Source organism: Balaenoptera ricei, chromosome 14, assembly GCF_028023285.1.
Source record: "Balaenoptera ricei isolate mBalRic1 chromosome 14, mBalRic1.hap2, whole genome shotgun sequence".
Classification (NCBI taxonomy): domain Eukaryota; kingdom Metazoa; phylum Chordata; class Mammalia; order Artiodactyla; family Balaenopteridae; genus Balaenoptera; species Balaenoptera ricei.
In genome coordinates, this window is record NC_082652.1 from 47,344,842 (window position 1) to 47,489,020 (window position 144,179).

The window sequence follows — 144,179 nt, forward strand, 5'->3', positions numbered from 1 at the left end:
TACTGTCTTGATTACTGTAGCTTTGTAGTATAGTCTGAAGTCAGGGAGCTTGATTCCCCCAGCTCCATTTTTCGTTCTCAAGATTGCTTTGGCTATTCGGGGTCTTTTGTGTTTCCATACAAATTGTGAAATTTTTTGTTCTAGTTCTGTGAAAAATGCCAGTGGTAGTTTGATAGGGATTGCATTGAATCTGTAGATTGCTTTGGGGAGTAGAGTCATTTTCACAATGTTGATTCTTCCAATCCAAGAACATGGTATATCTCTCCATCTATTTGTATCATCTTTAATTTCTTTCATCAGTGTCTTATAATTTTCTGCATACAGGTCTTTTGTCTCCTTAGGTAGGTTTATTCCTAGATATTTTATTCTTTTTGTTGCAATGGTAAATGGGAGTGTTTTCTTAATTTCACTTTCAGATTTTTCATCATTAGTGTATAGGAATGCAAGAGATTTCTGTGCATTAATTTTGTATCCTGCTACTTAACCAAATTCATTGATTAGCTCTAGGAGTTTTCTGGTAGCATCTTTAGGATTCTCTATGTATAGTATCATGTCATCTGCAAACAGTGACAGCTTTACTTCTTCCTTTCTGATTTGGATTCCTTTTATTTTTTTTTTTCTTCTCTGATTGCTGTGGCTAAAACTTCCAAAACAATGTTAAATAATAGTGGTGAGAGTGGGCAACCTTGTCTTGTTCCTGATCTTAGTGGAAATGGTTTCAGTTTTTCACCATTGAGGACGATGTTGGCTGTGGGTTTTTCATATATGGCCTTTATTATGTTGAGGAAAGTTCCCTCTATGCCTACTTTCTGCAGGGCTTTTATCATAAATGGGTGTTGAATTTTGTCGAAAGCTTTCTCTGCATCTATTGAGATGATCATATGGTTTTTCTCCTTCAGTTTGTTTCCCCTCCCTCTTGGACCTCCCTCCCACCCCCCATCCCACCCACCTAGGTCGTCACAGGGCACCGAGCTGAGCTCCCTGTGCTATACAGCAGGTTCCCACCAGCTATCTATTTTACACATGGCAGTGTATTTATGACACATGGTAGTGTATTTTTGCGTAATAACTTTTTTGAAGTGAAACCTCATAAGAGAAAAAATCTACAATGAGCGTTTTGAAATATTCCTGACAAATTTCCTGTCAGTTAATTTTAGACAGTTACTAGAATTTTCCCTGTCCTGAGCTAGTTGAGAAAAAAAAAAAAAAAAAAAATATATATATATATATAATCACATACACAAACTGCACTTGTGTGTGTGCGTGCGTGTGTGTGTGTGTGTGTGGTGTCACCTCAAAATGGCATTTATTCCCTCAATGCCTAACTTAACGTGGACTTTTACACCTTCTAGGAAAACCAGTGACTTTGGGGAGCTCCATGGGCTCACAACAGATGAAAAACTTGTAGAAGGAATATACAAAGTAGAATTAGACACCAAATCCTACTGGAAGTCACTTGGCTTTTCCCCTTTCCATGAATATGCAGAGGTGAGTGTATGGATGCTTGTGTTTTGTTTTACATTTTTTGTTTGTTTTCAATCCCAGAAAATGCACCGTTTGCACTTTGCACACCTTGGAAAAGTCGGAAGGAACGTACTGAACTAGCACAGCTTCCCTTTACCATTTCTACAATCAGAAATCCACAAAACTCTGAAATGCAAACTTGTTCTCTGTTTGATGATTACTCATTTAATAACATGACCTGAACTTACAAGATGCTCTTTAGAGACTTCATTCCTTCCACTGAATCCTATTGTTTGTCTGCTGAAGAAATATTTATATGTTGGATTATTAGGCAACCCTCCAGACCCCACTTAGGGTGTTATACAGCAAAAAATAAGTGCATCATTTTACGTCTCTAAAATCTGACAATTTTTTCATTCCAAAACACATCTGGCTTCCAGAGGTTTGGATAAGTGATTTCGGACAATGCATACAGAGACAGTAAATTCATAATAATAATAGCAACACAATAGATAACACTTTTCAAGCATATACTACCACTGTTTTCTATATTTAACCTATTTAATCTTTGTAAACAACCCATTGGAGCCATTCCTATTATTGCCCTTATTTTACAGGTGAAGAAAGTAAGGCACAGGGAAGTTAAATAACTTGTCAAGGTCACGGGGCCAGTAAGGGGAGGAGCAGTAATATTTACCACCAGGTCCCAGGCTGGGTTTAGCCTCAAGGTGTGCCTCAGCTTTCTTCCTGTGAGAAGTCACGCTAAAAAAATAATAATAATAATAAAAATAAAGCCACATTTGTAACCCTTGGTTCACACTCTATTCCTCTGCTTATGAGGTAGTGGGAACCTCAGAGTTATCCATAGGCCCAATCTCCTTGCGTCTTCCTTGTCTGTAATAATTCCTTAAGTCATGTAAAACAGATGGCTGCCGTGGAAATAGAATCCAGACATGTCGGTCAGCGTTAAAGATCAACTAATTGCATGAGCAATTAGGAGCTCTGTGATTTCCCTCGGTCAGGTTAGGGCCACCCTGATCTTTAGTATAAATTTGCCAAAAAAAGAGAGAGACCTGATTATACAGGTGGGAGTAAAGAATCTGGTTGAAAGGGCTGCGCAAGGCTCCAGCGGCTTAGCTGGCCAGCATATTTGGAGTTTTGTCTTTTGCTCACACTGTTCCAGAAAACAAAATAAGAAAGTAAAAATAATTTCTTTGGACTTGGAGTGGTCTCTCTGTCTGTGACTCACATTTGGAGGCTCTACTGAAAAGCAATCCTGTCTGTGTTCCCTCCTAGGTGGTGTTCACAGCCAACGAGTCTGGCCACCGCCACTATATCATCATGGCCCTGCTCAGCCCCTACACCTACTCCACCATGGCCCTAATCAGCAGCCCCAAGGAGTGAGGGGCACCTGCTTCGGTGGACTTGAAGGATGAGGGACAGGACTTCATGTAACCAACAGCATTCCATTTTTATTAAAGCAGTGCTTTCACTTTATAGGCTATGTTAGAAACTCGGGCAGAGACAATAAAACACTCCTATTGAAGCACTTCCCATTTCACCATTTGAACTTGCTTTTTTTTATTCCCCTGTTGTCCTCTCGAATAAAACAAAGAATCCAAATTTGACAGAAATGCAAAGGAACTCAAAGAACATCTCTGGCTGAACTCTGGGGGAAATCCAAATTTCCAATGTTTTCCAAGCTAAGCACATATTCGATCTCATCCGCAGCTATTAAAAACACACATTCTGAAAATGAGAGAGCTTTCTTTTCCTCTCACCTTTGGTGAATAGCAAAAGGCAAATTCTAAGGGTCCTCTTCTTTATTATGTGCATTTCCTTTAAGTGCTTCGCAGATTTCAAGAGTAGCCCAGCTCCACCGGGACAGACTTACAGTGACTCAAGCCCTCTAATCCGGTTCAGAATGACCACAGTCCACAGGCAGCTGACTAGGGGATGTGATCAGAGAACCCTCGCACCCCCAACTCACTTGGACTAACCCGAAATTCATGTACTGAGAGACTGCTGTACGCCAAGCATTCCTTTAGATACTTTGAACCTAAAGAATAAGATCCAGTGCTTGCATATAAAGAGCTCACATTCTTTTAAGAAGATAACTATGTCAACGTGATTTGACAAGGGCTATGGCCCAAGGCACCATACCTTGGTGGGAGGGTGGGAAAGAGGGAGTAGCAAACAGCCTGGAGAAGTCAGAGAGGGAGTCAGAATAAATTGCACTTGTTTGAAATTTGACTCTTAGTCATTTATCAGGTAGAAAAGGAGGAGGTATTCTAAGTAAAGAGAGCAGAGATTGCAAGAGCAGGCCAAGGGAAAGAGCTTGATAAATTGAGAGAACAGATGGGGGATTAGAATATTGGATCGTAGAGGGTATTGAGGTGCACTAGGTTGTGCTGCTGTAACAAACAACCCCAAATCTCTGTGCCTGAACACAAAGTTTTATTTCTCATGAGTGCTAAGTCCAATGCAGAAGTTCATGTTCTGGTGACCCTCAAGGTGGCTTTCCTCCACATGGTGACTCAGGGCCCCAGTTTGATTTATTTTGTGGCTTCAAGGGACACCTAGTCAGCAGACTGGAGGAAGAAATTATGCCTCTGCACTGAAGTGTCACACATGATTCTCCCTGACATTTCATGGGCCAGAACTAGTTACACGGTCCCATTCAGATGCACTGAGCAATATGGTCCCCAGGTGAGAGTCATTTCCCAGAACAACTCTACAGTCTGGAAAAAAGCACTAATCTGTGTTGGTCAACAACCATCTCTGTCACAGTAGGGTTGGGAGTGGCGGGAAATGAGGCTGGAGTGGAGGCTGATGGCCCTGATGTCACCTTGATTTGGGGCTTCTACCCTCCAGAACTGAGAGAGAGAACCATGTGTCTCTGCCTTCATATGGCTGCCTTCTTACTGGATTATAATCTCATCTTTTATTTTTTAAATATACATTTTATTGTGGTAAAAAAACGCATAAAATTTATCATCTTAACTATTTTTAAGTGTTCAGTTTGTAGTGCTAAGTATTTTCACATTATTGTGAAACAGATCTCCAGAACTTTTTCATCTTGCAAATCTGAAACTCTATACCCATTAAACAACAACTCCCCTTTGCCCCCTCCACATGGCCCCTGGGGACTACCATTCTGTCTTCTGTGTCTATGAATTTGACTACTTTAGATCCTCATATAAGTAGAATCAAACAGTATTTGTCTTTTTGTGACAGGTGTGACCTCATCTTAACCAATTACATCTCCCATGACCCCACTTCAAAATAAAATCACATTCTGAGGTACTGGAGGTTAGGACTTAAACATACATTTTGAGGGGGACACAATTTAACTCATAACACTTGTCTTCCATGACATTGACACTTTTGAACAGTACTGATATCCGTTATTTTGGAGGACCACCCTCAGTCTGGACTCATCTGGCATTTTTTCAGGATTGGACTGAAATTATTGTTTTTGGTAAGAATACCACAGAAGTGATATCAGTGTCCATCTGAGTGCGTTATAGTTAGGAGTTGATGTTGTCAATACGTCATATTCTATGCCCTGTTTTTGATCAACAGAAAGTCTCACACATTGTGCTGGTGTGGGTGGGAAGGAAATCTCATGGCAGCGAGAAAGAGGAGACAGAGAGGAAGAACCCTGGAACCTGGAAACACAGCCATGATGTCGTTGTTGTAGCTTTATAGGCTGGTGATGAAAACAAGATTCAACAAATGGAGAGAGGACAGTGTGTCAGTACTCTCCGGCCCAAATCCACCAGGAACTGTGTGTAGCTGAACCAGCTGGACTTACTACTCATCCCGGCAAGATACACACAACACTCTCACTAAGACAGTATTAGACAGACCCTATCACAGGGTTTGGGCTTTGCTTGTGTGACTTGGGGGAGAGTCTAAGAAAGTGGGACTCTACTCTCTAGATTGGACGCCATCAGAAATTGGGGACAATTCTATGACTGAGTATCTCAACAGTTCATCTGTAGGGAAGGCAGACCAAAGCAGACACAAAGCTGTGACTGGCAAAGCAGAAATAGTGACTCCTTTTAGTGAAAAGGGAGGTTTGGGATTTTGTGGGTTTCAGCCATTTCTTTTCTTTTCTTGCTTTGTCGTGGTCTTAGACCGACCTTGTTTGATGTTCTGTGAGACTGTCGTATCCAACAGAGAAACAGTGGCCCAAACTAGCTTGTAATAAACATGAGGCCAGTTCCCGAATGCCAGGAGCTGCTTTCCCACCCTCTTCCTCAATGTCTATAGAGCTGTTGAGAACAAAAAAATCAGAAAATAGTGGTGACAGCTTTGCTGTGAAAGGGGAGAGAACTAGAGGAGTCCATGAAGTGTTAGGCAGCAATCGGCCCTGGCCAGCAGATTGAACGGACCACCCAGTCACTGAGCTCGGGAATGTGGGCAGAGGGCAGATTTGTAGTCAGTGATGGGTGAGTTCAATTTCAGCCACGGTGAGCTTGAAGTCCTCAAGCCAGTTTTCAGTCTCATACCTTGGAAGTCAGCATTGTGTGTACACATACAGGCAGAAAAGAAAACTCACTAATATTAAAATACCTCCTGAAACATTTGGATAGCACCTGCCAAACAAGGAAATTTAGGGTGTTGATGCCTTAACCTGTATTTTGTTCACAAAGGTGACACTTCTAAGAACTTTTATTTCTCACCCAAACCCTCAGTCTTATGACCATTCCTTCCTTTTACTTCTCAGTTCAGAGAACACAACACTCCCGCCCCTGCTTCAGCCCCATGACTTCTTCTTCCTGCCTTTCAAAATGGAAATAAGCTCAGAATCAATTCCATTTTTCTAGCTTCCCATTCTCTGTGGGTTAGAACTGCCCCAGTTAATTTAAAGCCAAGGCAGATGGTAATTCATCTTTGGCAATCAGTGCAAATGCTGAAGGTCTGTTCCGGAATCACTGTCAGTCAGCAAGGAGAGAGGGCTTACCTGCAGCTGCTTAAACAAACACTGAGATGTGGAGCTTCCCCAGGGGCTCAGCAGTCACCCACCCACTGCCGCTGCCACTAATGTCACTCCCCGGGAGGCTGAAGGTTGGGAAACTGCGTATAAGGCAGGAATGCAACGGTGGGCTTGGGAGAGAACACTGGGGCTCGCACGTTAAGACCTGCAGCTGCCCAAATGAGGACTCACGCTGAGCTGAGTGGACACGACTCGACAGCCTTCCTCAGGAGAGTGATTTGGAAAATACCCTGGAATATATTTCCAAGTATGTGGAGGACAGTCCCTAGCACATAGTCAGTGCTCAGTAAATATTTGCCAAAGGAATGAATGGAAAGGGTGGATCCAGGTAGGCAAATAGCTCTCATCTGAACCCTCAAAGTCCCTTGGGTTTTACCAGGGTGTTTTTCCCTCTCATACAGACGTGTGAGAAATGGCACCATGGAATGGACCAGTTTGTTGGGAAACACTAAAAGACTACCAGCTCCTGGGAGTAACCTCGTTCAAATATTCAGTGTCAGGATCTGCATCCTTGGACGGATTTCAAGAACTTAGTCACCGAGAATGTCTACCATAAAATCAGTCAATTTAAAATGTCCCATTGGGTGCCTGGCTAGCTCAGTTGGTATAACGTGAGACTCTTAAAGTTGCCACTGCCTAGGCCCAGGGCCAAAAGAAAAAAGGGTTCCTTTACTCAACACTACAACTAAAGCCTACTGAGTGGATTTTGCCTCATTGTCCTGAAAGGCAGAGAAGTTCTGCTATTCCAGGCCTCCCCACAGAGAAGCAGCATGGGATGGGGGTCCTGCCTGGGGCCAGCACTGCAGGGGGGTCGGAGCCCTGCATGGAAGTTGGGGCCTTGCCAGGAGTCAAGACCCTTCCTGTCTGGACTTTGTCTGTGCAGATGCAAATACTCAGCAAAATCCACGAATGCTCTACAATGAATATTCCAGCCACACTGCCAGCAACCATTCCATCCATCCCTCTTCCATTGGGTAGCAATGGAAAAGCTCTCACCCTTAGTCCCTGGAGAAGGGGAGTGGGAGCTTCTCCACCTAAATCAATCAGTGAAACCTCATCATTTTTGTCCTGGTGTTTAGCCAGGGCCACTCGGGACCCAATCAGAGGGAAACCTGGGACTTCTCTTTTATGGTGAGATCAAATGAGGTGCCTCCCTGGAAGAATGCAGCCCTGGGAGGTGCTGGCAGCCATCTATGACCACGAGGGGAGCGATCCTCAGGAGAGAGCCAGTTCCAGAAACGTGGCAGGTCAGTCTTGGTGACAAGCTGGAGCAGCTGAAGCATTTAATATTTCTCAAATTTTCACGGCATTAACCAGTAGTTTCCTTAGTTTTCAACAGAGTTTGATTCATTTTCTATAAATCAATTTTTATTTAGAACAATGACTTTTTTAAATGATATATACTTTGTTAAAACAAACTTTTTTAAAACTGTTTTTTTAAAACAAACTTTAATTTTAGGACAGTTTTAGATTGACTAATTTAGCTATTTTGTTACTCGTGACCAAGAATGTCTCGGTTGATACAGCTGTAGAAATATTCACCTTCCCTTGATAAAAGAGTACAAAAAAGTCAGGAATGGTTCTAAAATAGGCTTTCTCATATATATCATTAAATTGAAAGAATTCACCCTATGGTTTGTTAAGAATAAAATTGGCAGTTTTTCCAAAGATATTGTAATAATGTCCAAGAAAGTAAAATTATAGTAACCCCTAGTTGTACAATAGAATGTTATTAATAGAATATGATAAACATATTTAAAGTTGCAACCATAATGTGAAATTATTTTCATGCTCTAATTATTTTCCCATGAACATTTTCTCATATTTCTATGTGATCTTTGTAATTTTTATTTTTTGAAAAATTTATCACCTTATAATATACTACAGTTTAATCACACCACGCCCATAATGTGATTATACTTAGTCTCAATTTTTGCACTTGTAGCTAGTGCTGTAATGAACATCTTTATGAAGCACGCAGATTTTTGCTTCTGTTGAATTAAGTGAATGACCTAACATTTCTAGGCATTTATAACTCTTAGGCTGAGTGGGGTCTTGGGCATCAAACCTCCTGGGAAAGAGTCCTGGCTCCACCATTACAAGCTGTTTGATCTTGGACAGATTACATAAACTTTCTTTGCCTTGGTTTTTTTTTTTTTTTTTGTAAAATGGGAATAATCATAGCACCGCCTCCAGAGAGTTATTTTAGAGACTAATTGTCATAAGACATGTAAAGGGGCTTAAAACAATGCACAGTACATATTAAGTTCTCAAGAACTGTAACTGCAGATATTATTATTTGGAATAATAGAATATGAACACATTAATGTCATAAATTCTATCTCACCGAAGCCTTACTAGTTCTGCTTATTAAAAATGTTTTGCCACTTTAATATATATATTATTATATCTCATGATTACTTTACTTTTTATTTCTTTGATTACTAAGGGTGAACATTTCCCCTGTACTTATTTATGTGTATTGTCTATTCCCTTTAATAGATAAGTTTTTAAAAATTTTATTTTATTCAAGTATAGTTGATTTACAATGCGTGTAATTTCTGCTGTACAGCAAAGTGATTCAGTTATACATATATATACATTCTTTTTCATATTCATTTCCATTATGGTTTATCACAGGATATTGAATATAGTTCCCTGTGCTATACAGTAGGACTTTGTTGTTTATCCATTCTATATATAATAGTTTGCCTCTGCTAATCCCAAACTCCCAGTCCTTCCCTCCCTCCTCACCTTGGCAACCACAAGTCTGTTCTCTATGTCTGTGAGTCTGTTTCTGTTTTGTAGATAGGTTCATTTGTGTTACGCTTTAGATTCCACATACAAGTGATATCATATGGTATTTGTCTTTCTCCTTCTGACTTACTTCACTTAGTATGAAAATCTCTAGGTCCAACCATGTTGCTGCAAATGGCATTTCATTCTTTTTTATGGCTGAGTAATATTCCATCGTATATGTGTTCCACATCTTCTTTATCCATTCATCTGTCGATGGACATTTAGGTTGCATCCATGAATAGACAAGTTTTTAAAGTATGTCTAATAGTCTAAAATGTCTGTGACTTATTAATTCATATAGGCACGTGTATTACTTTCCCCTTGCCACTGCAATAAATACCACAAATTCAGTGGCTTAAAACAACGCAGATTTATTCTCTTACACTTCCGGAGGCCACAAGTCCAAAATCAAGGTGTTGGCAGAGGTGTGTTGCTCTGGGTACTTGACCTCAAGAAGTGGTTCTCGTTCCTTGTTTAAACTTCTGGAGGCCACTTGCCTCCTTGGCTCCTCACCCCTTCTTATAAGGAAGCTTTTGATTACATTGGGTCTCTCACATAATCCAGGAAAATGTATCCATCTCAAGAGCCTTACTTTAATCACACCTGCAAAGTTCCTTGCACAGGTTCCAGGAATTAGCATGTGGACATCTTTGGGTGGCCATTATTCAATCTGTGACACCATACAGGTATTGATGTACCCAACACACATTGATTGAGACCTGGTGCTGGAGCTACAAGGATGCATTAAGACACAGGGTTTGCCTGCAAGGAACTCACATTGTTAGCAATGGAGACAGGCATGAAAGAGACAGAGAAGGAAGGAGGGAAGGAAGGAGGGAGGGAAGGAGGAAGGGAGGGAGGGAGGGAGGAAGGGTGGGAAGGGAGGAAGCAAGGGAGGGAGGAAGGAAGGGAAGGGAGGGAGGGAGGAAGGGTGGGAAGGGAGGAAGCAAGGGAGGGAGGAAGGAAGGGAAGGGAGGGAGGGAGGGAAGGGTGGGAGAGAAGGAGGGAGGGAGGGAAGGAAAGGAGGGAGGGGAGGGAGGGAAGGAGGGAGGGAGAGAGGGAGGGAGGAAAGGAAGGAGGGAGAGAGGGAGGGAGGGAGGGAAGGAAAGGAGGGAGGGAAGGGAGGAAGGGAGGGAGAGAGGGAGGGAGGAAAGGAAGGAGGGAGAGAGGGAAGGAAGGGGAGGGAGGAAAGGAAGGAGGGAGGGAGGGAGGTAAGGAGGAGGGAGGGAGGGAGGAAGGAAAGGAAGGAGGGAAGTGAGGGAGGGAGGGGAGGAGGGAAGGGAGGGAGGGAGGAGGGAAGGAAGGAGGGAGGGAAGGAGGGAAGGAAGGGAGGAAGGGAGGGAGGAAGGGAGGGAGGAAGGATGGAGGGAAGAAAGTCAGTATTGCCATAAAAATATTAAAATGCTATGGTAGCATAATAGAAAAAAAAACTTGTTCTGATTCCTGGGGGCCTGGAGGCCTCACAGAGGAGAGGACAGATGAGCTACTCCTTAGAAGCTAAGTAGGAGGCACCAGGCAAATAAGGAGGAAAAAGCCATTTCTGGAGAGAAGACTGAATCGCAGAGGGACAAAGATTTGAGAGTGCATTAAATATGCAGAGAAAGGCAAGCAATTTGGTTTAGTTAGAGGCTAGGAGGTTTCATATCAAAGTAGCAAAAGACTGAAGGGCTACGCTAAAAAGTTAAAGACCGGTAGGCAATGGGGAAGCTAGTGAAGGTAAATGATCTGCTCTGACCCAGCTTTTTCAGAGTCCAGTCTTGTGTCTGGGGTGGACTGAATGCGGGGAGCCTGAAGGCTGTCACAGTTATCCAGTGAGGGGTGGTAAATTCCATTTATATTTCTTTTTTTTAAATTGATAGCTAGTAAAAGAAATGGAAAGAAAAGAACTAGATGATTTTTGTTTATTTATTTTTGCCTGTGTTGGGTCTTCGTTGCTGCACGCAGGCTTTCTCTAGTTGTGGCGAGCGGGAGCTACTCTTTGTTGCGGTGCGTGGGCTTCTCATTGCGGTGGCTTCTCTTGTTGCGGAGCATGGGCTCTAGGCGCACGGGATTCAGTAGTTGTGGCACGTGGGCTCAGTAGTTGTGGCGCATGGGCTTAGGTGCTCCACAGCATGTGGGATCTTCCTGGACCAGGGCTCAAACCCGTGTCCCCTGCATTGGCAGGCGGATTCTTTTTTTTTTCCTTTTTAAAAATTTTGATTTTTTAATATTAGTTTTTATTGGAGTACAGTTGATTTACAATGTTGTGTTAGTTTCTACTCTACAGCAAAGTGACTCATATACACATCTCCACTCTTTTTTACATTCTTTTCCCATTACAGTCCTTTTAAGTAATAGGCAGGTGACATTACACAAACAGCTGTCCATCCTTCTCAGCCATGGCCCAAGTCAGTCCTTATCCAGCTCAAGTCTTCCAAGGCTTGGGACGCTAAATCATTGAAGGATTCTCTTCTCAAAGCAGATGGAAAGTGAGTCTACTGTTGCCCCTTAATGCAACTTGTTCCTTGATTCAATCCTAGTGCCTCCCTGGAAACACCAGGTGGGCCAGGAGATGAGTCTGATTATGGTTTTACCGGATCATGTGACACAAAAGAATGTAATTAGATGGACTAACTCCCAATTAACAAGGGCAGGTACTTGGGCTAGACCGTGTGGCCTCTTTGAAGGTCTACCACAGAACTCTGATTTCAGGGGTGCACACCCTGAAGAGGAGTGCTGACTTAACAAGAAGCCAAGTAAAAAAATTTATGGGACAAGGGACTCTTCTGAGGAAGGCCGATAACAGATTGAAGGGAAGGCCATTTGAAAAGCAGTGAAAAAGTAAAAAGAAAAAAGACATTACCTACTGTGTCCACACCCTCTGGGGATGGGGTATAAATGCTCCCCAGAGGCCGGAGACTCGCTAGCTCCTTGAAGAACTTGGACTCTGTCTTCAGCCGGGCACCTCACTCCCTCCAACACCATGCCTTACAACTTCTGCGGCAGGCGGATTCTTAACCACTGCGCCACCAGGGAAGCCCAGAACTAGATGATTTTAAAGTTCCCTTCCTGATCTAAAGTTCTGTGGTATCATGATTCTTATTCAACTTGTTCTCCCAGTGGGATTGGGAATTATAATACTTTAGCTACTAGGCTTAGAATAAAAATATCTATTTGCTGTACTCCCAGTAAATGACTCATAAAAGAAGTTTTTAGATAAATAGCTACTAACATTTTTTTATTAAACAATTACTCAATTATTTCCTCTGATGTATACTAACAAGCCTTTGAATAGTTTTTTCCCTTACGAAAGCACACTATAAAAGCAATGCCGTATTTTTTGTAACTTCGAAGCAGCAAAACCCCTCAAACTGAAGACTTGGAAGAACAAGCAATGTTTGCTGTTTAGTTTTTTGTTTTTTGTTTTTTTAACTTTAATAAGTTGTTGGACTTTAGGGTTTGCTTTTTAAATTGTCTTTTTTTTATTTTATTTTATTTATGGCTGTGTTGGGTCTTCGTTTCTCTGCGAGGGCTTTCTCTAGTTGTGGCAAGCGGGGGCCACTCTTCATCGCGGTGCGCGGGCCTCTCACTATCGCGGCCTCTCTTGTTGCGGAGCACAGGCTCCAGACGCGCAGGCTCAGTAATTGTGGCTCACGGGCCCAGTTGCTCCGCGGCATATGGGATCCTCCCAGACCAGGGCTCGAACCCACGTCCCCTGCATTGGCAGGCAGATTCTCAACCACTGCGCCACCAGGGAAGCCCTAAATTGTCTTTTTTGATTATATAAAAACATTGACATGGTTCCAGTTCCTAACTATGTAAAAATCATAAAGAATCAGTCTCACTGCCAGCCCTGTTCCCTCCACCCCTTGCCAGCCTCTCCCCCCCAGGCCATTTTATTAGTTTCTGGTTTTTCCTGCTAGTCACTGCTTTGTTTAAAAAAAAAAAAAAAAAAAAAAATATATATATATATATATATATATATATATATATATATTTTTTTTTTTTTTTTTTTTTTTTACTTCCCTTTCTTTCATTCACAAAAGGTAGCATTTTAGATATGTGTGAACCTTATTATTTTTTGCCACAGGATACTATTAGTCTGGAAATCAGTACATATCAGAACACAGCATTTGTGCCTCCTCTTTTATATATCTGTGGAGGGCTCCAGGGCATGGTGACCAGGGCCAATTCAACCAGCTGTCCCTCTGCAGGCATTCAGGTGCTCCCAAACTTTTGCTACTCTCATGCCTCAATGAATAAACTTGTACATATGTTGGTTTCATAGCTGTAGAGATGTGTCTTTAGTGTAGATGCCTAAAAAAGGATTTCTGGGACAAAGGGTCATTTCGCTAGATATTGCTAAATTCCCCTCCGCAGAGGTTGTGACCTTTTGCATCCTATGTATGAAAGTGCCTGATTCTCCACTGTCTCACCAATAGTGTTGGTGAAACCTCTGGATTTTTGCCAATCTGATAGGTCAGAACTGGTACTTTGATGTAATTTGAATCTGCATCTCTCTTATTGTGAGTGGGGTTGATTATCTTTCATATAGGACCTTTGACCTTTTTAAATTAATTTTTAAATTTTGAAGTCATTGTAGACGCTCATGCAGTTGTAAGAAATAACAGAGAGAGATCCCTGGACCCTTTACCCAGCCCTCCTCCCTGTGGTCACACGGTACAGTTATAGTGCAATGTCACAACCACTAAATTGACATCCACACAGTCAAGTACAGAACAGTTCCTTATCTTTTTTATGTGACATTTTTATGTGAGTTGGATGTGACCAGGTAAACGCATTCCATTAACTTCTCCCACTAATTACCAAACAACAACAACAACAAACGAAGCCTACCAGAAGATTCCGAAAGGTGGGGTAAAGAAAACCAACTGCCCAGGGACACAGAGACTCGAGGAACAACCCAGCCATGAATCCCGGGAGTTCTTTTCTTGCCTCTTTGATATCCCAGCCTGGGTGCTAGAGAGGTCAGCAACCAGAAATGCCCATAACTGACCCAAAGAGAAAAAGCCCCTCAAGAAATGCCTGCTCTCCACATCCTGAGAACCTAGAAGGGTGCGCAGACCAGCAGGCACCGTTCAACCATACTGTCTATTCTCCAGAAGGGCGCCCTAAGAAGAGCCAGGGCCTTTCCCACCCCCACTGAGGAGCAGTGGTGGCCAAACCCTATCGCCCCACCCACTCCCCGCCCCCACCTCCTCTGTGGTGACGAGACTGTGGGTGGAATTCTGGGAGCTCCCCTCTTCTATGTGCTGAGACGTCTGCCGCTTTTTCTATTGGGTTTCCAAGTAGGTTATAAGACAGAGGAAAAGAGGTTGGCTCCCATGAGAAGCCCTTGGCGAGCATCTCCCTTACTTGGCTGTAGCCTCCTTGGGGGAAGGAACCATGTCTTAGTCACTCTCATGCCACCAGAACAGCCCAGTGCCTGAGACACAGCAGGTGCTTAATAAATGCCCTAGGGGCTTCCCTGGTGGTGCAGTGGTTGAGAATCCGCCTGCCGATGCAGGGGACACGGGTTCGAGCCCTGGTCTGGGAAGATCGCACATGCCGCGGAGCATCTAGGCCCGTGAGCCACAACTACTGAGCCTGCGCGTCTGGAGCCCGTGCTCCGCAACAAGAGAGGCCGCGATAGTGAAAGGCCCGCGCACCGCGGTGAAGAGTGGCCCCCGCTTGCCACAACTAGAGAAAGCCCCCCGCACAGAAACGAAGACCCAACACAGCCAAAAATAAAAATAAATAAATAAATAAATAAATGCCCTAAAATATTGGGGTTGGAGAGACTAGAGACCAGCCTGCCAGAAGCTGCTAGACAGGCTGAAAGACTGCATAATTATCCTATACAAAATGACATTTATACAAGGTCAAGGGATAATGGAATAATGTGGGGCAAATCTGGTTACCCACAGTGACCCTGTTCTGCCTGAACAAAAGCACTCATAGGATTTCATTAAGACTCCAGGGAAACTAACAGCCACCACGATGGTTCCTGATTCTCACAATGGTGGTGGTAGAAGAAGAAAGGAGAAGGAAGAGCAGGCGAAGGAATGGAAGAAGGGGAGGAAGGACTGTGTAAAAGAAGTTGAATCCTTGGAAATTAAATATGCTTTAAAAACGACCTCAGATGGAAATGATGTCCCAGAGGTAAATTAACACCTTCTCCTTGATAAATCAAGCAGGTGTTTTCAGGATCTGCTCTCAAACTCTTTCATCACAGTATCTGTGCCTTGTGACAACATTTATTTTGTGGTATCATTCTTAACATATGACCCAAGATAATTTGCATGAAAGAAAAACTTGTCATTCTAAAGCTGAAAACTGACTTGATATAAGCCAAGCTTCTGCTCAGAATCCAGCACTGTGCTAAGTGCTCTATTAGAATTAGTTGCTTTAATCATTTGAACAATCCTCAGGTAGCTCCTATCGTCCTCCATTGAGAGACCAAGAAATTGAGGACCACAGAGGTTTAAAATTTTGCTATAATTCCACAGCCAATAATAGGGAATCTGTGAATTCAAACTCAGATCAGTCTGACTCCAGAGTCTTTGCTTATAACTACCACCTTCCACACAGTTCTACTAAGAATTAACTGCAAATACTCAAGGTCTGTTGCAGAAAAGCACTGATCTCAACTATCCTTCTGAAGTGTAGTGTTTCCAGCTGAGAAATATTCTGCACGTGGAGAAAAGCTGCTCCTTCAAGATGCTCTGTTGGCTCTTTAATATTGCATGAGTGAAATATAAAACTGAGTTTGCAGAGGGCACAAAGGAGCACCTCATTTGATAGGATGTGGGTTTTCAGGTGCTTCCACTCTCAGTTTTACACACAGAGGACAGTAAACTCCTTGAGGGTAGGTAATGTCTGATGCTCCTTGGAGATTCTCCAGAGCACAGACTTCAACTAATGGAGTTGGGAAGATTAAATTAGCAATGGAATTCAGGCCCACCAAAATACGTTGTAGGAATGTGCTGAGAAAAATACAAGTTTTATTTTCAACCCATATATTTTTCTTTTAACTGTAGTATAATTTTGAGTGATATAGCACTATCTTTTCTGAAGTCACTTAAATCAATAGCAATAGAGTACTCCTTAAGAAACGCCTTTTCTAAATAAAACAATTTTGGTCCAGGATATCTCCACAGCTTTAAATCCATACAAGGAAATACTTTTTTTTTCTTTTCTTTTGCATCTTTATGAAATGATGGGTTTTTAATCATATCATTATGCTGTACACCTTAAACTCAGTGCTGTATGTCAATTGTATCTCAATCAAACTGGAAGAAAAAAATAAAGACAACAAAAAAATTATAAAACCATTAAATTAAGTTGGCATGGCATGATTCATCAGAGGATACATTAATACCATAGGTAGGAACCTGGGGCAGACTAAGCGAACTCCATTTTATGGCTTTGCATGATTTGAATGACTACATGATTATGACTTAATGATTGGCTTTATTTGTGATATATAGTGGACAATATTTTGGTAGCTCGTACTATGCATACAAATTAATAATACTGAGAATTCATTACGCAAATAATTAAAGTTGATAAAAGTCATGATCTCACCATCTAGTCCCAAATGCAAATCTAGTCTTGAGGTATTTTTGAGATTTGACTATTTGCCTTAAAGATCTTCAGACTCCTAATACCTGAAAAACAAGAAGGGAATTGCCCACAACACACCAGCTTAGTTTACTGAAGTTGTGTAGGGAGAAGAAAGTTATGCTAAAAATGACTTCTTAAATATTCATTTTGATACAGTAGATTACTAATTGCATTGATGAAAAATATTTAAATGTCACGGTGTCTCTTCTGCGGCCCAAGCTATGAGGTGATCTCTAAATGTATTTAACAGACACTGTTGCAAAGGCATATGTGATCACCTTATACTCATGGTGTAATCCTAGTGCAACCAAGGTATTCACCAGCAATTCACCTGGAATTCAGGAACACAAACACAACAAAACCCCAGATAACCCAAAAAAAGTTTCCGAGAGAAAATAATTACATCATCACACCAGGTCTTTAGAACATTATATTTCATAAAAGACAATGATAAAAAAGTACAAACATTTCCATGAGAAGCAAAAAAAAAAAAAAAAAAAAAAAAAATGAGAGTACAAGAAATTACTAGCATTTATTTCAGTGCATTTATATAGAAGCCTTTCAGATCTTAATAAATAAAATAATCTTAAGTACACTTCCTTTTTCTGATAAACACTATGACCATTTTAGTTCTCTCATTGGCATATTTGCAAATAAAAGATAATACATCTAGAGTACCAGTATTTGTCTGAAAAGTACACAACAAAATACAACAGAGATAAGCAAAGGCCAAATAAAATGACACAAAGCCTGCTTTCACGTGTACAGAGCCTCCAAAAGAAGGAGAATATTGTATTGGATATTTTCCCATTTTGTTTTAAAATGCATATCAACATCTTGGCTGGGAAAGGAGAATAAGCAAGTTTTAATACATACTTTTGTATTTACATAATATTGCAAATAAGGTTTTCTTACTGAACACCTTTTCACAAAATACAGGCAGAAATTTATAATTAGACTTAAAAAAATATTCATTAAACCCCAGTTTTGGCAAAGACTTAAATGACCATCTCCACTGTGAATGAGACATAATGTTACAGCAAATGTGTACACTTTTTCCTTTTCTTTTCTACAAACAGGCCCATTAATCATTATTACTTTCTCTAGTTGAAAGGCACTATATAAGTTTCCCAGTAGGGCCATAAGGAGCTCATAACTATGTCCACATATATACGTTTCTTGACTTTGAGACTAAGAAATACAACACATAAGTTATCAGAGGATGTTTTCATAATTTTAGAAAGGTTTCAACTTGCTTGACTTGATTTGTTTAGAAATGAAATAATATTTTTTCTGTAGACATACCTAGCATTGCACCTGATAGAGTAGGTAATCAATACATGTTCACTAATAAATCAACCAAACTATAAAGATAGTTTGCATTTGCAATGTGTTTGTTAATTTTTATGGAATACAGTTACTTTTGTACAATGAAGATAATTGGGCAAAGCTATGTCACTTATACGCAAACATATAAAAGTTACTATTTATAGGCAACAATCAATTTGAGGTCTGCACTTAAAAAGAAAACAAAAACAAACAAAAGACATAAAGCAAACTACTGAGATGGCTTTCACAGGATGACACACCGTATTCAAAACTGAAAAAAGCAGAATATTCATGGCCCCACTCCTAAAACAAAAATTACTACTAGACTTAATCCAAGAAAATAAGACAAATACTAGTACAATGGAGTTCTGTTGAAACTGTAAAAATGTGTATCAAAATGAGAAGATTCCAAAATGTGGGCAGCTCCATATTAAAGAGAAAAATATGTTTTCCTAATAAGACTCAGAAACAGCCCTAATTTCCCCCATGACTAAAATATTTAAGTATTATTGGGTTAACTATGCTCCTATGCCCCTACTATCTTGTTAGTGATCAAATGTTAACTTTCCCAGCCTACTTTCTTTCATTTCATCAAATTAAAAAACTGCATTGGCTATGAGAAACAGAAAGTGAATAGATACACAATTTAAGAACAAATACCTTGCTTTTCAGAAGGTTTGATTTTTCATTATTCTGAGTACCAGCAAAAAAATGAAAAACAAATATTTTGGAAATATTTCTAAGAAATAAATGTAGAAAAATTCTGTTTGGTATCATAACAGAGAGCTATCAGTTTTCTCAAAGTGTAAGAATTTCAGTTATTTTATGATTTGGTTTGCGGTCATTTGTGTTACCAATATTTGCCATAGAAAATGACAACTTCAAAATTAAATTTACAACCTAAGAGATAAATAACCATATTTCTGTGTTAGGTGAATAATCCATTTCTATTGTTCCTCATGTTGTTGAAGATTCACTTTATAGATATATAATTTTTTGTTTTAAATTTGTGAAAATATCTTAAGATATTTTAAAGAATCTTTGGTTAACCATAATTGATAATTTTCAAAGTAAGGATACTGTTTGGTTTTGCTATGAAAATGCCATCCAAATTTAAGATTAAGTAATATACTTGATGTCAGGTAGAGAAACCTGTTTTTAGAGAAGTGTCTTAATAACACCAATGCATTTAAATAACTGATAATGTATTTTAATATAATTCTATTAATTTATGCTTTTGTGAGGAAATTAACACCAGAGATGTGATATCTTAAAAGTGAAAAAAATACATGTAGTTTGAATGAAATTGGCCGACATTAAAAAGGATCCCTTCCAAACTTGAAATCCTATGAGTCTAATAATCAAACTTAAAATTTGTTTTTATCTACTAAGCATTTATCTTCATAAAAATAGAACATTTAATTTCTTACCTAATAGTATAATTCATTTGTATATTTTAAGTACTACTGGGTTTTCCATAACTCAGTCTTTTAAAAAATTGTTTTGCTTTTTTTAAATGAAGATTTTTTTTTGGCTCTTCTGAACTGGAAATAATAAAAGCGCTGCTCACTATGAATTAAAAAAATATAGTGTACAACCACACGCAACCTTGGGAACATTTTTTGAGGCACAAAATCCCTGACACTTACACCAGAGGTACATGAGAGACGTTTAACATAAAGAGGTCCTTTATATCATGTCACATCATAACTTTTAAGATTTTCTTGGTAATACTCATGCAATATACATAAACTATATGGTTGTGATTTAGCAAAATCTGATGAGACTGCAAGCAAGGAAAAAAAAAATAGGTAATCCTCCGTAGGAAGAAAAGCTAAGTCCTTTCTTCTTACCCTTTAAAACCCTAAGGAAGCTGTGACTTCTTCCACACAAAAAGCTGAAGGTATAAAGCTCAAAACTAGTATAACAGTGTACTGTATTAGTTGGCTGTCAATTGACAGTTCCTTCATTTCACACAAGGTTAACCTTTGTTTAGTGACATAAATTTACATTGTTTTATTCCATGCAAATAAAAAAATGTTTATAAAAGTCCCATAAAGGCATAACCCATTACATGCAAAAATGCAACACATCTTGTTTTTCAACAATTTGAACACATTAATTTATGTCACATATGTACAAAATATGTTTAAATGGAAATAAAGCATTCTCTTGAATTAAATTATAGATTTTAGTATAAAAATTTTCTCTTTGTAGGGAGCTCTCTTGACTGCCAGACTTAAGCGACAGCATCTGGTCTCTGCAGTGCTCGCCATGGGGTGTGTCTCAGGATAGAGGATGGGTGGGTGGAAGAAGGCTGACTGTATACAATCCCACAAGTAAACACTGAGAACACAGGCTCTTCTTCTTACCACCCAGGGCACTGTGACACATCCATTCACTGACCTCCATTAACAGTGCACTCCAAGTTCCCGATCCAGCATTGTGGTCTATCTTGTCATGAGAGCTACTTCTTTTAATAGTCTTCAATTGGAGCTAACTCTGGCATGAGGTTTACAGATATATTTGTATACAACCTATCAACCAGTATTTTTGGCGTATATACTAAATTGTTCAACCCATCGATGTACTGGCGCTCTTTTGAGTATCTTAGTAATTTATACCTATAGCATTAGAGAAAAAAATTAAAAGTAACAGAAACATGTTTGAAAAGAAAAATTGATGAGGAATATGCGCAAGGTCATTCTTATCATTAAAGCACTTTAAGCTCTTTACGATTTTTGGTTCTTACGCATAATTAAAAATCTTTCTAGATCATTATTCTAAATTAACATTTTTACTAGTCTTAAAATGCTACCTGAGAAAAATTATTTTGCACTCTTACACATTAGATATGCTTAAGAAATAAAATGCATTATGCTTTATGTTAAGGAAACATTTTTACATAAATAATTAACTGGGCTCTTCAATATAACATGAATACATATATGTGTGTGTGTATGTAGGTATATGCATATGTATATCTCTTCAAAACAAGCACAAAATGCTTTCCTTTTATAAACAAAAATGATATCGACAGAAAATTCCCTTCAGAAGTTTTTTGTGGGGAGTGCAATGCATTTTAAAAAATTCTTTCATAATTAAATAATTTTGAAACCTTGATATCTAAAGATGATATTAAACTTACCGTCCTAAGAACTGGACTTCACCTCGATGGTGATGAGGAATAGACTTGTATTTTCCCAGGTCCCCCTCTGGTCTTGTTACATTATATCCAGCATAGTGAACCCTACAATACAACATACAGAAGTGAAAATACATTAAGAAATAAAATCTAACATAAAAATAGATTATGTGAGTTCAATTTAAAATGCAAAAGAATGCTCTAATGTATGCGCTGCCAGTAATTTCAAAAGGGTACTACTCTCAATAAAAAAGGGAGAAACACAACATAGGATTTAGGAACCTCAAAAATTTTCCACCCCGAAGAAACCTTTCCTGGAATAGAAAAGTATAGTTTACTTAATAGAAAGGAAATTTATAGAAATTCCATTATTAAGCAATTTGTACCTCAACATACCTATTCCAAAGGTCATCGTCTTCTCCTCCCCATCCCCAGAAGGCATTAGGAAAACCATTGATCTTTCTGAACTGTTCCACTGTCAGTCCACTTACACCGCCAAAAAACTCTTTATAAGGGAGACTAAAAAAGAAAGCAGAATATAGCATTCTAAAAATGAAATCAAAACTGTTTGCCATATGAAATCGAGTTTTCAGTCTTCTACATGCTTTGCAAAATATACCCCTACTTCCATATAAACAATTATGTTGATTAAATCATATTCTGGGAAATGTAAAGTACACCAAGAAACAAAACATCTTTACATTCTAGTGAAACAAGTACATCTAACTGTGTTATGCAAAACACTTGTGGTAATTGAAATTTAATATTTAGTATTGTTACTTTATAAGACTCAAGACCTAGTGTTCAAAAATGGTCTACTTTCACACCAAAAGTAGACTTGATCAATAGCTGCTAAGGCAATGTTAGATGTTACTAAGCTGATTTCCTAAATTAATTGATCTTAATTTATTAAATACATTATTTATCATATAGACTAGGATAAATATAAATTAGTAAAAACAAGTCTAGCATTTAATTTTGAAAAAACTAGCTGCCTATTCCTGTAATGATCTTCTCTGTTTGGACTACACTCCCAAAATATTCATGGATATTTACAAATATATTTATTTTTAATGCACTAATATTTAGAAGAATGACAATATTTTGAGATGTAATTGACCCTGTATTAGTTTCAGGTGTACAACATAATGATTTGATATATGTATATATTGCAAAACGATTACCACAATATGTCTGGTTAACATCCATCACCATGCATAGCTACTTTTTTCTCGTGATGAGAGCTTTTAAGAACTACTCTCTTAGCAACTCTCAAGTATACAGTACGGTATTTGTTAACTAGAGTCACCTCGTTACACATTACATCCCCAGGACTTGCCTTACAACCAGAATTTTGTACCTGTCGATCCCCTTCACCCATTTCACCCACCCCCAGCCCCTGCCTCTGGCAACCAAAATCAACCAAAATCTGTTCTCTTTATCTACAAGTTCTGGGTTTTTTTTTTTTTTTTGATTCTGCATATAAGTGAGATCATACAGTACTTGCCTTTCTCTGAGAAATGACTATATTTTTAAACCTGGGTTTTACTTTCCTTACTTTTCTCTAACTCATCCTCCATGGAATTTGTCGAAGTCGTTTGTTTAGAAACAGACTGGTTTTCTGATGTTGAGGCAGCATCCCTAGACTTGCAGTCCTGCATAAATTCCTGTGGCCCCACATGTGCTACTGCAGAGCCACGTGCCAGAGCCCCTGAATAGACGAGGCCAATGTGGAGGAACAGCAGAGAAAACACGACCACACGCAGCCTCTGAAAATCACACTGAGGGAAGTCTGGCCAGGACTAAAGCAAAGCTGCCTCAGAGGAAGAGAAGGGGCAGATTTCACTTTTTTGTTGGAAGGACTCTGGAGTCACTCTCTGCGGGGAGGAAGTGCTGTGTGCCAGCTGGGACCTTGTGTGGCCACGGAAGATGAGAGAGGCAGCTCCCACAGAGAACTCTAGGCTGCGGGACAAAGCAATCCTGGTCCCACACTGGGCCAAAGGCACCCCAAGACAGTAACAGCAATACTGACCCCAAAGTCTACCACGGTGTCCCAGGGTACCTCACGAGGCTTGCACTGGGGAAGTTAGATTCTAGTTGTGATACCAGTTGGGGTCCAATAGGGCCAATAAGCGCTCATGGCACCATTGTGTTTCCCACACCAGTTGCATTATGCTTGCCCAGGCTAGTGGTTTGGGAGAAACCTGAAATCAGTAGATAGGTAAAAATGGATAAGTGTGTGTGTGTGTTCACTGACATGTATAAGTTGCCAAGCACGTTAATTCCATTTAGTGTTCTGCTTAAATGCAGAAACAATCAACTGCACTATACCCAGCACAGAAAAAGATTAGATAAAATGAAGGTGTAATAGATAAAGAACAGAAAACGGAAGCTTGACAATCACACGTCTAGTAGTGTTGACCTGACACTGTCCAAAGGGAGAGAGACACTGCTCTGGGGACCTGAGCTTTCTGGTCAGCAGCCTTCGCGGCGTGGGCACCACTGTGGGCAGGGACACTTCATCACACTTCAGCCCATGCACTGTCCAGCCCGTTCCCTGCTCTGCTGCCATCCTCTCTAATTTCTATTCCAACTTCCAAGATACCCTATGCACCCTGGGATTAGTCTAGGTAGATATGAATATTTTACTAATTAGAAATTAATATTTTCAAATAAAAAATTAATTTAGAATTCCTAGTTTATATGACATTTATGATCATCTGTTAGTAAAAAATCAATTACGCTAAATTCAATCTGACTCTAGTGGGCTGACTAAAACTGAGTTTCCAGAAGTGCTAAGAATCAGATCCTGAACCTGGATGACCTTCCCAAGGTAACGCCAGACTTGGATTTCAGATACCATGGCAATAAGGAAAAGGTTTTCCAATGATGACAACAACCAGTGTAAAAAAAAAAAACAAAAAAAAGGCACTCTCCCTGTTTCAGCGTTAATTCACCTGGTCTCATCACTGAGACTTTTTGCTTCTCTAACTTGACAGGTCAGGCAGCAGGCAGAACAGTGATGAAGGCAACACCTCCCCTGCTCCAGGCTATTTTCTCTCCTCTCCATTTCCATGAGTCAATGGAAACTGTGATCTCTTTCCCAAATCATACCTTTAATGTCAATTTAAGTCACTGTCACAGCTCCGATGACAGTATCATTTCAAGGCATCTCCAGTCAGAGAACGAAAAACTGTTTCTTATTATTAAAGGCAGGTCAAGAATCCATAGCTTAGGAAGAAGAAAATATACTGCAGAAGAGCGGGCCTTCACTGCACGGGAACAACCCCGGGGGGAAGGGAAGAGAGGGGAGCCAGCCTGTGCTGTGTTCCTACCTGGGGCAGCCCAGCGCCTGGGATCTCGCAGAACCCGTGGATGGGCTCTAGTGCTCCCTGAACAAGGAAACCAATGTTCAGAGAGCCAAGTCCTAAGATGCAAATCCAAGCCCTCTAACTGCTAAGTGTGAAAATCAGAAGTTAGGTCCACATCTCCTGGACCGTAGAAACCAGGCTCTCTTTCCCACCACCCCACGCTGAAACCCGTATGTGAGGAAGCAACTGGATGGACCACAAGCGACTCTACATCCCGGCTCCCTGCGAGGACGGGCTGGAGTTAAAGATACTCTCTAGGCTCTTGAGCCCTCTCAGATCCAGGCACATAACGCTGCTACCATTTCAATGACATGATTTTGCAGGTGTGCTGCAAAAGAAGAGTGTACATTACTTACATATACATGTATTTATCCAGCTTGGCTGCAAAGTGACGTGGCATTTCTCCACATCCGTAATAGTTTCGGTCATTTTCAGGTAGATGATCCACATCGTGGAAGATTACACAGTCCCAGACACTGTCTTTCATGGCCTCTTTGAAGCCCACATTGAAGAGCATTGCACGGTTAAAAGGCTGTGTGCCAGTCTTCTCAAAGAGAAAAACAGAAAGGTACTCAGGCTTTGCCATGACTTTTTTCTATACCTTTATAACTTGTTGAATCATGGTCAAATACTAATAATAAATACATACAAACCAAATTGATAAAATAATAAACATGTTTCAGGATTTTCAAATATACTATTTAAATTATTACATAATTTTATACTTTGGTAACACACAAGAAAACACTGTTATTATCAGGGCCACTGGTAGATCATCAAATTTATATAATGATATAATTCATGTTTCTGTTTTACTTCAAATGTATCAGGATATAGATTATTTATGACCAGGAAAAAGAATAAAGCCATTGAAAATAATATAGGTTGTATTTTTTAGCAAAGCTTTCCATATGGTGCCCAGACTAAAAGAAGCAGGAAACAAAGTGACTCAAGAAGCAGTAACCCTTCTCTTATATAACAAGGCCAGGGAGGGCTAACTTTGTATTACTAATGCTTATAATAGAGACAAAGGCATTTTCAGAGACAAAAACAATTGGAACTTATTACACAAAACCCAATTTCCTTTATTATAACCATTTTCCTTTATTACTAGGGAAAACAAAGTGTCCAGACAACAGTTTCTATTTTTATTATTTTTGTTTATGATAAAGACCAAGAGCATTTGAAGGGACAAAAAAAGTGGGAACTTATTACACAGAACCCAACTTCCTATATAATGACCACTTCCCTTTACTTATAAGGAAAATTATATTAAGGTGCATGGGCAATAAAAGGTTTCATGCTACAGCTAAAGAAAATTAAAGAGCAATTTACCTATGCCTTGGCAATATTTCTCAAAATCATCTCCAAAACATAAAACAACAAAGGATTATGAAAGAAGTGGATGAGATGCACAGTGCAGCCATCACCAGAGTGCTCCCTCAAAAGTGAAAAATCACTAATTTTTAGTCCTGGGTCCTGCACTAACTTGAGGTAATAGAAATCACTTTACTTTTTACAGCTTTTCCTCACCAATGAAATGGGGAGAATAAAAAGGAAAGGCAGCTAAATTATAATATTATTACTGGTACATCATCAGCTTGAACAAATGACTTTCCTTTAAGATTTAAAAAACTGTTTTCATTAAATGTGGACATAATACTTAACGGCTTATAATAAAAATACGAAGTTTTATGTCTAACTCACCTTCATCTTCCAAAAGCAGTACATTTACACACCTCTAGTAGTTTATTCTGGTACGTATCTCCTCATTTCAAGGTAATGAGAGTTTTGATATCCCCTTGCTTCATTAACTTTTTAGACACTATTGATTTCTTACCATGGTCACTGAGGATTTATACCCCCCCATTCACTGCCCCTCCATCCATTCTCCCAACAGAGTTATGTCATAATTTTTTGTTAAGTCCACGGTATTTGCATTATTGTGACTGTATACATATGATTGTTGAGTAAATTATGATTCTGTTTTCTTTCTCAAACTGAGATTCATAACTGTCTTCTCTTTTCTATATAACTATTATTACTTTGTACAAAAGCCCCAGCAGGCATGCCCTGTATTTTTTAATAACTGATGCAATCATTGAAACACATCAAACCATTTATCGATTCCTCCTCCAGCCGCCCCCCAAGCCCAACTCCAGCTGCCACTGCCACTGCCCTCACGTCTTGCTCCAGTCTTGACTGGTCTGACCATGTGCAACTATCATCCTGGGCCTCCTCTTTCATTCCCTACATCATCTGTGTCCTTTACTTGGCTCTCTCAATTTGCTGAGGAACATCCTTCAGAAGTTTCCTATCTCAGGATCCATGGGAGAAAAAAAAAAAAAAAAAAATATATATATATATATATATCTCTCTATATATATACACACACACACATAGATATTATACATATATATATATATATTTTAGCCAATGAATGACTGAAAATGCCATCAATCTACCCTCACACTTGACTGACATTCTGACTGGGTAAAAAATTCTACGTAAGAATTCCTTTCCCCTAGAATTTTAAAGGCATGTGGCTCCACAATCTTCTAGGTATCAGCACTGCTGAGAAGGTTCATATGATTCTGATACATAATCACTGGTAATTTTTCCTACAGAACCTTTTTGATCCCTTCCCTTTTTAATTTGCATTCTAAAGTTTCAAAATAATATGCTTTAAAGCTCTGTATTTTATTCATGTGTACATGTGGACCCTTTTAATCTGAAGACTCATGTCTTTGCTTCTGGGAAATATTCTTATATTATTTCTTTGGTCATTTTACTCCACCCCAACCCCGTTTTTTTCCTGCTATATTTTTTCAGAACTCTGATTAGTAAGTGTATTTGTTGTCTACTGATGTGTAACAAATCACAGCAAAACTCGTGGCTAATAAAACCATAGTCATTTATTATGCTCAAAGGACCTGTGATAGGAAATTCTGACAGCACGGCAAAGATCCCTGATCACTGCTCCATGATGTCTGGGCATCAGCTGGCAGATCCACTTCCAAGAGGACTCAGTCACACAGCCAGCAAGATGACGCTGGCAAGTCACTTCTTCTCCACAGGGCTGCTTGAGCGTCCTCATGACATGGCAGCTGGTTTCCCCAAGAGCAAGTGATCCAACAGACCAAAGCAGAAGCGGCAGTGTCTTTGATGACCTAGCTTCAAACATCACACACTGTCACTCTGCAGTGTGGTTGTCCACACAAGTCAGCCCTTATTCATTGTGGCAGGAGACCATACAAGGAGGCAAGGATCCTTGGGGACCATCTTGGAGGTGGTTACCCCTGTGAGGCATTGATACTTCTTAATTTCTCCTGCTTTGGTTCTAGTTTAAGAGTTATCTTCTTAAGTTTATCTTCCAGCCATTCTATTGAAAGTTTTGTTTTACTTATCACATTTTCTTTTAGGATAACTTTCTTATTCTGATTGTTCTTTATGATGTTTTCATTTCACAGATGCATTATCTTTCCTTCACTCTCTGTGGATAGCGATTATGAGTTTTTATTACTGTTAATTTCTTTTCTTTTTTAAAAAAATGTTCTCTGTTCCCTCCACTGTCTATATTTTCTATAATCCCTTTTGTTGGATTGGTTCTGTCTCCTTTTGTGGGAACCCTTTGCCGCCCATTCACGGTTGAGAGTAAGGCACTAAAAAGCTGAGGGGAACCTCCATGTACGTATGTGAGGTTGTGGCACAGCACTCATGGCTCCACACACACCACACACGCACACGCATGGGCACGAGCAAATCCCTAAGCCAAACTGAAACAGAAACAGAAGCCCCCATCCTCCTCGCCGGCGCTCTGTGTGCCATAGCTCAGAAAATGGCGACACTCTCCTTCAAGACAAAAACCCTGCGTCCTGGTTGACCGTTCTCCGTTGCTCACAACGTACGTCCACTTCAAGAGCAAATAATTTGACTTCTAAACCCAATGTGGCCCAAACCCAGCCACTGCTCACCTCCTCCCTCCAACACCACCGCAGCCCGAGTCAGCACCTTCTTCTACCCAGTGGCAGAAGCTCCCACTCAGTCTACTCTCCGCACAGTCATCTTCTCCAAAGTCCATTAGATCACGCCATTCCTCCACTCAAAAGCCTCCAGCACCTTCTCACCTTACACGGGACAACCCGAGTCCTCCCCCAGGTTCTTCATTACCTGCGTCTCTCCCGCCTATGATTTCCTCCCTCACGTGTTTCTTCGCTCGTCGCTCCAGCAACACTGACCACTTTGCAGACACACCATGCGCTCTCCTGCCCTGCCTGGAACACGCATCCCCGAACGTCAGCACGGGCTGCTCCTTTGTTCAGGGCCGCTCCCGCCTCACCTCCTCTGAGAGCCTTCCGTAAACACTCTGAAGGAAGGAGCACATCTCCCTGCCCCTACTGCTCTCTCTGCCCCAACTCTTAGCTCCAGGCACCACCTGACATGCCACACGATTATTTACTGCCCTCCTTCCCTCACGAGAACGAGAGGCCTCAGCTGGCTTGTCCCCTGCTGTCTCCCCTTTGTTGAATGAATGAAAGCGGGCTTCATGGAGGTGATAAAGTGAGGAACTGGCCTCCTGCTCTGGAGACTTCCCAACATTAGACCAGGCATCGTCTCCCTGGGGCTAAGCTACTTCTCTAGTGAAGAGGCCGCTCACGCCCTGCCTCAGGTGAAGGGGTTGGGGGGATTCACACCGAACGACTGGCTTCAAACAGCCAGACAAGGAGAAGGACAGAGGGCGCTTGGGGTCGGCAGGCAACCCGACTCAAGCCTCTGCTCTGAGGTGCCAGAGTTCGGCTGCATCAGCACCGGCAGGACGCGCGCTGGTTTCTCCGAGGAGAAACTTTTCGTTTTCTACAAGATACAACAGAGTAATCACCTGGCAGCACGAGCCAAGTTAAGAAACTAGGGATCTGACTGTTCTGCAATCAAACTTTTAAACAATCCCTTAGTTTAGCCCAGTGCTTCAGTTCGTCTTTCAAGGGCTGAGATGTGCAGGGGGGCCTTTGTCCAGCAGACTGACTCAGTCCTTGTCACCATCCCCCTCGACAGCACGTAGGTCTGAGCCCCCTGTGCTGGGCTAAGGGAGGGCGTGCCAGGCCTCCACCTGCCTCTTTTTAATTTATTTATTTATTTATTTTTGGCTGCATTGGGTCTTCGTTTCTGTGCGAGGGCTTTCTCTAGTTGCGGCGAGCGGGGGCCACTCTTCATCGCGGTGCGCGGGCCTCTCACTATCGCGGCCTCTCTTGTTGCGGAGCACAGGCTCCAGACGCACAGGCTCAGTAGCTGTGGCGCACAGGCTTAGTTGCCCCGCGGCATGTGGTATCTTCCCAGACCAGGGCTCGAACCCGTGTCCCCTGCATTGGCAGGCAGATTCTCAACCACTGCGCCACCAGGGAAGCCCTCCACCTGCCTCTTGACTCCCAGAGATGGGCTGAAATCGCTCAACTACTTCCATCTCTTTGTCTTTATAGTTTAATAACTCATTACAAGTTTTTTTCTTTCATTCATTTTAGGAGTCTGGCAAGGAAAAGAGGGAAACATGTTGTACCCCCTTCCATATTTAACTGGGAGTTCTGAGCTGCTCGTCAAAGGCTTAGCCCTTCTGGTACCAGTCCAGCAGGAAAATGACTCTTCTATTTCATATGTGGTAAAGATGTTACTAGCTCAAAACCACAACACACTATCAAACATACAGGCCTGAATTAATACTGATCAAGGCTAAGATTCAGACTTAAGACGTTTATAAAATATGGACCTTAGCTGCTCTGCAGACTTCTTCTTCACATACACAAAACAATTCAATGGTGTCGGACTCTCAGGAGAAAATGCCTTCAAAAACACAGAGGCAGATATCTCATCCCCCAACACATTATGAAGACTGAAGTTTCAAAAAAGGAAACTAGCAGTTGGTAAAACGGATCTAGAAGTTTATAACTATGGCTATCATGACAGTAGCTAAAATTTTTTATTTACTATCAGGTTAAAAAAAGTTAATTTTCATAATATAGGTGATTGCATTAAAAAGCACATATGCCTTATATACATCATTATATGAACAGGAAACAGACCTTAAAAGGGTGATTTACACACAGAGAACTATAAGTTACATTAAATACCCAGTACTTCCAGGGGGAAAAATAGAGGCAAAAAAGCTAAGAGTGAGAAAATAAAATTAAAAAAAAAAAAAAAAAGGTAAAATCAGCCACAAAGGACTTGGGAAAACACACTAACTGTAACAATCTTAGGAAGAGAATTTGAATATTTTCTAATATTTCAAAAAAAAAAAAATAAATCCCAGAGGCATCTAATATAAGCTAGGTCACTTTCTGTCTACTGATAAATAAAGAAATACATTTTTAGTCAGATTTAGTAAAAAGAAGGACCGATCAGGATAAAATGAGGTCACCAATGTCAAAACCAAAAGTATCCAAATTTCAGTGTATTCTAAACATGAACAAAATGCACTTTAGAAATACTATATAGCAATCAGTGACAAAATTCAGCAAGGACCCTAGTGTTTGGGAAATGGGGTTGGGGAGAGACCAAGGAAGAAATCCAAGATGACACCTTAAGTACAAAAGCAGGTGATGACAGAAGTAGAAAAACATAGAAGTACAGAAAATATCTCCAAAGGGTTTAAATAAGTCTGAAAGAAACTGTACATACGGAATACTGATATTAAAGTATTTACAGAGAAAAAATTAGCTGATAATATGAATAATTATATATATATTTCACTTTAATAGGTAAGACATTAGATGATTTAAAATGATAGGAACACATCAACTGATAAAAGGATTAACAAAATGTGGTACACACAATTAACAGGCTCAGTCCAAAATGGAATTTTACCCAAATATAAAACCAAGGATTAACCTTAAACTACACACTTTTAATCACACAGTATCTAAGAGTTTACTACGTTCTAGTATACCTAGTTACCATTTTGAAAAATATTCTCACCTGTTCAATGACATAAAAGGCAAATTCCAGCCGCTGTTTTTGGAGCATTGGAATCAGATGCAAGAAAAAAATTGGAAGATGTTCATGGCGATTACGGAAAGGAATGAGAACTGCCACCTTTAAAACAAAAGAGTCACATACGTAAATAAATACAGCAGCAAGCCCTAGAGGTAAAAGATAAAAACTGACCCTTGAGATTCTCTTACTCATGAATTTTCTCACCAGAGATCCAACAGTGAGCGAAAACAGACAAGGCCCTTGCCTTTGTGCCATTTATGCTCTTGTGAACCTGGAGAGGTATAAATGGGCTCTGAAGGTCATTCTAGGGATTGTGGTCCTTATTCTATGAAAACCATGAAAGTCGTGGAAAGATTTTAAAAGAGTGATAAAATCAGCTTTGGTGATGGCAAACACTACTATGAAGAGCAGGGTAAAGCAGGTTGGAGAAAACCAAAAGTGGGCTCAGGGAGCTGGTTAGAAATTAATGCAAAGTCAAGACAAGAGGTAATGGTAGCTTGAACAGAGGCGGGGTGGAGGACAAGAAGAGAAGTACATGAATTTTTGAAACATTGAAGAGGTAAATGAACAGGATTTGTTCCTGGAATGGATATAAGGAGTGAGGGAGAGGGATGCGTCGAGACTGATTTCTAGGTTTTAAAGTAGATCATAAATAATAAGTTTATGGGTTTTAAATTGAATTTAAAAGAGATTCCACCTGAATATCCAGTATCTAACATGGCTCACCTGGTCTAGAGATATTTTTGAAAAATATAACAGATATATCATGGAATATAAATGAAGTTTGATAATTATATTAATATAATATTTTTCATCTAATCAAAATGCACAATTAAATTTTTGATACACTGCATGTTTATTTCAGTGGTAGGATAATATTCAGTTTAAAATTGATAATACAATTATGTTAAAATGTTAAGCTCAACAAAAAAGATAAGGTAAACAAGCACAAGCATCAGAGAAATTCATCCCTTAAATAAACCAAAGAAATGTGTTTCTTATGTAATCAAAAAAAAAAAAAACAAACCACGTTTATGGGAATTAAAATGGTTTCTCAGTAGATCAATCCTTCTTCTAATAAGAAAAAAAATGATCGAGACTCTCAAGATCAAGACTAAAAATAACTGTTTACAAAGTGTGTCCTATGATATGGGAATAAATGAATAATGATCAATCATCACTTACTCAAGTCCTCTTTCCTGGATCCAAACTTCATCATACAAGTCAAGTGACCCTACAATTCAGATTTTGCCCTTGAAAAAGCTAAAATGTTTTCTAACCATTGCTTTTCTTAGCAATTTCTGAGCTAAGCTAGCCTTATTATAATTGTGAATTTTCTAAAAACTGAAATTAAAACAAATAAGTTTTCTACAGATTATAAATTCCAAAATCAGAAGACCTAAATAGGCATTTCTCTAAAGAAGACATACAGATGGCCAACAGGCACATAAAAACATGCTCAACATCGCTAATTATTAGAGAAATGCAAATCAAAACTACAATGAGGTATCACCTCACACCAGTCAGAATAGCCATGATCAAAAAGTTTACAAATAACAAATGCTTGAGAGGGTGTGGAGAAAAGGGACCCCTCCTACACTGTTGGTGGGAATGGAAATTGGTGCAGCCACTATGGAAAACAGTATGGAGGTTCCTTAAAACACTAAAAATAGAGCTACCACATGATCCTGCAATCCCATTCCTGGGCATATATATCTGGAAAAGATGAAAACTCTAATTCAAAAAGATACATGCACCCCAATGTTCATAGAAGCACTATTTACAATAACCAAGACATGGAAGCAACCTAAGTGTCCATCAACAGATGAATGGATAAAGAAGATGTGGCATATATATACAATTGAATATTAGCCATAGAAAAGAATGAAATATTTGCCATTTGCAGCAACATGGATGGACCTAGAGATTATCATACTAAGTGAAGTAAATCAGACAGACAAAAACAGATATTATATGATATTACTTACATGTGGAATCTAAAAAATGATACAAATGAATCTATATACAAAATAGAAACAGGCTCACAGATGTAGAAAAGAAACTTATGGTTACCAAAGGGGAAAGGGGAGGAGAGGGATAAATTAGGAGTATGGGATTAACAGATTCACACTACTATATATAAAATAGACAAGCAACAAGGATTTACTGTATAGCGCAGGGAACTATATTCAGTATCTTTTAATAACCTATAATGGAAAAGAATCTGAAAAGGAATATATATATCTATTCACTTTGCTGTACACCTGAATGAATCACTTTGCTGTATACCTGAAACTAACATAATGTTTTAAATCAAATATAGTTCAATTAAAAAATGCCAAAAAAATAATAAATTCCAAAATCATTAGATTTTCAAAGAACATAAGAATCAAAATATGTCTAATAACAATGTCTATGTGTCATTCTATATTTTGGATTTTTAAATACAGCCTAATAAACTGGTTAAACAGAAAATTATGTAACAACATTAAACATAGGACTTATTAAAATTTCAACTATACCAAATAAATTTTACTAATGAATGAATAAATGCAAATAATTGACAATGCATAGGTTTAGGATCTGATCCTACTTGTAAAATCAGGACATGACATTAGATGTAGTCAATAGAAAATAGTAACATTTACCTGTGTATTTTACATTACCAGGATCGTACATGAGAGAAAATTTTAAATTATTAAAATAGTTTTATTTTAAAAGAGAACAATACATAGTTTCATAAAACTGAAGACATCTAAACTAAAAGCTCCACCACTAATTTTCCCTTAATGATGATGAGATAGTGGAAAAGAGAAAGAGACAATGGTTGTTGTTATGAGGCTGATATTTTCATGTCTACATTGATTCACATTTGGTAAGTGGTGGGAACCAAAGAGGCTCTGGTGCCTCTGCCAGCCCCACTCTGGGCCCCATTCTTCTTTGGTTTGCTCCATAAGGTGCCTCTTGGCTTATGAGCCTGAGGACCACGAGGCTACAGAACAACACGGAACCCACATCTAAGATTCCCTCCTGTACCCCACACAACGGCCACGGTTGGTGCTGAGCACTCCCTTCTGACTGAGGAGACTTGCTGACAGGCCTCAGTATCCACTGTTGGCATCTCCACAGAATTCCCACATCTATACAACTCCCAAAGCAGCTCAGGAACCCCTAAGTTTACTCTTGGGATAGGAAACTGCTATGAAAGTGAAAGGAGTTACATGGCAAGTACAAATCCCTACCACTGACCTTATCTGAAGTGTATCAGTGTGATAACTTCTAGCAAAATTAGGATCGAGCTTGCCCTTCTTGGTTTTGAATTTGGCCACAAGTTGGCTGCCTATGATGTAAATGGGTTAGAAAAGCAGTTAAGACGAATTATAGATATATAAGGAAAGAAGCTATTAAAAAGCTGCAGAGTCCATATTAAAGACAGCCCATATTAATTGAATACAATGAGGCTGAGTAATCAGTTGAACATATAAGAATAAACGAAGGTAGTCATGGCCCCTAATGCAGTAATTTCTTCAATAAAACATTTAAAATATTGAGTTGATTTTTCCTTAATATTGTATGGAAACTGAGAGTATTATAAGAGAAAGAAATGACCAGTGTCATGGCAAGTTCAAAGAAGCTAAACTGTCGTTTTTATAACAAATGCATGTCCACATATTAATGAGACAGTTATCAAAGGTTTTGAATATGCCTAAAGTAAAGTTTTTATTAAAACAAAGCTAAATAGCATCTAAAAATTCATTTGGCACGTCCCTTCCTTTGGCTGTGGAAAGTCACTGTCAACAGTTTACAATTTATTGCCTAGGAAGAGAAGATCTCAGTATTCTGTGGTAATTTATCTCAAGGTTTAATAGCCTTTGTTTCAGGACATTCTTTCTTACATGTGCCCTAATTTGCTGTTGGAGCCACTCTCCTGTTGAAGCATCTCCACTGGAGATAGAACTAAACATCTGGTCATTACCTTCGGAAAAACAAGAGTCATCTTCATGAATCTCTCCTCGCCACCTCTTGTTCAAGCAAAATTATCCACACGCACTTTGCTCCCACTTCAAAACCACTAATCTTACTGAATTTATGCACCTATTTTTCATTCTTGCTCATTTTCTCCTATACTCACCATGAAGAGATAAGCAAGAAAAATGTTGACTACATAAATTTTCCCCACCAAGATTTTGTCCTAGTTTCAAACTTGAAGCACACCACCGCTACGATGTCCCTAAATGACATGGCTTCAGACTTGCCTACCTTTAAGGATGCACGAGCTGTCTGCCACTGACTAAGACAGAACAGAGTAGAAGCTGCCAAGCCTTCATTCTCCTGCAGTGTTTCAGGTCCCTCCTCCCCTCCCCCTCACTTCCAGTGCGTACAGGAGCTTCTCAAACAGGAGGCACGCGATAAAAACTGCAGGTTCGATAAGTGGTGATGGGAAAATTGGACAGGTACATGTAAAAGTATGAAATTAGAACACTCCCTGACACCATACACAAACATAAACTCAAAATGGATTAAAGACCTAAGTGTAAGGCCAGACACTATCAAACTCTTAGAGGAAAACATAGGCAGAACACTCTATGACATAAATCACAGCAAGATCCTTTTTGACCCAGCCCCTAGAGAAATGGAAATAAAAACACAAATAAACAAATGGGACCTAATGAAACTTAAAAGCTTTTGCACAGCAAAGGAAACCAGAAACAAGACCAAAAGACAACCCTCAGAATGGGAGAAAATATTTGCAAATGAAGCAACTGACAAAGGATTAATCTCCAAGATTTACAAGCAGCTTATGCAGCTCAATAACAAAAAAACAAACAACCCAATCCAAAAATGGGCAGAAGACCTAAATAGACATTTCTCCAAAGAAGACATACAGATTGCCAACAGACACATGAAAGAATGCTCAACATCATTAATCATTAGAGAAATGCAAATCAAAACTACAATGAGGTATCATCTCACACCGGTCAGAATGGCCATTATCAAAAAATCTAGAAACAATAAATGCTGGAGAGGGTGTGGAGAAAAGGGAACACTCTTGCACTGCTGGTGGGAATGTAAATTGATACAGCCACTATGGAGAACAGTATGGAGGTTCCTTAAAAAACTACAAATAGAACTACCATACGACCCAGCAATCCCACTCCTGGGCATATACCCTGAGAAAACCATAATTCAAAAAGAGTCATGTACCAAAATGTTCATTGCAGCTCTATTTACAATAGCCAGGACATGGAAGCAACCTAAGTGTCCATCATTGGATGAATGGATAAAGAAGATGTGGCACATATATACAATGGAATATTACTCAGCCATAAAAAGAAACGAAATGGAGGTATTTGTAATGAGGTGGATGGAGTTAGAGTCTGTCATACAGAGTGAAGTAAGTCAGAAAGAGAAAAACAAATACAGTACGCTAGCACATATATATGGAATCTAAGGGAAAAAAAAAAAAAGGTCATGAAGAACCTAGTGGCAAAACGGGAATAAAGACACAGACCTACTAGAGAATGGACTTGAGGATATGGGGAGGGGGAGGGGTGAGATGTGACAGGGTGAGAGAGTGGCATGGACATATATACACTACCAAATGTAAAATAGATAGCTAGTGGGAAGCAGCTGCATAGCACAGGGAGATCAGCTCGGTGATTTGTGACCACCTAGAGGGGTGGGATAGGGAGGGTGGAAAGGAGGGAGATGCAAGAGGGAAGAGATATGGGAACATATGTATAACTGATTCACTTTGTTATAAAGCAGAAACTAACACACCATTGTAAAGCAATTATACTTCAATAAAGATGTTTTAAAAAAAAAAAAATTGCAGGCTCGCGTCTCTTTCCACCAACAGCATCAGAATGTCTGAGGACTGAGTTCAAGAATCTTCTTTTTTACCAAACACCCCAGGTACCTCTGAAACAGGTGACTAAGACCCATCTTTGAGGAACCTTGGACTAGAAACAGGACTCCAGGGCTCCGAGCAGATAACCCCAACAAGTAGTTGCCTGACTCTTCAAAGCCTTAGGTTTTAGACCAAAGTGGTTCAGGCCTGCATCTGAACTCTGAATGGAACACAGGCAACATCACAGGTAAACACTTCATTTTAATGACCTGAAAAGCATCCCTTTCCTCCTATCCCAACCTCCCTTTTAGAAATAATCTTGCCTCTACAAGGCATCCGACCTGTGCTCAATCTTCCACTGCGACCCGTGATGTTCAAAATACCTAGGAATTGGTGAAATCACTTATTTTAGAAGATTAATTCCACTTAATTGGTCTCCGATGAATTTAGTTGGTATTTTTTTAAAAAGAAAAAGATCCTCAAATATTAAGAATCAAGTTGATAGCAGATGTTTCACATAAATCTCGTTACTTCTTGTTTCCTTCTCAGCTCAGTTCCAAGATGAGAATGCAGCATTATTAGAATGTAAACAGGTGGCAGGGGTGAGGTGGGGGGGAAGATTATTTGATTAAGTATAGCAGGTATAGGTCACCTCTGAATGATCTCCAAATTCCCTCTCATACCTTGAGCTGTGTAGCTCAGAACTAGAGACTATATTCTGAGAAGGCTTTGGGCATAACTGAAATAAGAGCAACAGTACCATATATAGTTCCTAAATAAAATAAGCCAATTTTTAGATCCCTGAATTAGCTGGCTCCTGAAACTTCCCTTTCAATACTGTTACCTACTGATTCACTGGAGTTTACAGTCTACTAAAATCTGTAAGTAGAAACTACTTATGTGTGATATACCTCTCCCCTAAAAAATGAGACGAAAACAAACGCTAAAATTTAAAATCCAACATCTGATATAGACCACTGGAGAAAGGACAAGAAGACTTAATTTTCCTGATCCCAACTTATCCTACTGCTATACTACACAGTGCACACGTGAGAGGTATACACCACGTGTATTAATATACATCTGAGAACCAACCTCCATTCTACCCCACAGCCTTTGTGATTAATTGAGTATGCTTTTTCTTCCGTTAGCGTTCAACATATATACTCATCACCCAAGTAAGAAAAAGAATTTATTTTGCCCAGGACATTTTTTAAAGTAACATTATGTAAATTGGGCCATATTTTATATACAAATGTGAGGAAACTCAATCATGAAATAGGAAAAGATTCATTTATTATCCGAATTTGATCTGGGAAATAGTATAAAACAACTGCAATATAGAATGTGTTGCCAAAATCTGTACTGGAATCCATTTCAGCAGCTTTACAACTTGTTTGAGGGAAAAAAACCCAAACATGTATTTAATAATTTGTAACAAGACATGTATCTGTCTCATAAACTCAACTCAACAAAACTGGGTTTAGCGCTTCCCTTTTATACAAGAGAGGCTAAGCTCTACGTTAGGGATGCAGACGTAAATAATACACATCCCCAACATCCCCAAACACAAAGAGTTCAAGGCCATTTAAGTCAGAGGGCTTTTATCATAAGCTTAACAGCATACAATTCTCCTTCCCAGGAGTGACTTTTTTTGGTACCAAAAGACAAATATTTTAGCAAAAAACTGATATTTAAAAGAGGAACTGAAAACTGCTTCCAGATTAAGGGTACAGCACAATCCTTCAGGATGTAATATCTGATTTAATCATATGTAGTTTTCACTTGAATTACATAAATGCTGTTTCCTATTCAAATGTAACATTACATGAACACGCGCTTATTAACCAATTTCACAGTACTGAGAACAACTCTGATTTAAACCATGGTTTTCAATTTTTTTTAAGCAGCAGGGGCAGGCCCACTTCCTTATAGTTTTTCAAACAAAACATTAAAAGTAGGATTCTGATATATCAGAAAGATTAAAAGCCTGTGCCCTGCCTTCTGAAACAGAGGCAAAGAAGAGCCCGAAGTTCTTCTTTTTGTGTCCTGCGGTGGCCGCCGAGCAGCGTCTTTAGAACGCTGGGACTCAGGAACCCCAGTGCTGGGCCCAACTGGAAACCACTGTTTCCAGGCCTTGGTGGGGCTACGCCTGCAGGTGTCAGTAACCACTAGGGACAGCAGCGGGAAGCAAAGAAATCACAGCCTCTCTTCCAAACAGAACAGGAAAAATCATCTGTTTTCCAAGCCAATCTCAAGCGTGGTACTTATCACCAGGATCTCCAAGAGACTGAACACAGGAGCAGGTATCTGTATATGCACAGGTGCCGTTCATCTTCACAGGTAACACGATTAACTCACATTTGGACTGGGAATACTTACACATTAAACACAAACATTTTGATGTCTTAAATTTACCAAGACAAAGGGATTTGACTCTATATTCTGAATCAAACACACTTTTCCTCAAATGCATAGTAACAGTCACACTACTTATGAAAAAATGGACCTCACCTTCCACCTGGGTTTACAGTCTTTAGGCCTCCAGTGACCTCCTGGCTCAATATCTAAATCCTTGGAGAAGAGGTGATGAATTTCATCAAAACTGACTTCACTTACATTGACATTGAGGAATCCCCCTAGAAGGTCAAAAATGTGAAGAATTGTTTTAATACGAAGTCAGACAAACAACAATCAGTAGGGTGATGGCATAATGTAGTTGCTGGGACAGTACCATTTATTCCTGTTATCACCATATAATTGTTAATATCACCTTTCAGTTTTAGTTTGGATGATAAATTATATGGTCATCCTACTATCTTTGGTAAATCAGCCAAAGAAAATCAAAGCACTTAAACTTTTTGCTTTTGAGTAATATGGTGAATATTATAATATTCTTTGGGAAATGTTTGCATGTCATTACAATGTAGCTTATTCCAATTTATTCAAGTATTTAAAAACTATTTTTTAATTTCAACATAATCAACACAGGAGACAATGAACACACAGTACGTAAGAGTTAATTAAGCAGTTAGGTTTGACGGGGAGCTGAATCTTAGCTTCTATGTATTGGGGAAATTATCTAACTTCTCTGTGCCTCAGTTTCCTTATCTGTAAAAAGAGATGGTAATACCGGCCTCCCGCTGTGGTTGTATCCATTAGATGAAACAATGCCAGGCACAAAGGTACACATTCAGTAAATTTAGCTACTATTACTGTCATCTTCTTTACTGACATTTCTTCAGAGAGAGAATTCACAAACACAATTCAACAAATTTATTTTGAGTACCTACCATGCATCCCCTTGACAGGCAAAACTGAAAAACTATAAACTTCTAAGATGTTCCTGGTCTACTAAGCACTCACTCTCCAAATTAACAAATATTTGATATTCCTAGAAATGTTTTTACTAACAGTTTTTCTAACGTATACCATGGAAACAGGAATGACTCTTGGATGGAAAACCATTTCCATTACCTCAATCAAAACCAACTAAGAATTAAAAGAGAACTAAGGACTAACAGAACTAAGTTCTTTCACCTCCTTTTCTCATGAAATACAAACCAACAACTATTGAGGTTTCCCATTTCAAGTCTTCTGAGCTCAGTAGCCATGATTCCACACATACAGTCAGCCCTCCACATCCACAAGGTTGGTTGAAATCTGTGGATGCAGAGCCCACATATGGAGGGCTGACTGAAAGGGACTTGAGCATCCTCAGATTTTGGTACCCTGGGGGCCCCTGAACCAATCCCCCTTGGATACTGAGGGATGACTGTAAAACACTCAGTTCCTCTTCGAGGGAGCCTCTTTCCTTTCCTCTCTTCCTGCTATTCTATATTCTATAAGGTTTCACAGCCACTCGTCTTCCCATCCCCACTCTTCATCCTAAGTAGGCAGGAACATCCATCAGTGGCTTCCACTAAGCACTTAGGCATACTAGAGAGAAGTATTTCAAAATGTAAATGCCTAGGTTTCACAGAGTAAGCTAGGAAAAAATCTGCGATCTTCTAATGTCTGCCTGTTCTCCTGACAATGTTTGCTGCCTTTTATAACCAAATACCCATCCTTTAGTGTGACAAGATATGCAAAGTAGCTAATCTTAGAAAGGTCAGATTTACCTAAAGAGTAACCTAGGAACTTACAGAGAAAGGATAGATCAAATGTAAGATCCATCGGTCAATGTGAGTACGGACTACCATGACTCAGCTGACAAAACAGAATCTAGCACTGTAATAAGATAAAATTCACACAAATAAATCTGATGCATTTAATGGTATGCATAATTCCTAAAATGATAGTAATTAGGCTAAATAATAAGCCATTCATATAAGGAACTGAAGTTGGTATTCCTTATGCACTTTTAAACCAATTTCTTTGCCTTTTTCCAGCTTTATAGCTTCAACAGCTGTAACCAACATTATTGTCAGCAGTTTTCTCCAGTATCATTTGCAGTTTAATTTTCATCTTGAACACACATGTGCCAGCAAATTAAGAGGCAGGCCTTATATCTTTCTCCTCAATAAACAGGGCCTCTGGTGTCCATCACTTACAATCCCTGATGCCCAAGGCACCCGAAGCTCACCTCCCTCTCCATCGGCCCCCCCAGTCACATTCCTCAGAGACCCTTAGCAGCTTTTCTATGTGCTTATTGCTCTTTGATCTGAAATCTTAATATCTTACTGGCTGAAGGCCGAAGACGACCCAGTGGCATGAGGCTGTCATGCCAGGAGTAATAGCAACATCACTACCGGGGGTGGGTATGAAGGGATGGGGGACAAGCTCCAGGACAGGCAGCGTAACCACTGGAAACAGCAAGTGTGTGATCAGAAAGAGAGAGAAAGAAAAATAAACACTAAGTAGTGGAGGTGGAGGTGGCGGCGGGGTGGTGTGATGAGAAAAACAACTTTTGTTTCTCTGAAAAAACAACCACTTATTTCCGAGTTGCTGCCTGTGCATTTCACAGTGTGATAACCCTGCTCACACCCAGGGTCTGGATATTTAGATAAGAACCTGAGTTTAGGGACTTCCCCGGTGGTGCAGTGGTTAAGAATCCACCTGCCAGTGCGGGGGACGCGGGTTCAAGCCCTGGTCCGGGAAGATCCCACATACCGCGGAGCAACTAAGCCCGTGCGCCACAACTACTGAGCCTGCACTCTGGAGCCCGTGAGCCACAGCTACTGAAGCCCGTGCGCCTAGAGCCCGTGCTCCGCAGCGGGAGAGGCTGCCGCAGTGAGAGGCTCACGCACCTCAGTGGGGAGCAGCTCCAGGCTCGCCACAACTAGAGAAAGCCCGCGCGCAGCAACAAAGACCCAACGCAGCCAAAAATAAATAAATAAATTTATTTTTTAAAAAAAAATAAATAAAGAACTTGAGTTTAGGATTCCCACCATTTAAGTACCTGCTCTGCTTCTCCCGGGGAACCTTTTAAAATAAACAGAGTTAAGCCCTCAGAAAGTCAGTGACCTGCCCACCCCGGCAACCTTGTAAGTCCTAGGTGCTTGCTGTCCTGCTCTCCATCTCCTGCTGGCTGGTGACCTGGGATGGAGGACGGCACTCCCCCTGCTCACTGTGCCCTGGCCCCCTCTGGGATCCGTGAGTAAATCCTGAGACTCTACTTCCTTTGCGTGTGTACTGAAACTGCACCTTGCATCAGAATGACCCGCTGGGCTCCACTTCCCCAAAGTGGGAGCTCAGATGCCCAGGGAGCTACCTGCCAAGCAGTAAGGGTGGCTGGTGCCCCCTCACACGGCAGGTCATAATCCGCATGTTCTTAACTCAGCACACCAGCTCCAGCCGCTCAATACAGCTGAAGAGGAGGATGGGATCGTGGGCGCAGTCCGTACGCCCATCCGACGCCTTGGAGCTGCGGGTGGCTCTCCTCCCCCTCCAGACCGCTCAGTCTCCCTGGGAGGGTCCACGGCTGGCTGGCAGTCAGGGCCGCTGCGCTGCTGTTGTGTGTCGTGCCGCCCGGCTCTGCTGAGAGTCCCCACCCTAAACTGCTGGTGCTGTAAAAGGTCAGACTCCGCTGCAGAGACGAGCCAGCAGGCCCCAGTCGGAAGCAGCCCTGTCTCCCATTATTCTCCAAAGGAGACCCCACTCGGTGTCAGGTGGGGAGGTGATGGGCTACCATCGCATATGCAAGTCCGGGCACTGGGCCAAGGCGAGCTAACCTGGATGGTCAGGCTCTGCCTCTTTCCCCCACGCAGGGACGGGGCTGGGGGGCAGGCTATGACGTACTGGGAGCCAAGGAGAGCTCCCCAGGGCCCCTGAGCCGGAGGGGCAGGCCGGCTGCTGGGCCCACTGCGTCGGGTCAGGACCGGGTGCTGAACCTGGGGAGCCGGCCTAACCCCTGAGGAGGCAGCACTAACAGGGCCCTCGTGGCAGCCGGGAGGCAAAGCGCTGCAAGGCAAGTGCATCACATGCTGCTAAAAACGTGGGGCCCCACGCGCTTGGGACCGGCTCCTCCCACGTCCCCAGAGGAGGTTAGAAAACTACCAGAAGCCTGTGAGACCCCCACGGCCTGGGCGTTACGGAGCACAGTGGCATATCTACATGGCAAGTCGTGAAGGCTGCGTTCTCGGGGCCTGGAGCTTGCCCAAATACATCTGCTAATGTTGCACCGGTGCAGGCGGAGGTGGACCCTGACCCTCAGCAGTTGACTGGGACCCCCTAGAATGGGAGGTGGCAGCACAGGAGTTAGGGAAGAGGCGACCTCTGTCCCAGGCCTTCCCTGTTACAAGCCATCATACCAAAACATCCAACGATGGCCAGTGTGAAATGAGGAACAGAGACACCTAACTATACCATGATAGAAATGCAAGGTTTTTTAGAAAAATTCATTCAAAAGAAGAGGGAGAAGGGCACTGATTGGCTCTTAGAGGTCTTTGGAACTGGTTCCGAGCTTTGTTTACAGAGAAAGAGACCCCTCCAAGCCTCCGAGCCCACAGAGACAGAAGGAAGAAACTCGGCCTCCCTCACAAGATGAGCAACAAGCTCTCCACACTGGCAGCTCCAGACATCAGGGTCCCTGATGACTTAATCTCGGGACAGCTGAACGCAAGTTAGAAGCCTTTGTTCAGGTGCTGCAGGCTCTTCAGGAGACGGTGGTCCCATCCCAAAGGATGGTGCTGTCGCCTCTCAGGACGTTCCCGCCCCAGCAGCAGAACCCAGCATCCCACGCCCTGATTGGTGAGAGTGATGGCCACCAAGGCCCCTGTCCTAGGGACCCTGCAGTTCCCTGAGCTTGTCCCTCCGCTTGGGGACAATCACCTGCTCACTTCTCTAATTATCCACTGGGATGCTCTCATTGACACTGGAGCCCAAATTACGTTGCTTCCCCGAACCCCTCCAAACATAAATGAAGGGCACCCTGTAAATTACAAGGCATAGCGAGTAGGATAGCAGAAGTCACTACTGGAACAACCTTTCTTAGAAATCTTTTAGTGGTGGCCCCTTCACCTTACCTTTTCCTGACATGGGTATGGGTGCCCTGACCACATACATGGAGGAACGGGACCCACACCTGGTCCCAAGGAGTATAATCCCCACCATCTTGGGCCTTGCAGCTCTGCCACCCGGGGGGGAACCCTGACTCCTCTGGCTTCCCTGATCCCGCAGCCTGTGCCCACTGTGGGTCCCAGGCCCTGGTGTCGTCACACACGTGGTTCTCCACGCGTTTCTCCTTCCCTCCACCTCCCCGCACCCCGGAGTCCTGTCTGCTCACACCAGGGCACTTCAGTCTCCCTGAGAACACCCACAACACTGAACAGACCCTCCCAATTCAGCTCTCTGCCCCCTCATGTCAAAGCCTGCCATATTCACCCCCATTATACTGGGAGTAGGTCTGCTACTACCCTCAACAGGACTGAGGCGCCTCGAGGTGACCCTGCACTGAGCATAAAACAACATTACAGCAAACCCCAACCTGTGAGCCACCCCAGCCGAGCACTCTGGGCTGTTAGACCAAAGCCCAGCCTCAGCGCAGCAGCAGTGTGATTCTTCAGCACAGACAGCGTGGGTAACCGTTTAGCTCTAGATTACTCACTGGCCCAGGAAGGAGGTGTACGTGCTGTAAGGGGCACCACCTGCTGTGTGTACATTAATAGTTCTGGACAAACTCAGACAAATGTACAAAAGATGGCCCGAGATGTGGTACTAGTATTCCACAATCTCACCTAAGTTTTAAATCAAATACCTATCTTAACCTTATCCAAGGGCTTTGATTTATCTTCTTGGCTAGACCCCAGCTAATGGGGGGAGAGTGGTTACAGATGGGATTTCAAATTGTCATTTGTCTAGTGATATTGCTGATGGCATTTCTGCTTTGCTCAAATGTTTCGTGTGCTGGGTGATCAAAACCCTGCCAGGGGCTTTTACTATCTCCACCGTCCAGACGGTGCCTATGATTTTCCCTAAAGATTAATGCTGAGGCATCACGGGATCAACTGTGATGAGAAAAACAACTTTTGTTTTTCTGAGTTGCTGCCTAGGCATTTCACGGTGCGATATCCCTGCTCACATCCAGTGTCTGGACATTTAGATAAGGGCTTGAGTTTAGGATTCCTGCCGTAAGTTCCCACCTTGCTTTTCCAGAGGCACCTTTTAAAACAACCACTTAGAATTAAGGCCAAGAAAACTTTGTGACCTCTGCCCCAACCACCTTATAAGAAACAGATGCTTGGTACCCTGCTCTCATCTCCGGGGACGGAAGACTGCCCTTCCCACCAGCTCTCTGCACCCTCCTCCCCAGCTCCCAGGATCCGTAAGTAAGAAAGCTTACGACTCTACTTCCTTGGCGTGGGTGTATTGAAACTGCACCTTCCATCAAAACAACCCTGTGGGTTCCACTTCCCCAAAGCGGGAGCTCAGATGCTGAGGGAACTAGCTACCTGCCAACCACGTGTGGGGGGCTCATGCCCCTTTATTCAAACAGGTCATAATCTGCATATTCTTAATTTAATACACCAGCTCCAGCTAGTCAACACATGCTATTAGAAAGAATACTTATTTCCTGTGCATAGGAAGTGAAGGGAAAGGGGCACATTATAGAGAGTGGCCAGGAAGAGGCATGGAGAAGATGAACTAGTGGTGACACGGTTTCCAAACTACCCTCAGTGGAAAGAACCTCTCGAGGTGAGCCTGTGGTCAGGACCTCAAGTCCTTCCTCCCTACTGCACCCACTAAGGCTACTCTCATCTCCTTTACCTACCAGGTGTCCCCTCCAGGTTTCACTCAAGAAAGTGTTTCACCTTCCTACACTGTTGGTGGGAATGTAAACCACCATTATGGAGGACAGTATGGAGGTTCCTTAAAAAACTAAACATAGAGCTATCATATGATCCAGCAATCCCACTCCCGGGCATGTATCCAGAGAAAAACATAATTTGAAAAGATACTTATGCACCCCAATGTTTACTGCAGTACTATTTACAACAGCCAAGACATGGAAACGATCTTATTGCCCATCGACAGAGGAATGGATAAAGAAGATGTGGTATATATACACAATGGAATACTACTCAGCCATAAAAAAGAATGAAATAATGCCATTTGCAGCAACATGAATGGACCCAGAGATTATCATACTAAGTAAAGTAAGTCAGACAGAGAAAGACAACTATCATATGACATCACTTATATGTGAAATCTAAAAAAAAAAAAAAAAAAAAAAAAAGATACAAATGAACTTATTTACAAAACAGAAACAGATTCACAGACTTAGAAAACAAACTTATGGTTACCAAAGGGGAAAGGTGGGGGGAAGGATAAATGAGAAGTTTGGGATTAACATTTACACACTACTATATATAAAATAGAAAATCAACAGGGACCCACTGTATAGCACAGGGAACTCTGCTCAATATTCTGTATTAACATACATGGGAAAAGAATCTGAAAAACAATGGATATATGTATATTTATAATTGAATCACTTTGCTGTACACCTGAAACTAACACAACATTGTAAATCAACTATACTCCAATATAAAATAAAAATTTTAAAAAGAAAAAAAAAAAAAAGGAAGCATTCCAGCGCTCTAAAGCCAGGAGAGGAGGCATCCTGCTTTACTTGCAAAGAAGTAAGCAATCAGCCAGGCCAGCCCCCTTTACTTCACCTGCTGAGATTTCAAGGGCAACTGAAGAGGAAGGACCCAGTGAGCTCCAGGGACAGATCCCCACCTCCACTCTGTGCTGCACCTGAGGTTTTCCAGTGGGGACACATGCTCTCTCTCCTCAGTTAGAAATTAAAAGGTCAGAAAACATTATCTATTGGCTGAAACCTATTTACCCAGCAGTGCAATCATTCAGCACACAAATATAAACAATGTAAATAGTGATTTTCACTCTTTGGAAGGTGGGACCAGGGTTAGAAAGGAAAGAGCAGGAAAACTGGACGCCTAAGAGACCAGAGGCTGCCACTTAGCTAGAAGGAAAGTGGAAGAAGACAGTCAGCGGTGAGCTACGTCTCAGGCTGCGCACCAAAGCCTGGGTGCCAACCCCTTCTGTGTTGTGTGGGAGGGAATAACTTGGTTGTACCACTGGTTACACGGCACATTCACTCTAATGCCAATTCAGCGTGAATTGGCAAGACGTGCAACAATGCCTCCTGCTTTGGGAAGCGGGACCTGAGTGGCCTGGGATCCGTTTGGAACAGCACAGGCCCAAATCAAAAGTTTACGGTTGTGTAGGTTACAACACGTCACATGACATGGTTTAGGATATTATTTTTTTCTATTAAAGTATAATTCTTAAAATAGCAAATATTCAATACATATGAATTACCTGCATTTAAATTTTACTTGAAATGTAAGAAAAAAATGTAAGGCATATCCTCTCTAGCCAAAGAGCTGTCTTCTCCATAAATCAACAAGTTTCAATGACTACTTCACTCAGTTTGGGGCCTACCTGTATTTTTTGGTCTCTAAAGCCTAATTCTGGATACTCTGGCTCTTGTCAGTGCTTTACCCTCAGGGTTCCCAGCGTGCACAGCCCAAAGACCTGATGACGTTGTCAGAGAAACCCCTGAATTTCCTCTAGAAATATCCCTTCAGGTGAATTCTTTTCCAAAGTCAGAAAACGACTTTTACGATAAGGTGGCACCTCCCTTCCCCCACCCTCTGGGCGGCTGACCGAGGGCAGCTCAGAGGCTGAAAGGTTCCATGAGTCATCTTGCCCCCGGTCACACACAGCCGCCTTTGAAGCCGCCACCAGAAACTGCCCACGTCCAGTGCTTTCCTTTGGCTTCTCAACGTCTGGAATTGTATAACGTCTACCTACACAAACAACTTCTCACTCAATTATTCTTGAAGTGACCCAAATCCTAGTATTCTAAACAGAGTGGTTTTTTAGTCACACATCTCCAATGCCAAGGGCAATGCCTGGACACAGGATGGGTGAATGAATAAATGGATGGAAGGATGAACGAATGGATGCATGAATAGATGAGTAGGAATGGCAGAGCTGGCCATGTCGAATCCCGTCTCACCTCTCTCTCTGCTTCCTTCCTCCCTGCATTTCCGATCCTTGGCTCCATCAGGTGCTAAAATATGCCTTTAAGACATTCGTACAAAAGATGTCCCACGTGTAGATGACCCAGCCTCCTGAACAGTCCAAGTTCTCATCGCCTAATCTTGGCCACAACACACAGTTCTAACACCTAGTTTCCTCCCTGGCTCACTGTTTTCTCCTGCTTTACTCCGAATGACTATCTGTAACCTCTAGTTAACAGTCTTTGCTATCTGCTCCCAGCTTTGCCTTGTAATCCCTCCAATGAGCCTCTGGTCCACACCTGTAGGCCTCATACCCTTTATTATACTTTTCCAAATTGTTCTCTAGTCCCTGACTATTGAAAAAATGACAATCTCCTTTAATGTCATAACCCACCACCACTCTTACTATATTTCCTCAGTTCTGAGACACGTGTCATTCATGTTTTAGCATTCTGACCTAGGGACATACCCTACAGTGTGTGCATTTAACGTACTGCTTCTTTCTTGTTTCCAAGAAGCCATTATGAAATTAATGATGTGGTTTGTCAAGAAAATATGGTATATCACATACCCCTCTGGCCTTTTCAAATGTGTTCTCTCGAACCATTCAGTTGCCAAGAAGTTTCCATATACTGTATCTCAGTGTCTTTTCTAGAATACCACCTCCACTCCTCATCTTAAGTGAAACACTATTCGTCCTTTCAAACTGTGCTCAGTGCTTACTTTCTGAGGTCCACAATCTTGAGGGTGAAGCATATAAGAAGGTACTCTGCAGACTTATACCTACACCTCACAAAAAATAATTACTCCCTTCTTTCATAAATTTACCTCCTTTGAAGTTTACGACTTTCAGCCGAACCACATTCACCAAGAGGTGCCCTCCTCTCCCTGGACATCCTGCATGTAACACCCAGCTCCATATTCACACCCTGAGCACCACCGTCACCTAGAATGAGTGGCAGTGTCAGAGCTGAAGGCCAGTCAGTTCTGGCTTCAGCTTCTCTCTGCTGTCTCCACATTTTTCCTGTCTCTATGGTCTCCGAATAAAGCAGCTGATTAATTTTGGTGGAGTGGCTAAGAATCACCGGGCCTGCCTGTTGAGAATGGAAGTCCCGGGCCCATTCTCAGAGCCCCTGTGTCAGTACACATGCATGGGTCATGTTTGTGGGCACCCAGCTTTACATGAACACATTTCAGGGGCTTGAACTGCCCGCCACTGAGTCCTGCCTCCCAGAGGAAGAAGCTACTTCTTCACTTTCCCAACCTCTCCAGCAAAGAGAAACAGTCAAGTGACAAGATGCACCCGAAGGTGACTCTGAAACAGAAGTGAACATGAGGACGTGGGCACTCTGCAAAACTGCCTTTCAGTAAAAGTGCTGGCAGAAGCTTCTGGCATTAAGGAGTGGCACCTCTGGGCATGGCTGGTCGGAGTTGTGATCTCTGCCAAGTGGCAACAGGAGATGCTGTCCAGAGTGGTCTGGGCCTTGCTCTGGTGGCTCAGCCTCTGAACCGACCTCTGTGACCACCCAGGTTTTTTTAACCAGCATCCCCGTGGCTTCTGGTGTAGATCATCTCTGGACCACACTTAGAGAAACCCAGCTCCACGAGTTTCACCCAATCACAGCAACTGACTGAATGTTTGTTCCCCCCACCCCCTAAATTCATATTTTGAAATCTTAACCCCAAATGTGATGGTTTTAGGAGGTGGGGCCTTTGGGGAGTGATTACATCATGAGGATGAAGCCCTCATGAATGGGATTAGTGCCCTTGAGACCCCAGAGAGATCCCTCACCCTTTCCACCATGCGAGGATACAGCAAGAAGACAGCCATCTATGAAGCAGGAATCAGGCCCTCACCAAATACCAAATCTGCTGGCACAATCTGAGATGTCCATCCACCAGAACTGTAAGAAATAAATATTTGCTGCTTAAGCCATCCAGTCTATGGTATTTTTGCTATAGCAGCCCGAACAGACTAAGACACACCAATATACTCACACACACTGTTATTTTCCCTCCCTTCCTGACCTGCCACACCTGATCAACAATTCTCCATGCTCAAATTCTTCACCCAAGAAATACCACTGAAGAAAATCACGTAAGCACATAATCCCACCACTGAGGTGACAGTACCTAATTTATTGCCTTAAACATAGTAATCTTTCAGCAGAAACAAGCGTTATATTCTTTGTACATTTTGACCCCCACGGGGTAGGGAGAGGGCTCTCTTGGCTAACTGGTTAGCGAGCACCTTTTCATGTATGATTGCTTGACTCCACTTTGCATGCCCTACAACGTTCAAAATATCTACTCCTCCTTTACAAGCTGCTCCATCCTTCTTGGCCGCCCCCTCACACGTCTGTGGCCTCTCCTACTATATTAGGAACATAGAAGCAACAGGCCTGAACCCCCTTAACCTCCCCCCACCTCATCTCCAAATGAACGTCACTCCTGCCTCAGGGCAGGATGTGTCCCTACTACTTTCCAAGGCCAGTTCTTCGACCTGAGCACATTCTGTGTCCTGTCACTTTCTCCAGGATCCAGGCTCCCTGGATGCTTCCCTTCTCCTGCCTTCACTCCCCATCCGTCCAGAGTCTTCCCCTCCATGCCCGCAGCGCTTAAAGTTCACTGAAGTCCATCTCTTCCTAAAACGTTCTCGCCTTAACCCCACCTCCTCCACAGATTCCTTCCCCCCAGTCTCCTTCCCTTTCCCGCCAAACTTCTTTGTTTTATTCATTTATTATTATTATTTGGCCACGCCACGCAGCTTGCAGGGATCTTAGTTCCCCGACCAGGGATGGAACCTGGGCCCCCTGCAGCGGAAGGCGGAGTCCTAACCACTGGACAACCAGGGAAGTCCCAAACGTCCTTGTTTTAAACCAACTAGTTTTTACAGACTTCTGAGTCACTTCTCAGGACAGTATACCTTGCTTCTCACGCTGCCGCCCCACTGGAATTGTGCCGACTGTGGTTCCGTGAGTGTTCTTCGTGCCCAATTCAATGGCCTTTCACAGTCCCTCATTCTACCTGCTCTGAGGTATGTGACAAGGTGGAGCCCTCTCCTTGCTGTCCTCTGGAACACCGTCCTCTGACTCCCCTATGTCCCTGGCTGCCTTCCCTTCTTTGTTGACCACCCCTCGCCCCTCAGACACGGATGTTCTCCAGGGGTCCACTCGTAGGACCTCACCTCCTCTCATCTCCAGCCCAGAACCCTCTGAAGAAATTCAGATGCCAAAAGAACTCTCCTGAGCTTTAAACAGAACAGGCCCAACATTGAACTCATTCACTTCCCCGTTCTCCAAATGTGAGGTTTACCCCGCATTACATGTTTCAGTTAATGGCCACCGAGCCAGAAACCTGGAAAGCAACCCTGATCCCTCAGCTGGTCACCACGTCTCTTCTCTTCGGCGCCACAGCCCCGGCGCGTGCCCCTTGTTCCTCTGGGGCCCATGCAGGAAGCTCCTCACGGCCCCTCCAGATCCCGGCACTTCCCCATGCTCATCCATTCTCAACTTCTCATCAGGATCTTCTTTCTAAACTACCGTCCTCGTCACACCATGTATCTACCTAAAGCAGATGAAGGTTACATTCCCTAAAGCAGTGTTTTCTGGGGCTTCCCTGGTGGCGCAGCGGTAAAGAATCCGCCTACCAATGCAGGGGACACGGGTTCGAGCCCTGGTCCGGGAAGATCCCACATGCCACGGAGCAACTAAGTCCGTGCGCCACAACTACTGAGCCTGCGCTCTAGAGCCCGCGAGCCACAACTACTGAGCCCATGTGCCACAACTACTGAAGCTTGCGTGCCTCGAGCCCGTGCTCCACAACAAGAGAAGCCCCCACAATGAGAAGCACGAGCACTGCAACGAAGAGTAGCCCCCGCTCGCCGCAACTAGAGAAAGCCCATACGCAGCAACGAAGACCCAACGCGGCCCAAAATAAATTATTTTTTTTAAAAAAGCAGTGTTTTCTGTTCTTGTTTTTACCCTTTTTTGTCCCTAGACCCTTGGAAAACCATGTGCCCTTATCTTAGAGAGATACACACTGGGCTGTAAATCAACCCTCTGCACACACTCTCAGGGGCTCCGTCCCCTCTGATGCCCACCTCACAGCTGCCAACAGATTCATGGAACCCAGGCAGCCCTCGGGCTGGTGAGTCCTTTACACAGGGCCCTTCACCTCCCTATGCAGCACACATCCCACTACACACCCACCCCGGTCACAGCGGACCACTCCCCATTCTCAGAACACAGGGCCTCCTGTGCTAGGACACTGCCCCCTCAGCTACCTGCTGAACTGTCCTGCAAGACCCACTTCCAATGTCCCCTCTCTCTGAAGTCTCTCTTTCCTTCCAGAAGGAACTGCTGTCTCCCTTTCGTCACATAACAACCCTTCCTCCGAATGTGTCACCCGCTCCAGCCGGCAGGCACGTACTCAGCTGTGTTTCTCCCCACCTGCCCCTGCGAACAACACAGGGGCAGCAGAAGGCGGGTCACGACTGCTCCGTTACTCTACAATGGCCCCCATCACTCTTTTCTACAATAAATGTGGGCATGATGGTTTGTTACATTAAGCATTACCTGAGCTTCTCTGAAGTTTATAAATTCATCTCAAAAAGTCCTTGTAGCTTTTGTTATGCTCCTAAGGCTAGCAACTATAGAAACTATCAGGGTTAAACCGCAAAGGCAACTACTCCAAAAATGCTAAGGACAAAATATATAAAAGTCATTACAAGTGCACTCTATTTGAATAGGAATTAAAAGATAGGAAATCTACGGGTAAGTCCATCTTCATTTTAATGCAAAGTGCACAACTGACATTTTCCATCTCTAACCTCATCCAGAAAATCAAAACATCCATGCTAAGCACTTACTATTTTTCAGCTCTAGATAAAGTGAACTGTTAGCACGGAGAGTGTCACATAAATATAATAACACTGAAAGTGGATTTGCCCTCCAGAGAATCTATAAATACTAACAGTAACAAAGAAGTATTCACTCATATTGTACAAATAACATTTAAAGTAGATTTTATACTGTAATTGATTGAATGTGAAATAATGCTGAAATCCATGAAATCAACTTTATGTGAATTCCAACTGGAGAAGTTCAAACTTCATCTTTATGGTAATCCAGTGCCAGCAAAAATCAAAAAGAAGTTACAGCTAGATAATCAAACAACAATTTTAAGCCTTAACTTCACTTCTGGTGATTATAGGAATTCAGTATCATACATACTTGAATGGTTTTCATCTAAGTAGATCATCTTCTTACACAGACTCTCCTTGACTATTATTTGGGGAGGTATGGTATTCAATTATTTTGTGTGACAGGACAATAAGATTTTTATACTTAGGTATTTTACTATGCTGTTCTCTTTCATCAATGGGAAACAATTCTGTTAATTAAAAACAAATTAAGGATGCGTAGCTAAGTAAAAAATGCCTTAACTCCACACATTTCTCCTGGGTTTCTCACTCCCTTGATCATTGTAAAATCTGGCTCCATCATTCAAAGAAGTGAGGAAAAGGAAAGGGAACAGCAAATTAACGTCTACCAAGCTTCCAGCGCTGTGCTTCTCTTTATCCTCGCAACACTGTGACGCTGGCATGTAATCCCAGATTTTACAGATAGGCAAACTGAGGCTCTACTCTGCAGTGGTCACAGGACTAGTGGGGGGGCTCTCCAGGATGGCTCGTGCCAGGCCCCTTCCTAAGGAGTTATCTGTATGTGGGCATATTTTCCACTAAACAATCTCATCAGGTTGGCCACAGCTAATTGGACAAGGGATTGGTGCTGGACCCAAAGCCGGCAGAGCCGTGACGAGGCCTTCTGTGAAAAGGTAGCTGGCCAAACGGGTGTGATCCTCTCTTGCAGAAGAATGCAAGACTGATGGAAGCAGAGAGAAGAAGCAGGAGAACCAAGACATTCAGCGAAAGGCAGTGCGGAGCAGCCGTGACACAATCTCTCAAGCATGTGACGGGAGCATTTACGAGTTACGGGGCTGGGGGAGAGGAGGGCAAGCGGGAAGGCCCGGCAGGCAAGATGCTCTGAAACAGACTTTAATTAGTACCCACAAAGCACTGATTAAGAAAATGGCAACTAAACCAAGAACAGAAAGATTTCCTAAAACTATAAATCCTTGAATATGCAAATTATGAAAATGAAACTACTGCAATCAGTATTTCAACGGAACATTACACCCAATGGTTTCAGTACTACACAGACAAAAACATTCATTTTTAGAAAGCCAAGGCTGCAATGACAAAATAACGACAAATACATAGCCACAAAAACCATAGCTTCATTCTCTATTATGGGACAGCAAGGAGATAACAATATTAGAATCAGCTGAGGATTTTTTTTTTTTTTTAAATACTCAGGCCCTGCATCCAATTAATAAAATCAGAAACTTAGCGGTTGGGTCCAAGAATGATGAAAGCTATGGTGCAGCCAGGATCAATTCTAGATCAGTGGGTCTGTGGCCCAGGGATCACCAACATCGGCATGACCTGGGAACTTATCAGAGATGAAAATTCTCAGACCCCACTCCACATCTACTGACTCTGAAACTCTGAAGGTAGGTCCAGCAATGTGTGCTTTATAAGGCTGTCCAGTGATTCCGATGTACCCTAAAGCGTGAGAACCATGGCCTTAGGTGATAATAAAAGGTGAATCGTACTTTTTATTACAGATATATCTATCAACAACATACTGAAAAAATCCTACAAACATGACAGGCAAAGATGAACTTCCTCAATAAAGAAAAGTTACATAAAGACATAAAAAACACACCTTAGGCACTGAGGACATTAAGACACGTGGATAAATAAGCAATTCAAAATAACGTATATTTGAATTTTAATTACATAAAAATCAAGATACTAACTTATATGTACAAAGTATGCTTAAAATCAGAGGAGGGAGACACAAAAAATAAAAAACTGCAAAATAGGGCTTCCCTGGTGGCGCAGCGGTTGAGAATCTGCCCGCCAATGCAGGGGACACGGGTTCGAGCCCTGGTCTGGGAGGATCACACATGCCGCGGAGCAACTGAGCCCGTGAGCCACAACTACTGAGCCTGCGCGTCTGGAGCCTGTGCTCCGCAACACGAGAGGCCGCGACAGTGAGAGGCCTGTGCACCGCGATGAAGAGTGGCCCCCGCTTGCCACAACTAGAGAAAGCCCTCGCACAGAAACAAAGACCCAACACAGCCATAAATAAATAAATAAATAAATTTAAAAAAAACAAAAAAAACCTGCAAAATAACAGCCGTGTGGCTTCTGAGTGATTATAGAGGTTTTTTTAAACGATAATGTATTATCTTCATAATTTTGAAAAAAATATGTTTAAAATACAGTATCTTGATCCCTTCCTCATATTATACACAAAAATTCAAAACAAAATTGTAAAATTATTGGAAGGAAATAAAAGAGTATTCGTATGGCTTTTGGGTAATAAGGAAAGCTTTCTTAAGACCAAAACAAGCAAAAACCTTAAATAATGTGATTGATACACTTAGAAACATAATTTTAAACGTCTATAAAATAAAAGACTCCATAAACAAAATGAAAAGACTAGCCAATTGCAACACATATTGCAGACAATAGGTCACTGCTGGAATATATATAAAGAACTCCCACTGATCAATACAAAAATCTAATTAACCAGTAAGGAACCGATAAAACGGTAACTGAGTCACAGGAGAGAAAACTCAAAACTACTCACAAACACAGGAAAAGTCATTCAAACCCACCAGTAATGAAGAAAGTAAGTACTGAAACAAGATACTTTTTTTGATTTGTCATAAGAGCAAAAAGTGTTTTATCTATAAGAATAGCAAACTTTTTAAAGTCCATCAATATCAAAGTGGTGCATTCATGCTTTGCCCCTGGGGATATAAACTGGTACCGCTGCTGTGGACTGCAATCACGCCAGCCTACCTAGCAATTCCACTTTTAGGCATGAACCCTCAAGCACACGTGCACAGGGAAATCTGTATGATGTTGTTCCTTACAGCACTGCTTTGTGGTAACCAAAGAGTGGAAACAACCTAAATTTCCATCAGCAGAGAAAAAGGTAAATGAAATGTGGTACATTTATTCAATTATTCAAAGATACACTACAGAACAGTTAAGGGAAATAAACTGATCTCTATGTACCAGCATGGACAGTTCTCAGAAAATAATTAAGAAAGCAAGTTACAGAATGAAATGTAATTTTAAAATCATTTATATAATTTCTTAAAACCTTTGAAACGTTCTAATTTCCTATCTATGTAAAAGATAATGTTAAAATCATTTTAAGGATAATTTTAAGAATACACATCAAACTCACAATAGAGGTGAGGTTACTTCCTGGTAAGGCATAAGCTTTCTCTTTAGCTTTTCAATCCTCCTCCCCCTCCCAAAAAACTGCTTTGCACCCCGCTCAAAAACAAGTCAAATAACATGCTACGTGATATGAATATGAGCACCCCCAATAATGGCCTGAGGGTGATGTGCTCAAACTATGCGATTTTATTTTATTACAATACAAGCAAATAGTTAAGTCAAAAGTAGATGAAACTTACGCATGTAAGGCAGCTTTTCTGGGCAGGGGAGGTATGGCGAATATGTGAAGTTTCCTGGAAGATACGTTGTTGCTTGAACAAGATAATCACTTGAATTATTGCCTTCAGGATAATCTTAGAGAGAGAGAGAAAAGTTACAACCAAAAAATTGCCTTTTGCTTTGCTCCTGGTATGAAATGTGTCACCGTCAGTGCGTAAAGACTACAATCTGCAATCTGCAGCAGTACTTAAAGGCAATTATCTATAAAGAACTAGAGAAAAGCAAAATACAGCTGCCGTGACTACTCTCCCATTCACCCTTCACCGCTGCCAGATGGGACCTCTCAGCATGATTTCCCCAGGGGGAACCTGGGACAAGTTTGGGGAGCGGCAAGGCCTGATCCGTGCGTACACACAGAGCAGGCCCATTTGCGACTGTAAGAGAACAGGTGCTCCCACCCTTCCCCCAGCTGAGCCACTTCGAAAGAGGTAGTGAAAGTACACCAGGGGATCCTCGCCAGTATCAAGCAGCCCAAGGTGTTCTGGACAGCCACAGAGCCACAGCACACTGCTTCCACATCCACAGAGCAGAGGGTGGGAGTAATGTTTTCTCACCACCTCACACTTGAGAAACTGCGATTTACCCACTCAACTGACTTTTGTAATACAGCCCATTTAAAATCCTGAAATTAGTCATTCCCAACCCGTGGGCTGCTGTTTCTGGAGAGCCCTGGAGCTGTTATTACATTAGGTCCATTATCTTTAGAGTCAGCAAATTATGGAACACCGAGGGTACGGTTTAGAGCGCCAAAGTCAAGTGCTGAGTTCAAATCCTGCCCCAACACGCACTAGCTTTGTGGTACAAAGCAAGAGAACAAAGTTTCTCATCTGCGCCTACCTCACGCTGTCGTTTTCAGATTTCAGAAAGAGAAGTGTACAAAGTGCTCAGAACAATCCCTAGCCCATATGCATATTCAGGAACTTCAGCTATGAGTGACTGCTTTAGAAATAAGCCCCTGACTCAACCTGGAACAGTCAGAGCCTTGGGAATTTTAAACTTGGAACCAAGGAGCTCACATTTCAGTCCCTTTCTGGAACAAAGTTCTGAGATGCAAATCTGGGAACCATGACCTGCCAGCTTCCTGCTATGTAAGAGGAAGCTGGTCTGAGAGAATGAGACCAACATGTGGTGAGTAAGAGATGAGAAATGGAAACCGCTGATTAAACTACCGTCTGTCTTCTGGATCACAAACCCTGTACCCACAGGAAATGAAGTTCTAGTAGACACTTTAGGAAAATGTGAAGACTTTCAGTCTTCAGTAATCTGCTCTGATAAGAGAGGTATTCCTATCAGAACTGGCCTGCATGCAAAGTTAGAAAAGGGGAGAACGGGCATATGACTTAAAAGAGAGGCCTGTCAGCCAGAGACCAGCAAGCAAAAGGCTGAAGGTCAAAATCACAGCCTTACTGAACTGTAAGAGCTAAACCCTCTCACCGCAGAATCCTGGAAATCGAATATGAAGCATGTGAGAAGAGTCAAAGAAAACTAAACATCTCCCGTCCATGGCTTGGCCTAACATAAATATTCACTCATCATCAAAATACAATAGATGACAGGAATTCCCTAGCAGTCCAGTGGCTAGGTCTCCGCACTTCCACTGCGAAGGGCCTGGGTTCAGTCCCTGGTCGGGGAACTAAGATCCTGCAAGCCACGTGGTGTGACAAACAAATAAATAAATAATAAAGTAAACTGAAGAAATTCTTTAAAAAAAAAAAAATACAGCAGATGGGGATGCAGCCTGGGAGCCAGGATGGCACTTTGGAGCAAAGAGACAACACCCTACCTTCAGGCCCACCTTCTGGAAGGGGCCTTGCAGAGCGGAACCCCTTATGAATAAGTGGAAACACCTTATGAATTTGGAAAGGCATCAGTAAGGCTTTAAGGTAAGTGTGTTACCAGAAAACCCCAACATGATAAATAGGAACCAATGATGGTACAATGGCTAAGGCCTATTCCACCACCAAGTGAGAACGCCCCAGTAACAGAATCCTCCCCAATGCCTTTCGACAGAGGAGCCCTGCAAAGCCTTTGATAAGGAAAATCCTCTAAGACAAAGGAGGGGGAGGGATTCAGTGGACATTAGCTGTTTTGTATGCCAAGACACACAGGGACGGACTAAGACCACGGAAACCCCTCTAGGAGCCCATACTCTGTATCTCACCCATAGTTATCTGAAAGATTTAAAGATACTAAACATAAAATAAGTGTAAGGAAGTCCAATAAAGTTCTGGTTCTTTTTTCAAAATCCCTTTAAAAATATATATCTAGATATATATCAAATTTCAAGTTATAGTAAAAAAAAAAAAAAAAGTTCTGCTTTTATGGGGATTCCCACTATGTTAGCCAAGCATCTACTCTACACAATGCATTTGCAGGAGCTGAAAATAGAAGATAGATAAGCTTGTCCCTGGGAGTGCACTGCCTTTATGTGTTCCAAAGGCAGTGTGTGTGCTCATTTTCATATAATCCTGAAGAAGATAAACATTAACACTCACGCATTCCTAATTTCTTAATGTCACGTAGTTAAATTTAAATAAGCGTATTTTCTTACTGTACATAATTTATTAATTCTTGTCATTAAAGCTTGGGCCCCTTCTCTTAGCCACACACTACGACTCTATAAATCCACACCTAACTCACAGAGATTTTAAGCTCTCCAGACATCTCTGCAACACAAACTGTTAACAGCAGCTCCCTTTGGGGAGTCTCATGGCAACAGGAGGGCTGGAGGACTGTTTCACTTTTTATTCTCATGCTAAAATGATTGAATTTTTTTTTACAAAAGAACCCATGGATCACTTTCATCAGTTTTCAAAGAACTAATGTTAAAAAAACAAAACAAAACAAAACTTAAAGACATGCAGTATCAGTATATTCATGCCCTTTAAATACAAAGTTTTGGAGCTAAACATGTTATTCCTGGCTACATCATTACAAATGATCATAGGATCTCAACTTATTGCCAGACTAATAAAAACATCTGTATCCCTTGAGTACTGTGTCCCGTGGTAGTTACGTCATCCCAAAGTATTATGTATATAAGGCTATCCACCCCCTTGCCATTAGTCTGTAAACCTCTTTTAATTGAAATCAAATTGCCTTTGATTTCTAGCATCTAATAAAGGACCTACAACATAGTAGAAACTTACTGCAAATAAACACTTCACAACTGATAATATAGCCAACAATGATTTAAACTTTTGGAGACTCTGATGTAATAAACCCACAAAATCATTATTCCTACATAAGTGGTGAGGCCCATGGAGTATAACCCACTGCTTTCAAAATCAGGAGTTTTAAAAGGTGATGCATGACAGATTCACTGAAGGCTGATCCACCACAACTGCTGTAAAATGTAGACATTATTTCATCTAGAGAATGGATGAAAACACAGTGAGACCTGGCCCCTGCCTTCTTCCTTCCAGAGCCACACCAAACGAAAAGGAAACACAGAATGAAAACTGCTGGACAAGTCCCCTCTTCAGCTCTCACTGGACCTTAGGAGAAGAGGACCAAAGGAGACCTCTCCAGGGCTTTGGTTTCCCTGCAAAAGGCGGCTTAAAGCAGGTAATAGAAACTCAATGAGCGTTCCAGTCTATTTACTGCTAGCCTGTCGTGTCAGTCTGGCGATGTCTGACGGCCTCCGACCACGCATCCACCAAATGAGGAAGTGTGCTGGGTTATTTCTAACAAACCTACCAGCTCTAACACTGCGTGACCCTTGTCATCTGTTTTGGTAACTGCTCACTGAATACATTTTGTTTTCTTAATTTGACTGACTCCATGGGCTACAAGGCAAGGCACCATTTGATTATAAAAGAACACGGTTTCTTTACAAAAATTTTACATACATCTCTTTACACTTGGTGCTTCAGAACGTTCAGGCACAGGGTTAAAAACTCCTTTTGGGAATCAAATGTACTTAGAAATATCACAATTTGCCACTAAGTGTTAAATATTATGTTTTTGCAAACTATTTTCATTGGCATGTAACACTGTATTAGTTTAAGGTGTACAACATAATGATTTGATACATGTATATATTGTGAAATGATTACCACAAGGCTAATTAACATCCATCACTTCACATGGTTAGTTTTTTTTCTTGTGATGAGAATTTTTAAGATCTAATCTAAGTGATAGTTTTCTTTTTTTTTTTGGCCGTGCCAAGTGGCATCTGGGATCCTAGTTCCCCGACAAGGGATCGAACTCACGCCCCCTGCACTGGAAGTACAGAGTCTCAACCACTGGACTGCCAGGGAAGTCCAAGTGATAAATTTTAAATGAGTCAATACATGTTCATCAACTCTCCCCTGGAGCTCAATTAGCTCTTTGTAAACCTTAGTGTCCATTATCTCCTTTTTGGCAGATTTCATCTGTACAAGTCTGTGCAGAAATAAATCACTGCATTATAAGTAGCTATTTACATTTCCATCTCTCTCAGAAACCTAGAGATCTCCATGTAAAGGGAGGATTTTTTTTTTCTTTTGGTAGGAATCCTTTATTTTTGAATAGTACTATTTGCCTTCTACAATGAATGCTAAATGCCAGATCTTCATTTTATTCTAATAATTCTAGGAAACAGGGTAGATGAAAAAGCGGGTCATAAAGAGCTTGCTGAATCTTTTAAATATACAATAGCTAGCTGGTGTAAGAACAAGTACTAGACCCAGAGTCTTCTGACCCCTAAACCAGAGATCATCAGAAGTCTGAAAGACAAGCTCTAGTCCTGGCTGACTAGTTCCTAGCTGTGCAGCCGTGGGTCAATCACTTCGTCTGGGCCCTCAGTTTTCCCAGCTGTATAATAACGGGGTTGAAGTAGGTGATCTCTAATGGTCCTTCTAGTTCTAAAGTTCCAAGATTATTTTCCCTAAAAAAAGGTAATGTGACAACGTGGAAGAAAGACTATGCTGTTTAAAGGCACAGTTTCAGGAGGATGTTTTTCTTCATCTTGTATCTCTAATATCTAGCTAAGTATACCTACACTAACTACTCAAGATAAATGAACACGGCAGAACCTCACAGTTGCCTATTCAAACTCCATTTTCCCTCTCTTCCTCGGTAACAGAACCACAATTTCATTCAGGGCAGCAGGGAGCCCAGCTCAAAGACTATCATTCCCAGGTGCCCTTACAACTAAGTTCTGGCTAATGAGACGTAAGTGGAACTACTACGTGGGACTTCCGGGAAGGGTCCTTACAAAGGGGGCACTCTTATTTCTTCTTCTTCCCTCCCTTCCATCGCTCCTTCTAATGACCCAAGGGCAAACATAGAGACTGGAGACCCACAGCTATCTTAGCCTGTGAAGCTACATGACAGAGCAGAAGTGGGAAAGCATGTGAAGACTTTCTCCACAACAGAAACAGTCCTCCATCCAGACTTCTTTTGTACAAGAAGCCTCATGGGTTTAAACCACTGCAGGCAGGTTTCTCTTACAACCAAACCTAATTCCTAACTGATACAATAACCGACGGTCTCCTGAGAAGAGTTGCACCATCAGTAAAGGAACCATGTGAAAAACTTCCAAAGGTTCATAAAAAGCAAACTTTCATCAAAGGATGCACTGGTTGTTCGATCTTCACTGAAACTATGACTTGGTGAGGGGAAGAGAGGATTTCCTTTTTTTCAGCTGTGGGATGCTGCAGTGGGGTTGAGGGCAGGGCTGTCTTGCCCAAGTAACCAGTTCTCCTAATCAAAAACGCAACATTCACACATATAACTTATTCATACTCCAGGAAAAGAACCTGATTAGGCACAGATTTTATTAGCACTCACTTATACAAATACAGTAACTTAAAGATGCTTAATACTTCAGCTGAATGAACTTTTAATGAATACCTTCACATCAACTTATTCAACCAGGACAAGTCCTAGCAAAGCTTTTAAAATGTTTAAACTTCTCCCAAAATTGACCTACTGTTCAGAAGACCAATTAATGCAGAAGACCAGTTCATGAGACTTTTACCGTACTATTAAAATATCAGCTCAGATGAGACAGTCTTTCTAAAGGAAATTTCTTTAAAGTTAAAAGGAAGAAGAAAATTAAGAGTGTTTGATTGGCGGCATCATAACACAAATTAGGCAAATGCCTAGGACAGATTTTGCAGAAGCATGTGTGACATTAGATTAAGAATCAATATGTCACAGTCTTGAATTTTTAGAAGGGTCTAAAAGTATTACCCATCTTAACACCCATTTTAAGAAAATATACCTATGGTTGGGAGATAGGGACTTCCTATTAGGGTGTGGGGATATGTATGTGTGATTTACAGTGGCACAGTGAAGGAAGAACTGTTGACATAAGTCTTTCATTTTAACTGTTTAAAATGAGAATACAGTGGATGCAACAACTGATAATCAGCCACTGAACCCTTTAAAATAACACCCAATTCTACTTCAGGAAGACAATGTGGAAAACACTGCCAGAGAGGAGCACTAAGCCTCCTCCCACAGAAGTTGAATCTATTTACATCATTAAATCATTAGTTTGGCCTATTACATAGGTTTTAACCTCATGTGATTCTGATGGGGATTCTTCTTCCAGATTATATTTTAAAAAGACAAGAGCAGCTATTGATTTCCAATTTTATATGATTTCTCACCATTAGCCCCTAAAAAGGCCATACAATTATTAAGACTCTTCTATAACTAAAAACAAGTATTTTCTAGACATAGCTGGAAAACCATCTTAGGAATTAGAATGGGCATAAAGAAGATGGCAGTATGGCTAAGATGAATAAATTACTCTCTTTGCGGTTAATTTCTTTTCAACACAGTAGGGAAATTGCAAAAGTACAAGCTGTGTTTCATATTTTGTTTAAGTTATGTTTGCAAGAATTAACTTAAGTATCTTTATACAAAACCCTCATCACCTTGGTGATCATACCTTTATATATCCTAGAATACATGACAGTCCCAACTCAAGCAGTGAAAGACCCTCCCAGTGCACTTAGTAGGAGACCTTCATCTTTAACAGGAAGTTACTTGGAGGCAGAACCAGAGCTGAAGAGATTTGGTTTACTGATTTATGACTCTAAGGGTTAAGAAGTGGAAGCAAAGCAAAATTAAAAAGGACGCAGTCTTACCTGTACCATTGAGTGTAGTGTTTTTATTTGTGTACAGCCTGATCATATGTCCTATTGTTTTTACATTCTCTCTCAACATTATTCCTCGAGCTTGTACCATAAAGAGATATGTGTTGGCTATAAAAGAAAAAAAAAAGAGAGAATGTCATGACTCAATAAGCTTTTTTAAAATTTTTTAAAATAATATTCAGAATTGAGGAACTGCCCAATAGACCCAAACTGACTCAATTAGTACGTCCAAAGGGAAAACAGAAATATAAAATGACTATTTCCCATTATCAAAAACTTACAAAAACAAACTCTTTTAAAAACACAATAAAATGAAAAAATTATAGTAACATCCATCCATCAAACAGAATGAGACTAAATGAACAAACTGAAATATCCTAATTCCTTTATCCATAAATGATTTTCTACTATAAAATATACTTAGAAATTTCGAAGAGGCATTTTTTTTATAAGTATTCAACCACATACTCCTAAAATTCACTTTCTCTAATTCTATATTAATTCCCTCAAACCAAAGACTCCACAAAGGTGAGGATTCCTTCTTGAATCATAAATATATCATAAATCACCATATCTAGGATGGGTATGGATCTTGCAAATTCTCAAGGCGTTGGTGGGGCATAGTGTAAAATGATCTAGAATCAATATCACTTTTGGTAATTTCTCTTAAATACCTGAACTTTTACACTCCCTTTCAATCACAAATCTACCTACCAGGACTGTAAAAGCAGATAAAATCAAAATCAATGCGGCATTTTCAAGCTGTTAATTTAATTCTCCAGAGTAAGTGCTTCAAAAATAATTTCTAATCTCCTCCTTTGGGAGAAACTGGTAATTTGACAAAGATTACAAAAATCCCTGACTTTTGAGATGGCAAGCCTCCTCAGGCACAGAAGTCAAGTCAAAAGACCTTTTCTTTTTTGGTCCTGATTCTGCTACCATGGGCAGCTCACTGGATCTCAGTTTCCTCACCTAAAACTGGCAGTACTGCACTAGGTTTCTCTAAAGGCCCTTCTACTCTAACTTCTCCAAGCATGAAGCTAAAAATCATAAACTCCATTCAGACAAGAGGAGGAAGCTCATTTTCATAGCAAAACCAAGAAACTGCAAGGCTCAGTTAATGGCTCTTTCAATTTTAAGATAAGCTTGTCTCCCAACACAGTAATGACACTCTCGAAAAATGACTGCCGAATGAAAAAATCAAAAATGCCGACTCATTTTCTGGGCGCAGTTCTGCTTCTTCGACATGGTACAGAGAGATGAGCAAAACGTTTGCTACCTCCTTTCCCATTTTTTTGAAATTTGAACTTGCTCTAAGTACAAATGAACAGAAAATAGATAACGAGAGCAGAGAAGCAGAGTGAATTAACACTCTCTCACCTTTAAGCCATAAAACAGAGAGAAACAGAAATCCAGGTTTCACATAAGCTTTACCTCAATCATATTTAGGAGACTGTCCACATCCTCTCTAGAAAGCAGTCCTATAATTAGATTTAACTCGTTTAGGCTTGAATTTATTATACCAGGGTTACAAGCCCCACAAGTTTTTATTACATTTTTGCTTTCTAATGGACTTTAAAAGACAAACAAGACAAGTGAAGAATGAAAACAAAGAGAACAGCCAACCAAAAATGTGGGAAAATGTTCAAGAAAAGCCAAAGTAACATTAGCAACTCTACCTAAACCAAGATCTCAAGTTCAAGTGAAATGATGCAGGGGAAAAAAAATGAAGTAGATTATGAATGCCAACTGATTTACAATCTCTCGGATCATTTAATCCTAAAGTTATACAGGAAATCTGTTATCAGTGGTGTAAATATCCTAAACATTTGTTATGCACCAAACTGAAAAAAAAAAAAAAAAAAAGACCTGTCATGGAGAAGCAGGACTGAGCCAAGGGTTATTAAGCCAAGACCAGTACTGATTCCCAGACTTGGAAGAAACAGTACTGGCCTAAGCAAGGATATACTAGGTGAGAACACATGTGCCTCACTGTCTGTCCTGGAAACAGAACTTTTAAAAACTATATAGCTTTTACTTTTAATTAACACATCTACTCTTATAAAGAAAATGGTTTGAATCTTGAAACCAAGTCAAATTTAAGAAACAAGGAAAATATCCAGTATAGAAAAGGATAATCAAAGTCAAATTTTCCTAAAAACTTTCAAAATATCAGGTAACAAAACTGTTAAGAAAATGTATTACTGATGGCACCTGTGACAAAGGTGAATCATTTACCAAAAGACTGCATTTACTATTCATTAGATGGATGGAGAAAAAATAAAGGAAAGTGAGACACCAAGCTCTCCAAATGGAAATCTATTAGTTTATTTTAAATCATTCACAGCTAATTGAGTTACATTCCTTAGGTTAATAGTCCTCACGGGTTTAGTCCCTAAAGATCAAAACCCATTAAGGAATGAAGCTGTGTTTAAACAGAGGCATTGTTAACAGGAGGAAGGCCATGTGTCAGTGTTTCAAGGCACAAGAAACCAGCACTGAATGGTCCAGACTGTCTGATTACCAAACATCATAAAAGTACAGTAACCCACAGTCAAATAACTATACTTGCCTGCTAATTATCATGACTATAAAATATAATATCTTATTGGCAAGCCAGGAAATCCTTGTCTAAAATTTCTATTCCAACTTACAAGAGACTACATTTCAGAAAACAAATATGGAAATCTTTCCCATCCTTGCCCTTTGGTCTCAAGACAACTCAGAAACACACTAAAAACTACCACTGGTTAATTAAAAATGATGCCATGTTCTCTAATTTAGTTCATTTGCTATTTGCCTCTGCATTGTGAGACATAAATTTAACTTCTTTACCTAGTCTGTTTTCCACGGGGGAAAAGCTACAACTTAAGGAAAAAAAACTTCAAAAATCAACAGTTTACAACAGCTTCCAGGTATCCTACCCTGGGTTTGTGAGGAAAGATTTATGAACGTGCCTCATTCTCAACTTAATAAAACTAAGGAGTACATTTGCCATAAAGCTGTGTCTCTCTACCTCTTTCCACACGCAGCTTCGCTCATTGAAAGCACGCTATGTATTCAAGCCAAGGAGACGGTGCAGTCTGCAGTGATCTGGAAAGGCTTCCTGAGTACTGAAGGACTCAAATACAACTTCCCTCTGATCCCGACATCCATGCTTCTAATCGCCACAATCTCCAGGTCCTTTAACAAAAGGAAGTCAACTACAGAGCTGATTGTGAGGGAGACTGTGTTGGTTAGTCATTCTCACACGCAGCTATAAACGCGGCGCTGGAGCTAAGAAAGACAAGGTACAAATACAACTTGGGGAGACACTCACACAAAAGTAAAAGTAGGAACCATGGTGGTGAATTACCACAGGAAAAGTTATCTAGAAAGGAGATAAGAAGGTGAAGCTCAGACCACAAATAGGAGACACAAAGATAAAAGACCCCCGAGATGAATTAATCTGAGCTTGAACATGGTGAAGAAGTCACTGGACAAAAGAAAAGGGAACGGTCAACCATGTCAAATGTCACCACAGAGGCTAACAAGAAAGACTAAAACACAATAGCTTAAAAAATAAAAAAAACTAATACCTAGTGCATACTCTACTGGGCATCCTTAGAAGTTCTCTACATAAACTAATCTATTCAACCCTTACAAGCAACCCTATAAGGTAGGTACTAATATTCCCATCTTACAGATAAGGAAATTGAAGCATGGAGTTAAGGGACTTGCTCAAGGTCACACAGTTATTGGCAAGTAGTGGAGCTAGAATTCACCCCCTGCAGTCAGCTCCAGCAACCCAGCTCTTTACCGCCATCCCAGTTAGCCTTTAAAAATGCTATTAGATCATGGTCAACCTTCAAGAGAGCAGTTTCACCCAAATAATGGAAACAAAAGGAAACTAGTAAGGAGTTGAGTGGATAAAGTGGAAGCAGTCCAGTTTTAGAACAGGTAAGTGAGAGCAAGGTCAAGGGAAGTTTTCTTGTAACAGGAGGGACCTCAGCATGACTGTGGCCTGAGTGGAAGGAGGAAAGATGAAATTTAAAGCGAAGGCACTGAGAGAAGGTGGAGGAAGGAGGGAGAAGAACATTTCCATCGATGGGACAGTATAAGCAGAGGCTCTGAGGTGCACAGCTGCAAAGGATATACAGGGATAAGCGATCCAACTTGAACAGTGTTGGCAGCAATGGAAAATAAGTTGTAAAGGTCCAAATGGACAAATGGGGTGAAAAAACAGAAAGGAGATGAGGGGACTAGAGCTCATTGTGAAGATGAGAAGTAACATTAATGAAGGTGAGAAAGTGCCAGATGTGGAAGGTTAGAAAGACTGGGGTCGGGAGAGAGAGCACAGCACAGACATGAGGACACCCAGGCATGGCCAAGCAAGGAAAGATGAAAGACGAGGAGCAGACTTCCTGATGGTCACCACAGGACGTCAGTGGCGGCAAAGTGGAGCAGGAGCGCTCTGAATTGAGCATAACTGCTGAAAGCATGCCGGGGGACAGAATGTTGGAGAGCATAGATTTCTAAAGGGAAGGGAAATGAATTAACATTGACTGAGTAACTACATTCCTCAGGCACTGAGCTAAATGCCATATATACATATACTTAAACACACACATAATTACATTTAATTCTTATGTAGCAGGTTGAATGGAGGCCCCCAAAAGATGCGTGCACATCCTAATTCCCAGAACCTGTCAATGTTATCTTATTTGGAAAAGGAGTCTTTGCAGAGGTAATTAAGTTAAGGATCTCGAGATGAGGAGATCACCCTGGATTATCTGGGTTGGCCCTAAATCCAACGGCAAGTGCACATACAAGAGAAAGGCAGAGGGAGATTTTTACACACACACACACACACACACACACACACACACACGAGAAAGCAATGTGAGGATGGAGGCAGAGATTGGAGTGATCTGGCCACCAGCCTAGGAAGCCAAGGAATGCCAACAGACACCCAAAGCTGGAGACAAGGAAGGATTCTCCCCTAGAGCCTCCAGAGGGCGCACAGCCCTGCCAACTCCTTGATTTCAAATTTCCGGCCAACTGAACTGTGAGGTGATAAATTTCTGCTTTAAGCCACTCAGAGTGTGGTAATGTGTACGGCAGCCCTAGGAAACGAATACACCACCCCAGGATACAGGTACAACTTTCCCCATTACGAGATCAGAAAACAAACTCAGAAGTTACACAGCTGGAATTTTTAAAAATCAAGATTCAAGCACTGGTCTGAATGAATCTGAGGGGCAGCTATTTGGAAGAAGCAATGGCTCAAAGTCCTAGAGGAGAGAGAGGGGCTAAGAAAAAGAAAAATCTTCAATGTAAAAAGTTATGAGGGAAGTGACAATAGGAGGGATAAACAGATTTCAACTAACGCGAGGAGGAAGTCAGAGGGGTACTTCAAAGTCACAGGAGAGAAAACAGTTTCCCATATAATCTACAGAACATGTAAGGAAATAAACAATATGGAAAAAGGCAAAACACTGCATATAGACATCCCTTGACAGTAACCACAGATACCTGAATCAGGTATTCTCTGAATTTCTAAGAACTAACAATAATCTATTTCACATGCTTGTGTTTTTCTTTCCACATCTAGCCCCTTGTGCAACAAGTTTCCAGACATTACTCATGCAAGTTTGTAAAAGCTAAATATATTATCTCTAATAATAATGCTGTAAACCCCCGGATGAGGCCACACGACATGTGAAATATAGTTCACACTTTGCCTAGGACCAAAGTATTGCTTGAGTTAAAAACAAAAAAAACAGACTTCTAGGCTGTGCCAGGCTGTAAAACAAATGACTCCCTTTATGTCAAAGCACTATTTAAACAGAGTATCTTACCATGGTGATAATAATTCAAAGTCAGGTATGGGCTCAAGAAAATCTGCAGAGCAAATAATTACTAGCCTATAATATCCTCCTCCCTATCTTTCCAGTAAGTCACAGGCTGACTAATAAATAGAATGAAAGAATTCTGTGGTCAGAATCCACTTTATCAAGCAATAATGAATACAATGATCACATACAGTACAGATCTATTTCAGATCTTAGCCAACAGCTCAAGCTTTGCTGATGTAGACACCAAAAATTAACAAAAAATTCTTTCCAACAGGTACTTTTACCACTTCCACTCTGCAGTTCAACAGTTTTAAGTTCCTTGAGGGTATTACTTGTGTTTGAATACTGATCAAAGTTAAATATTTTTGAATAAAATTTGACTTTTCCAACAGTCTTATTAAAGACGTTCAGGGTAGAGATGTGTTTATTCAATAAATATTTGTTGAATAACTAACAACTGCCAAGCAGTACCAGAAACTAAGAAGCCATGAGGGTTCCTCTGTAAAAACCAAAATCCTGAAAAAGAATAAACTGCCTAAAACATCGGAATTACAACAACCAAATCATCAGTTCAGCCTAGTTTAAACACAGCTGAAAAGTCAAAAACTAGACTCTGAACACATGATCTAACACACGATAGCTCTCAGCACCGTCATTTGTTAATTCACTGTTATTCACTTAAACACAGAGCCTCTTTAAAGCGTGACAGGAGCCTGAAGAGTTGAGCTATAAACCACATTAGAGAAAAGTAGAATCAGGAGGAAATGAGGGAATCAGGGAAGGAAAAATGCAGACAATTACATTTTTAATCTAATCAGTAAGGAAACTTACCTAATGAAATTACAGACTAAAAGATGAAACCATAAATAAACACATCCTGGAAACATTATAAATCTGCTGAAAATGAATGATTTCAGAATACATTTAAAGTGAATGCGAAATGAACCTCTACCCACTTAAGAATGCTATCTTGAGAAAAAATAAAAGGGAGACCTATTTGAACTATGTTTTACAACCATCCCCAATTTCCCTGTGTTTTCACAATTAAAATACCTTTCATAATTTCAATTTACTTAATCATGAAAGTAAGTATAACAGGCAGGAGAAAGGGGACACAGCATGGGAAATGAATTTCAAAGATTTCCAAAGCTAGAGCATATGTTCAAATCAAAAAACAAGGCATCTTCTCATTCTCTACCATTGGTCTCTTTCTAAAGATTTATTTTTATTTATTTATTTTATTTTATTTTTTGGCTGCGCCGGGTCTTAGCTGCAGCACGCAGGATCTTTTAGTCACTGCATGCAGACTTCTTAGTTGTGGCATTCAGGATCTAGCTCCCCGACCAGGGATCGAACCCAGGCCCCCTGCGTTGGGAGTGCAGAGTCTTACCCACTGGACTGCCAGGGAAGTCCCTACCATTGGTCTCTTGATTCAAATGAAAATGAAGTCCAAGTTCTCTTCCTCCAAGTCAAACTGGAAATTGCACTATTATTAGAAGTCATAATATCTAAGCCGTTAACTTAATTACCAAGAAGGCAACATATATAACATGATTTCAGTAAAGAATTATTAACACTAGCAAGCTCCAAATATTTAAAAATAAAGAGATAATATTTCAATTAAGATATCATGGTATAGTAACAAACCTCACAGAGCTGCTTAGCTATGAAAATATTATAAAGACTTTTATAAGTCTTTTGTTTTGAAATTACTTCCATTGGCTAACATGTAAGGCCACGTGCTTTAATAATTTTTACTGCCCTTGTTAAGTGAATTACAGTGTATCTTTCTAATAATTAAAAATACTAAATAACAAATTTAGGATCAACCTATAACTCAATCACATAGTCAGTGCAGACTCATAAAGAAACACATGATCCTGGTTGTCTTAAACAACCTGTCTGTCCATTCTGCCCATTTCCATTCTGGAGGAAAAAAATTCTTCCCCGCGATAGCCATTTCTGTCTCCAGTAAAACATGATGCTATAAACAAATTAATCTATTTTTTAACAGGTAAGATTAGTTCTATGAAAGATCAAATGATATGAGATAACCGGTCTAAAAAGTAAAACTATTTAGCACTAAATTATTTCCCAACCATTTGGGGTGTTTGTCAGAAATAAGTTCCCAGGGGCTTCCCTGGTGGCACAGTGTTTAAGAATCCACCTGCCAATGCAGGGGACACGGGTTCGAGCCCTGGTCCAGGAAGATCCCACATGCCGCAGAGCAACTAAGTCGGTGCACCACAACTACTGAGCCTGTGCTCTAGAGCCTGTGAGCCACAACTACTGACCCCACGTGCCACAACTACTGAAGCCCATGCGCCTAGAACCCATGCTCCACAACAAGAGAAGCCACTGCAACGAGAAGCCCGTGCACCGCAAGGAAGAGTAGCGCCCGTTCACTGCAACTAGAGAAAGCCCGCGTGCAGCAATGAAGACCCAATGCAGCCAAAAACAAAATAAATAAGATAAATAAATTTAAAAAGAAAAGAAAGAAAAGAAATAAGTTCCCAGGGTCCAGAACTACCTGAAGTATTAATTAAAAATCAACCAGGATCACAATCAGAATCTCTGGTGATAAGACCTGGGTTGCCTTAGGTAAGGCTTAAGCACCTTCATGTTTGAAAATTGAAAAACCATTCTCTAAACATCATTAACATTTGTTAACAAGCAAAAAAGTAGAAGCTTCCTTTCATAATTAGTTTAACTTATACCAAATACATCCTCTTTTATATAGCTTTCTAATTTATGAACAATTCATTCAGACAACAAAGAATCTATGTTTCTCATCCCTAACGAACATACAACACAAAGACCTCGTAGAGCCAAAGACTTTTACTAACTCGAGAAAGTTAATCATGAAAACAAATAATTACAAATTTGAGATTTAAAATCACTAAGTTATGTTTTCCTAAACGTTTTGCTGTGCCACATAGCCAAAAATAAAACTGACAAACATCCTTTAAGCTATCTTTCCTATTTTAACTGAGGAGGGTTTTTGCTGTAGTTTAAACTGAACTCTGTCAAGTTCTGCTATGACGGAAAACAAGTATGCCCATGAAACAGAACAAATTAACTCGGCCCAGTATAGGATATACATGCTAGAGAGAAATAAAATTGGGGTGCTACCTGAAACTCTCCAGTGGGCCCAAGACATGAGTAAAAATACCTAGTAATAACTAGAGTAAACAATTTTCCATGGCATTGTAGGTATCCTCAGAAAACCTTTTAACCTTCAATGGACCCAATCTTCAACTCGAATCACAATATTACTCATATATTATTCTCTTTGTTATTATCCTGACAAAAGGCAGAAGTGGAAAGAAAAGACTTTATAAATATTCAATCACTGGAGCCTCTGGGAATCAAAAAAAGAAAAAGAAAGAGATTCAGACGGAAAAGGAGAAAAAAAGAGAAGACAATGGGGAAAGAGCTGGGGGCAGGCTGCTCTGATTAAACTGGTAAAAAAAAAAAAGTGCAGTCCAAGCAGTGGCGACAAGAGCCAGCATGGTCTAAGGCGGCCAGGAAAATGGACCGGAAGGAGAAAACTGTAAACACACAAAGCCGGAGGGGCTCTCCATTCGCCAGAACTCCCAAATAGGACCTAGGAAATCCAAGTTCTAGAAAAATCTCTCCACAACGCACCTCCTTCTCACCACCTCCACATTTTCACTCAGGTTAAGACAAACATGAGGGGCAGGCTTGAAAGGGAAAAGGAGTCACAAAGGCAGGTGGGTAGAAGTGGGAACAGCGAGAGGGCTGCAGAGATGAACACAGCACCGAGAAAACAAGTGCAAGGGGCTGTGAGAAGCCTGTCCAGTCCCCCAAGCAAAGCACCTTCTCCAGCCTTAACAAGTGGTCATCTACTCTCGGCTGGAGAACAGGTAATGAAAGGAACGCTTATCAGGCCGTTTATTACGTTGTTTACAGCTCAGTTAGAATGGTCTGGTTTGGCTTCTTTACAAAGAGCGGAAAACCTGCCCCGTAATTACGCTCACTGCTCTCACACTATCCAGAAGAGTTTCCTCTCTTCTCTATGGGGTATTCCTTAAAGCTGAAGAAGACAGAGGTCATATGTCCCCCAAATCTTCAATGTTCCAGGGCAACTCAGGCACAGAAATCCCAAGGGGCACAGTTCAGCTTTTCCAAAAATCATCCACTTCAGTTCTTCTAACAACAATGCGTGAGACTCTGGGCAAGTGGTGACCTTTAGGAGCCTTTCCTTCTCTTTCTTTACAACAAGGCCTTTCTCCTAGCATGGGGCAGGGGGTGTGGAGCTCCAAGAGCAGACCTCTGGGATCTTGCTCCTGGGGCTCCTCTGCACACAGCTCTGGCTCCAGAGCCAAGGCCTCTGTGTCCAAAGTTCCCATGGCCCGGGGCCCTCAGACAGAGGGTCTCCGTTGGGGAGAGGCTTAGCCACAGCTGCAACCACCAGAGCCTAACGCCATGTGCACAAGCGTATGTGTCCCGAGAAGCTTCACAGTACATCCTGTGATAAACAGGCTGGTCACAAGATGGGTAAGGAAATTACTCACCCTCTATACATGTAACACTGCCCCGAGAGGAAAATGCATTCTGTTCCCAACCAAATTCCAAATAGTATTTAAAACCCAGACAAACCTAGATTAGGCATTTCTCTTTTTAAGGTATCCACAGACACGGCTATTTTTACCCTTAATAAACATTAAAAAGCAGTAATGATAAACAATGCTGCAGAATAAATGCGTCACTACCTCATTCTGCCACGTTGTTTAACAGACGTCAAATTTACTTATAAAATAGTAACATGGAGAATGGTATTTAGCATTGTCAGATTTCAATGAATCAATATCCCCTTCAAAAATACCTAATTTCCCACAAGGTCATAGGATTTAGATTCACTCATGCTGAAACAATATAGCTAAGTTAACATATACGCTTAAGAATGGCAACCAGAGAATAAAATAATAAAAATAAAAGAATGGCAACCTGACGGCAGTAAGCAGTCTCTGAGAAGTCTCCCCTGCCCCTTGAGTGTGCACTGGACCTAGAGACTCTTTTCTGACAAAGAAAATATGGCGAAAGCGATGGGGTTGGGAGCTGCCCAATGGAGAGGCGCCAGGGCAAGGAACTGAGTGAGGCCTCCAGCCAATAACCTGCGAAGAACCAAAGTCCTCAGTCCAACAACCCTCAGGGAACAGAATCCTGCCCAGATGCATGTGGGTGAACTTGGAAGCGGATCCTCCCCCAGTGGAGCCTCCAACCACAGCCCTGACCTGCACTCTGTAGCCGAGTAAGAGACCTTGAACCAGAGGCATCCAGCCAAACCGTGTCCAGATTCCTGGCCACAGAAACTATGTGATAATACATGTTTGTTGGTTTAAGCCCCTAAGTTTGGAAGTAATTTGTTACAAAGTAATAGATAACTAATACACTGACCGATCCTGGCATTTTCTCCACTCTTCCTCATCCCCTGCCAGCCCCTCCACATTCTTCAAGGGGTCTAACATCCAACACTAGAATGGTACTGATGAGTGGGCAGGGAAGAGAACGAACTGGAGCTGCCATACCAAGAGAAGTGATTTAATCGGAAACAGTCACTCAACAACTCTTCACTAAGCCTCTAGTATGCGCCAAGGTAGAAACCAAATCTCTTAACCTAGTCTAGGAAACAGTTTACACTAACATTTGTTCACGTAAAACAGAGCCGCTCACTCTAAGAGCTCAGTCACCCACCTTATTAGATATGCATGTCCTCAACCTCCCTCTCCACATGCATCTAATTTTTGCTATCATGAACGTCTTTATCTCCTCTCCCATCTCCAAAATTAATCTACCCATACACTTGATCCCACTCCCTCTACCTGGTCTCCCTGATTCCAGAATTGCTGACTTTAATCCATCCACACCAGTACAGCCTAAGTACTTCTAAAATGCAAACCGGATCATGTCACTCTCCTACTTAAAATTTAAGCTCAGTGGTCTGACATTGTCCGCAGGCTGAAGTCCAAGTTCTCATACCCAGCTTACAAGGTTCTCTATGACCGGACCTGTATTTCTCTCTCTGGCTTCGGCCCACACTCCTCTCTAATTTCTATGCTTTAGCCCCCTACCCTTTTTCTTTTTTGTTAAACTTTCCATTTCTCTCTCATCTCTTAGCCTTCAAATATCCCATTCCTACCTGAAGTACTTTTCCCCAGACCCACCCTTTAATCACCTAACTTAAGCTTCTGGCCTCAGCTTAACCTCCCTCTTCTCCCTGACGCCTAGTCTAGTGCCCCCATCCACTCATCCAGTGCCCCCATCCACCCATCTGGTGCCCCATAGCAAACTGCACTCCACACTATTTTCCAGAATAGTTGCTCTGCAACTATGCGAATTTCCCACCGGCTATGAGCTCTACGAGGGCAGGGACCATGCGGCTCCTGCTCAGTGCAGAACCACAGACAGACAAACATGTATGAATAAGTAAATGAATTAAGTCTTCCTAGATCATACGTTGTCATTTGTTCCCTTCCTCAAATCTTCAAACCGTGCCCTCACTCCCTAAGCATCCACATAAGCTCAGGTCTTCCCATCTTATAAGGCTCCTTCGATCCACTTTCATCTGACCTCTGATTAACAATCCAACCCAAGGCAGTCCAATCCAAGGCTGGGCAATCTGGCTGGTGCCCTATGACACCACAGAAACAGCTCTTGTAGTGGCTGTCACAGAGCTCCTACTTACCAAATCCATGATTCTCCTTCCAGACTTTACCCCACTGAACTATATATCCCACGGCAATGCTTGTTTTGCTGATCATCAGTTTTATTTATTTACTTATTTTTGCGAAGGTCTCTCTTCACTTTCATGATCTCTCTCTCTCCCTTCATTTTCCTATTCCTATTTCTCCACTTGCCCTAGGCTGATGGATTTCATCTGTGGCTACCTTGTCTTCAGCCTCCACCAGCTCTCCTTGGGTAGCCGTCTAAACTTTCCACAGTGTCAATCACACTGCTTCCCATTTAGGGCTGGGGAGTGAAAAAGGGAACAGAGCCTCATGGGAAACCCTTCAAACTGCACTTGGGCTTCCTTCATATTCCAATTTAACCCCTACCATTCCACATTTAAGAGTAACTAACTTAGTGAGTCACTTCTGCTTGCACAAGTTAGTTTTATTAACTCAGGTGTGTCAGGGGAAAAATAGACATGTATCATTCACCTATATGCCAAAGACACCCAAATCTCTCTCCAGTTAGACATTTCTCCTGGGCTCTAAGCCCTTATGTCCATCTGCCTACCTACTGACAAGTTCTTCCTGGGTATCCTATAAGCATCCCAACTCTGTATCTCTAAAACCAAAATCGCCCCCTCAAGGCACTTGCCTTTCTATAGTCCCTACGACCCACAGCCTGGTTGTCTAAGCCAGAATACAAGCATTGTCTTCAAGCTTCTCCCTTTCCTTCAATCCCACTATTCACATCCTCTCCACTCTGCCCTGATCCAACTACAACCTTGATCAGGTTCGAATCTTCTATCACCTGAGCTACTGAAAAAACTTCCCACCTGGTCTCCCAGCCACTGGCTCTGCCCTCTGTAACCCACACTCCATGCAGAAGAATTGCTCTGAAACAAAGGATTCCAGCATCCCCCTTTTCAAAACTTCTGATGTTTCCTGCTACTCACAAGACAAAAATATTAGCATGGGAAGCCTGACCAGTAAGAGAGGCCCAGAAAAAAGAAATACCCGACACGGTGGCCCAAACCAAAAGAACCCCCCAAAAGAGCCATGGTGACCAGAGAACTTGGCGAGGAAAGAAACCAGAAGGACCTTTGAAACACAAAGCAAACTGTAACAGCTCAGAAGAGCACAGCCAGACTCACCCAGCCAGGAGGCTAAAGGGCTGCAATAAGAAAGATGCAGGCAACTAACAAGCTACGCTCTGAGCAAACTGAGAGAAACCCAGCCAGAACGTCGGGGGGACTTTGAGCAAGGACCTACCAAGCCACTCGCTCCCACAACTCACCCCCACGCCCTGCCCGCCCATCCCCAGCTCCACCTGACCCAGCAGGGCACCAACCTCCTTGAGGCCCAAAAAAGCAAAGCACATGGCCAGATGATTCCTCAACGGGCCCACAGGAATTCACGCCAAAGTGGCCCAACCAGACTCCACCTCTACGCAAAGAATAAAACAGCCTGAGAGCAAGTCTAGCAAAGGTCAGGACCGTGGGTCAGTCAAATGGACAGTGAAATCTCCCACTGCCAGGGGAGCTGTGCAATCTCCCCCACAGTACTGCCCCGCTGATTAAAGGCTCATCAACTTCTCTCTTAACCACAGACAGCTTTAATAAAGCTGTGTGAACCAAGGCCAGTTTCTCTCGGCCAGGAAGTTCAGGGACCCCAAGTGCCAGAACACGAGGCTGGGCAGGGGAGACCCGAGACTCTTCCCAATCTGGCCCATCTACCAACCCATGCCCTCGATGGTAGCCAGATGGAAATAGTCCTATTTTCTGGAACCCACCTTTGCTCATGCTGTTCCCTCTGACTAGAGCCCCTTTGCTCAGTCCAGATAAATCCTATCCATCACCTCCTCTGGAAACCCTTAACCAGCCCTCACTCCCCACGGCATGCCTTCTGAGGACCTGATGCAGCCCCTTCACGGCGCTCATCCCATCGTATGAGGGAAGGAACTCTGTCTTGGTCATCTATTTTCCTCAAACAATGTCCAGCCTATCTGAGGTGCTCTATTCCTGTCTGCCGAATGAATCTGTAAGTCAGTTCACCTACTCCTTTGATACAACAGCAGGTAAATGACTATGTTGTGTTACATTGAAAACAGTTTCACACTAAATGGAACTCCATTTTCAATTCAGCCAAGGCAAGACCTTAGGGGAAGACTGCACTCACCTTTTTGCAATCATGCACAAAAGTAGAAAGAGAATGAGAAAAAATTCAGTGCACCAGCCTCTACTGGGTGGGCTAGAGCAATGTGTCCATGGATTTCCAGGGTGGAGGGTGGTCTGCAGACCAATTTCCCTTAGTACTAAAGTTCCTAATATAAAGAAAGTTCCTGTGTTTCTTGCATGAATTAGAAATTTCAAGGAAAGTGTTTCAAATTATTCTTAAAATAATGAGCTTTGAGTTTGCTGGAATTCATTGCAGATTAAAATCCAAAGAGTCAAAAAGTTGTTGAGCCACATGAGAAAACATTGGACACTAAACATAGTCTGCTGTCTACAACTGTGTGGTACTATCTTCTCAGAAGGAAGAGAGGGAGAGGAGAACACTGAGGAAGGAGACTAACGAGTAACTAAAATGATAGGACTGATTGCCTGGGGGAAGACACACGACAAAAATAGGTCTCTGGGCAAAAAACGCAGGAAAATACAATCGATGTCTACTAAACAGGTTGATGTGGATAGGATCAATATGGATTTTTTAACAGAAGAGATTTAAAACATTTATTTAAGATCAGCTAAAAAATGCTCTCTTACACAACATGTATTTTAGTCATAAGAAAATTCTGCCCCAAGATGTAATTCAGGCTGAAATATGAATTATTTCACAAAGATTCTATATATATCTCATGTAAACTAGTTAAAAGAACCTAATTAGTTTGGGGTATGTCTCATTCATAAGAAATCTGTGATGCAGAGGTAGAAAACAAAACTTATGGTTACCAAGCGGGAAGCAGGGGGAGGGATAAACTGGGAGACTGGGATGGACACATACACACTAATATATATAAAACAGATAATAAAAGCCTACTGTACAGCACAGGGAACTCTACTCAGTACTCTGTAATGACCTATATGGGAAAAGAATCTAAAAAAGAGTGGATAAATGTATATGTATAACTAAGAAGTAAAACAACATTGTAAATCAACTATACTCCAATAAAAATTAATTTAAAAAAGAAAAAAAAGAAATCTGTGATGAAATGAGAAGTATGCATAAGGCATTTCTGCAGCATACCAAAGTACTGTGGTTGTCTTGAAAATCAAATTGTGCAACAGATCATTGCATTGTGAGCTGAACTAGCCACATTTTTTTCACAGAACATCATTTTTACTTAAAGGTACAACTGAAAAACTATGGTCATTTAGACTTCTGTATTTGACCTACATTTCCCCAAAAAAGAGCAAAATGAGCCTGACGCTTCAAGAAAAACTAACAGTATGTGTTACCAATGACAAAATTCAAGCTTTCAAGCAAAGATTTGAGTTTTGGAAAACTGCTTCTCAATAATTAAAAGGTAAGTAAGGAGGTTTTTTTGCTGCTAAATAATGCTAGTTTGAGAAACAGATTCAGTTTAACAAATTGTTAACACTTCACAAGTTTTGGTTTTCATTCTTCTTACTGGCTTCAATCAATTTTTTTAAGTTATAAATTAGAAGACCCAAAAGAACAGAGTAGTTTAAATCATGTCAACCTAATTGCCTAGAAGACAACTGCCAAAATTTTTATGCCATGTCAGTGATTGTTCTATGGCAAACATTAAGTATAGAAATAAGAAAGATATATTACTATCTCACATCAATTGAACTTTAAGAATCTATAGATAATATATTAATGCAATAACAAAAAATGGCTATCAAGTGAAAGCTGGAATTCTGATTTCCTTTGGTTAGCTTTTAGAGTAACGTAATTTTAATGTTACTCAAAATACCAAGAAAGTAAGAAAATTGTTATCTAAGTGCAAAAAAAACTTCTCCAGAATCTCTCAAAGTTAAAATATCTGATAAAATAACATCCCCCAAAGATGTCCAACCTTTAAAGAGTTACATGAGAAAGTAAAAATTGCTATAGAATGAGAAGTTAATTGATAAGACTTCCAAAATGGCAGAGAATTTTAAGAAAAAGCTTGCTGAATATTTTGGCTAACTACTCTCAAATCCACTGAGCTATCACTGTCATTTCTACTACAGGCTTCAAGAGGTATCCAATTTAGCCCAAAGAAAAAAACTGCATTAAAAGAAAATAATATGTTAAAATATTCATATTTTTTTCAAACTTTAACCCCAAACTTCTATTTTGGGATATCAAGGTTTCGACAATTTATGCCTTCTCAAGCATCATTCTGAGCTTATACGTCTTACTTGAACCTGAAAATTTAATCAAGAAAAGTCACATAATTTTTAGGAAACACAACAGTCTTGATGAGGTTTGGTGAGGTCTGTTTCTTCCCTCCCCCCTGCAATCCACTGCAATAATCTACTACCATGTGAGACAATGCCCTGATAATAATTCCATCTTAAAATTCTGCAGGTGTTTTCACTCTGTAAGAGGCCATACATACATTTTTAGCTCACTCAGGGCAGAAATGGTACTGGTTCAAAAAACTACTAATGTCTAAGAAGAAATGATAGGAGATACACAATGTTACTAACTAATTTAACATTAAATACATAATAACCCGGAAGAACTCAGAAAAGTTCTGGAAATACAATGTTTTAATATCCATATGAAGTTCAGATTTTTCGGTCATGAGAATGCCATACTGGCACCTTTTCAACCAGAGGGGCTGAGAAACCAGGATGTTTACTAAAGAGGCTAATTCAAGCCGATTATACAAAAGTGTATTCTGGACTAGAAACCAAAAGAAAAAATGGTAAATAGGTTCAAATTGTAAACTATCTTGCATAATTGTTAATTCAATCATTTTATCTCAGAATTCATCCTAGCAGGTAGCAGAGGCTACCTACCCTTGAAAAGCAGACCCAAGCACACTAAATAATGGAGCATTGTTTTTACTAGACAACTCATCGCCTAAAAATTCCTGAAGTGTGGCACAAATGTTCATTGACCCCATTCTAAAAAAGCGACCTAGAACACTAGAACAGTACAGTCTTGAACTCAATCACATTCCCTACTGTGGATTTCTCCATCGTATTTTTACAACCAGTTAATATAGCTCAGAGTGTTTGAATAAAATTACGATTACTAAATTTAAGCTTAAAAACTTAATAATAAATGGATAAAGCTGTCATGAATACTCAAGAAAGCGACCAGGGTATCTCGGGCCATCACACCTTATTTTGCTCTGTCCATGTAACGCAGTCTTTAAGTTGTTTAAACGTGCATTGACAAAACTCACATGCCAAAGCCATGCCCCGAAGCAGTTTATGTGACAGGTCTGAAATCGCATTTCAAATAAAATGCTTTCTGCCGGGCCCCTGTTTATTAAACAGCTTCCAAATCCCGTAAGTAACATGCTGCGTTTCCTTCACTGTGACCGTGGGAAGTGAGGGTGTGTCTCGGTGCTTACCGATGCCCGGAGCCACATAGATGAAGTAGAGGCAAGACGAGGAGAGGGAGAAGAAGAAGATGAAGGCGAGGAGGGAGCGATTGGAGACCCGCATCATCCGCCTGAGCACAGACATTTTCCTCTTCCCGGCCGGCAGCTCGGGCTGCGCTCTCAAGGCGGACTTGGGGGCACCGTCCAGGCCCTAAACTTCCATGAATGTGCTAAAAACCCCGAGACTGCAGCGGGGTCCGCGCGGGGAGGATCAGGGATAGAGGGGCCAGAGCGGGAAGGAAGAGAGAGGAGGGAGCAGACGGAATGAATGAGAGGCGGGGGAGCCGGGGGAGGGGAAGAGTGGGAGGACGCGCGGGAAAGGGGGAGGGGACGCAGGGCGGGGGGGCCCCGGGGACCAAATGACCCGAGGAGGCCGTGAAAGGGCGAGGACCCGCGTTCGATACGCCAGGTAGCGGCGGGAGGAGGGGCTTTAAGTGGGGAGAGGTGCGGGCTGCGCGCCCCGGCCCCCCTGCGGAGAGGGCCGGCCGACTGCAGCACGCCGGGCTCCCCCGCGGCTCCGGCTGCCCGCGCCCGCCGGGGTCCAGGTCGCGAAGCCCCTGCGCTCAGGGTCCGGGCAGCCCGCGCTTGGCAGGCCTGCGCCGCCTCCTCCTCGGGGCCGCGGCGTCTCGTGCCTGCGCGGGGCTAGCGTGGGCGCCGGGGCCGCCGCCGGCGCGCGCAACGCGCCGGGGCCCGCGGGGGCCCTAGGGGCAGAGGAGCTGGGCGCTCGCCAGCGCGCAGCCTCCTCCTCATGCCGCGCCGGGCCCCGGCGTCCCGCGGCGGCCGCGGGAGCCGAGCGCAGGCGAGGGCGGTGTCCCGGGCAGCGGCGAGGGCGCTCCGGTTCCGGTTCCTGCCTCCGCCAGCTGTCCGCCCGGCCGCAAGGGCGGCAACCGCAGCAGCATTACCGCCGCCGGCCCGGGGTGAGGCGCCCCCGCCGGCGCCGCCCCCGCACGGCCCGCGGACACCAGGCGAAGAGCCGCGGGGCGACTCGCGCGGCGGGCAGAGCCGAGGAGTCCGAAGACGGGGAGGCCCGACGCCGTCGGAGCCGCGTCTGAGTCGCAGAAGAGGCGGACCTGCGAGGGCGGGGGAGCCGCGAAGAAACACTGGGCACGCGGGCGGGACCGGAGACCCCCGGCGGCCCCACGCGCTAGCTCGGAACTGCAGGCGGCGCTGCGCCGGCCCCAAGGAAACCTGGAGGCTCCAGCCCACCCTTCCCCTCCCCTCGTCCGAAACACCGCACCTCCTGATTGGCCCGCGCCGCACCGCGCCGAACAACCTGCCCCCTCCTCCCCGCGCCGGGACCGGTGCCTCGGGCGCCTCCTGCGTCACCGCAGTCCCCGCCCGGGCGGGGACCCCGGCGCTCCCAGTGCTGCCGGGGGCTGAGGGACGCATTTTGAGCCTCGGTTACGTTCCACTCTGGGGATCGATAATGAAAGATGCTGTGTCTGTATCTCGAGGAGGAAGCTTCTGTGGTGTGGTGTGCGTTCCTCCCAAAATACACGCTCCGGGAACGAGGTGTTTTCCAGTACTGGATTAATGGAACCTCCCATCCCGCACTTCCTATAGAAACATACTGTCAGGATGTGATACGGATCTATGTATATCTCCTATAATAGGACTTGCCTTCCCGTCTGAAGGTGAGCACTGGGTAGCCCTACTTTAGCTGTATCCGTTCAGACGGGGCGGAAAAGACTTCTGTGCAGCCAATAGGCCCTTGAGCGCTGCAGCACCAGCCAGCTTCAATGGGCAAATTGCTTTAATGCACCTCCTAGATCGTGGTCTACCCTTTGTTCAAAAGCTACTTTTTTCTACTAGCTGGTCCTTAGCTATATCGCATTTTTCCAACGTGTGTTTGCAGTTGTTTCTTTTGCAGCTAATCGTGTAGAAAGTGGCTGGATGTCCCCTACTGCCATTATTTGCTCAGTATTTCCAGATGCAGCGGTACTGAACACCACCTGATTGCCAGCAAATACGGTACCTTCTTAGCAAGAGACCCATGCCTTCTATCGTCTCTGAGATAGTATTATGCTTTGTGGAGCCTGTAACACCTGAGTTTATAATTCCACCAAGGCCTTTTATTAACTGTGAAACTCATGCCAAGCCACTACCCTCTGCAAGCCTCTCTTCTCAGCCTTCAAATGGTGGGTGTGATACCAGCTTTCAAGTCTATGGGATTAAACCGGGTAACTGTGTAAAATGCTAAACATGATGTCTGGCACCTAAGAGGTTTCCTTACCTCCCTTTAGACAGTTGACTGGATGGAATCACCAGTTCAACTTCATTTCTTAATATTTTGCTTTTTGGAGTACTTACAAGTTACTGAACTTCTCTGGCTAATTTGATATTTAATGTGAAAGGAAATGACACTGTTTTGTAACATTTTCAGATGCTTGAGGAAAAGCTGAAATACAAAATGGAGCAACATATTAAATAAGAGATAAAACTCACTTGTAAAAAAAAATACGTATGCAAGAGAAAGAAATCCATGAGTGATGAGGAAGCAAAGTTGTAGTACTTCCCCCTCTGACCCTGCTGACTTTTATGTCTATTTGCACCAGTTCAACTGTTGTTTATAATGCTAATACCACCGTGCTGGCTTGGCAATGGATAATTCTTCTAAGGAAAAATTGGCTTTTTGAAAAGAAAGTTTACTATGAAACTAAGTGGGAAGTATTAACATCTTAGAAATTGATGATTAATCTGATTTTAAGAAATCTGAAGTCTGTGTACAGATGTGCTTGGCTGGCGTAGATGACTGCCATTGGTATCTCTTAACATGGTACTTGTTAAAAATGATTAGTTCTCCCCTGGAGTTAAGCAAGTACCAGAAAACCAGTTTAGACGGTGCACCCTTTAGCATTGTTGCTCACCAGCCACAGAGAGAGGGGGCCACGCCTCTAGAGCCAGGCAGCCTGCGGTTGGATACCAGTTACTCAGGTCAAGTGACCTCAAAAGTTACTTAAAGCTCCCTGTGCCTCCACTTTCTCATCAGCTAAAGAAGATAACCATAGTGCCTATTAGGGTTGTTGTGAGAATTAAACTGAATGAGTTAATGCTTCTGAAAAGCTTGGGAGAGCCTGGTACCTAGTAAGCACTATTTGAATATTTGTTAATTTTTTTTTTTTTTTTTAATCTCTCCTTTAGATCACTCTCTGCCAACTAACAAGTTATGCTGGTCTCTTCCTATTTAAAAACCAAATTTCCTACTGATTCAGCCATGAAGTGTCAGTCTCTAATGGTCTGAAGGATGCCTCGGGGTCTCAGTTCATTTGTAAAGCAAAGGTCAATGAAATACTCAGAGCCAAACCTTTTCAAGCCCAGATTATCACCTGATACTTCCTCAGGAGCCAGGTAAGGCCCACAGCAGAGGAGTGACCTTACAGAAATCTACTAAGTTTCATTTTATATCAAAGAGACCTTAAACATAAAATCATAAGACGTAACTTACAGTAGCAAAACACAGTAAATTTCATTTACCTGCTCTGTTCTACATTTAGTAACACCAAGTATTCCTTTTATTATTTTCTGTCCACTAGAGACCCCGTGCTCTTAAATATGTGGGTATCAAACTGAATAAGTTACAACTAATGGTTTTCTATTTATATTAATCAGAAATATATTACTGAGAGACTTCCGTGGTGGCACAGTGGTTAAGAATCCACCTGCCAATCCAGGGGACACGTGTTCGAGCCCTGTTCCGGGAAGATCCCACATGCCGCGGAGCATCTAAGCCCGTGCGCCACAACTACTGAAGCCCACGTGCCTAGAGCCCGTGCTCTGCAACAAGAGAAACCACTGCAATGAGAAGCCCGCGCACCGCAACAAAGAGTAGCCCCTGCTCGCCGCAACTAGAGAAAGCCCGCGTGCAGCAACAAAGACCCAAGGCAGCAAAACATTTAAAAAATAGATAGATAAATAATATTTTTAAAAAAGAAATACATTACTGAGATTGTAATTACCACAAAAAAAGAGAAATGGGGGCTTCCCTGGTGGCGCAGTGGTTGAGAATCTGCCTGCCGATGCAGGGGACATGGGTTCGAGCCCTGGTCTGGGAGGAACCCACATGCCGCGGAGCAGCTAGGCCCGTGAGACACAATTACTGAGCCTGCGCGTCTGGAGCCTGTGCTCCACAACAAGAGAGGCCGCGATAGTGAGAGGCCCGCGCACCGCGATGAAGAGCGGCCCCCACTTGCCACAACTAGAGAAAGCCCTCGCACAGAAACGAAGACCCAGCACAGCCATAAATAAATAAATAAATAAATAAATATTTTTTTTTAAAAAAAAGAAATGTACTTGTTTAATGAGATGGATGACATTTTACTTGGCCTGGGCTAGGATAAACAATATCTGTTAAGTGTTTTGGACTTGCTCGTAACCTTGGTAAAATAAAAATCAGTAAGCTTTTTTTCCTTGTGAATTGGGGAAAAAAGAGAATGAAAGAGCACGTAGATCTCACTTTTATGATTGCTTAGGGCTCCGACCTCCATATTATAATCACTGATTAAATATAGTAATTTTATATTTTTAAATACATGGTCTCAGCATCTGAGATTCAGTTAAAGAAAATTGTTAGGTTGATAGATTGTGTTTAGACAGTTGAATTTTTTTACTTACATAATTGGAACGTAGATTGTATAAGAGTTAGACATTGGCATGATTCATAAAATAGAATATGTATTCCAAAATATTGTTGTGGTACAGAAACTTCCCTTAAATAAAGCCCATTTTCCCACTGATTTCCATTGTAAATATAGAGTTCTGCTGAGAAAAAAATATTGGTCCCAATCTCTTATTTAAGTTATATTAAAGAAATCTTAAATTTCTTACATTTGAGATCAAACATAATCACCTTAAAGCTAGATTTTAATAATCTTACATATATGAAATGATCCAGAACTTAATAATATTCTATTACAGTTAAATTTGAAAAAGAAAACCACTGTAGTGCCAACAATCCTCAGTTCAGCAGTTGACCCAAATTTCATACTCATCTTAAATTGCCTTAATCCTTTCATCCTGAATCCAAGATCATTCTTCCACATCATAAGAATGCCCTGTAGCATTTTCAAGTATTCAAACCACTTTCCTATCATTTCATAACATCCCTTTGGGGGAGATATGGCAAGTATTATTATATCATTTGGGCATGAGGAAACTAAAGCGCAGTGAGGTACAATATCTGGCCTCAGGTCACATGGTGATCAGTAACAGAGCTGAGGAGAGAGCCAAGATGTTATCAGCTGCATTCAGTGCCCTTTCCACAAACAACACCAGCTCTCATTTTCACATGGATTCCTTTGCCTATCAGGGCAAATATTTGATTTAGTGTATATTTTAAATATTTCCAGAAATAAATATATGCAATCCATTTTTCAAACTTTCTCTACCAATTTTGTCTCAGACATCTGTATCAGGAACCAAATAAATTGTACTACATGGTACATAAAGTGAGAACCCCAACTGTCTTAATTCTTGCTTGTCATCAGTTGTTAAGTCAAAATGAGAAAATGAATAGATTGTGTTTGCTTCATCCATTCTTTTTCTCAGCTTAATGCTAGGTATATTCAACAGATTGCTAGTTTCCCCTTCAAGGGAATCTGAGTTGCCGGGCACTAGCCACTGACTTGCCCCCTGGAAAAAGAAGCATGCCCAATGGCGATGGAATGAGAATCTGTTCGGAAAACTATGAGGTTGGAGGGTAGAGGAAAAGACAATAAAAAGGAGAGATAGGAGATTGAAAGAGTAGTTGACTCACATACCAGGCAGTGCCCTGTGCCTTACATGGAGAGGATGGTATTCAGGTTCCCTCCAGGGTAAACATAGAGGCTGCCTCTTGACTTGCTTGAGGCTTCGTCTGTATCCAGCCTGCCTAAAAGCTGAGGGAAGTCAAAGTCTCTGCACATATGTAACGCAGATACACAGGCACCTCGGGTGTTGTGCACACCAGCTGGACTATTCAACCCTAGAGAGAAGGCCAATAAACTTGGCTACTGAACAGACAAAACAAATATCCACATTCCTAGAGCAACCTTGAATTCTAAACAGCAGTTAGTCCTAGGTAACTCTGAGAGAGATCTTTCTTATTAATACACATATCCATAATAAAAAGAAGGGGAAAAAACTCCTGTTACTTGATGCAGTTAAAAGAATCTGCTTGTTACAATCAAAATAGCCTACCCTCAGTCATTGGATTTTTTAAGAAGTCATTTCCTGAACAGGACTCTATTTTGATGATATATAGTAGTTTCCCAGAACTTAGTACAAAAGCAGGGCAGTAAATAATTATTGAATGAATTAATTAACACAGTCTTAACTTTTACACTATTATGTATATTCTTTTGGGTTTAGTGTAACAGTGAGTACAAGTTAGTTCACCTTATCTCATCCAGAGCATTTTATCAAAAGAGCCATCTTCATAGGTGAATGACTCATAAAAGTAGAGGATAAAATATGTAGGTGAAAGGAGTATCCTATGACAGTGTTCTTCTATCACATTAAGTATCCTATAGCTGTGGCAGACAAAAGCATTTTAAGAAATGGAATTATGATATAGAATAGCTTTTAGTGAAGGACATTGGTAGGCCATTTTCTATCCATTTATTTTCATACTTAACATAAGTCTCATAGGATTTTCTCAGTCTGTGACTAAATCACTCTGGGAAAAATACTGGTTTCAGAGCTTAAATGGGTAAATGTTGAAGTGAGAAATAGGTTTCAGGTAAATTTGACAAAGGATTTCAGTGTTTCTGTGTCTGGAAAGGGAATTTTGGAATACTAAGGTCCTGACTTGCTAAAATCCACAAGTTCATATTCACAAGCTTGATGTAAGTTATTGTAACAAGACATGAAAACATAAGAACTTTAGATACCTCAGAGCTAACTAAAAAAAAGAAAGAAACCAAAATATTTTCAGCCTGAAAAGTATGAATAATACCAATTCACCATGAGCAGTAAGGAATGCCCCAGAAATGCAAGAACCTGGCAACGTTAGGCAAATTATTAGCATAACGTATTAGGTCAAAGAAGAAAAACAAGTGTCTTTTTTTAAGTAGGTAAATGTATAAATATAGGACAATTTATTTACCTATCTTATTATTTGTTAAAGGACATGGCTTTTCAGTTTGACTCAATTATGAATAAAAATATTATAAACTTATTATGCATTTCATTTTGGTTATATACCTAGTAGTCAAAATTCTCGGTTTTATGATATGTGCATGATCAGATTTCAGAGATAATGGCAGACAATTTCCCAAAATGATTATACCAGTTCACAACCTCATCAGCAGCATTTGAGAGTTCAAGTTGCTCACCTCACCAACACTTAGTATAGTCAACCTTATTAATATTAGCATTTCAGGTAGAATATAATGGTATCTCATTTTGGTTTTAATTTGCACTTTCCTGAGGGCTAGTGGGATTGAGCAATTTTTCATAAATTTATTGGCATACAGTATCTCCCATAGAGGCTGGAAAAGCATTTGATACAATTAAACAATTTCTGATGTTGAAACTCTTCATAAAATAGGGTTGAGGATATGTTCTATTTTGTAAAGAGCTATCTCAAGCAAATTGCATCGGTATGATTAATGTAGAATCATACTCATTAGAATCATGAAAAAGATATGGATTGGAAGGAATTAGCCAATGCACTTGGAAAATAAAAATTAAAGGGTAAAAATAGTGGAAAGAAAGTGATAAAAAATTATTGTTATTTATAAGTTTATGATTACCATAAAGAGCATTAACTGGAAAACACATTAGATCTAATAGGAGAGATTAATAAAGAGCCACTCAAAAAAATATATATACATACATAGTTCAGCATGGGGATACATTCCTAGAAATTAGAGCTCTAACTGGACTTAATTATACAGAGTCCTATAGTTCCTATGGAGAAGTATTTTAAGCATTGTACTTAAGCAATTGCCCAATCATCTCAGCTTCTAACAATGTTTAGGATGTCCTTCAAAATGTCAAAAGATTTCTACCAATCTCCTAATCTTCAAAGACAAGTAAAACATTGAACAGACTGAAAAAAGTCAACAACTCTTATTGGATCCTTAAGAGAGATGAGGACACAGGACAAGCTGCTGTTCCCAAGTTTGGAGAAACAGCCACGGCTTCCCAGAGCAGAAAGTGGTGAACAAAAACCACCAAGGGAATCAGTGCTGGAGTAGGAGAACCTGAACCATAACTGACAAATTGCTGGAGGCTCAGTATGAACAAGTCTGAGAGTTAAAAACTTCAGGGGACCCAGTCATGGAGGACCCCACACTTTTGTGAATTTCATCTCCAGGAGCTCAAACATGTTCTCATAATAAATATCAGAGGAAAATCTCATGATTCCAGGAGAGCATTCTGTTCTTAACAAGGCCTGCCCTCAGGAGAAACTAGTTAACCAGAGCCTAACTGGTTGGGTCATTGTCAGAGCCGAACTGACCTGGGGAAAGGAACTATCCAACTCCAGTCAGCTCTAGTCATCTGGTCCCACCTAAGGGGGAGGAAAAAAACTGAGAAACACTTGAGAAGTTCACAGTCCAGAGGCATAGGCTCACTAAAAGGCTGAGAGCTAATCATAGGACTATAGAACACTTCTCCTTCCCCGACACCTCACCACCACATTACTACAGACCTACTTATAGCAGTTCCTTTTATGCAGTACATCATGTCCAGCTATCAAGAAAAAATTAGTAGGCATATTAAAAGGTAAGAAACACAATTTGAAGAGACAGAGTAAGCGTCAGAGACAGACATGGCAGGGATGTTGGAATGATCAGACAGGGGATTTAAAACAACTATGATTAATATGCTAAGGGCTCTATTGAATAAAGTAGACGGCATGCAGGAACAGATGGGCAATGTCAGCAGAGAGATGGAAATCCTAAGAAAGAAGCAAAAGGAAATGCTAGAGATAAAAAACACTTTGACAAAAATGAAGAATGCCTTTAATGGTCTTATTAGTAGGATGGCCACAGCTGAGGAAAGAATCTCTAGACTTGAAGATATGTCAATAGAAACCCCCCAAACTGAAAAGCAAAGAAAACTAAGACTGAAAAAACCCAGAATATCCAAAGACTGTGGGACAGCATACACATAATGAGAATACCAGAAGGGAAAGTAAAAGAGAAAGGAGAAGAAGAAATATTTGAAACAATAATGACTGAGAATATCTCCCAAATTAATGTCAGACACCAAACCACAGATCCAGGAAGCTCAGAGAACACCAAGCAAGATAAATGCCAAAAAAAATACACCTAGGCATATCATTTTCAAACTACAGAAAATCAAAGATAAAGAAAAAATCCTGAAAGGAGCCAGAGGAAAAAAATACCTTTCCTATAGAGGAACAAGTTAAGAATCACATTTGATTTCTGCTCAGAAACCATGCAAGCAAGAAGAGAGCGGAGTGATATATTTAAAATGTTGAGAAAAAAAAAAAAACCCACCAACTTAGAATTCTCTACCCTGTGAAATTATCTTTCCAAAGTGAAGAAAAAATAGACTTTCTCAGACAAGCAAAAATTGAGGGAATTAGTTTCCAGTAGACCTACCTTGCAAGAAATGTTAAAAGGAGTTCTTCAGAAAGAAGAAAAATAATAAAGGTCAGAAACCCATACATACATAAAGAAAGGAAGAGCACCAAAGAAGGAATAAGCAAAGGTAAAATAAAAACTTTTGTTTTTCTTATTCTTAATTGATCTAACACATAAAAATTTGTTCAAAATAATAATAGCAACAATGTATTTGGTTACATTGCTTATATATAAGTGAAATGAATGACAACAATGATACAAGGGACAGGAGGGAGAAATTAGGATTATTTTATTATTTTAAGGTACTCACACAACCTGTGAAGTGGTATATTGTTATCTGAAAGTGAACTTGGATTAGTTATAAATGTATATGGTAAATTATAAGGCAACCATTAAAAAATGTTAACACAAATTACTAATATCAGAAATGACATGGACATTAAAAGGATAATAAAAGAATACTATGAATAACTTTATGCCCACAAATTTGATTACCTAGATTAAAGGGATCATTTTCTTGAAAGACACTTGCTACCAAAACAAACACAAGAAGAAATAGACAATCTGAATAAGCTTATATCTTTAAATAAATTGAATTAATAATTAATAACCTTCCAAAACAAAAAGCACCAGGCCCAGATAGGTTTACTGGTGAATTCCACCAAAGTTTCAAGGGAGAAATGACACCAATTTTGTACAATTTCTTCCAAGGGGTAGAAGCAGAGGAAATACTTCTTAACTCATACAATGAGGCCAGCATTATACTAATACCAAAACCAAAGACATTACAAAACAAGAAAATTACAGACCAATATCTTTCACATACATAGATGCAAAAATCCTCAACAAAGTATTAGCAAATCAAATCCAACAATGTCTAAAGAGAATTATACACCATGACCAAGAGGGATTTATCCCAGGTATGCAAGGCTGGTTCAATATTTAAAACAAATTAATGTAATCCATCTCATCAACAGGCTAAAAAATAAAAATTACTGATGATATCAATAGATACAGAAAAAGCATTTGACAAAATCCAACACCCATTAATGATAAAAATAAAAAACAACCTCATAGTAAACTAAGAATAGAGGAAAACTTCCTCAACTTCATAAAGATTATCTACAAAAAAACCTACATCTAGCATCATACTTAGTGGTGAGAAACTCGAAGCTTTCCCACTAAGATGAGGAACAAGGCAAAGGTGTTCCCTCTCACCACCCATTTTCAGCATCATACTGGAAGTTCTACCTAGCACAACAAGGCAAAAAAAGGAAACAACGTATACAGATTGGAAGGCAGAAATATAACTGTCTTTTTTACAGATGACATGATCATTGTTGTAAAAAAATCTGAAAGAATCTACCAAAAAAAAAAAAAAAAAGAATTCCTGGAACTAATCAGCAATTATAACAAGTTTGCAGGGTACAAGGTTAATATAAAAAAGTCAATCAATCACTTTACTGTATATCAGCAATGAACAAGTCGAATTTGCAATTAAAAACATAATACTATTTACATTAGCATCTCCAAAAATGAAATACTTGGGTATAAAATCTAACAAAATATGTACAAGATCTGAATGAGGAAAACTACAAAACTCTGATGAATGAAATATAAAAACTAAATAAATGGAGAGATATTTCTTATTCATGGATTGGAAGACTCAACATTGTTATGATGTCAGTTCTTCCCAACTTCATATATAGATTCAATGCGATGCCAATCAGAATCCCAGCAAGTTATTTTGTGGTTATCAACAAACTGATTCTAATGTTTATATGAAGAGGCAAAAGACCCAGAATGGCCAACACAATATGGAAGGGGAAGAACAAAATTGGAGAACTGATACTCCCCAACTTCAACACTTGCTATAAAGCTATGATAATCAAGACAGTTTGAAATTGCCAAAGAATAGGCAATTTGAAATTGCCGAAGAATAGGAAAAGAATTGCCAAAGAATAGGCAAACTGACATTTGACAAAGGAGCAAAGACAATAACATGGAGCAAAAATAGTCTTTTCAACAAATGATGCTGGAATAACTAGACATCCACGTGAAAAAAAAAAAAAAATGAAACTAGACACAGACCTTACACCCTTCACAAAAATTAACTCAAAATGGATCAGAGACCTAAATGTAAAATGCAAAACTGGGGGCTTCCCTGGTGGCGCAGTGGTTAAGAATCTGCCTGCCAATGCAGGGGACGCGGGTTTGAGCCCTGGTCTGGGAAGATCCCACATGCCGCGGAGCAGCTGGGCCCGTGAGCCACAATTACTGAGCCTGCGCGTCTGGAGCCTGTGCTCTGCAACAAGAGAGCCCGCGATAGTGAGAGGCCCGCGCACCGCGATGAAGAGTGGCCCCCGCTCGCCGCAACTAGAGAAAGCCCTCGCACAGAAACGAAGACCCAACACAGCCATAAATAAATAAATAAATAAAATTAAAATGCAAAACTATGAAACTCCTAGAAGATAACATAGGGAAAAAAACTAGATGCCCTTGGATTTGGTGATGACTTTTTAGATACAACACCAAAAGCATGATCCATGAAAGACATAATAAGCCGGACTTCATTAAAGTTAAAAAAAATCTGCTCTGCAAAAGACAATGTCAAGAGAATGAGAAGACAAGCCACAGACAGTGAGAAAATATTTGCCAAAAGTACATCTAATAGAGGACTGTTATCCAAACTATATAAGGAACTCTTAACACTCAATAATAAGAAAACAAACAACTCAATTAAAAATGGGCCAAAGACCTTAACAGACATCTCTCCAAAGAAGATTACAGATAGCAAATAAGGATATGCAAAGATGCTCCACATCATATGTCATCAGGGAAATGCAAGTTGAAAAAACAATGAGATAATACTACAAACCTATTAGAATGTCCAAAATCCAGAACACTGACAATGCCAAATGCCTATGAGGATGTGGAGCAACAGGAACTCGAATTCATTGCTGGTGGGAATGCAAAATGGTACAGCCACTTTGGAAGACAGTTGGGCAGTTTCTTATAAAACTAAACACACTTTTACCATATGATCCCGCAGTCACACGCCTTGGTATTTACCCAAAGAAGTTGAAAACTTATGTCAACACAAAAACCAACACACGGCTGTTTACAGCAGCTTTATTTATAATTGCCAAAACTTAGAAGCAACTAAGATGTCCTTCAATAGGTGAATGGATACATAAACTGTGATCCATCCAGACAGTGGAATATTATTCTAGGCCCCTAAGGAAGTGAGTTATCAGACCATGAAAAGACACGGAGGAAACTTCAATGCATATTACTAGATGAAAGAAGTCAATCTGAAAAGGCTACAAACTGTATGATTCCAAAACTATGAAGACAGTGAAAAAACCAGTGCTTGCCAGGGGTGGGGAGAGGCGAAGGAATGAATAGGCAGAGCACAGAGGGTTTTTACGGCAGTGAAGATACTCTATAAGATACTGTAATGATGGATACATGTCATTATACATTTGTCCAAACCCACAGACTCTACAACACCAAGAGTAAACCCTAATATAAACTATGGACTTTGGGTGATAATGATTGTGGAGGTTCGTTGATTGTACCACTTCTGGTGGAGGATGTTGATGATGGGGGAAGATGTGAACGTGTGGGAGCTGAAAGTACATGGGGAAGTCTCTGTACCTTCATCTCAATTTGTCTGCAAACCTGAAATTGCTCTTAAAAAACAATTTTAAAAGAAGCAAATCTTTTAAAATAAGGGACCAATTTAAAAATAAGTTTAATTCATGTTGAAAATCAAATGTTTTATTAAAATTAATTCACTTCCCAAAAAATGGAGATCAAATAGAAGGCTTGAAAATGGAAAGGATGGGAAATTCAATATTATAAAGATATGGATTTTCCCTAAATGTGACCATGAATGTTAGAGAATGACCAAGCTCTTAGAGAGTTACAATCACTTATCCAAAAATAGATGCTTTAAGACAGGACACACAGCAGTAAGTAGGCTTCCAAGGCAAGAGACAACTCTCTAGCTGTAATATAACAATATTCATAATCACTACCAATTGTTTCTAGTATTTTTCATCTGACAAGGCATGAAAAATATGGTTATCATCAGGGTGAGAAAGACGATTAATCTACCTTTAAATAAATGAAGTCTTTCCTCCAGGGAGATGTAAGGTAAACAGGAAGCATTTCCAAATTAGTCAGCTAAGGTGTCTGAGGAGAGGATCGGCACTTGAAAACAAGACTTTGCCTTCCTCGGTGGAAGCATTAGTATTGCTTGCACTAAACATAACACCCCTTTGCTTACCCAGAGCACAGATACATCCCCAGCAAGACTGGACATCTTTAAACACACCAACCTCTTCAGGAGGATAGAGTACTAGGCAGAGAATGATTGCTCAGGGTCTCTCCAAACTTTCCAATGGGTTGAAAGAGCCAAAGTACCAAGGAGAGGACCTGAGTGACTTCAGAGTCCTTTGCTGTAAGATCTTCTTCCCTAGTCAAACGATAAGCATCTGTAGGGTTTTTGTTCACATTGATATGCACAGCAACTGGCCATTATTACTGAGTTATAGCTGATTTAGGTTCTGGTCCTGATATAAGTTTTTTTTTAGAATAACTTATTTCAATAAAACAATCTCCCTGTTTTTGCTTAACCCCAAATCCCACATTACCACAATAATATGCATAACTGTGAAATTCATAGTCTGAAACAACTGAAATAAATTGTACCCCTCCACATTTTACATCCAGTCATCCCCAGACCTCATATATCTTTAAATTGTAAATGGTAGAATAATTTTACCAGTATGAATTTCATGGTGATTAATAAATAGACATTTAATTTTAAACACTCTTGATTGAGTTCTTGACTCAACCCTGTTTTAAATAACATTAAAATCTCCTAGGAGCTTTTATCATGTATGGCAAGTCTCAAGAACCATGCTATATTTTGGGGAGGGAATATTACTACTATGAAATTTAAATTTCATTAAAATGAGGTAGGGGGCGACTTTTTTCCTATCTTTAAGAAAAAAATTCTGGTAAACCCTTCTCCACTGCCACAAAGAAAGGGGGCTGAAACAATAAAAACATTACACATGTAGCAGGAAGAAAACCTGTTATTAAAGGCCAGGCTGGCAGAAAGTAGTTTCCAGTGTAAACCAATAAAATGAAAACACTCTGCCACCTCTCCTGCCTGAAATCAACCAAAAATAACAAGGAGTACAAGAAAAATCTTCACAGTTGCTGGAAAAGCCCTAAAACTCTGAACAAGCCCACATGAAGGAAGCCTGGGCAGATGATCCCCCGTCAGAGAAAGTGCTGGTAGAACATTCCTGCTCAGCACATTTGTGACAGAGGTGTCAGAGCTCGGAGTTCTCTGAGGCCTGAAGCCCTGAGGGGCAAAACAGCCTCCTTCAGAAGGAGAGGTGGTGTCCCAGCTGCCTGGAGAGCCTCTCTGACCTCCTTTCACAACGTGGCAGGGGAAGCGTTCAACCAGCCAAGTACAAACACACCATTTCTCTAAGAAGCAGGCTATCAGTGTGGCCTGTGGAGATAAAACCTTGGATGCCTTGCAGACCCGAGCTGCCAATTTTTATCAGCTGAAGGGTGGTGAAAGCTAAGCCAAAAGTAAGGATACGGGGAACTTAGATTATATGGAGATTCATGAAAAAGCAACGCAACTTCTCCTAACCTGGGTTAGAGTCACGCCACAGGGCAAAGTGCCCAGAAGAACGCTTTCACAAGGCAGCACCTCATCATGCAGCTCCTCCTCAGGTGCACGCCCTGGCCCCCTCACCCCTACTAGACTGGGAGTAACTCCACTCAAAAGAGGATTAATCAAGAAGGGACCAGCATAAAACACAACAGAAGCAGGAGGGAAAAGAGCATGGCGTGAGAAAGGTAGATAACAACCACATACCAGAAAGATTATACTATGAAAGATCAATATAGATTTTTTTAATTAAAAAGAATGTTTATATACACACACACACACACACACACACACACACACACACACACGTCTGGAATATAAATAGAGAAAGCTACAAGAGCTCAAAGAATGGCTCCAGGCCTCTCCACAGGGACACTGACTTCTTCAATAATTTTCAGAAGTCACCAGGGAAAGAAAATGGCATGTACTAATTTTATACCCATACAAATTATTGCTTAGCATAAAGGCAACACAGAGATACCTTCAAATATGGAAGAAGTCAAGAAATGTACTTCCCATGAGCCCTTTCTTGAAAAATTTGCTGTACAGGGAACTTTAGCTATCAAAGAGCTGAATGAAGAAATGATTGGGGAAGGAATGATGTGACCATTAATATAAATGTAGAACAAAAGCTAAACAATTGTGGAAACTATGGCCACTGGATGTATACTGTAATGACTCAACTAAATAAAAGTGGTAGGAGGAAGCAAGGAGAAGATGGGCAGTAATTATATAAGTATATTCATTTTTCCATCTTTCACAGTGGGAAGAAATGGAATTTTTTAAAAAATCTGTTCAATCAAGTAATAGAGATCCAATGTGTTTGAAAATAAAGAGGTAATCATTGTGCTCACTTCAGCAGCACATATACTAAAATTGGAACAATGCAGAGAAGATTAGCATGGCCCCTGTGCAAGGATGACATGCAAATTTGTGAAGCATTCCATATTTTTCAGCAACATGGATGGACCTACAGATTGTCACACTGAGTGAAGTAAGTCAGACAGAGAAAGACAAATATCATATGATACTGCTTATATATGGAATCTTAAAAAAAGGGTACAATGAACTTATCTACAAAACAGAAATATTTACAGATGTAGAAAACAAACTTATGGTTACCAGGGGTAAAGGGGGGCGAGGGATAAATTGGGAGATTGAGATTAACATATACACACTACTATATATAAAATGGATAACTAATAAGGACCTACTGTATAGTACAGGGAACTCTACTCAATACTCTGTAATGGCCTATATGGGAAAATAATCTAAAAAAGAGTGGATATAGGTATATGTATAACTGATTCACTTTGCTGTACAGCAGAAACTAACACAACATTGTAAATCAACTGTACTCCAATAAAAATATTTTAAAAATAAAATAAAATAATCAAAAAAGAGGTAATCATTAAAATAATTAATAATTTAGCCAAAACAAATCAGATGATAAAGTAGAAAGAGAAATGATATAATCCCATATACATAAAGATTTTAAAACAGGCAAAATTAATCTGTGGTGATAGATTGTCAGGAAAATTAGTTTCTGTGGGATTACTTTTGGCAGGGTACTAATTAAGAGAGGTCAAGAAAATGCCTTGTGGGATCCTGGTGGTCGCATATGTAAAGAATCATCAGTCTCTACACCTAATATGTGTGTGCTTTACTATATGTATAACTCAATAGTTTTTTTAATTTAAAGAAGTTATGTTTAAAAAATTATTTTACTGAATCACTTTGCTGTACAGCAGAAGTTAACACAACATTGTAAATCAACGATACTTCAATTAAAAAGTATTGAAAAAAAATTATTCAGCCAAAACTAAAGAAATAAGAAAAATTGAAGAGAAGAAAAATACTTTAATTTGCTCTTCTAAGCCTAAGATAGTCATGTAGACATGAATAGAAATATAGAGGAACAAAATGATATACTTAATAATATAGGTTTAACTAAAGTATATATATGAAACTCCATACTCTGTAATAAAGAATATGGTTTTGCTTCAAGTGCTTATGGGACATTTATAAAATTGATCATACTTTACACTCCAGAGATTATCTCTGGTGTCATAAGATGGTGGTGCATCCATCAGCCTTGATCTCTGAGTCACCTTGTGGAGCAAAGTCCCACCCCACACCCATCTGAACCTATTGAACCACACTGACATGAAGTCTGAGCAAGAAATGAACCTTTGTTTTATTAATCAACTGATATTTCAAGAATAATTTATATTACAACATAACATAAACTATTACAACTAATAACTTAGGCTAACAAAACAAGGGAACAAAATAGAAATTCAGGATTAGACTCAAATGAAAGTGGAAATTCAATACCTATAAAAGTAGCATTTTTCAAGTCATGGAAAATGGACAAGATTAGTCATTAAATGGAGAAGGAACAAGGCTAACATCTGGAAGAAACTAGACCCACTTAATGTTTTACACTAAAAATTTCCAGAGTTTAAAGTTTTAAACATAAAAATATAAAAAGTGAAATGGTAAAAAATACTAGAAGAAAAAAAGGTGAATTTTTGATTGTCACAGAATGAGGAAGGTCTTTCTAATTAAGACTTTAAAAGAAATGATTGAGAAACGTTGCTAAACAAAATTTCAATTTTGTCCATTGGAATGTTCCATAAGCAAAGTTAAAAATCAAGGACAATCTGAAAACAAATATTTGAAATGCACAAAAGAAACAAAGGATTAATTCTATTAGTATATTAAAAAGCACTTACATATCAATAAGAGATATAGGGAAAGGAAGTTCTCATGGAAAAAAATAGTTTTAAATAAACAGAAAGTTGTTATCTTTTACTCAAAATTTTTAAAATGTGAATTAAAATGGCAATGAGATACCATATTCCACTTACTGGTTTGGCAAAGAATAAACTGTATTGGCAAGATACTATCAGTGGCAGTATAAACTTGTACAAACCTCTAAAGGGGCAATTGTCAGCATTTTATTAATGTTTTAAATGCATATAGTTTTTGGTACAGCAATTATTAATTCAAAAAATTATCCTGCAATCCTACTTGTACATATGTGCAAAGATATAAACACAAGGCTATATGTTTGCAGCAACATTATAAACATAGGAAGACTGGAAACAACCTAACTGCCAACAATAAGGGATTGGGTAGATAAATCACATCAGTGCAATTGAAAATTATGCTTGTAAAGGCCTAAGATAAATTTCATATGAGTTGATACAGCCTGACATCTAAAGCTCCAGAAAATTGTGCATTTGGTGCTCCCATTTACATCTTTAGGATTCTAGGAGGCAACACTCAAACTGAATATCTAAGGAGTTTTCAAAGGAAACTGTTTATAAGTTCTGCGTGGGTTGTGGAGAAACCTCTAGAGGTAGTACTACAAGGCATAGTAACCACAAATAGGCCTGAAGAGGTGAAGGAAAGGCCCAGTTACCAGAACTGGAAGGAGAGGGTAGTTGGAGAGAGACACCAGGGGGACCTTAGGAAGCCAGGCCAAGGCCCACCTCTCTCTTCTCCCACTTAGATCTTCCAACATGAAGCCAGAGGTGAGGGAGTCCAAGGATAAATCCATTACGGCGCTCTGATCAGAGAACGAAAGTAGAGAGTAGATCTGGAGGAGAAAATGGAAGATACACAGCGCTCTATTTTTTGAAAAGTGGGGTTATACACATACTTAAGCACCCAAAAATCTGCCATGAGGGGCCTTTGGGAAAAAGAATCATATAATAGGGGTCTTTGCAGTATGGAATAAAAGGAAATCATACTTTCTCTGCATTCTTTTTATTTTTATTTATTTTATTTTTATGTATTTTAATTTTTATTTATTTATTCTTTTATTTATAAATTTACAAATAAATTTATAGATTTATTTATAAATGTTTACATTTCTTTATTGTTGAAATTTTTGTAACTATATATGTGTGTGTATATATATATATATATATTTTTTTTTTTTTTAATTATTTAAAAACTAGCTGGTGGCAGAATTTAGGCAGAAAACTCTTGTTTAGCAAAGCCTCTTGGTAGGTCATCCTGGCTGAAGAAAAGGGGGTTGGAAAAGCAAAAAAGAAAGCAAAAGGATTTAAAGCAAAAGAAAAAATTGTTTTCATAACAAACTAAGAATAATGGAGAGGGCGAGGGAACCCAGGAATGGGTAGAAAGTGGGGAGAAGTGAAAAATTTGAGAAGAGATACAGGGGCCCAGAAAAGGCTGGGTAGCTGAGCCTTGAGGAGAAAGAAGACGAGGACGACGCAGAATTGAAGAATGGGCTCTGTACACACAGTTCTGTGTTACCCCAATCCTTCAGAAAAACTTGTGCTTATGCTACTGGATAGAGTGGGTGGGAGAGATTAAAGGAGCGGGAGCTCTGCTTCCTGCTTCCTGTTAGGCCTGAGAGTAAAGAAGAGTTACAGTTGGACAGACATAAAAAACAAATTTCATCCTAAACCACAAATTGGGACAGAACCTGACTTTGAAAAGCATAAGCCCCTAGAAAGTCTTCAGCGGTGTAGGAGGAATGCTGATTTTCGCCATATTTGAGGTCGGAGATCACGCCAGTATTAAGAAAAGAGGGAGTCTAAATAACTAGAGCTCTGAGGACACCTGGGGAAGCTGTGTGATATAAATAGAATTAGACAAGAGCCAAATAAATGTATTTGAGGACAGACCTGACTCAGGTATGTTCCGCAAATGTCTAAGAATCCATATGGAGAAATATGTAAATCTCTGAGCAACTAATTTGCACTGGATTTTTTTGCGTATCAGCAGGGTTAAGAGATTTAAATACTCTTCTGAGAGTTGAGAATCAGTGCTTTATGATTCAGGACAACTAACTATCAAACTTTTCTGTCATAATAAATCATGTACCCAGGCCTGGGACTCTAATCCTTCTTTGATTTCTCTATTTTCAACAAAAACAACATTAATGACAACGAAAACTGAATGTGAAAATCTAGTCCTACAAGCTTTGCAGTAAATGGTAAATCAGAACATCAAATACAAATAATAGTCATCATCAATAATAATTTTATAATTAATTAATAATCTGAAGAACCCTGAGGACTTTAAGATATATAGGAATCATAGAAGTGGATAAGCACAACCAAGATCTTTTATAAAGGGACATAAGAGAGCTTTTTCATATCAAAAAAGGCCTGTATCCATCCTTAGTACAGTTTTTGACATGCCTTATCCCAAATATATAAAATCTGATAAAGTCAGGTATCTGGATTTGTTTTTCTAAGAGTGATGATGGGTTGCATCTTTAGAAAACATTATACATAGGCTTTTGCTCTCTTCTCACTACTAATACATATTTGTGAATTAACCAATCGGTTTAGGGATGCAGGCAATGGTCATTGAAGAGTTTGTTCATGTTAAAGTCAAGCAATACATATCGACCTCATTTATACAATACATTAAATAATCAACTGGGCTAAGTGACCCAGGGTTTTGGCAAAGTGAAAAGAGCCCCATGATTTGTAATTAATTTACAATTTGAAAGAGATATTTAGAGAAATGTACATAGGCATACAAAGTTAAATCTTTATAACAATAACTCTATATTTATATTCTGTTTAACCACCAAAAGAATTTGGCATGGCTTGTCATTTAAAAATCACAGATAGGGACTTCCCTGGCGGTCCAGTGGGTAAAACTCCGGGCTTCTGCTGCAGGGAGCACGGGTTCCATCCCTGGTCAGGGAACTAAGATCCCGCATGCTGTGCGGCACAGCAAATAAATAAATAAATAAATAAATAAATAAATAAATAAATGAATAAATAAATGAATGAATAAATAAATAAATGACATTGTTTAAGCAATTCTGTTAAAAAAAATCACAGATACAACAATGCAAAATCACTCAAACAAGACAAAAGCTAAATAATAAATATGAAACTCTATGACTATAGCTATTCTCAATTTATTGATGGGAATATAGAATAGAGCGGACCTGCTCAGACTCAGATTGTGGGCTTCCCTGGTGGCACAGTGGTTAATAAGCCACCTGCCAATGCAGGGGACACGGGTTTGAACCCTGGTCCAGGAAGATCCCACATGCTGCAGAGCAAATAAGCACAGGCGCCACAACTACTGAGCCCAAGCGCTACAACTACTGAAGCCTGCGCCTAGAGCCCATGCTCTGCAGCAAGAGAAGCCACTGCAAGAAGAAGCCTGCGCACTGCAACAAAGAGTAGCCCCCACTCGCTTCAACTAGAGAAAGCCCGAGTGCAGCAGCGAAGACCCAACGCAATCAAAAAAAAAAACCAAAAAACAAACAGATTGTTTTACTGCCTTATAAATTAGATGTGATTTAGCATATTTGAATCTGATTTATCTTCTTAACTCTACCAAATTAATGAGGATAATAAAAGTACTTACACAACGGGGTGTGTTAAAAGATATTATCTAAAACTTGTCTGTAAGGCAAAGAGTTCAGCATGTGCTTTCAGTGTCATACTGGGGCATTGTTTAATCAGCCCACTCACGGATTATTTCATTATCTACGGTAACATTCCTTTGTTTGACTTTTGCACAGCCCTTTTTGCATGATTTTTACATGAATTAAGATCTTAGACTCCTTGTGGAATGGAAAAATTTGTTTTTTCAATCCCTATTGTAGTACATGGTAAAGCATTAATTTTGTTTTGGTTGGGCTCTGTCTTCAAGGTCCCTTGTAAAATATTTTCTGTTAATTTCTTTACTTGAGTCCTTATGCCTCAGTTTTTGTTAAATAATAAATTATCTGTCATTGTAAACAAACAAACCAAAAAAAAGATCTTAGACTCTTTGGAGATAAGTGCTAACTTGAAGGTAGGTACAGCAGAACCACAAGTAATTTCTGTTGGGTAGAAAAGATGGCCCCAAAGGTTTTTTTGGTTTTTAAATTGCCCTATTGATCAATCTTATTCTAACATTCCTCTTAAATGCCTATAAATACCCAGTTCTTCAAAATACTCCTTGAACAGCTTTATTATCTTGCTGACTCTCTCATTAATGAGTTAATAAATCTTTTAGCATGTGTTCATACTATATTGGAATGATAATCATGTCTTTAGCTTCTTGAAAATTATATTTAGACAGTTATTTATGATGGTTAAATGAGACAACATACCTAGAACATAGTAAGTGCTCAATAAGTATTAGATATTATTAAGTTTCATACCCTGTAAAAGAAAAATGTAACACTATTCACAGAGGGAACAAATATACATACATATGGTGTGTATAAATGTGTTGTATGTGTATATATACATCCATACTATACATCTATTATATTATTATATATATCATATACATAAAACATTTACTATCAGGAACCTTATATAACTTTTAAGAAACCTCCATATTTCCATATTCCTATAATTGACTTTAATGTTTTTTAGAAAATATTAATGTTAATAACCAATAACAATATACTCAAGCCTGTCTTTGGCTTAATATCCCTGAGCTGAAAGTGCTTAAACAGAACAAATCAGAAACAACAGCAGTACCATAAAGGTAACTCTGAGAACTGTACTAATTCAGTAATAGGCGCTCACTGACTGCTCCATGAGAAATACTAACCATGTGACGTGAGTAAATTGCGAGAGTCGCTTATTTATGAACTTCTATCTTGAACAGACATTTATTCATGTGGCCCTGGTGTGTGTAGGGGAAATGGATAAAAGGCAGGAGGAAACAGCACAGAGAAACATAAATAAGCACTACTAGTCCATACTTTTTCTCTCTTCATAGGAGTGGCAACACAGAAAAGTGTCTGGGAAGCTATTTACTTTGCAAATAAAAATATGTAAGTCAACTTTTCCTAAACTTTTTACTCAGGCACCCAAAATGATTAACTATACCTCTATCTATCTATGAGAAATGATCAATTGATTTATTAAAAAAAATTTTGAAACATTCAATGCCACCTAGGAAAACAGAATCTATTTCTCCCTCTTCAATAAAATATTCACTCATGTTCCAAGATACTATAGTGTTAGTACATGGTAAAATACTTCACTAGTGCCTGTGACCCAGTGTATCTGCCTTGAAAGATGACAATTTTATTGTTTTCTCACTCATAGAAGCTGATCAACTGACCTCATTAAGAGTTTTTGCTTTTACCACAATGAGTAAGATGGGCAGAGAATTTTGTATTCTTCCCTGTTCTAGATGAAAGGGTTAATTTACAGGATAAGTTAGACATGTGCTATCCGTGATTTAGAATATTTGAAAAGAGTAAGCCGGGAAAGAGATGAATAAAACATTTTTCACAGTAGTAAATTATTTAAATGGTATTAATTAACTTAATCCTTTGCAGAAGGCTCCCTGACATTGTCATTTAAGGACAGGAGCTTCTAGGCAGTTTCTTATTTTGATATTCTCCCCCCAATTATCCATGGATCATAATAGACTCATTATAAAAATTTGAAAACAGAAATATATTGAACAAAAAGTAGAAGTCTCTTAATACCACCATAGAACACTGGCTCTATATTTTTTTAGATATTATACTTATATACACACATATTACATAATATACTATATATTGCAAATATTACACGTATGATATATATTACAAAAATAAATGAAATCATCTTAAACGTATTATTCTTTAACCTGACCTTTTCACTCACATATTATGGACATTTATCACTGTCAATTCATATAGATCTATATTATCTACATTATCTTTTTTGATGGCTGCATAGTATTCTTCTGCATGACTGTATCATGAAGTAATTTAATGTATTAATTAACAAATTGCAGTGTACATTAGGATCACCTGTGAAGTTTGGTGATTGTCCTGCTGCCAGTGTCCAAACCTATACATATTTAGATTCAGAAGATCTAGTGTTTGGCTCAAACATCCATATTTTTAAGAGTGTTCAGAGGAGATTCTAATACAGACCAAAATTTGAGAACCACTTAGTTAACAACTTTCTTGTTGGTGGACATTTAGTTTCATTTTTTAAATTCATAACATTGTAAGAATATTGACATCTGAAAACAGAAGAAGTAGAAAGTTAGGGAGAATCTTATTTCTCTCTCCCTCCCTTTATTCCCTTCAATCTTTCCTCCTTGTTTCCCCCTACCCCCGGCCTCTGACCTTCACATTTATTCCATGGAAGGAAAAATAGTAAAAGATTAGGTAGATTTTAGGAGAAAATAAAGAGCTGTAGGAAGCTAGGACAAATAAAGGGGAGTTCGACAGAAGATACTGGAAGATATTGTCAGAAGGAAAGAAAATAATGTCAAAAAAGCAAAGCATTCATTAATTCAACTGATATATTTAATTAGAAAGATGCAAAATAGTGATGTAATATAGGAGAGAGACCATCTTCAGGTTTTGGAATTAAGTGACTGAAACAACATGAGACCAGGTGGGTTATTCTAGATGCATCCTTATGAAATAGAAATGCCTGTTTCAAATTAGTTTTCATTTCATTAGAGCATCTACCTATGCATTCAATTTTCACAACTATTACAAATCTAAGCAGTAAAAGTAAATGGGTTCTCTTTCACCCTCTGGCTGTGTGATCTTTGACAAGCCAAGATCTCTTGCATCAGTTTCTTTGTCTGTAAAATGTGTGAGCTAGATTAGATTAATCTACAAGCACCTTTTGCCTCTAACGTTCTTTAATTCCATGAGAGAGGAATTTATTTTGTTTTGCGATTAAACCCATTTCAGAAAAAGAGCCTTTTCTTTATTCCAATTTTAAAACCCATGGGCCTCTGTGTTTCAGAATGCTCATGTGACTATGAGTATTCTGAAACACAGAGGGCCAAAGAGAATTCATCAGTTGTGGGAAAGTTTTAATACTTCAATGGAAATCAATCCACAAAGACTAATAAGTAGGGAAATGATGTCTCTAGGATACCAACAATTTAAAACAAGATCTAGGCAAATAGAAAATTTAGGCTTAAACTCAAAGACTACCCAGCAACAACTCAGAGAGTTTTCATCTTTCAGAAATAAGAAATGCAAAAATGTAAACTATGTTTTTCTGATTGAAACAATTGCCTTGTCAGAGTAAAACCAAGCCACACAGTATAAAATGAAGAAAGACGGCCTAGGCTGAAATAAACATCAAGTAAGTGACAAATATTTTAATATCAGTGAGACATAAGCTGATACAGTAAGTCCCCTACATATGAACCTTCTAGTTGAGAGCTTTCAAAGATGCAAACGTGCCCCTGTATGCCAGCTGTTGTACTGTACTACTGTACTTTTCAAGGTACTGTACTGTAAGATTAAAAATGTTTTCTTTATTTTTTGTGTTTGTTTTTATGTATTATTTGTGTGAAAAGTATTATAAACCTATTACAGACAGTACTACATAGCTGATTGTGTTAGTTGGGTACCTAGGCTAACTTTGCTGGACTTAACGAACAAATTGGACTTAACGAGCATGCTCTCGGAAAGGTACTCGTTCGTATGTAGGGGACTTACTGTATAAATAAGCAATGCGGTGATCACACAATATCAGATGGGAGATTCCTGCCTGTTTGCTGGCCTAATGGCTTCCCATGACTCCCCTTGTAGTGTGTTGAATGGTGGCCCCCAAAAGATATGTCCACCCAGGACTTGTGATTGTGACCTAATGTCCTAAAAGGTCTTTGGAAATGTAATAGGCATAGCCCTAAATCCAATGATAAGTGTCCTTATAACAGAGGAACAGATGATGCGAAGACAGAGGCACAGATTGAATGGCGTCTATAAGCTGAGGATCACCAAGGACTGCCCATACCCACCAGAGCCAGGAGAGAGACATGGAATGAAAACTCCCTTAGAGCCACCGGGGAAACCAACCCTGCTGATACCTTGATTTCAGACTTCTGGATTTCTGGCCTCCAGAACTGTGACAGAATTAATTTTTGTTTTTTAAAACCATCCAGGTTTGGTAACGTGTCACAGCAGCCCCAAGAAACAAATACACTCCTTTAAAAACATAGTTTCCAAAAATACTGATCTGCTCAGAGTTCCCTGAACAAATTGTACACGTGCACATGTTAGGGATTAGGTGACCTTGGCCTAAACCCCACTTCCATGACCTGTGACAGTCAAAAACCCTCCCCTATGCATACTTTCTCATGATGGGGGTTGCCACATAGGGTTGAGCAGGCTGTGCACTGCAGAAGGGTGTGCAACCAGGGAGATGAGTGGGAACTGCAATACATTGGCGATTTTCCCTCAAAGCTGTGCACCTGCTGTGGGGCTGCAAATGCCTTATTTTTGCACAAAGCCACCACCCAGTCCCAAAGAGGTTTCTTTGTAAAATTTGCACAAGAATGACATAACATCAGCAGTGGTCTTGGTGGTTCTTTGTGTCTGCCCTCTTGCCCCTGGTCCCATGACCTTGGCTCTTTCCCAAGACTGGTATCCACAAATAATTCCCAAACATCAAGCATCTCTTAAGCCTACTAGGATTACTAGATTGGGGGTAGCACAGAGGAAAAACTACATCACATACCACACAATTTCAACATCATGCTCAGTTTTCCCTTCATGGTCCCCTCTCCTTTCCAAAATCCCAAAATCCTTACACACGATTTTGCTAGCAATGTAAGCCATCCCACCAACCTTCTCTGTGCACCATATTATGGAGAATAAAAATTTCTCCATGTTTTATTCAGTATTTTAAGTCTCTGAGCCTTTGAACATGCTGGTCCCTGTGCTTGGGATCACTTTCTCCCATTGTCCACCTGGTAAGCTCTTATTCATCTATTCATCTTTCAAACCCCATTTCAAAATGAAAGACATGGGATTATTAAAAAGTAAAGACTATGCAATGCCCCTCTGAATTCACCAGTCATCCTCTATCTCCCATATACTAGCCTCTGTTCCCTCCTACCTCTTCCAACTTGATGATAACTCTTTGACAGCAGAGCACTGACTGGTTGTTCCCATCGCCCTGGATTCAGCTCATGCTCAAATGTTTGTTTCCTAAGTAATTTTTAATAACCAAATATCCTAAGAGGATTATAGTCACTTAAGTTTAGATTCCTGCCATTTTCCAAACATCAGTAACCTTAAAAGTTTGAAAAGTTCTGCTGGTCATTGCTTCTCCTGATGGTGTAGACACTAGTCTAAAACATACAGTCTTTTTCTTATTTACCACTGGATTTCTGCAAAAATTTGTGGTTGTCATTGTTTTTTGCTCTTCTATTGATACATGTTCTTTCCTTTTGCATTCCTCACATAGTATCTTTCAGGAAGACCATTTTCACTTCTTCCTTCCTAAATTCCTTTGTTGTGCTCACATTTATATTCATTGTCCCATGTTTAAGGGCTTTTGGTGACGTTGAAATCCACCTGAATTCGATTTCTTTTTCTATTTTTTGGTTCCTTTCAAATTCCAAATTAACAATGCCACTAAGCAAAGAAAAGTGTGTTAATAAGCCAATTTTATCTTGACAGGCTCAAAATGCAGTTATTTTCTTTTTTTTTTTTTTTTTTTTTAATGTCTGAAACATTTATATTAACATATTTCCATACATATTTCCATACAAATACAAATATGATTTTTAGAAATTTCATGTAATGTCTGAAACATTTATATTAACATATTTCCATACATATTTCCATACAAATACAAATATAAGATTTTTAGAAATTTCATGTAATGTCTGAAACATTTATATTAACATGTTTCCATACAAATAACCCAATGAAAGTTTAGTATTAGTTGTTTTGTTTGTTTTTTTATACTGCAGGTTCTTATTAGGCATCAGTTTTATACACATCAGTGTATACATGTCAATCCCAATCGCCCAATTCAGCACACCACCATCCCCACCCCACCGCAGTTTTCCCCCCTTGGTGTCCATATGTCCATTCTCTACATCTGTGTCTCAACTTCTGCCCTGCAAACTGGCTCATCTGTACCATTTTTCTAGGTTCCGCATACATGCATTAATATACGATATTTGTTTTTCTCTTTCTGACTTACTTCACTCTGTATGACAGTCTCTAGATCCATCCACGTCTCAACAAATGACTCAATTTCGTTCCTTTTTATGGCTGAGTAATATTCCATTGTATATATGTACCACATCTTCTTTATCCATTCGTCTGTTGATGGGCATTTAGGTTGCTTCCATGACCTGGCTATTGTAAATAGTGCTGCAATGAACATTCGGGTGCATGTGTCTTTTTGAATTACGGTTTTCTCTGGGTATATGCCCAGTAGTGGGATTGCTGGGTCATATGGTAATTCTATTTTTAGTTTTTTAAGGAACCTCCATATTGTTCTCCATAGTGGCTGTATCAATTTACATTCCCACCAACAGTGCAAGAGGGTTCCCTTTTCACCACACCCTCTCCAGCATTTGTTGTTTGTAGATTTTCTGATGATGCCCATTCTAACAGGAGTGAGGTGATACCTCATTGTAGTTTTGATTTGCATTTCTCTAATAATTAGTGATGTTGAGCATCTTTTCATGTGCTTCGTGGCCATCTGTATGTCTTCTTTGGAGAAATGTCTATTTAGGTCTTCTGCCCATTTTTGGATTGGGGTGTTTGTTTCTTTGATATTGAGCTGAATGAGCTGTTTATATATTTTGGAGATTAATCCTTTGTCCGTTGATTCATTTGCAAATATTTTCTCCCATTCTGAGGGTTGTCTTTTCGTCTTGTTTATGGTTTCCTTTGCTGTGCAGAAGCTTTGAAGTTTCATTAGGTCCCACTTGTTTATTTTTGTTTTTATTTCCATTACTCTAGGAGGTGGATCAAAAAAGATCTTGCTGTGATTTATGTCAAAGAGTGTTCTTCCTATGTTTTCCTCTAAGAGTTTTATAGTGTCCAGTCTTATATTTAGGTCTCTAATCCATTTTGAGTTTATTTTTGTGTATGGTGTTAGGGAGTATTCTAATTTCATTCTTTTACATGTAGCTGTCCAGTTTTCCCAGCACCACTTATTGAAGAGACTGTCTTTTCTCCATTGTATATCTTTGCCTCCTTTGTCATAGATTAGTTGACCATAGGTGCGTGGGTTAATGTCTGGGCTTTCTATCTTGTTCCATTGATCTATGTTTCTGTTTTTGTGCCAGTACCATATTGTCTTGATTACTGTAGCTTTGTAGTATAGTCTGAAGTCAGGGAGTCTGATTCCTCCAGCTCCATTTTTTTGCCTCAAGACTGCTTTGCCTATTCGGGGTCTTTTGTGTCTCCATACAAATTTTAAGATGATTTGTTCTAGCTCAGTAAAAAATGCCATTGGTAATTTGATAGGGATTGCATTGAATCTGTAGATTGCTTTGGGTAGTATACTCATTTTCACAATGTTGATTCTTCCAATCCAAGAACATGGTATATCTCTCCATCTGTTGGTATCATCTTTAATTTCTTTCATCAGTGTCTTATAGTTTTCTGCATACAGGTCTTTTGTCTCCCTAGGTAGGTTTATACCTAGGTATTTTATTCTTTTTGTTGCAATGGTAAATGGGAGTGTTTCCATAATTTCTCTTTCAGATTTTTCATCATTAGTGTATAGGAATGCAAGAGATTTCTGTGCATTAATTTTGTATCCTGCAACTTTACCATATTCATTAATTAGCTCTAGCAGTTTTCTGGTGGCAGTTTTAGGATTCTCTATGTATAGTATCATGTCATCCGCAAACAGTGACAGTTTTACTTCTTCTTTTCCAATTTGGATTCCTTTTATTTCTTTTTCTTCTCTGATTGCCGTGGCTAGGACTTCCAGAACTATGTTGAATAATAGTGGTGAGAGTGGACATCCTTGTCTCGTTCCTGATCTTAGAGGAAATGCTTTCAGTTTTTCACCATTGAGAATGATGTTTGCTGTGGGTTTGTCATATATGGCCTTTATTATGTTGAGGTAGGTTCCCTCTATGCCCACTTTCTGGAGAGTTTTTATCAGAAATGGGTGTTGAATTTTGTCAAAAGCTTTTTCTGCATCTATTGAGATGATCATATGGTTTTTATTCTTCAATTTGTTAATATGGTGTATCACATTGATTGATTTGCGTATATTGAAGAATCCTTGCATCCCTGGGATAAATCCCACTTGATCGTGGTGTATGATCCTTTTAATGTGTTGTTGGATTCTGTTTGCTAGTATTTTGTTGAGGATTTTTGCATCTATATTCATCAGTGATATTGGTCTGTAATTTTCTTTTTTTGTAGTGTCTTTGTCTGGTTTTGGTATCAGGGTGATGGTGGCCTCATAGAATGAGTTTGGGAGTGTTCCTTCCTCTGCAATTTTTTGGAAGAGTTTGAGAAGGATGGGTGTTAGCTCTTCTCTAAATGTTTGATAGAATTCACCTGTGAAGCCATCTGGTCCTGGACTTTTGTTTGTTGGAAGATTTTTAATCACAGTTTCAATTTCATTACTTGTGATTGGTCTGTTCATATTTTCTGTTTCTTCCTGGTTCAGTCTTGGAAGGTTATACCTTTCTAAAAATGTGTCCATTTCTTCCAAGTTGTCCATTTTATCGGCATAAAGTTGCTTGTAGTAGTCTCTTAGGATGCTTTGTATTTCTGCGGTGTCTGTTGTAACTTCTCCTTTTTCATTTCTGATTTTATTGATTTGAGTCCTCTCCCTATTTTTCTTGAGGAGTCTGGCTAATGGCTTATCAATTTTGTTTATCTTCTCAAAGAACCAGCTTTTAGTTTTATTGATCTTTGCTATTGTTTTCTTTGTTTCTATTTCATTTATTTCTGCTCTGATCTTTATGATTTCTTTCCTTCTGCTAACTTTGGGTTTTGTTTGTTCTTCTTTCTCTAGTTTCTTTAGGTGTAAGGTTAGATTGTTTACTTGAGATTTTTCTTGTTTCTTGAGGTAGGCTTGTATAGCTATAAACTTCCCTCTTAGAACTGCTTTTGCTGCATCCCATAGGTTTTGGGTCATCGTGTTTTCATTGTCATTTGTCTCTAGGTATTTTTTTATTTCCTCTTTGATTTCTTCAGTGATCTCTTGGTTATTTAGTAACGTATTGTTTAGCCTCCATGTGTTTGTCCTTTTTACGTTTTTTTCCCTGTAATTCATTTCTAATCTCATAGCGTTGTGGTCAGAAAAGATGCTTGATATGATTTCAATTTTCTTAAATTTACTGAGGCTTGATTTGTGACCCAAGATGTGATCTATCTTGGAGAATGTTCCGTGCGCACTTGAGAAGAACGTGTAATCTGCTGTTTTTGGATGGAATGTCCGATATATATCAATTAAATCTATCTGGTCTATTGTGTCATTTAAAGCTTCTGTTTCCTTATTTATTTTCATTTTGGATGATCTGTCCATTGGTGTAAGTGAAGTGTTAAAGTCCCCCACTATTATTGTGTTACTGTCGATTTCCTCTTTTATAGCTGTTAGCAGTTGCCTTATGTATTGAGGTGCTCCTATGTTGGGTGCATATATATTTATAATTGTTATATCTTCTTCTTGGATTGATCCCTGGATCATTGTGTAGTGTCCTTCCTTGTCTCTTGTAACATTCTTTATTTTAAAGTCTATTTTATCTGATATGAGTATAGCTACTCCAGCTTTCTTTTGATTTCCATTTGCATGGAATATCTTTTTCCATCCCCTCACTTTCAGTCTGTATGTGTCCCTAGGTCTAAAGTGGGTCTCTTGTAGACAGCATATATATGGGTCTTGTTTTTGTATCCATTCAGCCAGTCTATGTCTTTTGGTTGGGGCATTTAATCCATTCACGTTTAAGGTAATAATCGATATGTATGTTCCTATGACCATTTTCTTAATTGTTTTGGGTTTGTTTTTGTAGGTCCTTTTCTTCTCTTGTGTTTCCCACTTAGAGAAGTTCCTTTAGCATTTGTTGTAGAGCTGGTTTGGTGGTGCTGAATTCTCTTAGCTTTTGCTTGTCTGTAAAGCTTTTGATTTCTCCATCAAATCTAAATGAGATCCTTGCCGGGTAGAGTAATCTTGGTTGTAGGTTCTTCCCTTTCATCACTTTAAGTATATCATGCCACTCCCTTCTGGCTTGCAGAGTTTCTGCTGAGAAATCAGCTGTTAACCTTATGGGAGTTCCCTTGTATGTTATTTGTCGTTTTTCCCTTGCTGCTTTCAATAATTTTTCTTTGTCTTTAATTTTTGCCACTTTGATTACTATGTGTCTCGGCGTGTTTCTCCTTGGGTTTATCCTGTATGGGACTCTCTGCGCTTCCTGGACTTGGGTGGCTATTTCCTTTCCCATGTTAGGGAAGTTTTCGACTATAATCTCTTCAAATATTTTCTCTGGTCCTTTCTCTCTCTCTTCTCCTTCTGGGACCCCTATAATGCGAATGTTGTTGCGTTTAATGTTGTCCCAGAGGTCTCTTAGGCTGTCTTCATTTCTTTTCATTCTTTTTTCTTTAGTCTGTTCCGCAGCAGTGAATTCCATCATTCTGTCTTCCAGGTCACTTATCCGTTCTTCTGCCTCAGTTATTCTGCTATTGATTCCTTCTAGTGTAGTTTTCATTTCAGTTATTGTATTGGTCATCTCTGTTTGTTTGTTCTTTAATTCTTCTAGGTCTTTGTTAATCATTTCTTGCATCTTCTCAATCTTTGCCTCCATTCTTATTCCAAGGTCCTGGATCATCTTCACTATCATTATTCTGAATTCTTTTTCTGGAAGGTTGCCTATCTCCACTTCATTTAGTTGTTTTTCTGGGGTTTTATCTTGTTCCTTCATCTGGGACATAGCCCTCTGCCTTTTCATCTTCTCTATCTTTCTGTAACTGTGGTTTTTGGTCCACAGGCTGCAGGATTATAGTTTTTCTTGCTTCTGTTGTCTGCCCTCTGGTGGTTGAGGCTATCTAAGAGGCTTGATGGGAGGCTCTGGTGGTGGGTAGAGCTGACTGTTGCTGTGGCGGTCAGAGCTCAGTAAAACTTTAATCCACTTGACTGTTGATGGGTGGGGCTGGGTTCCCTCCCTGTTGCTGTGGCGGTCAGAGCTCAGTAAAACCTTAATCCACTTGACTGTTGATGGGTGGGGCTGGGTTCCCTCCCTGTTGGCTGTTTTGCCTGAGGCAACCCAACACTGGAGCCTACCCGTGCTCTTTGGTGGGGTTAATGGCAGACTCTGGGAGGGCTCACGCCAAGGAGAACTTCCCAGAACCTCTGCTGCCAGTGTCCTTATCCCCACGGTGAAACAGAGCCACCACTCGCCTCTGCAGGAGACCCCCCAACACCAGCAGGTAGGTCTGGTTCAGTCTCCCCCAGGCTCACTGCTCCTTCCCCTGGGTCCTGATGCACACATTACTTTGTGTGTGCCCTCCAAGAGTGGGATCTCTGTTTCCCCCAGTCCCGTCAAAGTCCTGCAATCCAATTCCCACTAGCCTTCAAAGTCTGATTCTCTAGGAATTCCTCCTCCCGTTGCCTGACCCCCAGGTTGGGAAGCCTGACGTGGGGCTCAGAACCTTTACTCCAGTGGGTGGACTTCTGTGGTATAAGTGTTCGCCAGTCTGTGAGTCACCCACCCAGCAGTTATGGGGTTTGATTTTACTCTGATTGCGCCCCTCCTACCGTCTCACTGTGGCTTCTCCTCTGTCCTTGGACGTGGGGTATCCTCCTTGGTGAAGTCCAGGGTCTTCCTGTCAATGATTGTCCAGCAGCCAGTTGTGATTCTGGTGCTCTCGCAAGAGGGAGTGACAGCACGTCCTTCTACTCCGCCATCTTGGTTAATCTCTCGCAGTTATTTTCTTATGGGATATATTAGATTATAACAATGAGTTTAACCCAGGAAACATATGAAAAGAACATTTTATTTCCTCTGTGTAGGCTGCAGCACTGTATTTTTTCATTTATTAACAAAAAAGTGCATTTTTTTCCAAGCACTGTTTAGTTCTCACCAGTTTCTTCCAAAATTGATGTTATCTAAGTATAAAAATTATAACTCAAATGAAAATGTTACTTTCTAAATTTTAAGCTTATTACTGATCATGGATATTAAGTGCTTTATACACCTCACTGCAGAAAATCCTCATAACAACACTATGAGGTAGCTACCATTATTGGCTTCATGTTATAGAGGGAGAAACTGAGTTTCTGAGAGGCAAAAGGACTGTCACAAAGTTGTCCACTTAGAACATGATGAATCCAGCTTGCAATCCTGCTCTGACGGAGCTTGAAACTACTGCTTTCCTGTACGTGGGCCCCTTTTTTAGTCAGTCTGAGAGAGGCAGCTTCTAATTGATATTTGTAAAAGGCACCTCAAAATTAGGCGTTTAATTAACTCGTTTTCATAAAAGTGAAACTGAAATGTTGTTTCTCAAACAGGGATCCCCAAATCAAATTCCTGTGGCAGCCAGGCAGATAAAATAAAAGAGGAAAACAGGTGGGGAGTAAAATAAAACAAAGCAAAACAAAATAACGCTGATAAGCTCAAGTTAATTGGTGCCTTAAAGGACTGTTGGCTTGGTGTTTTCAGATATCCTGATATTTTCCAAAGAAGCCAGAAATTAAGTTTTTCATTGGAAATGTTCTAATTATTAAATGTTGGCAACTAAATCAGGTTAGTTTGTTTTTCTAACTGTGCAAACTGTGTCTACACAGCCCACAAGTTGCCGGCCAAGGAGTGACTCTAATGTAGACTGATATTGACCCATAAACCACATGTCCAATATGGTAGCCACTAGCCACCTACAACTATTTTAATTTTAATTAAATAAAATTTCAAATCCAGTTCTTCGGTGACACTAGCAACATTTCTGGTGTTCGGTAGTGACCTGTGGCTTGTGCCTACAGTAACGGACAGTGCAGAACATTTTCCTCATTGCAGAAAGTTCTATTGGACAACACTGAACTAGAGCAAGAAGAAAACCCGAGCTGTTTTTCTGTCTGCTGTCAGGATCTTCCCACTGGTACTACAATGCTTAAGTTACTGCTCCCCCAAGGCCATTCTTGCCACTTGCCTTCCGCCTGAATGGAGAGAGGTCACACAGGCCACCTACGAGGCTGGGCTTCACTGTAACTGAGAACAAGTCAGATCCAGGGCAGGCCTGGGGATTAGGCAATGTGTGTCTTTAGTCTTTCCCACATCCCAGCTCTGGGACTAAAATCAGGCCACCATCCTCCCCTTTCCAGAGAGATTCAGGGCCTCATATTCTTCACTTACTCTCAAAAATTATTTTTAGGTTGTTCAACTACAGTAACATGTAAATAATGGATACTTACCTGAAGTTTCTCCCCTTCCCTCGGATAGTTACATTTGCAATGTACACAATTCTAAGAATAAAATGTCAAGCCTAGAGGAGGTGGTGAGGCAGGATTTTTTATTCTCATGAGAAAAGACCATGATCTTCTCCCGGGAGCATCTGAAATCCTCTATAGAGGCAGTCAGCTCATTTCCCTCGCTTTCAATCAAGCCCTACGCAGGATGTGGGTCAGTAGTTTCAAAAGCAGCTCGCTCATGAGAATTACCCGTGTAGCATCACCAGCTTTAGCAAGTAAAATACAAGATCCCCAGTTAAATTGAGATTCAGATAAACAATGACCAACTTTTTAGTATAAGGATGTCCCATGTGCCATGCATTGCGTGTTTTATCTGGAAATCCTATGGTGCTCTTATAAAAATACTGTTTTTCTGACCCCACTAATTCTAAGTCACTCAGATATAGGAACCATTAATCATAGTCAATTCACTTGACTCTCAGTAGTGTTTCATTTCTTAGTCAAATCTCTGTCATGTTTAGAACTGTCTTTTTAATGGAATCACAGCCTCCTATGGTGAAATATCAAACTACACATGACTGTGGCCTTCATTATGCTAATCTGACCTCACAACAGCCCTGTAAAGTAAGAAAGGCAAAAGTTTCTCCATTTTGTCAATGAGAAAACTGACGCTCAGAGACTTAAAGAAATTTCCCAGGCACAACTGCTAGTAAATGGCAAACCTAGGACCCAATCTCAAGTCTTCTGGTTCCAATTTCAACGCTCATTCAACTCGTCAGTGCTGTGAGTGAAAGGGGGTGGGAATAATACAAGACACAGAGAGAGAGAGGAATTCAGACAGAAGCTTCTGAAAATGTTTCATCAAAAGTATGGCTAACTAACCAGTTACCACTGTTAACTCACGGCTCTCTTAACCACCAGTCAACTAGGAGGCTGAAGGGGCAGACCTGGGACCCAGAGTTCAAAAGGTCCCAAGTCTCCAGGAATCTAGGGGTCTCAGAGAGAATTCAGAACTGGGTAAAACAATCAAAATGGTCTAGAAATTGGCTTTGGGACTAGTAATGAGAGTGATTACAGAGAATGCCTGAAAGAATGTTTTATGCTCAGTACCATTGTTGAACTGAGTAATGAGATACTCAGCTTGTAATTAACCTCAGCCACCTAGTTCATACCCTAGAATTTCCTCACAGTAACATAATGATTAGCTCTGCACCTGATCTGACCCTATGGGCTGCACTGCCATAAACAGGGTCAGAGAGGGGTTACCACTGGGGAAGGAGAGGAAGTAGAGAGACACCATGAACCTAGGCTCTTAGGCAACATAGGAGAGATAACTGCCCCATCCCAAATCAATGCCCGGAGGGGATGGCGGAAACTGAGCTGCTTCCAGAGCATCTCCTTGAGCTCTCTGCCGTTGAGAGCGATTCCTTGGAGGTACCGCAAGTCATCACACATCCACAATGACATCCAACATTAATGTGCTACCAGAAGAGATCCATTCAGTTCTAAGAAATACAATTGGTAAAGTGAACTTCCAAAAGAATTAGAGGAGTTGAAGCAGCATCTATCCATTTTAGTACATGCCTCGTGTTTAATCTTTTCTATGAGCTATTAATATACTGAATCTTGTAATATCCCTGAATACTGACACTTGATTGAAAGGTCCCCACTACAGACACGTAAGGCTGGATATCGTGCTCCATCAGTACACCAAGCATGGGATGAGATCATACGCTCAGGACCATGTTGTAACTCAATTAATATTCTTAATAACTAAACAATTCATCCTTATTAGGTTGTAGCAGAGTGAATGAGTTATTATTATAGACATGTGACCCTCATGAGAAAAGCTCAGACATAGAATCATTTTGGAAGTGCCTTTCTCTATTAACCTCCAAAGCACTCAAACAGTGCTCCTGAATTATATATAATACTATGGATAGTGCACACGGCAAAAGGCACCAAATACTTAGATTTGCAATCAGCTTTCTTTTTCACTCCCTCACGGTGATGAGATTGAGAATTTCTAAGCATGCCAAGAGTTTGAGGCACAAGAAGCCTAAAAACATCGTTTTCTGCACCTGACAAGTGTTGGCTTGCAAACTGGCCCCCGTACACAGAGGGCAAGGAGAGACAGACCATCCAGACTGACAGGTGGCAGGTTTCATAAGCAAGGGAACTTACTGATGTGGCCTGTCTTGGGCACTGCAAGATGAGTAGATCTCCACACCTGCCCACCAGAATCTTAGAAGTTTATGTAGCGGGCTTAATGGGGTTCTGTGCTGTATACCATCCACATGGTCTCAACAACACCTTCCTCTCTCACATCTGTGCCCTTGGAACAGCTACCCCTGTGGGAACAGTGGGCTGAACATTCATTCCAAAGATGGGGAGGGGGTGAGGGGCCTCTGATTGCCCAGGTCCAGCTTGCAGGTCAACCGATGGTCATGTCCTCTCAATGACCTCCTCCAAAAACAGTGAAAACAACCTAAAACGTATTTTCTCTGTTTTGACTGAGGCTTAAAACATCATGCTCTTGCTTTTAATAAGCCATCAGAGTTGGTAAAAATAGGTCCATGAGCTTATGTGCTAGTTGATTTAACAGTAGTCTTCCATGGAAATCAAAGGGTTAGAGATCAGATAGCTTCAGAGGTTATTTCCAGACTCATTTCCAGATCCATATTACATGAGCAAATGTACGCTTACCAAAATAAAACATTTAAACAACAAATATGTGTTCCTACCGCTAAATCAGCATAAACGGGAGATGAAAGAAAATAACGAATGTGTTATCTCTTTTGAGGACAATTTCCCTCTAGGTCCATTCTGATATTGTGCCAAGAATAATGATGCCGACGACTGGTCACCAGCTAGTCTCAGGGGTGGCAGTCAAAGCTGCGAGGTAACAGAGCGTGTGCTCAGGCAGGCGAGAGGTCAGACCTACAGGACTGACAGAGGACATAGCACGCCATGGGAGGTAGGCATCAGGAACTGAGGCAGAAGGGCAAGGAGAGAGGGCTTCTAAGAAACCTCTGGGCATAGATGCCCCAATATTTGCTGGAGATAAATGCTAGTCTTTAGGTTGGCACAACTCATGCTTACTTATTTTCTCCCAAGCTTTAATACTTACTTCTCTCTTTATAAAAATCACTACCCAGTGTGATTTTGTCTACTGTCATGATACCAACTCTACGCTGATGAAGAAGAAAATACATGTTGGGATTGGCTGTAATAGTCTTCTCGCCAACTGTTATTTCTTCTAGAAGCATGAACCTTGTCTTAGTCAGGTGACCTACTTCAAATGAAATGCAAATGCCTTATTGTTTAGAACAAGGATGGCACATATGAAGTCCCATCAGGCTCAGCAGGAATGAGTGCCATGATGGATGAGTGCCTCTGTCATGGTTGTGGAGGGGAGAGAGCTGGAACGCAGAATAAGGTCAAACATGAAGCTAACAAAGCATCTAGTACATAACATGCACTTAATGGTGAAATCCCAAGGCATTCTTTTTATAGTGAGGAATAAGAAAAAGAAGGAAATTATCACCAATAATGCTCAATATTTTCCAAAATGTTTTGGCCAAACAACAGACCAAGGAAAAGAATTAAGTGCTATAAACATTGAAGAGGCAGTGACAAAAATGATTTGCAGTACAGCAGAAACTAACACAACATTGTAAAGCAACTATACTCCAAAGAAAAAATTCTGATTAAAAAAAAATTATCTTTATTTGCAGATGACATACTGCTTCCTCTAAAATCTGGAAGTAGTACAACAACTACTAGACTGAATAACAGCTTTTTAAAATTGCCAGAAACTAAACTCAGGACTTCCAGGATAAACATAGCTACCTAAGTTAGGATTTTTCCCTGTTCACTTTGTGGAAGTCACATAAAAGCAAAAAGGAGAATGAATAAAATTCCACAAACTCCATTTTCAGCAAAACCAGGAGTCAGATATACTATGCAGACTCTAAAACATATAAGATCTGCCAAAATCAGCAGAGATCAGCCAGAACTCATGCCTGTATTGGGGAAGAGAGCATGGAGAATGCTACAGGGCGTAGCAAAAACACATTTCTTGAAAATGGGGAGCCCCTCTTAGAGGCAAAAGCCCATGTCCCTTGTTTGCATCAACAAGCGGAGGAAATGGGTTGAGAAAGGGGGAGGATGGGGTAAGGGGGTAGCCGAGTCTCCCTGAACCATGTCTCGTCCAAAGAAGGAAAGGGGGTAGGGCTGCACAGCAAATGGGGGCACACAGGCCCCCTCTACAGGAGGTGGACTCTCTCTGAGGCTGCAAAGAAGTCCTTCAACTAGCCTGATCTTTCTGCCCAATCTCTACCCCCAGGAACTTCTTTTCTAGGAAAACTCAAATCATTTACTGATGGGTCATAAAGTAACCCTTTTTTTGTTGTCTTGTTTGTTTTGTAATAAATTTTATTTATTTATTTACTTATTTTTGGCTGCGTTGGGTCTTCGGTGCTGTGCGTGGGCTTTCTCTAGCTGCAGCAAGCGGAGGCTACTCTTCCTTGTGGTGCACGGGCTTCTCATTGCGGTGGCTTCTCCTGTTGTGGAGCACGAGCTCTAGGCGTGCGGGCTTCAGTAGTTGTGGCTCATGGGCTCTAGAGCGCAGGCTCAGTAGTTGTGGCGCACAGGCTCAGTTGCTCTGCGGCATGTGGCATCCTCCCGGACCAGGGCTCGAACGCGTGTTCCCTGCATTGGCAGGCGGATTTTTAACCACTGCGCCACCAGGGAAGCCCTAAAATAGCCCATTTTTATTGGGTGAAGGATGGGCACAGCATTGACACAAAGCTAATACAGGAAAAAAATTGTGAAAAACAACAACAAAACAATAATAGATGAGTGCACTTGTCAGAAAACTATGACTATGAAGCACTTGAAATTTGTGAGCAAACATTTAACATGAATTTTTAAACTTAGAGAAGTGCCTCTATGAAGAAACACTACAAAGCAGAAACTGCAAAAGCTCAGAGATGTAAAATAATTTAATAAATAAATTAATTACCTTAATTTAATAAAAAATGAGCTAGAAGAAGCAGAAGACAAAAAATTTACAGAAATGAAGAAAAATTTAAAGGAGAATAAAATAATAATCAAAAAAATTTAAACACACTAAAATGGAGATAGAGGAAAATATAGGTGAATATTTTTAGAATCTTGGGATCAGAAAGGTTTTCCTAAACATGTCCCCAAAAAAGTTAAAACAATAAGGAAAATATCAATGAATTTGATTATATTAAAATTAAAATTTATGTAGATGAGAAAAACATAAATTAAATTCTGGGAAACATTTGAAACATACATAACAAACAAAAGTTGATATTCTTTAGCCACACACACATATATTTTACAAGTTAATAAGAAAAATATAACACCTCAACATAAAAAAGTCAAAGGATATGAACAGACAAATCAAAAATAAGAAACACAAGTATTACTAAATAAAAAAGAAAAATTCAAAACAGAATGGCAAATGCCATTTTTATAAAGAAAATTATTTAAACATTTGTATGGGTACAAATGGGGGGGGAAAGCCACGCATGGATGAAACTGTCAAAATGTTAAAACTTATGTGGAAAATATTTTATGATTAGTTTTACTACTTCAGGAATCAGAAATAAGTAAAATATTTCAATATTTTTTAAAAGCACACAATTAAAACATCACAACAACATCACAATAAGACCAAGGTTTAAATTAGTGTTTCTCAACAGGGCTGCTTTGCTTCCCCAGGGCACATTCAGCAATGTCTGCAGACATTCCTGGTCGTCACAACTGGTAAGAACTGATATTGGCGAACAGTGGATAGAGGCCAGAGACGCTGCTTAATATCTTACAATGCACAGGACAGCCCCTCACAGAAAAGAACCATCTGACCTAAAATGTTAATAGTGCTGAGACTGAGAAACTCTGACCTAGATGGAAATAAGACAGGACCTATTTGTAAGAAAGAAGTAGTGAGAAGATGCTGTGTTGACTTAATGTCTTATGATTAGCCCACATCAGAAATCTCAAGGAACTATTTCAAACTGTTCGGAAGTTGCCTCACATTCACTTCTCCATATATCCCTGTGGGAACCAGCATCGTACTGCACCTAACCCCGTGGCCTCCACAGAGCTGGAAGGGTGATGCTTGTAGAATCAGCCTTGCAAAACCACTGAGAGGCAGCCCTAACTTCCAAGTCAGGAGAGCACAGCTGTACAGGCAGAATCCTCCTAGATAGAGGTGAATGGCCAGGAGGGTGGGTGTGACCTTCCACTCTGCTCCTCTCCATTCCTGCCTGTGGGAAGGCACTGCTTATGGGGGAAATCAGTTCTAACCTCCCTGTGGACCCTCATAACCAACAGCTTCCCAGAAGATAGAGCTAGATGTTGGGCTTTTGATGACCAAAGTACCTTTTTTTGAGTCCCTAGCAAGAGATTACTAAGATAAGGTTTATTGGAAGAGAAATGGTTTTCTAAATTCTTTAAGCTTCAGTTAGTACATCAAGATTCAGACTTGGCCGACTTTACCATTAAGCCAGCGATAGGGAGAAGCAAGGCTATGCTGTAAGGGGGATCCCTGCCATGGGAAAAGGAAGGTTAAAGACTATACTTTTCATTCCCAGAGAAGGTGGAAAGGGAAAGGAGAAAAGGGGAGCAAAGGATATATGTGTTCTGGCAACTTGCTCCAGACCAAATTCCAGAGGGAACAAAGAAGTAGATGTATCTAGACAAATATGAGGGAAACTTGGAGCTAGTTGCTTCCTTCACCATACAGAACCTGGGAAAGCTGAGAGCCTCCAAGAAGAGGTTGTATCATATGTGACAGGAAGAGAACAGGTAGATGAAGCTGAAATACCACGCCTGGTTGCCCATGCCTGAGTGGAGGGTGCAGTGCCTCCAGACACTAGTGTGTGCCCTAGGAAGTCGCAAAGAAACACTGAGATGACCAGTTGACTTTCTGAGGCCCGGGATAGAGAGATGTCAAGCATTTCAAAACTGATGGGCAAATGGTGGGTTTTGGCTATGGACACCATCACAGTACCAAACACCACCAGGTATCACCAGCCACTAACCCTTCAGAGGACACCAAACCCCAGAGCAGGAACCAGAGAGGGCTCAGAAGGACTGTTCCTCTCCTATGTGGATAAGAAGTCCCTCAATTCCTTGTCACCATGAGAACCCTTAAAGCTCCCCCAACCCAACCCCATAGATGCCATCTTGGAGATGGGGAGAGAAGAAGAAATTTGAAGATGGAGTTGAAAGAGACGATTTGAATTGAAAAGGACTGAAATCAGTGAACTGACATGCGTGTGTCCCCCTGCCCACTTTCCGTTAAGTCCGTGATTGAATATTTGAGAAGCCTACGTTTGCTTCCATATCTGAGCAGTGGTTTGTAAATGTGTTGCACCTTTTCGGGATTTCCTCAGAAACTGAATCAGAGTGAGATGTCCCCACTTGTGTCTGGGCTTTGTCGGAAGGAGTAACTCTGACTTTAGCCAGAAGCCAGAGGAGGGAGCTGGTAGCGCTCATCCCCCGTGTCTTTCTTTTGTTTTATACACTCACACGCATGTACACACACACACACACACACACACACACAATTAAAGCTTTTGTTTTAAAATGGTTAGTTTGAAAGGAATAAAACAACTCTAGAAAATGTTTTAATTTAAAAAAACCACACAAAATCTTACCAATGAAAAATTCTTGTCCTAAGATGGACCAATACAGAAATATCTGCTCATCTTTGGAGAGTTAGTCTCAGTCCTTATCCAAGAAATGTGCCGTTTTGCATATTATAAACTTTGTTTTTTTTTTAAAGCCCGTGTGGGCTTGAAGAGTATAAACCCAGGTGGGACAGCACCCTCTGTGGGATTAATGGCTTATGTTTCTGGTTTGAGCTTTGGAATCATGAGTGGAATTTTCCTTTGTAAATACCCTGTCTGACTCTTTGGGGCCGGGCACGGTGGGCATTCATGGAGACCCTCCCCAGTGCTTCCTAAATTCAGCTTTCATGACGCTGGTGATCATATTGCTGCACGTGTTCTGGGGCACTGTGTGTTTGGATGCCTGTGAGAAGACAAAGTGGTCCGCCCTCCTTGTAGTTCTTCTCCCCTATCTGCTGATGTCAGCCCTGAGCTTCATAAATCCTCGTTGTGGATTAAAGCTGGTGTCTGCATACATCATCCTGGTGCTCATGGGTGTCTGGACATTCTTCGTTTCTGCCGGAGCCTGAAAGTCTGCCTCCTCTGCCAAGACTAGGGCTCCCTCCTCTTCAAGCAGCGCTCCAGATAACCTCCAAGGACCAGCGCTTCTGAAACAGGAAGCTGCGCCTTTAGTAGAAGCGCAGCTGGGTCTTCTTCTAAAAGTCCATTTTCCTGGTGAAATTTAGAATAAACAGTACTATCTAGATACGACATGGCTTTCATGCAACAGCTTTCTGAAAGGGATACATCAGTGGTGTGCAGCCTGGCTGCAAGTTGGGATCACCTGGGAAAACATAAAGACTAATGTTCTGGGCTCCACCCTCCAGATTTAATTGGTCTGGGCATTTGGTAATTTTTTAAAGCTTCTTAGATAAAACTCCGATGTGCAGCCAGTTGAGAACTATCCATGTCCAAATAGGAACTTTCTGAGAACACCGTAAGTAGATAAGAATGAGATGTTTAGCTATCTCCTAACTCAGTTTGTGTTGAGCAAGTAACTATCTGAATGTCAAATAGAAGTCTAGTTGGCCTTTGTCTTTTTAAGTTCTGAAGTCACAAAAGACTAAAGGGCTATCATCTCTGTGAACTGTTTTCTCGTACTTCACTAGTACTCTGTTTTATGAGAACATGGTAGGCTATGCTTCTAACTACAATAATAAATTGCACTGACTTACTATGATAAAAAAAAAAAATTCTTGTCCTGTATTTCTTTTCTTTTTTCCTGTTCTTAACCTTGGTCGCCTTACTTTTTTAACTTTATAATCTCACAGGCTGTGCTTTCATCTTAAAATTTATCTTTCTAGTTCTACCTTTTATCTTTTACCTGTTAGGCTTTCAGTTTTTAAATCTATTTTAAATTTTTATTTATTGTCATAATATCTATTAGACTTATTTATTTAAATTCTTAATTTTTATACTCTTCCCCCAAATCCTTTTTTCCATCTTTATATGGCCAAGTTGAAAAAACAGGGGCATACAGCAGCAGAAAGGGTCAAAGTGCTAAAAGGAGAGAATGGAAATTTTCTTCTCAGCCTCCTACATTATTTTTGGGCCACAAGACAATTTTCTAGAAAGTCTTATTCATTATTCACACTTTATTATAGTATGGAATTTCTACCATGCCACATGCCTCCTGGTGGTATTGAACTTCTCAATAGTTCTCAATAGATATTCAATAGATAACAGGTTTCTGGTGCCCTTTCACAGTAGCCTGGTGCTACTTCCCACCCATTTATATACCAGGAGGTTGACCACCCTTTCAGGCAGTTCTCGGGCTTCCCAGGGACCCAGAAGAAAAGAGGCAAACACTGGCTAGAGTGAAGGATATATTATATAGGGCTTTTTTTCATTTTGTGCTTCTGTTTTTGTTTTTGTTTTGTTTAATAGTGCAACTTGGACCTCTGCTGGACCTTGGGAATCCAGGCATGTCTAGAAGGGCAGACAGTAATAAGCTAAGGATCTCCCCTTTGCATTCTCTTACCAACCAAGGATCCCAGGAAGGTCCTACAGGAACGTGGTAGAAGCTTAGGTGTTTTGAATTTTCCTCTTCCTAGGGTAGAACAATTGCAACGTTTGGGGGTCTCAGGTCTTGACAGTGCCTCAGGGCTCTAGCCTCACTGCTTCTTTTCAAACTGTTAAAAATATTTTTATTGTGAGCTAGAGTAAAAATACATTTTACATGGTGATCCAGTACACACACACACAGCACACATATTGACACAAATAACATTTTTTCAAGTAATACCCTTACTCCATATGATACAGTTAAAAAGCAACAAAGCTAATATAAATGTGATTTTATGATTATTTAATTGCAACATTATATTCTATGTGTCTCTAACCTACTAAGATTATTTCTTTACCCCTGCTTTGCAAATGGGAGTTTGAAACGCTAAATAAAGGACTTTTCCCAAAGAGTTAGCTTGCTACAAAGTAATATAAACAAATACAATAATAGTTAACATTTATTAAGATTTAGTATGTGCTAGGCACTGCCCTATGTGTACTCTGGATGATAATTCTGTGGCAAAGGTACTATTTTTATTTTCATTGCTACATTTTATGTAAGGAAAAGGGCATTTAGGGATTAAGTGGCCTCTCTAGATCACATAACCAATTGCAAAACAGACCTTAGATTCGACCCCAGGTTTCCTGGCTCCAAAATTACACACTTATCCACTAAATTACATTTTTCTACTCCCATCCATCTTCAGAGAAATTAAAGTAAAATCCCCCCCTTGTCCTACTCAGCTTAAAGGACAGGACCAATAAGGCTATGGTATCCCAAGTACCTAACTTCTTTTGGGTACCCTGAAGATGTTTCACCAGTGAGCCCAACTCTAGCCGGGTGACGGGGTGACATTGCCAATCAGGATATATTTACCTTGGCCTCCGAAATCCAGGATGTGGCACAATGAACAAAAATATCACCTAAGAAATAATATGACACCAAGAGACACACCTCTTTAGCCTGGTAGAATCCCTGGCAACAATTCTCTCCAACTGATCTTCTACATTACAATCCAAGTTATCTTTACATTCACAAATTTTAGCCTGTTACTCCTACAATTAAAATATTCATGACTTTCATCATATACTCACTAGAGTCTAAATAAATTATTTTGCAATGTATACAAATGCCATATCATTATGTTGTACACCCCAAACTAACATAATGTATGTCGATTATACTTCAGTTGAAAGGAAGGAAGGAAGAAAGGAAGGAAGGGAGGGAGGGAGGGAGGAAAGAAAGAAAATTATATATGGCCATGATCTTGCCCCAACTTAATTTGAATCTCACTCTGTAGTTCCCTATTCACAAAACCTTAATTTTAGCCCTTTCGCACCTTGTTTGCCTAGATCTTTACTCATCCTTAAAAATCCAGTTCAACCAGAGCAGAATGTGAAAGCCTCACCTGTGTAGATACTCAAATAGCCAATCATTGGAACAGAAATAGAGTTGAAGAGAATAACAGTGATCCAGGAACTAAAAGAAAAAAGAGAGAGAGAGAAACGAAGGAATGTGATCTGGGAGTTGGTGGAGAACACCAGCAATGAAGAGAAGTGGTTGAAAAGCCTGGTGACTTGAGATTCAAGAGTGGGTGCTTTGGGGAGGAGATGAAATGACCTGGAAGAGACACACAAGAGCAAGGATGATTCTCAGCACTCTTTTTGAGAAGCCTGCAGAGGAAGCAGTGTCCTAGGGGGAGAGAGAGATTTTCTTTGGAAAGACTTTGTTTACAGAGGGAATTTAAGGTTTAAAGGAGAATTTTTTAAAAATCCAGTTCAATATCATTTCCCCCACCTTCCCCAGCAAAAGTAAGAACAGCCTCCAAAACATTGTAAGAGATAATTCAAGTGGAGTTATTGCTATTACTAGGGTAATAGTATAAGATGGTTTACAGAGGCAAACAAGAACCTCTTTCAAATTTTTTTGATAACTATCCTCTAATGCTACCTTGGGCATGCCCCTCTCAAACGTTCTAGGTAAGAGAGTAAATCAGTACAGCCTCTGAATTTTTTGTGTTAACTTGGCTAGGCTATGCCATTTGTCTGATCAAACACTAGCCTAGATGTTGCTGTGAAGGATTTTATAGACATGATTAACAAGTACAATCGGTTCACTTTAAAGGAGTAAAGGAGATGACCCTCAGTGATGTAGGTGCAGCCCATCCAATCAGTTGAAGACCTTATGAGCAAAAAAAAAAAAAAAAAAAAAAGAGAGAGAGAAAGAATAAAAGGAGTTCTGCTCCAAGATGGTGAAATAGAAATCCATTCTGGAGGGTGACGTCATGAAGATGGCACCATAGGTCATTCCTGACTTCAGCCCCCTCAAAGGAAGACCAGCTAGCAACTATCCAGAGAGAAGACACCGTTGTGAAAATCCCAGAACCCGGGGTGGAGACAGGAGGTGAGGCTTAAGCCTCACCCTGGACCACAGAGATGGAGAAGGACCACATTTGACGGGTAAGAGAAGTTTCACTTGGAGCTTGTTGCCCCTCCCCTAGGCCAGCACAGCACTGCACCAAGAGGTCCCCGCCCTTGGTCTATGGTTTCCCCAGGGGGAAAAAGAGAGCCCAAGGTGGACCTCCAGCTTCCCCAGCATTTCAGACACTTCTCAGGAGGCCCACTTGGGTCTCTCCTCATGGGGATCACAGGGGGAAATCTGTGGGCCTCAACCACTGGGTATCAGATAGAGATGGAGAAGGAGAAGAGGACTTACAACAACCTCAGATCTATGCAGACTGTGTTCCTGCTTGCAGAAGAGCCTGAGCAGAGATTCTGGCCAGCAGCTCTGCCCATCTATGAAAGTATGTGTGTGTGTGTCTGTGTGTGTGTGTGTGTGTGTGTGTGTGTGTTTTGGGGGTGGAGGGGGACAGATACACCTAAGCCATTCAAAACAGGTTGGCAGGCAGGAGCAGGGCAGTGGGAAAACATTTGGGGGAGGATGAAGAGAGAGGAAGCAAGTGTCTCCTTGGTTCTGGCAGGGAAAATATGGCAACTGCCAGAAATGTGACAGATTTGTCACAAGCATGTGAAAACACCTCAAGAATGGTGTTTGCTCACATTATGTACCCTATGCCTAGTGCAGAGCATGGAACATATTAAATATTCGTTGGCTGAATTCAAAGCGAAGGTATGAATGAATTAACCATATAAATTAAAAAAAAAAAATCCTTTCTGAGTTCCCAGCCTGCTGGCCTGCTCTACGAGGCTCAGACTCAAGACTACAACATCACCTGTTGCCTGAGTTTCCAGCCTGCTAGCCTATCTTACAGATACCAGACTTGCCAGCCCCCATAATTGTGTGAAGCAATTCCCTGTTTTTAAGCTACAGATGTACTCAATGTGTAAATGAAATTATGCATGTCCAAGGCTCAGTAGTACTGCAGAAACAACTAAATGCCCTTCACTGAACTATCAGTTGGAAAATTATGGCACACCCATAGCTAGAATTTGCAACCATAAACAAGAAAGCTCTCTATATCCTTACTTTGAATTTTACCCAAGGCAATATTAAGTGAAAAAAACAAGACATGGAATAAGGTGTATGGATGCTACCATTTTCATAAAAATAAGGGAGAAGATAGGGTGATACACACACACACACACACACACACACACACACCACTGTCTCTGAAAAGACATATAAGGAATTGGTGATGTTGGGTAGTATTGGTTGTTTCTGGGGAACAAGAATATTCTTTCATAACTTTGAAATTTGGTCAAATATATTATGAAAACAAATCAATTTGAAATGAAATTAAAAAAGCACACCACATAACATTGTTAAAGAAGGGATACAGAATACTGGGTAGCTGCACAGAACTGCTCACGGGCTTGTGATTTCTCTGCCCTCTAGAGGCTGCCTTGAGAAGAACTTGACAAAACCATTACTGTGGACCTCTCATCAGCCAGCCTCCAGTTAGTCTGGGGGCACAGGCCTGCAATGGCTGCTTACAGGATGGTTTTCCTCTGGCTACAGTGCCTTCGTTTCAGCTGGCAGCAGTGGCATCTGTAATGGTGGTGTCAATGGCTATGAGAGTGGGAGGAATCAGAACTTGAAAAACCATAGCTCTACTGAAATCTCTTAGAATCACACATGTTGAAACAGAAATGAGGGCAGGTCTTCAGTCACTAATGAAATACTGATACTTCTTTATTATGGTCAAAAATATAAAACTAGAAAATAAAACTGTAGAATGACTTTTCTATTTATGAATGTAGCCTTTTACATAAAAAATACCTTACATAATAAATCGTGAGGTCAGATTTTAAATCCTGGCACACTCAACATGTATAAAAAGAACTTTGTGATCACATGTTCTCACTGCAGGCTGCAGCTGGAAAATATGGAAAATAAACAGTTTTTTTAAACTATTTAATCTTTTGAAATTTAAATATGTGTTATAACAACAATAAAATTCTACCATCACACAGTCATTGTTAATATTTTTCATATTTGCTTCTAATTTCTTCCTAAAAAAACTAAGATGTATTTTCCGATTAGAAAATGATGACATAATCATTGTTGACAGTGTTAAAATATGAAAACTGTAACGATGTTATTAGGGCTAACCAAACAGATATGAAATTGGCAGAAATAAGTTTATTGTTCTGTAATAAAAATTTTCAAGTCAACGCACATATTTATAACCTGTAAAAGTCTCCTCTAAAAGATCACCAAAGGGCTTCCCTGGTGGTGCAGTGGTTGAGAATCTGCCTACCGATGCAGGTGACACGGGTTCGAGCCCTGGTCTGGGAAGATCCCACATGCCGCGGAGCAACTAGGCCCGTGAGCCACAACTACTGAACCTGTGCATCTGGAGCCTGTGCAACAAGAGAGGCCACGATAGTGAGAGGCCCGCACACCGCGATGAAGAGTGGTCCCCGCCTGCCGCAACTGGAGAAAGCCCTCGCACAGAAACGAAGACCCAACACAGCCATAAATAAATAAATAAAAATAATTTTAAAAAAAATAAAAGATCACCAAAGACTGTTTATTTAATCCTGTTTTAATCAATGTTAAATTCTTTGCAAATTATTACATGATATATTTCAGTAAGAGTTTAAAGGAGGAAGGAGCCACTTATTTTATGTTCATTGTACGTGTTCTTAACAATCATCATTGAACAGTATTAAGTAGCCAGGGAGCAGATAGGTTGGTTTAGGTGCTTTGTAAACCCAGTTAAAGATACACCCTTTGATTTTCCAGAATATAAACTCTTACCAGGACCTCTCCTCTCTCTGACCATTAAATGCTGTTGATCCTCAAGATTCTTTCCTGGACCTGTGTCCTCTATAAGCTCTTAGCACCATTTCCTTGCATTCTCCTGGTTTACTTGTCACTTGCAGGCTGGTGACACCTGGATCACTATCTCCAACACTGGACTCCCCATTGAACCAGGCTTGCTGGATCTTTCCATACGTATATTCCCTGGGTGCATCTAACTCAATGTGTCTAATAGTGAACTCACCATCGTTCCCCCAAAACTGTTCCTTCATCAGCGTTCACTGGCACCTGCTTAGTCAATCAGGAACCAGTGAGCACCCTTTGCTATTCTCCCTCCTTGCCTTCATGTCAGATTTCTCAAGCCTGTCCAATTTTACAGCCTAAGTGTTCTCAATCTCCTGCCCAAGATCGGGCTCTGAACATCTCTTACCTGCATTGTTTCAATCACTTCCTAATTATCCTGCCTGTATTCATTCTTAGCTTTCTCTGCATTCATCCACAATGCTGTCGGAAGGATGCGTTCGAAATGCACTTCTGGAGAGAAATTATCAGTTGAGGTCACACAACTTGGTCTATGAAAAAGCATGAAGCCATATAATCCTACTGTATCTCCTGGTTTATTAAATTTATACTTTTTTAATATATGGAGAACTTTATAACATATAAATAAAAGTTTGTAAGGTCGTTTTCGACTTACAAATGCCTGACATATAACCATCTCTTACCTAGACACGGATGTCTCATTCAGGAGTTCACTTCCTCCAATATCCTGCTGAAAACAGAGCCCCCCCATTGTACAACTCCAAGGTTATTGAAGTCAGTGTGAGGGGCACCCCTTCAATGACAACGGCGCCCCCTAGTGTTGGCAACAGAGCGGTACTAACTGGATGTCTTCTCCCTATTGCGCTGGAATCACCTGGGATTCTAGCCTCTTCTCTGCTGCCTGCTTTCCCATCACCTTTACTTCCCATTTCCTTCCACTGCTGAGGACAAGTGCGATCTTCGCCCCTCCTGTTGCTTCTCGGGATGCCTGTGTGATTCCCTACTGCCACTTTGATCATCAGAGCCCTCTTTAATGGCCCAGGACTCCCTCTGATGCCACAAGAATCCTAGAAACCTCACTGCTAACCGCTGCTTCCGAGGCTATAAAGCAGCAGAACCAGAGTGGGCTGTATGGGAACTGGAGAGTGGGGAGATGCGAACTGACCCCACTGAGTGGAACCCAGAATTGACTTCCTCACAGAAATAATGCTATCATCCCGGCTATGTACTATTATTAATACCGTAATTAAGTACAGAGGTGCTAAATAGGACTTTAAGGGTCATTCTAGAAAATTACACTACTACATAAGCACTGTGGCTGTTGGAAAATGCATGCTTAACTGATTTAGAAAGGAACACTTGGAGTGTAATCAGCTGATAGTTGAGCCCAAATAAATGAATCATGTTAATGTTTAAAAATCCATTGGAGGCAATGCACACTTGAACTATTATATAATATCCATCTTCACTAATATGTGTATTTTCAGCTGTTTGCAGGAGGGGCCATTTTCCTGGAATCGGGTACACTGAGGTCAGACTTAGAATTGGAATAGTGTAGACAATGATCTGTATCCAAAGTCGGTTTCTAATGTTACTCCTCTTGCCCCTTTGCTCCAGCCTGACCGCGTTTCTTGAAAACACCAAGGTCAGGTCCACCTTTGTGTGCCCCCATTGTCCGGAATACACTTCCCAAGATTTTTGCTAGACTCTCCCCACAGCTACATTTGTCCTCCCCCAATGACACCATAGCTGAGAACCCAACTTCAAATAGGCTCCCATCCAACACCCTTGCTCTGCTTTATTTTTCTTTAAAATATATATTTACCTGAAAGATATGTTTGTTTGCTTCTTTTCTGCTTCTTCAACTAGAATGTAAGACTCACAGGGGCAAGGGATTTGTTCCTCATCTTCCCTGCTGAAACCCCAGGTGCCCGGCGTGGCACATGGTAGATGCATAGGAGACAGAGAACAATAAATATATGATTTCAAGGAATGAATGAATTAGTTTGCCATTCTTTTTTTTTTTTTTTAGTTTTCCATTCTTAATATGATGCCTTCTCTCTTTTCTTAGTCAGATTTGTTAGACTGTCTAATTGATCTCTTCAAAGGACACTGTGGTGCAAAGCATAATGCAGTGGTTAGAACAGGCCCTGAATCTGCTTGGAATTCTGGCCCCAGCACTTTCTAGCCTTATAACCTTGAACAAATTATCTCACCTCTCAAATCTCCACTCCTCATCTATAATATTGAGGTAACAAAAGAATTTTCCTCATAGGATGTGATGACAATTAAATGAGTTAATGCATATAAAGCTCTTAGTATGGTGCCTGCCTATTGCTTAAATATCATTAAGCCCATGGTTTTATAGTTCTATGGTATGTGTGTGTGTTTTCAGGCATACGCTCACATGCACAGAGCTTTGCTTCTTAGTTAATAAATTTTTACTTACCATTCAAAATGTACTTTTTAGTGGTTTGGGGTTGTTGTTCATTTGCTAGATTCTGAAATTGGTTCTTTGGTGGTCATTTGCTCTAATTTTCTGGCTCTCTGATTGCTAGTCTGGCTCAAGTATCTCATTATTTTTCATTTATTGCCCAATTGAATAAATAGCAATCGAGTGCTTCCCAAATGTGGCTGGTGGAATATCAGGCACTAGGTTTTTTTAAAAAGCATATTTTTAAGGCTTTTTCAAGATCCTCTTGGGATGGGGGCCAGGAACGTGTATTTAAACAGTTTCTCCAGATGATTCTTCTGTGCCGCAGAATTTGAGAGCCACCAAAAGAGGACCATGGGAATTGGCAGCTGGTCAGGCATTGCTCAGACATCACATACATCAGAGTTTCCTGCACGAAGCCTTGCTCCTTCCTATTCTCCCTCCAACTCTCCTCTGTAGAGAACTGCCCCCGAGAGTTCTCTGCACTGCGTGTACCCGATAAGCCTTGGTTGGTATTCCTGAAGTTTTGGGCATTTCTTTCTATCTGCTCTCTTGGTTGAAAGGAGAAAAAAATTGACCCTGCTTGGCTGAAGAGCCCTTTTTACTGCCAACACTGTTTGGTGAACAAATGTATCCTCCAAATCCTTTAACAATGTACATGTATGTCAAATCATCACATGGTACACACTGAATATATTGCAATTTTATTTGTCAATTATGCCTCAGTAAAACTGAGGGAAATGTTTTACCCTCCAGCTCTGCCACTCCTGGCAACCCTTCATGAAGAAGACTTCAGGGAATTTCCCATCTTTGCTGAAACCCATCCATGCATCCAGCCCTTGCTCTCTAAGCTGTGAGGAATCAGCTGGGGCTTCTCTATTACACCCACTTACCGTCTATCACCCAGCAATGTACCCCCAGGGTCTTCGTTCATTTTAGTTCAAATTGTGCTTCACCTGGAAGATCCTCTTTGTAGTTTATCGTCCGCAGTTGAGTCTTTGTTAGCTTCAGCCCTGCTATAATTTTCTGCTCTGTTATTGCTTCTTTGGGGGTATTTTCAGTGATTGTGGGGAAGACGTTTGTTTGCTTGTGTATTAACACGGCCATTTTTCCCCAGACAGCAGTTTTTAGAAGATAAGTCTCCTGATCAGATAGTTTCATTGCTAGTGACTCATTCTCAATTCAAAGAACTAGTTACTGGCCAGAGCAGGAAAGAAATGTTCAGGCTTCGTTTTCATACACCTTGAGAACTTCTGGAAGGAGCTGCCCTGGAAGGCATAGAGAGGCCTTGGGTCAGAAGGCACGCTGCAGACCACCTGAGCGTGTTCGAGCCTGGGAAAGGCTTATATCCCCAAACCTGGAATTCACATGGGAGGGCTCGTGCCTGCAGACACTGCCTGGGGGCAGTGCAAGCTAGTGGAAGTCGTGGGACAGGCGGATCTGAAACTGCTAGTGAATCGGGCCTCAGAAAGAGGGCTCAGATTCTGTTCATCACTGACAACAGATAGTCTTGCTCGTAACATCATTATTAAAAATAGCCCTTTGGGCTCCCCTGGTGGCGCAGTGGTTGAGAATCCGCCTGCCAATGCAGGGGACACGGGTTCGAGCCCTGGTCTGGGAAGATCCCACGTGCCGCGGAGCAGCTGGGCCCGTGAGCCACAGCTACTGAGCCTGCACGTCTGGAGCCTGTGCTCCGCAACAAGAGAGGCCGCGATAGTGAGAGGCCCGCACACCGCGATGAGGCGTGGCCCCCGCTTGCCACAACTAGAGAAAGCCCTCGCACAGAAACGAGGACCCAACACAGCCATAAATAAATAAATTAAATTAAATTTAATTTAAAAAATGGGACTTCTCTGGTACTGGAAACACGGTAACCTAACAGCTCTGCCTCTTAGTGACAAACCTATTTGATCTGAGATTTTTTTCAAATTCATTTACTTAAGAAATTAGGTCGTTCACTACAATTAATTTGGCAAGCCAAGACTGCCAGCTGCTCAAGTGAGATCCCCAATTTTCTCACAAATTGAATAAACACTAATTTGTTTGTTGATATGATTATGGAATTAGCAAAATGGCTTGTTCCTCAGTGTGAAAAATTAAGATCCAAGTTATTGCATGATGGCTTACCCCAGTTACAAGTTAAATGAAATGGAGACTCTATTGATCACAAACTAAAAAACCATTGTTAAAAATAAAGACCATTTGGACATAGTTTGAAACTGCAAGCTGTGATTTCCATGCGGTTCCCATGCTCTCTCTCTAATATGGGTCCCACATCTTACTTAAAATGGTGCTGACCCTTCCTAGACCTCTGTTCTCAGATTGCCTTCCTCCCATTGTAAGAATCTTGTGTTTAATAGGTTAAATTTGCATTAAGACTTTATATTCTATATTCTCTATACACTTGTCCACTATTTGCATCAGTTTTTGAGATTCCAAAAAAATGCTGAAGAAGGTTTATTATCTTCTCATTATCTCATTATTTAAATTCAAAAGAGATTAATTTGCAGAAAATGACACCTTTTACTCAGAAAAGTATCTGTGTGCCGTTGGGGGAAGGGGGTGCTTATTTTCTTCCTGCTCTCATTTCCATAGAGAGGAAGGAAGGGTACTGAAGATGCGTCCCGCCCCTCCTCCCCGCCTGCTTGCCTGGAAGCAAGGACGGACTCACCTGTCTGGAGACAGTGGAGGCAAAGAACGGGCTCCCGTGTGGTTCTTTCTCGGTCTTCCTGCGGGGTCTCCATTTCTCCTTCAGTCCACCGTGAGCCGGGAACAGCCAGCAATGAACGTACCAGGGAGAAAGGGGGACCTGGGGGCCCAAAACGCTCTGGTCTGTATGGCCGGGGCTGAGGCAGGCTGGGATTCTCTGTCTTCCTGGAAAGATGAGCGTCTACACCTCTAATCAGGGGAGTGGGTGAAAAAGCTCTAGATTTGGGGTCAGACAGGAGTGTAAAAAACTCTACTCCAACTCAGCACACCAGGTAATTGTTTGAGATAATTATTTGATGTTGTTCTGGAAGGCTCAATTAATTACTGTGTCAGGTTTCTGGTTTTTGTTTTTTTCTTTTTTCTTTTCCAAATTTACTAGAAAGCAAGAAGAGGAATAATTATATTTCTTGAGTTGGGACACGCCCACTCACTAACTCCCTCACGCCGATCTCCAAATCATCCAATCTATAGCCTTGAAGACTCTGAATTAAAAGACTACTGGAAATTATTTCTCTGCATTTTACTTTAAATAATATTCATCAAGGGGCGGGGTGGGGGCAGAGCACTGAAATTTTGAGTAAGCATCTAAATTCAACACTAGATGTCACTATCCTAATCTTTTGAATTAGGTATTCAACCATTTTTCCCCCAATCTGTTTTATGTTCTTCTTAAAAATGATAGTAACAAATGCCAAATATTTGACCCTAGATTATCATTAGCCAGATGTTTCTTTTGGGGGGGGCAGGGGGGTTGCTCCTCCCTGCCCCTTGTCTAAGCTCTGAGAACATTAAGCCTGAAGTCTAACAACCACGTTATGGTCTCGAGCAATGGTTCTCAATCTTGGCTGCACATTAAAATCACCTGGGAGATTTTTTTGAGTACTTATGCATGAGCCCCTCCCAAAGACTCATGTAGATGGTACAGGGTGGGCTGTGAATAGCAGCATTTGTTTAAAATTCATCAGGATGTTCTAATGGGAGGACAAGGTTGAGGCCTCTGAACTGCTGGTAAACGGCTCCTACCTTGAGTCTACAGCAGAATCACCCACGAGGCCCCTCGCAGACCTCCCAAATCAGCATTTCAGGCATGGAGCCACGAATCATGTATGGCTCAATGATCCAGCTGAGCCCTGGACGAGCATCTGGGAGGCGCCAGAATGGATTTCCACTTCTCCTCTCATATATCCTCCATGATTTGTTCAGATAAGCTGTTATCATGCTATCTGCTGGATCTCCAATGCAAGCCCCAGTCACTTCATATCTAGATTATTCTAACAAGTCTGTCTTTTCCCATCTTCAATTTCTCTTGAAACTGCCACAAGATTTGCTCCTAAAACATAACTTTGCTGCAGATATTTTGACAGAGGATACATTTTCCCATTGTGCCAAATCAAAGGTTCCTGGCAAGGCATAAAATCGCCTCTTTAAAGAACTGCTTCATATCAAGTACAGAACTTTAGCAAACGCTGCTGACCCTCGTCCCTTCCCAACCCTCAACCAGTTGGGATCAGGGTCACACCCCAGCTGTGGCCCTTATTCCCTCTCCAGATTATCAGTATCTGGAACACCTCCTCTACTTCCACCAGGAGCCACCTCAGACCTCACCCCATCACTCTTTATCACCCCATGGATACAAATTAGCAAAGGTTTGAGGCTCAGCGCTAGGGCCTGAGAACTGATATTCTGCAGATTACCTGCTGACCTAAAAGCTTAGGAGTTTACTGACGTTTCTCCCCCTATATCACACCAAAGTCTCTTTACCCCCTCCGCCTCCAAGATTTGGACTCCACACCCTCTATCAAAGCCATCTGCAGCTCAAGGAATAATTACAGATTAGCTGCCACTCTTTGGGGGGCAACTTGAGCCATGGTATTGGGTATGTCTGGTCACAGAAGTGGGAAGGGATATTTTCAAGGGAGACAAAGTTGGTGGAGCATGAGAATTCAAGCTGGCATTGACAATGACCATTGCTACAGAAGCTGTGTAGCTGATAGCTTAGGTCAGCTCATTGCACGGGACTGCTCAGGCTTCATCGTGGGGAGCAGAGCCCTGTGTTCCTGTGGGTTTACCCTCCGGTCCAGCAAGAGCAGCTTCCTGGTGCCCCCCCCAGGAGGCTACTCCAACGTCTCAATGGCCCTGGCTGTCCCTTGAGCCTCCTGACCATTTTGCTGACTCTCTTTACTTCTCAAACCTGCCCCTCATTCCATGCAAACTCCCATCAGCACATATTGTCTTATTCCCCTTGGGAAGTGGCCTCCTTTGCCTCTTCATCACTTATTTCCTTTAACACAGAGAACTTTACCAATTTGCCTGGATCCTTGTAGTTTTTGCCCTCTTACGCATCTCTTCCCCTCATTTCCCCTACAGAGCCTCACAACATGTCCTCAAATTAATATTTTCTGATCTGCATTCTTACCCCAATTTCTTCACCACTTTACTTCCTCTTAGCAGAGGAATCTGTGTAGTCCTTTTTTACACTAATTCGGATTGTATGATTGAAGCACTTTTTATCAATCCCCGTCACTTGCTGACACAACACAAACTGTCAGTAAATGATTGACAAGACAGTCTGTTCTCTTATAATTAAAACAGATTATAGAGCATTTCTTACCGTAGTTCAGTTTTGCAACTACAGCATAAATTCTGTGAGCACAGGCAAGGAGAAGCATATTTTTATCTAGATTAAGTCAAAGCTACTTCCCAAGTAATTTTCAAGGCTTATAAACCTCCAAATTCATCGGCAAGATTGACAGCAATATATCAGTCATTATGATATTTCTCCGTTACAAATGAAATTCATGATTAGATGTCACAATAATTGCTTCATGACATCATATAATTAAGGGCACAGGGGAGGAGGAAATGGAGCCAGCATGTTAGATGTAAATTCCTTCTCATGCACACCACTATAATTTCATACCCTAACAACTGAACTTGACAGGCAGTCGAAAACAGACGGCAAGTTTCTTAAAAAATATAATGATCCCTAACAATGTTCACCTCTCAACGAACTTTGAGAAAAAAGGATGAAACATATTTCATTGCTGGTGCCTGGTACACAGCAGTCACTCAATAATTACTTATCACATAAAGTCTTGAAACCTGAGACTTTCCTTTGTGTCATTCCATTCTGCCTAGAACAGTAATATAAACCTCCCCTCTTTCTGGGACTAAATCCTAACTTTTCAGGGCCCGCAGATTACCTAATTTCTTTCCAGTTAACTCCCATCTTTAGATGTCGAGTGGTCATAGATAAATTGTCTTTTTGGTTCTGCCTGTAATTATAGAACTTTAAGCAACTTTCTGGGCTTCACAGATTAAATGAGAAGGTTCACTGGAAGGTCATAACTCCAAGCTTTAACATGTTAACGTGTGTTATTTTCTGAGACTGTCAGTGTCACGTGCCAGGAGGTGCCAATCTCATCTACCCTTCTTAGTTCTCTGTACCTCTTCCCTCCCTGTCCTCCCCTTCACCCTCATGCCCTCTCTTCCCACCTTCCCACACCCCAAAATGGATAAAGCTAAATTCTTAACATATTGCTAGTAATACAGACTCTCAGGGATCCTCAGTCCTGGACATGAGAAATCAGAGATGGGAATTCCTGCTCTGATTCCTAGGATTACAAACCTGTTGTAAAATCACGAACGTACCAAGGAGTGATAAAATTGTTAATGGGGTGATGGTGGGAGGGGTATGTGTGGCAGAGAGGACGGTGGGAGGGGATAGGGGAGAACTTGGGAAGCAAGTTGACTGAACTGAGTGCAGGTCCCAGGACAGCAGGAGAGACTGGGTTACCTCAGGTAGGTTTGTCAAATATTCAGTGAGAAATAGGCGACAACGCAGATTTATTATATTGAAATTCATTTTAACCTGCTTCACAATTTCACCTAAGGCCAGCTGTAGTCATCCACTCATGTCTACGAGAAGTTAAACACATCCCAGAAATAAAGACACCTCATGAGCTGGGTCTAAGTATTGTACTTCTTCTGATTGAAAGTAGGATTCTTCAGAAACAGACTCACAGACATAGAGATCAGACTTGTGGTTGCCAAGGGGAACGGGGGAAGGGAGAGGGATGGACTGGGAAATTGGGTTTGGTAGATGCAAACTACTACATTTAGAATGGATAAACACCAAGGTCCTACTGTATAGCACAGGTCCAGTCTCCTGGGATAAACCATAATGGAAAAGAATATTTTAAAAAAGAATGTCTATATGCGTAAAACTGAGTCACTTTGCTGTACAGCAGAGATTGACACAACATTGTAAATCAGCTATACTTCAATAAAATAACTAAATTTTAAAAATAAAAATAAAAGTAGGATTCTCTGGCAAAAGCAAATTATAAATACAGACAGGTCTTTATGTGTGTCCTTTAAACACGGAATTACCAAGAGCACAAGATAAATGAGAAAATATTTATTTGCTCAGTTCATCTCTCCAAAATATCACCTTTTAATAAAGCAAAGGTAAATTTATTAGAACTTTCTGCCAAAGAGAGAAGACAATCTTGACAATCTTAGCAGCATCTCAGAAGGGGGAACTCAGAAGTGAGATATTTTTACAGCTCTGGGGTCTGAGCTCAAGTGTTTTAAGATGGGTCTTCAAGGCAGGGAAATTTATATCTGTTTATATTATACATAAAGTTTACTTTTACATGTAATACATAAACGTTACTTTATTATTACTTTATTAATTTATTTATATTTAGGTTGGTGGACACAGCAAAGCAAGGGTCTTGAATAAGTAACCTGTGGTTAATAAACAAGATTTTGCCCAGGTAAGCAATCTATTATCTCCAATAACTTGGTTTATGGAATTTCCTGAAGCAAACAGTGAAGTTATTTATTGGTTTGCTCTGAACAAGTGTTTTCAGGAACAAACAACTAAGTCATGTTGATGCAGGAAGGCTACAGTTTTAGGTAGATCACATTGACACACTTATAACAAAAATGTGTTAAAGAAGGAGGGAGGAAACTTTTAGAGGTGACGGTTTTGTTTATGGCATTGGTTATGGTCATGGTTTCACAGGTTTACACTTATCTGCAAGCTCATCAAGATGTATATATTAAATAAGAACAGCTTTTTGTAGGTCAATCATACCTCAATTTTAAAAATAATTTCTTTTAAGTATGTGCCTTTGTTATAATTGATGGGTAAACAAGGTAGAAAAGACACATGGAGAATCTAAGAGTAGCTAAATTGTTCCACATGAGAAAGAGCTTGGAGATACCCATGGAGAAGAAATCTGGGGAACAGAGAGAGTAGGAAGAGCTTGATGAAGCTGGGACTGGGAGTCAAGAGGAGAAAACTAGTTTGGTGGGAAAGAGCAGCGTGTATGGGCTTCCCTGGCTGCACAGTGGTTAAGAATCCGCCTGCCAATGCAGGGGACACGGGTTCGATCCCTGGTCTGGGAAGATCCCACGTGCCGTGGAGCAGCTAAGCCCATGCGTCACAACTACTGAGCCTGCGCTCCAGAGCCCACAAGCCACAACTACTGAGCCTGCGTGCCACAACTACTGAAGCCCACGCGCCTAGAGGCAGTGTTCTGCAACAAGAGAAGCCACCGCAATGAGAAGCCCGCGCACCACAACTAAGAGTTGTCCCCGCTCGGCACAACTAGAGAAAGACCACGTGCAGCAACGAAGACACACACAGACAAAAAAATAAATAAATAAATAAATAAATAAATAATGAATAATTTTTTTTAAAAAAAAGAGCAGCGTGTAGAATAGAAAGACAGGGGAGGGAGTAGATAGGAGAGCTACTGTGGAGAGTGGAAGAGTTATCTAAATACTAGTATTAGTATTTAAATTAAATACAATTATATTTAAATTAAATACAATTATATTAA

The 144,179-nt window shown here is 40.7% G+C and overlaps 2 protein-coding genes, 1 non-coding gene and 1 pseudogene across 4 annotated transcripts in view; 3 read left to right on the plus strand and 1 right to left on the minus strand.

The window, feature by feature from the left end:
- TTR (transthyretin) overlaps nt 1-2,868 on the plus strand; it is an 8,749-nt gene extending 5,881 nt beyond the window's left edge. The window contains exons 3-4 of the mRNA XM_059894471.1: nt 1,353-1,488; nt 2,761-2,868. Coding sequence (XP_059750454.1) covers nt 1,353-1,488; nt 2,761-2,868 — 244 coding nt within the window. The remainder of the gene's footprint in view (nt 1-1,352; nt 1,489-2,760) is intronic.
- Nucleotides 2,869-16,888: 14,020 nt separating this feature from the next.
- Nucleotides 16,889-83,348, minus strand: B4GALT6 (beta-1,4-galactosyltransferase 6). Of its 2 annotated transcripts, none has more exons than XM_059894068.1 (9): nt 82,816-83,348; nt 64,739-64,855; nt 57,614-57,727; nt 40,068-40,192; nt 31,685-31,801; nt 25,075-25,262; nt 21,744-21,866; nt 21,351-21,452; nt 16,889-16,917 (listed from the first exon to the last, which is right to left on the minus strand). In XM_059894068.1, the coding sequence occupies exons 1-9, from the start codon at nt 82,928-82,930 to the stop codon at nt 16,911-16,913; spliced, it is 1,008 nt and encodes a 335-aa protein (XP_059750051.1). In that variant the 5' UTR covers nt 82,931-83,348; the 3' UTR covers nt 16,889-16,910. The 2 variants fall into 2 exon arrangements, with proteins under 2 accessions (XP_059750051.1, XP_059750050.1); XM_059894067.1 differs by lacking the exon at nt 16,889-16,917 and adding an exon at nt 20,378-20,826.
- A 15,580-nt stretch (nt 83,349-98,928) lies between these two features.
- LOC132348287 (U6 spliceosomal RNA) lies at nt 98,929-99,035 on the plus strand. Its single transcript, XR_009497415.1, has one exon. It is a non-coding gene; the product is annotated as a U6 spliceosomal RNA (small nuclear RNA).
- A 19,874-nt stretch (nt 99,036-118,909) lies between these two features.
- On the plus strand, nt 118,910-126,494 carry LOC132347348 (gamma-secretase subunit APH-1B-like; annotated as a pseudogene).
- The last annotated feature ends 17,685 nt before the right edge of the window (nt 126,495-144,179 follow it).

Excerpts from the sequence above, each read along its gene's own strand:
- B4GALT6 (XM_059894067.1), bottom strand. The coding sequence starts at position 82,930 with ATGTCTGTGCTCAGGCGGATGATGCGGGTCTCCAATCGCTCCCTCCTC. Across the intron at positions 57,728-64,738 it reads CACTACACTCAATGGTACAG|ATTATCCTGAAGGCAATAAT; the intron begins GTAAGACTGCGT and ends TCTCTCTCTAAG. Across the intron at positions 21,453-21,743 it reads GACGATGACCTTTGGAATAG|GGTTCACTATGCTGGATATA; the intron begins GTATGTTGAGGT and ends GTTGTATTGTAG.